At 37.7% G+C, this 144,179-nt stretch overlaps 2 protein-coding genes across 4 annotated transcripts; both read right to left on the reverse strand.

Moving 5' to 3' along the window:
• Positions 1-19,683: 19,683 nt before the first annotated feature.
• LIX1 (limb and CNS expressed 1) lies at positions 19,684-69,767 on the reverse strand. 2 transcript variants are annotated; one of them, XM_054578290.1, is made up of 7 exons: positions 69,733-69,767; positions 66,895-67,040; positions 49,805-49,968; positions 32,617-32,757; positions 30,417-30,512; positions 21,550-21,627; positions 19,684-19,971 (listed from the first exon to the last, which is right to left on the reverse strand). In XM_054578290.1, exons 2-7 carry the CDS (start codon positions 66,974-66,976, stop codon positions 19,684-19,686), a joined length of 849 nt encoding a protein of 282 aa, XP_054434265.1. In that variant the 5' UTR covers positions 66,977-67,040; positions 69,733-69,767. The 2 variants fall into 2 exon arrangements, with proteins under 2 accessions (XP_054434265.1, XP_054434264.1); XM_054578289.1 differs by lacking the exon at positions 69,733-69,767 and having other exon boundaries at positions 66,895-67,110.
• A 10,008-nt stretch (positions 69,768-79,775) lies between these two features.
• RIOK2 (RIO kinase 2) lies at positions 79,776-100,091 on the reverse strand. 2 transcript variants are annotated; one of them, XM_054578633.1, is made up of 11 exons: positions 99,859-99,936; positions 98,248-98,431; positions 96,557-96,695; positions 95,691-95,807; positions 93,638-93,813; positions 91,168-91,256; positions 88,718-88,909; positions 86,636-86,728; positions 85,357-85,881; positions 83,835-83,931; positions 79,776-80,119 (listed from the first exon to the last, which is right to left on the reverse strand). In XM_054578633.1, the coding sequence occupies exons 2-11, from the start codon at positions 98,266-98,268 to the stop codon at positions 79,955-79,957; spliced, it is 1,614 nt and encodes a 537-aa protein (XP_054434608.1). In that variant the 5' UTR covers positions 98,269-98,431; positions 99,859-99,936; the 3' UTR covers positions 79,776-79,954. The 2 variants fall into 2 exon arrangements, with proteins under 2 accessions (XP_054434608.1, XP_054434607.1); XM_054578632.1 differs by lacking the exon at positions 98,248-98,431 and having other exon boundaries at positions 99,859-100,091.
• Positions 100,092-144,179: the final 44,088 nt, after the last annotated feature.

Here is a 144,179-nt window from a genome sequence, read left to right on the forward strand (position 1 = left end):
AATACACAGTTACTATGTTGAGCATAGTGAGATCTGCTTCTAAATTGTCACAGGAATGGTGGCCTACTGATTTATTTAACTCCTTCTCATGTTCCCTGACTGAGAGGGAAGGATATATTTATGAGAAAAGTAAGGTGAGGGGCTTTAATAATGATTTAACGTATTCCTTTTGGAGCCCATTAAAACTTCACTCTTTTTATTTTGAATAATTTCAATTCACCTTTATATTATAGTTCACTAATTCTCTCTTCTGCTATATCTAATTTTTGTTAAATTTATCTCTATAGTTCTTAAGTTCAATTACTATGCTTTTTAGTTCTAAAATTTCCATTCAATTCTTTTTCTAAGTTTAGAAAGCCAACTCTGATTTAATTTTTCACCTTTTGGTTTACCTTAAGTATCTATTTCTCTAGTCTATTGAACATTTTAAAAAGTTAAAACTCTTTTTGTCTTGTTCCAGTATTTGGACCACCTATGAGTTCTGTTTTTATAGTTTGTTTTGTCGTCTAGTTTTAAATGTTAGAGGTTTGTCTCTTAGAATTCCTCATGATTTTTTAAGATTAAAACCAGGACGGTGTGCATTAAAAAAATTTTAGATGCTTCAGCAGATGTTATCTTTTTCCAGTCAGAGGGTGTACCCCTTCCCTCAGCAAATGGATAGAATAAGAGCGTATTACTCAAGTCACACCCCATACCCATGAAATAAAAATGTCTATGTTATTTCAACTTGCAGCAAAATTGAGGAGTGACTATTACAGACTGTTTTGTTCACCAAGGACTTTCTCTTAATCTTTGAACCCTAATTCATGTTGCCTCAGCCTGGCAAAACTCAATAATTCCACTTAACTCTCCAAGATATTAGGCTCTATTTCTTAACCATACTTGTCTCAGGCATCTTCAGTATCCAGCAAATGTTTTCAGGGAAAAGCAGGTCATATTTCAGGTTCACTTATCTACACTTACCTTGTCATCGGGATCATGGCCTCCAAGTCTTTAACTGCTTCGGTCTTATGAGTTTGACAAAGTTCTGCTGGTTTTTTTAAACCCTAGAAGCTTCCCTTTGCCCTCCCTCTAAAAGCTCATATTTTCAGCCTCTTATCTATTCCTGAAATCAGCATATGTTCCCCAGGAAAATGCATCAGAATAACAGTCCACTTTTTCAAGAACTGCTGCCCCCACTCTTCACTGAATCTTGACCTTTCGAGCCTCAGCAACGCTGCACTGCCTCTAAAACACATACATGGCTTTGTAAATCACATCTTCTAGTTGTTCTCAGTGAGCGTTGATCTGCTATAAACTACTCTATTTTACCGGGAGTAGAAGTTTGACTATTTATTTACTTACTTATTCATGTATTTATTTATTTACTTACATTATCTTTATTGTTGACACTCTTACAGATGTCCCCATATTTCCCCTATTCCCCACATCCACCCAGCTCTCACCTTCTCTTCTCTCTGGCCATCGCTACACTATCGTCGGTGTCAGGGGGCCATGCATATATGTTCTTTGGTTAATCCCTTCACCTTCTTTCATGTATTCCCTCTCCCCACCCTGCCCCGATAGTTGTCAGTCTGTTCCATGTGTCCATGCCTCTTTTTGTTTGTTAGTTTATTTTGTTCATTAGATTCCACATAAAAATGAGATCACATGGTATTTTTCTTTCACTGACTGGCTTATTTCACTCATTTAAAATATGTTACTTAATCATATTTATGATTAATAGTATCTTGTGCTACAATCCATATCCAGATATAATTCATTTAAATATTACTTATAAATCACCTATGATGTGTCAGATACTAGGAACGGAACAGTGAACAAAGCAAGCACAGTTCCTGCTCTTGTGCACCGAACACCCCAGTGCAAGAAAAATAAGCAAACAGTATAATGCCAAGTGGTAATTAAATGCTATGAAGAAACATAAAGCAGGGTACAGGACAGAGAGTAGGGAGGGTGCTCTGGTTTTAAAGTGTGGCTAGGAAAGGGCAACGGTATAGCAGAGAACTGAGTGAAGCCAGGAATGAACCATGTGAATAATCCAAGGTACGTGTATTCCAGGCATAAGAACAACAGTGGCAAAGGTCCTGAGAAGGGAACATTCCTGGAATGTCCAAGAAATAGCCAAGCTTAAAGTGGGGCTAGAGTAAGGGGAAGGATAGTTGAAAATCATCTAGTACTTTGCTTTCTTCTTTCTCTTAGCCATGATACCATGCCATGCTTCTTTTTTAAGGATTCTAATGGAGAAGAGAGCCCCATTGTCTTCAAGAATCAACTTTTTATGTGCTGGAAATCTCCATAGTCATTCTTTTGAGATCATGGCCTACTAGGATGTCCTGGGACCTACACCCTCCACAGGTAAGATTTGTTTTGTTTCACAGGAAGCCTTTAAATAGGCTGCTCATTTAATATGTATTTATGGAGGACTGCTACATCCTGACACCATATTGAGCTGGGCATATGGAACCAGGATGCTTGCAGTAGTGTTTAGGAGTCACTTATTTTTTCTGTAATGCATAGATACCATGCATCCTTATGCCATCTATTTTATAATTTAAGAACTATGATCAAGTATTAACTGTGTGTCAGGTATAATTGAGTGGAGCATAAAGAGCATAAAAGAAACATGGACTTGGCCTGCAAGGGGCTTCTTGCAGCAGGAATCCCAACCTGAGCCCAGGTTGGGTTTCCACCAGGATTCAGCCACAAGCTGGATGACTCAGGATGGTAAATGAGTCTCCTCTAATAGAAAAGACAGGTTTGGAACAGAACTTTGGACCCAAATCAACAGATCAGTGTTGAAGAGAGAGGTGTTTAATATTCAGCACCAGTGAACTCATGGCTCTGTCTTTGGGAGGAAGACTTCAAACACAGTGAGTAAAAATCAGAAGAGCTATTTTCTGGATGTCTAGTAAGGCAGCCAGAGCTCAGATTTGCACAGCCTTGCAGCCTGAGTGGCAGAGAACAATTCTGGAATTACTGTATTAGTGGGGAAGGGGTGTGGAGGGCCTGGGCAGCCAAAGGGGCCACCCGCAATCTAAACTGAGAAGACGCAGGAGCAGGCCTATCTCATTGATGGCTGTAATTCCCTGGCATTGGAAGGAGCAGTCGTACCTTTGGCAGGTATGGCCATCACTGGTGGCATTACCATTTTTTGATAGGATTTTCAATGCTTTCGGCAGCAACAGCCATAGAGGACATCGAACATAGCATAATGGAGCAGGAGAAGAGGCGAAGGGCAGATACCATGTTGTACAGAAACAAAGAGCCTGTATGCACATGTGAGATAGTCCCTGGGAGTATCTCAAGTAAAGGAAGAATTTGAGGGAGCTGGAATGACTAAAAGAGTGGGAAGTGACAAGAACAGGGTCATACAATGACATTGTTGCAGCCATTGTGATGTTACTGTCATGCCTAAGATGTGTGGTATCTGGAGTGAGATATGAAATACAAAATCTAATCATAATTGTCAAAAGGAAGGATAAAGTATCTCCATTTTAGGTGAGAAAATGAAGGCCTGGTTTTGCACTGAATGTTTGTGTCCCCCCAAATTCACATGTTGAAGCCCTTACACTCAATATGATGGTACTAGGAGGTGAGGCCTTTGGGAGGTAATTAGGTTTAGATGAGGATATGAGGGTTAGGCCCATGATGGTATTAATGCCCTTATAAGAAGAGGAAGAGACCCCAGAGCTTCTTCTCCTGGCCTTGTGAGGACACAGCAGGAAGACAGCCATCTCAAGCTAAGGAAGAAGGCTCTCACCAGGAACGGAATCTACCTTGATTTCAGACATCCTAGCCTCCAGAACTGTGAGAAAATAAATTTCTGTTTTTTAAGCCACCTGGTCTATGGTACTTTATTATAGCAGCCCATGCAGAGACCAGATGACTAAGTGATTTACAGAGGTGTAAATGTATTCTCTGGAAAATGTATTCTAGAGTCTAAGCCTCTGCAGATTTAAAACACTGAAGATCCCGTAGAAACTTGTGAGCCAGCACATGACCAGTTTTCTTGCTCTAGCTTAACCTGTATGTATTAAGTATTTTTACTGATCTATTCATTTATTTATTCCACCCAATCATTATTTCTAGAATATCTACTATATGCCATTAAATACTTATAATGGATTAGGTAGGAAATCAGGATTTTTTGCTTTTGGGCAGCTCACATTTGGTAGAGGAGAGATTTGTGAGCCAATAACCTTGAAATATTTGTTATCTCCTAAAGCTCCATGATCTCGCCTACCTCTCTGTCTTCGCACAGTGTTTCCATTGATACACTTTTCTTATTCTGCCCCATTCTACATTCTGCCTTGCAAGCTCTTGCATACCTTTCAAGACAGCTCAGCTTCAGCTGAACTTCCTTCCCTCGTCCTTCCTAGACCTGCCTCCTCTGCTTCCCATTGCATCTTCCCTGTATCACTGCTGTAGCACGATCCTCTTGTATTGTCACTGGCACAGGTTTGGCTTCCCTTATATTTTGAGCTCCTTGAGGATAAGGTTTGTTTTTGTGCCTATCTCTGTATTAGTCAATAAGCAATTCCTTTCAGCCGGACTCCAGAAGAACATGTTGACTTTCTCGAGCTAGTTTGTTTACTTGTCAGCAATGTTGGACAGCATGCTGCCCATATTAAAATTCTCTTCTATTGTGCTGCAATTTGTCAATACACATGTATTCATGGCCAGTATATTCTAGAAACTGTTAGGACTGGAGGTACACATATAAATAAGGCATGGTTGGGTTTATAGACTAGAGGGAAAAACAGATACACAAAAAGGCATTTTTAATAAAAAACATTATCTATTATATATTAATATAGAGGTGTGGGTAACTCTGAGATAAGACATGTGTCTAGGAAGGAGAGTATACACTCTTAGCCCAACCTGAAGTTTTAGTAAGTCTTCTTGGCTCTGATAATTTTGATAAGCCTATGACTTTTTAAAAATGCTTTAATTTATCCAGAATCTATCATGTGCCATCCATAATTCTCATTGTCCTAAAATTAATCTGGTTAAATTAATCCCATTCAATCTGTACAACAAACCTGAAAGGGAGATATTATTCCCAATTTGAATATTAAAAAACTGAGTCTAAGAAAGTGTAAGCAACTTGCTCATGGTTATGTATCCAGTGAGTGCAAGAGCTGGGATACAAATCTAGGTCCATCTGACTATGTAGGTGCTGGGTAGGCTGATAAAATTTCAAAGTTACATAGTGGAGAGAACACACTGGGCTTGAAGCCAAATCCCAGATGTATTTTATATTATCTGTGTGACCTTGGGTAAGTCATGAAAAACTCTCAAACCTCAGTGTGTTCTCGTATAAAATGAAATCATGTAGCAAAGTGCTTTAGCTCAATGAATATGTATTAAGAAAAAATATTTTCATTTCCTTACTTCTAACCATAGGCCCATGACACTCTTGAGTTTTGGCAAGATGCTTTCTATCTCTTGTGTGCAGACTTCAAAAGCACAGTTGTTAGCCAATAGCAATTCCTGGGTCCTCGTCTTGAGAATTAGAGGTTATATCAGTAGCTTTTGAGCTAAAATGTGTTCTAGGACACAGAAGCATATTTCTACACCGGCTTCCAAGTCCCCTAAGTTCTTGAGCACAGTTGTATGAAATGAATTGGAAAGGACTGGAATTATGATGTAACCTGCTCCCTCCACTGATGATAGGAATGGGTTTGACAGGGGACCAGCAACTCACACAGTCTTAGGATTCCAAGGAATTTTAATGGGCAACTAAATATTGCCAATAATTGTCAGGATAAGACTCAGACGATCACATCAAATCTTCACAGGCATCTTAAAGCTATTTCCTGCACATCTTACATTTGTGCTAGACAGCTAAGAGCATGGCCCGTGAACCACAACACAGCCCAGAACCATGCAAGGGTACAGTTGATAAGATCAGCATCACATGGGAACCTGTAATAAACACAGAATCTTGGGCTCCACCCCAGACCTACTAAACCAGAAACTGTATTTTGAAAGATACCCAGGTGATTCTTGTGCTCATTAAAGCCTGAGAAATACTCAGACTGAGAAGTTAACCATGGGGCAGGAAGCATGTGGTTTCAGATCTACCCTGCAATGGAGGGCAGGAGGGTGGTAAAAGATGGTTTTAACTTCCTAGCCCTGTGACTTTGGGCAACCTAGTTACCCTCTATTTCCTCATTTGTAAACTGGAAATAATAATAGTCCCTATATCACAATATTGTTAAACAGTAAATATGTTAATAAAGATAAAGCACTTAGAATAGAATAGCACTTGATTCACAAATGATGATGATAATAAAGTTTAATAAACTCACCTCAGTCATGCAGAGTGTAAACTAGAAATTATACACCTCAAAATACAATAATTTAACTTAAGAGAACACAAACTTGGGTTCCTATCAGTGAAGAACCTTGAAGGAGGAAAAATGTTGTTACACTAGTGGCTTTGTATAGATAATCTCTGGGTCAGCCGTGACATCTTTTCAGATAGATAGAAAGAGATCATTGCATATCTGACATACCTATTGCCTGCCAAAATTTAAGTTAAATTATTATTTCTTCTATCTTTTCTGTTGTTTGCTAAGAAAGGCAGAGAACCTCGTGATAAAACCAAAAGGTCTGTTTTAATAGTCATAATAACTGTTGCCTTATAGGATTGGGACTAGAATATGTTTCTTTAATAACAACATTTAAAAAATATTTGCCTTAGACAACTGTATTTGTTCACCTATGTTTATCGTAGGAATTTAGCTCTCTAACATGTTGATACTCAACCTACTGTTATATCTTTGATTTGGACTTAAACAGTGGGGCTAGTATAAAAGGGCTGTACAGATACTCTTAAAATTAGGAGTCCAAATAAAGGCATATATGTATTTTTTGGAGGGTAAAATGTATTCTACAAGTAAAATAAAATTATTTGCCAATTAAGTTTAAAATGTGCATTGTAGAATCTAAATTTGCCATGATTAACAAGTGTGTCATTATGTGACAATTTAGTTAGAAGAACAGGTATGTATAAAGAATACACAAAATAGATCCATATCAGAACCTCTGTGCTGAATTGGGAAAATTGAAGTAGGTTACATTTAAAAAACACTAAACATGCATATATTATACATTTAAAAACAGCACAGCCCAAATTAATGATGTTTACATGACTGCAGTACCAAGCTATAGATGATTATTTGATCATTCTTGCTATTTATTCTGGTTTTCCTCCCTCACTAATCTATCATTAAATGAAAAATTAAATTTGACCTAAATATATCTTTCAAAATCACCTCCATCTTTATAAATATAATTAATTCCTTCAAGTGTTCAGGTGGTAGAATATCTTCTGCAAGTATATATGCAGATAATATTTTAGATATTAAACAGGGGGGATTGTATATATTATTGTGCAGACATATAATGACATTTTATATGATAGAAAATATTTGCATAAAGTAATGAAATTTGCTGAGAAATAAACCTCCTCTGCTGATAGAAAATCTCTCAGATTTTCTTATACCAGGGAACTCAGTTGGAACTGCTCAGACATCCAAATGTTGAAACTCTCTCTTTTAATTACTTGTGTAAACTGGAATCACTTTCCTAAATACAGAAAATGGCTTTGTTTTAAATACTCAAGCTCTAATTAATTAGAGTAACATAATTCATTTGTACCAGGGGAAACCAAGAGAGGAGAGTAGGCAAGAAATTCTCACAGTTGTCTTTGTTCCTTGGTGTTAACAGATTTAAAACTTCACCTTTTCCACAAACTATACCCCTGTACTGACAGTGACGAGGCACAGCTGTGTGCCTTGGCCCTCCTGCCACACCACGTGGATTTTGTCAAGGCATCTGTGGTTAGGGTGAAGGAGCTCATTTGTTTAATGATACTTTGGTTCAAGACATCGTTTGCCAGCCTCTCTGAGGAAAATAAGTATGTAAGCAGCACATGGGCACCATGTGAGCCTTTCTCTTTTCAAGTCCCTTTCTTTATTCTTTCAGGCCCCACCTCCTCCATTCTTGGTGGGCAGAGGGGAGATTGTATGTGTGTGTTCTTTCTCATATATACATATGTACACACACACACAAACATATATGAGAAAGAACACACATATAGGCTGCTATAGACTATAAACCATCTCTATTGCATAGTTCCAAAACATAGAATAATAGTGTGGTAGGGACCAAACAATATAAACAAAAATATTCAGTGGCATAACCAAATGGACTGGTACAATGAGGAAAGACACAGGGAGAGGAAAAGGGAAACTGCTAATATGACTTGAATGGGATGTTTACAAGTTCCAGGGCTCCTTCTGCTCTAGCCATTTCTAACACAGGCAGAGGTGTCCTCCAGGGGACGGGATCTTCCGAAGTTGATAAGTGCATGTTTTAGGATCTTTCCTCCCTTGGAGGAAAACAAACTCTAGTTCCAGTGTATGGTGAGGGATGCGAGGGAGGCTCAGTGACTGGTTTGAATATAAACTTTTCATAAACAGAGAACTAGAATATGTTTGTATGAATCCTCCATTTGGCAGAAAGAGCAGGGACAGGGGGATTTACTGTAACATATTTACATAGCCACTTTCTACAAGGACTATGTCTTCTTTGCCTTTATGTGAAGTTGCTAATAATCTTGATTTGTTAATCTGAATCACACACTTCCTCTTCATTCTTCGTATATTTTTGTGTTTAACATGGATGATAACAGCCACTTTGTAAACACATACATTACTTCTACATAATTGTCTCCTATCTCCAAGCATCTCAAAACATTCTACATGTTTTTCTTATTTGAATGAGTAAAATTTATTAGTGAAAATAGAAAAATAGAAGAACAAAGAAATGAAGTTTTTTTTACCTGAGTATCCTTGGTCAGATGACAGGTCTGGTTTTGACATCTAACTTTTTTTTTTTTTTTTGGTAGTGGAGAGCATTTATAGGTCTGAAAAAAGGAACATCTATTAATGTAGCAGTACAATAATTCTCAAACTTAAAAAGGCGGTAGGAGGTGGGGAAATTAGACCACATACCTTACAATATAGTAACTGGTTTTGTATTTTTGGAGAATAATCTGGTAACATATATTAAGTATTTTTATGTATTAAGTATTTTAAAATATTCAGACTATTTGTCAAGTTAATTCTCCTGTAAATAAAAAATTTTTTACTCATTTGGTTTTAGAAAACAAGTTGAGGCCATTTATATTAAAAATATGTCACAAAAAGTATTTGAAAATACTTAGAGGAGCTATCCCTAGAGAAAATATAAATCACATTTAAAAAATTAATTTATATAAGTATGTTCAGAACGGTGCTACTGAAGATAATAAAAATTCCCCTGAAGAGTAAATAAACTTGACATATAAATATGCCAAAGTACTATTCAAGATAAATTTGGGAAATACAGTAATATATGGGAAGATTTACACGAAGCAATGTTAAATGACTAAAATATCACAAAATAATATGAACATGTATTAAAGCTATGTAAATATATATAGCCTATAAAATGTGAGATAAAATAGTTCAATGTTTATTAAGTCTTAACCCTCCTCTAAGTTTACTTTCATGAAATGTGAAGAGAATTTCCTGCTTGAGAAGTTTTCAACCATGGCTTCCGTTTGGTACTTAAGCATCAGACGGTTCAGGTGCGGGTGGACTTGAAGTCTTGCGTCCCTTGTTGTCAAACCCTGAAGGAAACTGCAAGAAATGAGTTATTGGTAAAGTGAAATCTGGCTTGCTCTTTATTACCAGGACAAGAAATTTTATCTATTTTTAGTTTTTTTTCTATTTTCTTTACTGGGGTAAAAACAAATGACTAATAGTAATTGTAATATATATAAATTCTATTAAAGAAAAAAATCTCAGGTTTTTGCAATATATCATCAAAAGAGATTTTCATGGCTAATGAATGCCAAGTTAACAAACATGAAATGTTGAAACTATCATGTTGTTTTTATCTCCCTTTACTTTATTCTTAATCTTTAGCTTTATTTTTTTGTTTTTCCCTATGATGTACATAAATTGCAATTTAAAAGACAAGGTAAAAAAATTTTCTTCTTTCATCCCCAATCCCCACCTCCCCAATGATATTTAGAGCATATTCTTCCAAATTTGTCTTTTTTACATATACTTAATTTTAAAAAACAAAAACAAGCTTATAATTTATGTATTGCTTTGAAAATTGTCTTCAATTTATCTATATTATATCTTTTTATATCTGGACATAGAGATCTACCTTATCTGAATGATTGGTACATAGTTCAGGCCAATGCTGGCTAACAGAAATATAATGTGGCCAAGAGCCACGTATTCAATATTATATATCCTGGTAGCCATGTTAAAAAGGTAAAAAGTAATAGGTAAAATTAATTTTAATGATATATCTAGCCCAATATATCCAAAATGTTATCTTTTCAACATGCAATCAATATAAAAGTTATCAATTAGATATTTTACTTTTTTAAAATGTAAGTCTTCAAAATCCAGTGTGTGCTCAAGTCAAACTGGCCACATGTCAAGAGCTCAACAGCACAAGGGGCTAGTGGCTAACGTATTGGGCAGGGCAGTGACCGATAAACCACAAAACTATCTAACTCATCCAAACATCCCAAAGTTTACTGTTAGAAACAATAAAATAAAGAACATACTTTTGCACATCTTTTAACATTTGTAAAAATGTTTCTACAGAATGAAATTGTAGAAGTGAAAAATTCTGGGTCAAAGGGACAGGCATATCAAATTTTAATGGAGTTGACTCCAGACAAGACTGTAGTGACCTACATTCTCATCAAAAGAGTGTGAGAGTATCCATTTCCTCACAAACTCACCACTGTTAGATATATAATTTCTTAAATTTTTATACTGGTTTGATTGGTGAAAATATTATTGTTTGGTAAGTAGTGAAATTGAAAGCAGAATTTCTTCTTTTGTAAACTGCCTGTTGAGCTTGACTTTTTCTCATAACTGATAAAACCTCACTTTATTTTCTCAGTCAATGAAAGACCAGCCTCTCATTATGTTGGTCTAGATGCTGGACACTTCCCTCCTCTTACAGGTGGAGCTCCTCACAGTTTACATTGTGGAACTGGCAGAGAAGCCCTGGTTCCTCGTTCAGCCCAGTGCAGCTGGACAACTTTGCAGAATGAAGAATGAAGAAGGAAGGCAGTCTTCAAACTTCGAGAACAATATGCAGAAACCAACATGGTCTGGCACAGACACTATCCTCCTAAATTCCCCATTTTTGTAAAGGTTAACCAGAAACACACAAGGTAACTATGCATTTAGGATATAAGAAGCATGTTTGTTATAAAGAAAGAAAGTCTGGAGGAAAAAGTAGCTTTATTGGGATTCAATGCAAAATGAGAAGACCGTAATTACCACAAAGTCAATTGCCTTCCATTACTTCTCACAGCCCTTTAATTCTCAAGCGTGAGTAATTTGAGTGAAACGAACCACATGTGAATATAAACAACAAATGAGGGAAAACTGAAGACTGAATCCAGAGAGGAATGCCTCCTCAGGTGAAAAGGAAAAATGAGAGGGAATTAGAGTTGGAGGGGAAGAAGCAAGCTGGTGTTTGCTATTGAGTATGATTAGTCCTCTGTGGACTTGCTCTACCTTTCCCCAACAGTCCTTTTCTTCACCGAGTTCCTTCTTTAACTCTGGTATTCCCCTCTTCTAACTATACAGCAAACTGAAACTGTGATTAGAAATGGATTAGGTTAAATTTATTTTTTAGGCCGTTTATTTTAGACCCTGTCAATCCAACTGTCCCTGTGTGTGTCATCTCCAATGCCTGGGACGAAGTTGTCCTTGTGGCAAGATGCAGCCTGCTGAAGCCTCTCTTCTGAGGAGCAAGAGCTGAGGCCCTGGCTTTTTGCAAACATTTGGTAAATGGGACAAGGACACGCTGTCCTTGGATTTCTGTGAAGAAAATAAAAAGGATGCAAAACACATGGCGGAGAAGACTGTTCTGGACGAAGGGCAGTATGAAGGGAACTTGTCTTAATAAAATTCACTACTTTAATGGACCCGATGTTTACCAAACATATTTATGTGTGTCACCATTTAAGGTAAAATGTTTTAGACTTTAAGAGAATTGAAATCCCCTCCCCCATTTTTTGGATTTATTTGCTTTGCTTGCCTTGTGACCAAAAAACTTAAAAAAAGATCCAAGTAGTCACAATAACTAAATAAAACAAAATTCCCAGATCCTTTGAGAACAGATTAACTGAAAGGGTAAAATAGCTTCTACTTTTTCTTCATAATTTATTATGGTTTCAGGGTGGCTTTTCAATTCCTCTGTTATTTTATTGGGTCACCTGTGTTTTCAATGTTTCTCTATGAATTTTGTATCAAGTACTGCCTATTTCCTTCCAGACAGCATCTAACAAATATCTACATGGAAACATGACAATATCTGGGAGGTACACAATAGATTGACTCAGAATAAATTCTTTCCAGAATCATTTTATGATGGCCGCATCATGATTCATGGGTCAGAGTGGAGCCATAGTTAAGGTTTGTAAGTCGCTCCATCATAAGGAAGGGTGAATAAACTACCCAGGCTACTGAACGGTCCAGTTTGGCTACAACTGTTTTCAATTGTTGGGATCAAGTGTTTTCTTTTCTATTAAGGGGCATTAGCAGCCACTGATAATGAAAGCCAGGGCCCACCTGAAATAGACCAGAGGAAATTTTCTGACTCACTTGCATAGCAACAATTCATCAGCCCTGAAGATAGATGAAGTGTGACTGCGGAGTGATGTGGGTGATTAGGCAGAACTCTTACGTATAAATGTGTTGTCCCCTTCGTGCGAGTCCTTGGAGAACCTGTATACTTATTCCAGTGATGTGATTTGTCTGGAAACACTTTTGGATCTCCCCTCAGGGCAGAATATTCTTTTGAACATTCATAATAGTGACAAAATCTGTCCTTTTGGGGTGGATTTGATTTTTGGAAATGGTACAATGTATTCATAGGGGACATCTGCTGTCTTTTGTCTATCCAAAAATCTTTTCCCCAGCTAATAGTTGGACAGACTGCATTTCTTCTCTTATTCGTTCTGTTTCTGAAGGCTCTGAAGGAGAAATAGTTTCAAAAATGTCTTGGTAAATGATCATGTTTTCACCATTTTGGACATGGAACCCATATTTACCTTGGCTGACTTCTCCCTGCCAGTTGGTCTAAGTTGTTTGGGTGGGCTGATTTGACAACTCAATTCTAGGATTTGAATGTTGGGATCCAGAGGTTTAAGATCAAGTCCTGGTTTGTGCTCCTCGATCCAGATGCACTCGGAGCAAAAACTATGCCAGATTTGAAACTGCTGGCCACTGTCTTGCTGCCCCAAGGGGAAAGCGTGTATAAAAATGGAAGTTGATGCAAAAGAAAGCAGATTTGAGAAATGAGCAATGATACACATATATACACACATATGTATACATCTGTAGAATGAGAGATCAAGCCCTGGTTTGTGCTTCTGGATCCAGATGTACTTGGAGCAAAAGCTATCTTGGGATTCTTTTGTGTCACAAGTCAATAAACTCCCTTTTGCTTAGTAAGCTTGGTTTGCATTTCTGCCTGACAACCAAGTGAGACCTGATGAATCCAGTAGAATTGAGCCAGGTCTGGTGAATGAATTAACTCACCAAGCAAAGGAATAAGAAGACCCCTAGATATCGATGACAAATTTCTATTCAAGAAACATTTGTTCAGCATGGGTTAAATATTAGGCCTAATAGTCGAGGTGCTGAAATAAACTAGTCTGTTCAGGTTGGCAAGGTGCTTCCTGCTCACAAGAGACTGTTTTTCTTTCTTTGAACACATAGACTCAGAGGCCCGTTCCCAAGGAGGAGCCCATGACATGAATGCCTTTGGCATAGATGGCGCTCTTCAGCATTGTCGGAGCATGGCATTAGCTTCCCAAGGTGACTGATTTTTTAAGACAAACATTATTTGAGATTTTGAATTCTGTGTATTTAAAAATAGAATCTATTTTCCCTCTGTGGTCATACCTTCTATGGAACATGAGAACACAGAAATTTCTATGTAGGGGAGTAAGGACAAGGTGGTTAACAGTAATTCATAATTTATTTCAGATTTGGGAAAGACTCCCGACTGGTGTGAGGCTTTACATTGGAGTGGGAAGGGTAGTGAGAGGGGAAAAAGGTAACTCTGTCACCAGTTCTTAGCAGCTTTTCTATAGCTTGAGTTTCTTCCTTATGTCAGTATTTTTGGTCTATTCTTAAGATGAAAAGTCCAGAAATATCTAATGCAATTTTTCTCTGAAATGAGTAAAGTGAAAGTTCTTTGGTTGTAAGGCGTGTGATACACTCACATAAAGAATATGTGAATTTATTGCAGGGCGCTTGGGCCAGGAGCCTCCTGCCCTCCCCTGCTTCTTGTGCCTCTGCCTATCTCTGCATCTGCCATCTGTACCAGTTAGCTTCTCTTTCTACCACCCTGCTGACTAACGGCTCCCACTTCCTCATCACTTCAGCCCACACAGATGCAGCATCCATGAACTTGACTCTTCCAAAGTCAGCTTCCAACTTGAACTACAAAATTCCTTCCATGTTCCTTAGTTTACATTTCTGAGAGCGACGGACTTATCAGTCCAGTTTGTTTTTAAGTCAGATTACCCAGCGCTTGCTAGCTATGGGGCAGCTGAGATCAGCATGGGGTTATGTCATGTGGAGCAAAGTGAGAACACCAAAGAAACAGGAAAACAGGGGTGCAGTGGGGTGGGACAGGCTCCACGGGCAGCCTGCCCAGCAGGCCTGCGTTCCGTGCCTGTGTCTTTCCCCACAGGCCCCGGTGAAAACAGACTCTGCAGCGATGCTTAGTGGCTGTCATTTTTGGGTCATGTGAAAGTTCCTATTTCCAGTGATACCACCTTTTAGAAATTTTCAAAGATTTGTACTAAAGGCATTAAAAATTCACCTCTTCAGTAAGTCAGAAAGTAAAAGAAACAATGATCAGAAGAAGCAACAAGTGATGTGATGGGTGGGCCACGGGCAAGCTAATCTATGGGGAACAAAGGGAAAATAGAGGGACTATTTGGACAACCAGTTTGGGACTGAGAATTATGCCCCCAGGGTGGCCTTTCAATACTAAGTTCTAGGCCCATGGCTGTGCCTTGTTCTGCCCTCCTCTGTCTACTCACAGCCTGGACCTCTGTTAGGCCCCACAGATCAATACTTTAGGTATCCTATTGCTTGTATAGGCTGGTCTTGGAAATGTGCCACCACATATGACCTTGCTACTATAGAAAAATGCATCCTCAAGGTTGAAGAACCAACTGACTTACAAACGGACTTGTGGAACATAATTGTTGTTAAAATTGGGAACTGCCTATACTGCCTATAAATGGACATCCAGGACTTTCACTTGGGAACCAATAATCATTGGAGAATCAACAACTCTCAGAAAGAAGCTTCTGTTCGCCTTTCCTCACAACTTACTTTGTTCCCTGGAAGACAATACTAACGGGGTTTAGTTAGATTTGAAAAAAGCAGCTTAACCATGAGCTAATAGAGATTTTCATGGTTTCCTGAAAAGGAATTAAAAATAATTCGAAATATTTGAGCCAAAAGGATAAAAGAGTGGGAGCTGCTCTTTTGGAGATTAGAGGCGGCCATCTCTCTGCCCCTTCTGCTTCCTTCTAGCTTCAGGAGGGGTAGAGAGACCTTCTGCTCCTTCCTCTTTCCTTTCTGCACTGCCCCCTAAAAGGCTGGTTATGTCAGGAGGGCTAGGGCTGTGCTGGCTAGTCAAGAATGTGTTAGGTAGCTTTAGGCCAAAAGAGCTCAAGTTTAAAGATGATCAGAAACACCTGGTGAAGTTGTAAATAAGCCAGGCCCTCTCCTGGAATTTGGTCAGCAGGTCTGGGGTATGTGCCCAGGAACTTGTGTTTTTAAACAAGCACCCCCAGATGATTCTGGTGCAGTTAGTTCATGTACTATAGTTGAGAAAGCAAGCCTGGACCCTGGGGAAGAATCTGGTTCTCCTGCAAAACTGTGTGTGTGTGTGTGTGTGTGTGTGCGCGCGAGCGCGCGCGCATGCATATGTGCATGTGTCCTGCTTTCGTTCTAGGCTCCAGGAGAGTCTCTTGCCCAAGCCAAAGGGTTTTGCTCCTACCTGGCTCAGAAGAGCTCAATGTTTCAGTCTGGGGCCAAGGCCAAGTGAGTAATGGCTCCCACTAGTTAGGCCATCGACCTCTGAGCCAGAACTTCCTGGGTAGAGCCATGGTTATCGACATTACTGCACATTAGAATTACCTGAGGAGCTTTAAAAATACGGATGCCTGGGCCGCCCTTCCAGAGAGTCTGATTTAATTTCATTGGTTTGGGTACAGTCTGGACATTTAGGATATTTTAAAGCTCCTTGGGTATTTCTAATATGCAGCTAAAGTTGAGAACCATTGTGGTAGGGAAAATTACTTCTGCTTTCCTGGAGCCCTGGCTAAATACGATCTTACTATTATTACCTCTTTAACATGATGGGCACCATAGGAGAAATCTTGATATTTGCATTTCTGCAAGGCAAAACAAACTATCAATAATATATAAAAGATAATATTTTGAATAACGGTTACCTGTGAACATAGTCAAAAATAATGAAAATATTCTTAGTATGGCTTCTTTTGTCCTTTGGCAAGAAAGAAAGGCATGGCATGGCATAACTCAGAATTCTCTAAAATATTTCAGAAATAAAGCAATTATAACACTCATGGCTCTAAAAGCTTTCCCTAACGAAACAGGAAAGTGTTAAACCTTTATGATTTCTTTATCTTTTTCCTGAGACCTAGATGATCAGATTCATAGTTGATGCAGGTATAACATTTCAAGAATATCTGTTGCTAGAACCACATGAATTAATTTAACAGCAGATGTATCAGTAGACTATAGCTTTTGAACAAATGGACAACTGAATTCTGATCTCTAGAGGAACAATTACTTTATTACATCTGTGGCATTTTGATACATTCACACAAGTTTTGTGACCAGTATACTTTAAGCTTCCCCGACCACCCCCCCGCCCCCGTAACAACCAGGTGCATTTGGATTTTGTGAAAATTAAACTTATCTCTTGTCTAAATACAGTGCCATTTTGTATTTAAAGATGATGACATTTATCTTAGAAATAGCCTCCGGGGGGCTATGTCCAAGCTGGGTTGGATCCCTGCTGAAAAGTTTATGAGACTCTAAGCATGTGTTCAAATGAAGAGTTCCAAACTGGGGATTCTTGGACAGAGAAATCCATGGAACTTGGCAAGGTTTGCATACTCTCTGAAATTCTTTGCGTAATTTTAAATGTATACGCTTAGTTCTGTTTTCCTAGGAGAAGGTCCATAGAGGTTATGACCACAAAGGCTTTATGAGCACGAAAGGTAAGGACCCAGGGCTCCACATACTTAAATTGAGAATCCTTCACTCTGGTTCACTTCAACACAGTGCGCTATTGAGAACAGGATATAGAAAAGGAAGAATAATTTTATTTTGCTCTTCAACCCTACTCTGCTCTGGGCCAGGACTATAGACGTTTTTGTGATGTACTGACAGCCATGATGTCTTAGCTCAAATTGACTTGATATAAATGAGCATCAAAGGGACCAGCAGTGGCAAAGAATCTGGCTTTTGTGTCCTCTGCTGCAGCTTCCACGCTGTTTCTGGAGGAGTGGGTGGTTTGGACCAGCCAGACAAAACTTATAGAGGCCAAGGGAAAGTTTCTATTTTCCACTTACAGAATGGGTACAATTTGCTAATTGTAGGCAGAAAGTAAATTTGCTATTTTCCCAGCTGATTCCTGTTCTTATACCTAATTAGGTGGTGTCAGCTTGAGGTGGCCCTTATCAAAAGCTACAAATGCAGTAAAGGTGGACCTACCTTTAATTATACTCACCATGGGAAATTGTGGCTTTTTGCAAATGATAAAGAGTATCGACTTTATTTTAAAAATTACTTTAGATAAGAAGTTTCCTCAAAATTTATTCAACTTATTAATATTAATTCTAATTCTTTTGGGGGGAATATAAAGGAATAAAGCTTTTTTTTCTAGGTGACATTTAGCCTCATTATGGGAAGGAACGTGATTTTTGTTAAAACAATATTTTTAAATAAATGTATATAATGTTACATAGTATTACCTTTTCAAAACTTTAGTGCAGGGCAGATAGGTAGTGAATTTTCCCCTGGTGTGGGAAATGTAATATGTGAAGTTAAGTTTTCATTATTATGGCTAATTCCAAAATGTATATGACCAGTGAATAATAGTTTTCATTGAAATTTAAGGATTGCCAAAAACTTTTGTACATATTTAGATATAAGATTAAAGTGTCACATTTTTGTAAATTTAAAGTAACTATAATAGTTTTAGCTTTCAGGAAAGTAAGTTTGCATTTGCGTAAACAAGAAGAAAAGGAAAACATTTAAAATCGAGGAAATTTTTTTTTTAATTTGAATTGTTGGACTAAATACAAGGTAATCCTTTCCATGTCATAGATCTAGAAATACCTACAAGTGTTAAAATTGTCGTTGCTGCCATTTTAGAATTTGAATGACCATCAACCATCTAAAATTTAGTTTGTACTTGCTTTTGGTTTCCTAATCAGTCGTTTGACCTAAACCCTTTTCAAAGAGAGATGGCAGTGTCTTACTTTCTTTAAAGAAGATTCCAGAATTTAAACTTAAAAATTATAATAGATTTGAGCTACCAGTGGCGTACGTTCTCGAACAATTATGAAGGCACCTAAAGATTCCTTCTTTCTAATGCATGAGAAACTAATCAAATGCAACATTGTTAAATGCTAATAATTTTTCAAAATGGTTCAACCTTTAAAATGCCAGTAACTTTCTCTATTATAGATATATGCCTGCAGTGGCAAAAATAAAGACAAATCAATTCAAATTACCTATTTGCAAATTATAAATGAACATGACTGACTGCAAGACTCATAAAACTTGGATATTCATTCTCCTTGAGGATTCTTTTTGAGCATTCTATTGTAGGTGATGTGGAAGAGTGAGGATTTAAAAAATTATTATCACAATAGCATTTTAAGCCACATTAATTTTTTGTTTAGTATTTTCATACTATTACCACCTCAAGATGTTTGATAATGGCATGTCCAGATAAAATTCTCACTGGAGTTCTGGTTTACATCTAGTAGAGTATAAGCTCTCTTAGCTTACAAAGCTTAGGATGAAACCCTGATCTTTGAATATTTAAAAAACAATCTATATTTTTATTTAACCCCAATCCATTATTTTTATTTACTAAGAATCGCTATCATGCTGTTTTCCCGGTCCTAGCTGATGTTCTTTTGGGGCAGGCTACCCCGGCCCATTCTTTGAAACAATATCTGTAATCTAGCAGGTCAGGTGTCAACTGGGCCTTAGTTGGAGCCAGACGTGTAAAATATTTTTCAAACCATCCTGTCTCCATCTTTTCATTCTGAGGTAGAACTATTGTGAGTGTGATGACAAAACTGCATTGTGTGGGATGCTGGGTTCTATGAGGGTCTTACTGTTCCTGGATTCTGTGAATGAAATGGGTGGGGAGAATTAGTACAACCTTCAGGTATAAGCTACAAGTGCTAAAGCCTCCAATAACCTCCTTCACTGAGCTTCCTAATGTTAGAGTGTGGCCTCTGCTGGCCCTGGGAGCAGCTGGCACCCAGCCTCGCTAGTGGTAGCCGCAAAGGGCCGCGAGGCTCAGCTGGTCATCACTGGGTGAGGAAGTGTCAGGATCACTGTAGATCCGAGTCAGGGCTAAACTCAGGATTTCTTTCTTTTCTTTGTAAAACCGTAGTTCTTGTCCTGCTTTCCTGGCTTCCTCCAGCTCCCTCAGGGCCATCCGTAGCTCTTGAGAGAGAATTCCTGGGGACTCCTGCTCCTTCATGATCCAGTCCAGGGCCATGTGGCTGCGCATCTTTTCGTCCAGGGAATACTGGGAATAGTAGGAGATGACTTCCTGGGAGCCAAGAAACAAAGTCCAGAGTGTCACTAAAATTCAGCGAAGGCACCTGTGTTCATGGCCTTCCAACGCTTCTTTTCCTCTGCCTCTGCCACCCCCAACATCCATGAGGGTTTCACCAACAACTAAGCCTCTCTGATGTTCACAAACTGAAGCTAAATCCCATGACGTACTTCTTAAAGAAAATGAAGGACTAGCTGATACAGCAAAGCAAAATCACTCCAGGTTGAGTCAAAATACTACACCAGGAAGACTCAATAAAGTTCACAAAAATAGAGGCCTGACCTCACTAGAAAATGTGTTGTTAGCATAAGGAAGATGACAGTCCAAATCGTTCACAGAAATAACTTTAAAAATGTAGTATGGCATGTAGGCATTACGATTATTGATATCATATTGGTACCTTCATGTACACGGTCTCTTACTTCTGTAAACAATTAAAAATTAGTCACTACCTGTCCATTCTCATGTGAAAAATTTGCCAATACATTGTAATGTCACGTGTAGGTTTGATGGAGACACTTTAAGAAGAGTGGATGCATTGCTTATTTTTATTTTCAAGAACATATGGTATTTATTTATGACCTTAACAAATTAAAAACAATCATGGAAAAGTGTTTATAACCAACCCCGCATATTTCAAAGGCCTTTTATAAAATCAAAGGAAAAGAAAAAATAACCAAAGCCATTGTCAGCTACTCATTTCTTTTCCATCTTTGACATTTTGAAAGCCAGACTTTCTACGCAAAGAACAACTAAAAACTCCTGGGGCTGGAGTGCATGGAAACTCTTACATCCACCTCATCTTGCTGACTAGGGGCTTTGTTCCTCATACAAATTCCTGTTGGCAAATTCTTAAAAATAAACTACCATCCTTCAAAGTCTAATGGTGGGTAAAGGGAGGATAAATCTTGGAGAATAGTGGGTGTAAACCATTAAATACACAGGAGGGGGTTTCCCTTTGCCATTAGAAAAGGGGAAGGGTCCTTCTCATGTAGCAAAGAAATAGTGAGACCCTCTCTCTGAAACATAAAAAAGAACTTTCCAAACCAAAAAAACTGGGATGATTAAATGCCAGCTTGCCCACTTTTATAATTATTTCTGTTGTATGTTGGGGACTTCTGGTAGTGGTGGGGAAAATCCTTCTGCTGCAATCAACTTAAACTCCCTTTGTTGAGGAGGTTCCTAACCAGTGGACTCTCAAGTTTCCTTCTGCACTGGAGAGTGGAGGAGGGCACACATTCTAAGCAGGCAGACCGGTAAACAGAGTATATTCCACATTTGCCTTAGAAACAAAGTCTGTCTTAATGATCCCTTCATTCTGGCATTCAGTACAATGATCTAAATCAGTCTATGCCCAGTAAAAGTTCTTAGTATGCATATTTGGACAGTTCCTGGCTCAACTGGAATATATATGTATTTCTTGTTTTTGTTTTGTTCTCTGCCCTTAATAAATAAAGTATCAAATTTCAACAGAAAAAAAAAATATCCAAATGAAGGAAATCTCCTATGAAGATGACTAGCCATCTGCTATGTCCGTACAACACAAACCCACTCTGGATTGTAAAATCTCACCTGCCGGGAACACTTTGTTTCACGAAGGGCTTTCAGGCTTCCATTCCAGTGTAATAGTTGGAAAATGGTCATCAGCTCCTGCAAAATGCAAACATCTGTCATTAGTCTCAAAGCAGAAATGTGAAAAAAAGTGTCTCGGTGACAGCCGAGCAGGACATAACTGTGATCCCCAACTATATCAGGGAAATAGAATACACAATACTGTTAGAACATGCTGAGATTGTCAAACACCAGAATCCCAGACTTGTGTAGCATTCTTCCTTCCTTCCCCTGCTATGTCCATATTCGCACAATAAAATGACTAAATAGTTGATAAATATCTTTCAACATTAAAAATAGTTACACTGGTATAGTCAGAAGTTATCTAAATATACCAGTGCAACTGAGAATAATGAATAGGTAAGGTAATTCACTACATCATTTTAAAAATTGCCTGAGACTGGATGTATTTTAAATGTTCATTTTTAAAGGAATGTTATCATACTGTTAAAAACAGTATGATATCGAAGGGTGGCAGAATATGACATCCCAAAATATGAGTTTAGGCCTTGCCACCTCAAAATATGCCACTTTGGTATATTGATTATTTTGAGTAGAAGGCACTTGAAGACCAGCAGATGCAGCAAGAGCCTTTCTCTGAAGTCCTCATATCTGGCTAAAGACAGATCCTCCGAGACACTTGATTGCCATAATCCCCTCCTGGGGAGTTTCATCAGCCGGGGAAGACGTACTCTTATCACAGAAGAGGAAACAGGAAGTCAGCTCTCACAAACCGTCACCCCTCTCATCTCTTCTTCTAAGGGTCCATTCATCTTCCCTAAAAACCATTTCCTCTCCCCTAAAAGGCCTAAATCCTGTCTCCTCTTGCCTTATTAAGATGGCATTTAATCCTGAATTCTAAGCTACCTCAGGAGGTAGTACCTGTTTTTCCCTAGGTATCTCTCATGTATACATGAGGTGTTCATGTTAGTATACTTACGTTTTGCTCTTGTTAACCTGTCTTTTATTACAGGGGTCTTAGCTAAGAACTCAGAAGTGTGGAGGGAAAATCATTTTTCCTCCCCTACAATACATTCATGCTATTGAATACATTGCAGTCATAGAGAAAGGATAAGAGGGGGATAATGGTGGAAAGAAGGGGAAGGAACTAGCCACAGAACATGTATGAATGACCCACAGACATGAACAACGGTGTGGGGATTGACTGTGGGAGAGGGGGTGGGGGTTGGGCTGGGTAGAGGAGGGCAAAGGGGGAAAATTGGGACAACTGAAATAGAATAACAATAAAAAATGATTTAATTAAAAGTATTGGCTATTATTACAATACAGTTTTCATAGTGTTAAACAAAACAGAGAAGGATCTCTAGTTTTTAAAGTAAAGAATTTCTGTGATGTGTTGTTAAAATAAAATAAAAGCAAAGTGCACAACCTGTATAATGTGTTCTAGTAGTTGATAAAAAGAGAAGATCTCTATAAACATGTGCTTTAAGGCTCTAGCTGGTGTAGCTCAGGGGATTGAGTGCCGGCCTGCGAACCCAAAGGTTGCCAGTTTGATTCCCAGCCAGGGCTCATGCCTGGGTTACGGGCCAGGTCCCCAGTTGGGGGCATGCGAGAGGCAACTGATAAATGTATCTTTCACACATTGATGTTTCTTTACCTCTTTCTCTCTCCCCTCCCCACTCTCTAAAAATAAATAAATAAAATCATTTAAAAAAAAAAAAAGATTTGCTTTTAAATACCCAAAAGAGTTCTGACAATACAAAGGAATTGGGTAAAAATTTAGTTGCCCTTTGGGAGAGAAAAGGCACGCCTGGGGGGCAGGAGTGGGAGGGGCACTTCCTCTGACATTCTTTTGCACCTTTCAAGTTTCAAATCATATGACAATATTACGTATTAAAGAAAAATTGAAATTTAAAAAAATTAGGCCAAAAACATATAAACATGTAAAGGACAAACTCTAAAAACTATAAAATACTCCTAAATTTATAAGTTCAGTCAAGAAAATTCCTCAAAGTAAGGATAATACGGTTGAATTGACATTAAGTGCACCCATAGTTTCTGACAGCTGATATTGATGCAGCATTAAGTCTTTCTATCGGCATCATGCTTTCCCTGCGTGATATCACGCAAGCTAAAGAGTGTAGACATACTGAAGGTTTTATTTTCCTAATGTGATTAGAACTAGCAATCTTCCATTGAAGTTATCTGCATTTCTTTTTTCTTTTTTCTCTCTTCTCTCTCTCTCTTTGGTCAGGGAGATATTTATTGTGGATTAATACCACAAACCACAACCATATAATTATCAGAAAATAATAATAATACAATTAAGGAACTTCTTGGTAATGAAGCTAGTTATGAAAACCTTACATTTAAACAGATGTCCTACTGCCTATTCAGAAAAGCTGACTTTTACTGTCTTTTCCTCATAATGAAAAAATTTTCATTATGAAAATCAAGAGACACGAAGTCATTCTGAGACTTCAGACATCTTAGAATTTACTAGGTAAAGTTTAAAGCTGTAAGATAATCAGAAGGGAAAAAGCGCTATTCTCACGTTGATTATTGCTATTAGAATGTAACATTTTTCTCCTTTTCAGTTTGGGATCCAGTTTGGGAGTTTTGTCTATGTTCTACTACACAGTAAGCACCCCCGGGAACCCACAGAGACCTCAGTAAAAACAAAACCATCTGTTTCCGTTAATTAAAATACGACATGGAAACCAGCTGAATTACTCCTGCCCCAAACAGAGACTCCACTGTCTGCCCGGGGTCCTGGGTCCAGTGCCCAGGGAAGCTGGCCCTCTCAGGCCTGCTTGCCTCCACTTTTCCCTGCCCCCATCCAGATGTTCACGCTCTCACATCACCAGGCTCATTTGGACAAGTGACAGTGGTTTGTTCTATAACCAAATCTCACCTAACCTGGCTGTCATCTCTGCTCTTGTTATCAAAGAAACCCAAGTGACTGAGGAAGGTAAATGTGTGCTGCCCTTCTCACCTTACCCTCAGACGCTCACTGAACACTTCCAGCCAGAAAGAGGAATAGGGACCCTCTTTATGTCCTGATGTGGACTGGCCTCCATGGTGTTATGGGAAGGCCAATATTTACAAATAAGACATTTCATTTCATGTTTCATCTTAACTCTCCACTTGGATTTTGTATTCTATTGTACATGTTTATTTTTTAAAAAGAGAAAATAAATACCACCTCCACTCCTCCACATGTGCCTTTCTCCCCCAGTCTTCATGTGAAGTTGATAACCCAGAAGATATACTGAGCTTACCCTGTGGCTTCCAACAGCCCTTGTCAGGATTGTCCTTATACCATGTGGCATAGTTCGAAAAATAGCTTATTGCTAATGAAGATCTTATTTCATGCTCTCCCAACAGTTGCCTTAGTGACATATTCTTCTTCCAAGGACTTCTAGGCTCTCATCCTTATCTATACATAAACCCTGCCCCTTCCAGATAAACTCCTGTCACTCCACACAGCAGTCCCCCTCTAAGACTTTACAGTTCTGCCAAGAACAGAACCAGGAATCTTTCTCATGTCCCTTGGCAACCTACATGACTCAAAACCTTTCCCACAGACACGTGGACTGTTTTTGCCTGCAGGAGGATGGTCGTTGTCCTCACCCACTCTGGTTTGTCTAAATTTCTACTCCATCACCAAGCATGTTCTCCCCTCCTGCAAGTAACACAAATGCCTCTTCTGCAGTGTTGCTCCTATTTCTAAAATCCCCCAGGGAAGATGTCCCTCTTTCTGCCTTCTTTCATTATGTTCCCCTCTAACGCTTGCCCTCCTCTGCAGAGATATTAATCTTGCTGTCATTGTGTAGACTATATTGCTGTCAATACGTAAAGTTTATTGAAATAGTTATACATTCTTCCTGTCCCGCTTCCTTATTTCCCCTCATAAGACCAAATTCACTATCTTCAGGTCTTCCTGGAGCCCTGGGCTCAACCCCAGGAGATTTTTATGTGCCTTCCATTGATCCATTCCATCGGCAATCCTTGCATGACTGCAGGCTGGTGAGGACAGGACTACTGCAGACTTCTGCGAGGATTTGCTTCCTAGTTCCACCATCATGCCTTGCTGCCTGCTCCTCCAATCTTGGTTTCTACCTGTTGGAATCCTGTCTTGTTAAAGGAAGTCTGTCCAATGAGTTATCTGTTCTGTTCATCACAGAAGTTTTTGTGCTGTGTTGCTTCTTATGTGGGCTAACCTAGAAATCTGGGGAGTCTGGGTACCCTGACAGATAAACAAGAAGTTGGCCTATAAGTTGGGTCAGGACTAGGGTGTGGTGAGTGAAGCAAGATTTAAGGTGAGTCATGCAAGTTCGGGGTCTTTTATTTAAATTTCTGTCATTTAAAATTTTGATATTTTGTCATGAATGTTTGCATGTTAATTTTGGCTTTTTACAATATTGCATTATAAATTTACCTTTAGTGATTACTGAGGTTTTTGACACTCCTTTACGTTTTGTGCTTGACTGCTTACCCTAGTCTGGGCCTTTCTCATGGGCCTGTCTCAAGGACAAAGCCAGTTTCATGAGCTCGGGATCTGCGCAGTCACACAGGATCTCGAGCTTGGTTTAATGCTCTACTGTCTTGAAATTCTTCATAGTTTTTGAACAAAAGGCCTTGCATTTTTAGTTTGCAGCGGGCCCCACAAATTAGGTAGCTACTCATGATCAGCAAAATAAATTAACATCAAACGAAGAATCAAGCCCTGTGTTTTCTTTCTCTTCAGGGAAAACTGCCATTGTAGCTTTCATTCTGCAGCTTTCTTAGTTCATTTTGTCACTCATTCAATTTAAACCAACTACAACTGGGCTCTGTCCTCACAGTGTTTCATGGTAATTCCTCCTAGAAGAAACACTGGCCTTTCAGCTGCTTTGTGGAGAGAAACTGCACACTGCTTCTCTCTGGAACGATGTCTGGAAGACTGGCTTGGTTCTGTGATTCATCAGAAATAAGAAAAACAAACACTGTAAATGGAGAACTTGAAAAACAGGTGGGCACCATCTCCCCACCCAAGAGAATGGATTTAAAAGGAAATTTGTTTATGGGATGGGGTTTTAAAAGGCAACCTGGAGAATTTAGCAGAGATGTAAATAAACAACTCGTCCTTGGATTGCATTAGGCTACAGAATAAATATATTAACCAGCTTCAGTCAAAGTCTGCCTTGAATCTGACCTTGACAAGACCCAGTGGCTAGTGCTGTCACCATCCCTCCCCCGCAAACATCAGGCAGTTTTCTCTCAGGCAAGGCTACCTCAAAACAGGCATCCTGGCTTCCCTCCCACGAAGTGAAGGTAAGCAGAAGCCTATCATGTTTCCTCTGATCGCTGCCTCCTTGACAGCCCCCCTGGAAAGCCTGCGGGCAGTCAGCAGACACCAGCCTTGTTTTTATATGGTATAGTCATCTATAGATACAAACACACATCTATTACCCACCAGGGGTACTGAATTGCTGTGTCAGCTGCAGAGAGCCCAGGGCTGTGGTCAGTTCCCATTATGTACAGAAACAAGCTGACGCATTGAACCTGGGCCACCAAGGAATGTTCAGGGCCTACAGACAACCTAGAACTGGCAGAATGAAAAGGGATGTGCCCCGAGGCCCTTTTCCTGGGTTGCCAGCATCCCTACTAGGGGAAGGGATTTGGGATTTTTCCTGTCCTCAAATCTTCTTCTTCCTATATCTGTACCACATCCTGCCCCTAACCTCTTCTGGGAGAATTTATGAAGCATTTCCTCAGCATGACAGAAATTATTAGTTCACATATTTAAATACCTTACTATATAGACCACACAAAACAATGCAGCCTATACCAAGACAATTAAAGTATTACTAAAAGGTGGTTAAAGACAGCCTATAACAGTACTTAAATGAAATTTAAGAATTAAAAAAAATAATCTTGCCTTCTCTATCTTTGGCAGACTAACCCAACTGTATTTAAAAAAAAAAAAATCATTCTTGGCACTGAGACCCATCGTCTACCTCCTCACCTTCTCCAGCCTTCTGCGCTCCCCACCGCTCCTGGCCCACACCATGATGGGGAAGGCCTTCATCCTCACTCCCTGGTTCTTTCTGCCTGTGACTTCCCCTCAGTACTGCCACACATCGACGTTGACTCAGTCACAGACATTTCCAACAGCTCAGAGTCACAGGCTGAACGAACGCCAGCCACTGACCTGGAGTCGCCCACTGCCCTAGCCCTTACTGGTGGTAGAGAGTCGGCCATTGTCGTTTATTTGGAGAATACACAGGCTTTGGAATTGTCGACTGATGTGGAATCAAACACCCCTAGCTTTGGGGACGATGCCACAGAGGAGGCCACAGCAAGTGTCACTGGTGATCATTTGGAAGAGCCCGCAACTAGACATCAGACGAGCCCAGCACCTTCAGGGAAAGCAACGACTTCACCTTAGTGCTTGTTAAAATGAAGCAGACTCTCCTTTGGCTATGATCTTTATTCTACTAACCACAATTTTCTAAGAAGATTCTGAGCTTCTGCACAAATCTACTATAGGAGTTTGAATAATTCAGAAGACTAGTGAGCCAGAAGATGTACCCAGTGGAGGATAAGCACAGTGGAGAGAATTGTCCACAGACAAAGGAGGTACATTTCCTAACCATGTACCATTTAACATGGGATCAATAAATGTTCATTTGAAAAGAAAAAAAAATCATTCTTAATTTTCTGAAAATCAATACTAAATCATATACAAGTTACTATGTACTGGGACAAGCACCATTCATTCTATAATAAAAGAAATACAATATTTTTTATTGGGGTTGAGAGGGGAGGAATTTTTAAAGATGAGGTTCTTCTTTGAGGAAACAACTATGCTACATGCTTTATAAACGTCATGTAAGTCTCGCAAAAATCCTATACAATGGGCATCATGATTCTTACTTTATACATGGAAAAACTGAATCTTGGAATAGTTAAGTTCACAGGTGGCAAGTGGTAGAGCACACTTCATACATAGGTCTGTATGATTTCTAAAAGTCTGTGTACTTTCTCTTATGTTAAGACCTTCTATTTTTTAAATCTGTTTGACTTTAGATTGTTATGAGGGGAATGGGGAAGGACCCTTTACAGTCCCACCTTTTTATTCTACAGCAGGGACCCTGAAATACTTAGCACAGGGGAGCTACCCTGTCCTCATCTGAAACCTTTAGGTTATATAAAATTGTCAAGGGGGTCCACCCAGCAGCCTCAGGCGTTTCAAATAAAGCAGTCTTTCTTTAGAAACATATATGATAATGGTTGTTAACCTTCATTAAGCATTTATGATATAGATATGCCAGGAGCTGTTCTGGACTCTTTCCATATTGTCCCATTTAATCCCTCACAATTGTACTGTGAGGTAATGCCACTACTATTATTCTCCCTGATTGATATGCGAGGAAACAGGTTTGGAGGTGAGGAGCAGAGCCAGGTTAAAAGGGACCAGCCCACTCCAAAGCCTGGGCTCAGGACCACTGAGCTAATGCATGCCCTGGGCTGCCCCAGAGGGCAGGCTTTAAGGATACCTGCTCTCTTCCAAACCAAGATGAGCAACATCGAAGGTCCGTGAGACCATGGCCACTTAAAAAGAAAAACAAAACAAAACAAAAAACAAAACTAACAAACAAACAAAAAAAACAACTGGATTACTGAAATCTTCCTGGGACAAGGTGAAGAAAGAGTATTGCTTTATTCAAACAAAGCACTGATGAGGATATATGTTGGTTTTGAGAAATGGGCAGGAAGGACACAGCCACCTGGGAAGCAGCCAGGAAAAGAGTTTGAAAGGTACCAGGGAAAGTATTGGAAAGTTAGTGGCCTCAGGGCTCAGCTGTAACGCCATCATAAATTATTTCAAGATAAACATTTTATTTTGTCCATAAAACATTCTATCTCTGATCGCTTCTTAGAACCTAACCTAAAAAAAAAAAAAAAAAAAAAATTGAAAGACTGGAGGTATGTTCAAGCGCATTCAAGTTTAGTTTTTTAGAAGACAAACATTTTATGCCTAATGACAACTGAATTCTCAGCTGCCTGGCCCAATATAGGATAACAGTTGAGGGTGTGAACTCAGAAATCAGAACGCCCGGGTCTGAACTGTGACTCTGCCATCTGCTAAGCTCTAGGGCCCACTGCTCTCAGGGAAGCCATGGGTGTCATACTCATATGTTCATTTCTAAGGTTAAATTATGACAGTGTGTGTGAAATGGGTAGTACGGTGCCAAAGAAAGCGGCCAGTAAGTGTCAGCTATTGTTCTTCTTATTGTTGTTATTGATATAATTAATAAATTTGGAAACAATAAATAATGTAGTTCCTCAGCTCTGTTATTTGTCTGCAGTTGGATGAAAAAGGGTTACAGCTTGCTAATTCTTTTTATTTAGTCAAAGATGGGAGGTGGCAGGCTTTATTTAATAAAATTACCAGAACTAAGGGGAACATTTTTTAATATACATTGCAGGAATCTTCATCTATGACTTCTGAAAAGTGATAACCAAATGGTCACAGCCAACACATCAAACTGCCTGACTTGGTTAAGGGGGGAACTTCGTACTGAAAAGCTGGTGAAATGTTACAGAGCCGGTGGTGTTCCCTGCTTATTTCTTAGACTTAGGTCTTTTACTTCCCTTGAAGAAAGCAAAAATTGTGCCTTGTTAGCATGCTTACGTTAGCTCACTGAGGCATGGCTAAGAGGGAGCTACCATGATGGATTCAGGAGAGTTAAATTAAAATGTCTGAAGCAAACAAAAAAGGTAGATCTGTGGCACAGGAGATGTTAGTGGTGACAGAGGCATTCTCCCAGGCCTTTAGATTGTGCAGCGAAATGAACACGCAGCAGGAAGTCGGGCACCTGAAATTCCAGCATGGTCTTCCCCATGTTCGACTCCAGCATGTAGTGGTAGGCTCCGACGCTGGTGCTGGGGTCGTCCGCGTCATCCAACGTGCCCTTGGGAAGGAAGCAGAAAAGGAGAGTATTATGGATTTTCTCTCCCCTTCTTTGGGTGATCAAAAATAAAAACGGTGGCCCCACGGCGATCCTTCTATCGCTGTTGTTCTAACCTTCAGGTGTGCATTTTACTGCCAAATCTCCAGTGGATTTGGGATAAAATCCTTAATCTCACCATGACTCAGGGGAAAGAGGATTTTGTAATCAAGTTGAATCTGGCTTTTGATCAGAATGTTAACTGATTATATATATTCACTAGAAGAATAATTATCCCAAAGCAGAAATTCCTGTATCTTTGCACAGGGTTTTTGTTGGCCCTCTGAGTGTCGCCTTTGTATGGTATTAAAACCCTGAAATGATGACGTTGCTTTGATTCCGATGATAACCAGGCAGGGTTATGTAACTGACAGGGAAAGAATTCTCCAGTTGTATGAACCAATCATATTTTACTGCCATAATTCTTAACGGGAACTTTTATAATATGCTGGTGTTCGGCCTAGAGGCGTGGGTCTTGGTTTACATTTTCACTTTAGATCACTTAATCTTTAGCAAACAAGGTGGGTGGGTGATGAGGAGAAATAAAATTCTTCTTCAGTTTGGTTAGGGGGAGTGGCAATGAAAAAGCTAACATCAGTTCTGGGCCTGCCCTTCATGGATTCCTGGGAAGGTGGGCAATGGCTTGTGAGACTGAACATATGACTGCCAGCATCAGATAGCAGCAGATTTATAGCTTTTGAATGCAGTAACATTAACAAACTGCTGCTGAAATATTTATGTTGGCTTTTTAAATATCCCAGAGGAAATCCATCCAGAAGTCTGCAAACCTTATATATTCTCCTTCCTTAGAAATTTCCATGAAAAAATGATAAATTACCTTTACACTGATGGCCCCTCCCTGCTCCTGAGTGAATTCTACACACAGAAATCAGGCATCATTTTCCTGACTTCTCTTCCTCAAAGGCACTTGAAATTTACAGGGCAGCAAAACAAAGGCTTCCTTTCATCCTCAGAGCAGATATAGAACAGAGCTCCTGATGTCTCCAAGCCAGGTCAACCACTCTCTGCCCCCTTCCTTATCTCTCCTCTGTGTGATAAGAGCATTTATGAGGGGAAAAGGGGAAAAAAGATAACTGCTAGTATGATAACGTCTCCTTCATTATCAACAGCTTCTCCACAATAACCGAACTTTTATAGTCAGATTAAGGGAATCAGAGAATGAAAACCTTCGATGGGGTTCATCTATGCTAAAGACAAACCAGGAGTTGACTGATCCCTTTGGTAAGGTCCTGTTCCAGCCCTTGGGGGACATACGGGAAGAGATACCTGCCACAGTGGGGACCCAAGGCTTCCTCCGTGGCTTACAGTGTGGTGGTAACAAGGACCAGGAGCTCCAAATAATTCATGGGGCAAATCATACACTGCAGTATTGTTGAGAAAACATCCTATTTAAATTTCTAAGACAAAGTTTTTTGCTCTTACAGCACTTTGCATTTGGTTATGTCCATTACAAAAATGTTTGAAGCCCTCTGAAAGAAGTAATTGATTAAGCACGGTAATTCTAATAGTTAACAAATATCGGGCACCCAGCTTCCCCCTATCTAAGTGGTCAGCGTTTCCGTACAGACTGCAGCTCTCCATGGGGGCTGGGGAACTGGCACTTTTAATAAGCACTTCAGATAATTTGTAAGATTAGTTAAATTTAGGGGGAAATGAGCTAGTTTACTTCTAGATTAAAGCAGTATTCAATTGCATGTGGTCTCAGGCCCTAAAACAAATCAATGTTCCTCAAACAGCAAACATTCAAATAAACAAATCAAGGTGGATCAAATTATCTATCTTGATTGAAAGCTTGATTAATTGTGATCCAGGGAGGTTAAAGAATATTACTGAGATGAAGAATAGGGAGCCAGCTCCAATTTTGTGCTTTCCTATCAAGTGGGGTTTTTTGTTTTCTGTTTTTTTTGCTGAAAATTAATGATTTAATGGGTAAATCATTAACTCTGCACAATTCTTAAAGAATGTGCTTACTGTAGCATCTCCCATGATTCAAATGCCTCAGGATTCCCAGTGCAGCCAGCCCCTCCCTCCCCTGGTGGGAACTCACGCTGGTGGAGGCAACTGCTTCCTGCACACTCTCCATAATGAATTCCTTGGTGATCCTCCGAGAGGGCAGCTCATTGAAGAGGGAGTTGATCAGGGCCACTTTAGCTGCATCCCGCCTGGCCTCAGCTCTACTTAAGCAGCACTTGAGAAGGGAAGGAGAAGAAGGAGAAGCTAACATCAGTTCTGGGCCTGCCCTTCATGGACTCCTGGGAAGGTGGGCAAATTGAAAGATTTAGCATTTGACCATGTTGTCCCTACCTAAGTGGGTCTCTAGACATTTCTATTCATATATTTACTGTCTGTTCCTATTCTTTCATATGCATTGCTAATGCCCTGAAGATCATACAGATTTTCTCTCAGTCCTAGATTCCATGCGAATAAATGTCATGGTTGGGCTTCAAATGCTTTTTGTCTTATTTCATAGTCACTGAATGATTACTATGCATCGGAGGCTATGCATACTCTGTTGATAAATAATCACAGAAGTAATAATAGGCTACTATTTTGTGCCAGGCTATTATATTCATTTTTATCAGGACCTTCCTCAAGTCTTTTTTTTTTCAAAGAAAAAAATGTAAAGAAAGAAAGAAAGTGGGAAAAACTTTTACAGGGTTTGGAGTCAAGCTACTTGGCTTCAGGTCCCAGCTCTGGCACTTACTAGCTGAAAGACCTTGGGCAAGTTAGTCTTTCTGTGACTCAATTTCCTCTTCTGTAAATGGGAATAATAGTAGTTCCTACGTAATAGGTTTGAGGAACAACCTCAATTAGTTAAAATAGAGCAGTGAGAATACCTTCCACATGGTAACACTCTATGAGAACATTCCAGTCTTATACTTTTTCACCTCCAGGTTAGGACAGGGAGGCTGCTGTCAAAATCTATTATTTTTGCTTTTTTAGTATATATCTTCCACCTCCTTCTAATAACAGTTCCCTGATTTTCATGAAGACCACTTTTCCACCTTGGTTTCAGTCCACACAGTTTGGATGGGACATGCTCCATTTGGCCTTCCTGAAGTTAACAGCCATAGGCAGAGTATGATTAGTAACTCATAAAAAATTAATTTCTCCCAAATGGAGTATTGGTCTCCTTCCTCTAGCCTGGCTTTCCCATGGCTCACATAAGTGTGATCAATGTATCCTGATTCTTTTTTTCAATTAAAAAAAAATATATATATATTTTATATATTTTATATAAAATATATATATATTTTATATTTTATATAAAATATATATATATTTTATATATATATATTTTTTTTTGAAAAGAGAGGCAGGGAGGGGGAGAGAGAGAAAAATTTATTTGTTGTTTCACTTATTTATACATTCATTGGTTTATTCTTATATGTACCTTCACCAGGGATCGAACCCTCAATCTTGGTGTATCGGGATGACACTCTAACCAAGTGAGCTACCAGGCCAGGGCTGTATCCTGATTCTTTTCTGTTCTCTCTGTCTCTGTACTTATCAACTACAACTCTTATTCCACCTCTGGCTTGGTATGGACCCTGGAAGTCCAGACAGAGAGGGAGGAAGCCCTTTGAGAACAGCATGGTCCCTGGAGCTCACTCCTGTTGGAGGACCCCAGAGTGTGGTGGCTCTAACGCGGCATCTGTGAACTGTCCAGGGTCCTAGATCTTACTCCAAGACTCCCAGAAGGAAACAAGCCAGGAAGAGAAGCCCAGGTCCAGGTCCTAGTCCACAGGGTGGCCAAGCACCACTGGCTCTGCTACTCAATAACCATGAGACTTAGGGTGCCTGAACTTTTGGGCTTATTTCCTCGCTGGATAAATGGGGAGACTAGCCTCCTTTGTTTTGAAGCCTCTTGATACTCAAAATGCATGATTCTCAGAATCAGTATTGCTTGGTGACTGATGTGAAAGAACAGGGAAGGTACCGAAGATCCCACTCCATTTTGCAGTTTCGCAGCCTCAGTGGCACTGGGAAAAAAGCTAAACCCCTATAGTTTGCCTTCAGCACACGCCTGCCTCTACCTCATCTGCCAAACACCGACCAACTTGCACTGACCAGAGACACTCCAGACTCACCATATTGTGTCGACGGGAGGCCAGCCTCTCTTCTCCATCTCTACAAACCCAGAAGGAGTCTCCTGAGGTCAGGCCCTGGCCACTCTGATTCCCCCCTAAGACCTCCTTCCTAGAACAGCTGCGACTACCATTGTAATGACCTTGTACTTGACTACAGATTACTTCTTCCTGCCCCTCTCCCAACCTTCAGGCCTGGGAAGGGCCCTAACGCTGTTCTTGAGCATCTTCCAGAGCATGCCTGCTCCCAGGGTCGGTGCTATCAAGTACACACGCAGGGTTAGTAAGCAGATGATGTAGGACAAAATGGTAGGAACATGACACTAAGAAGAATGGAAAAGAAATGTGTCAGTACCCTAACAAAACAGAACAATCAATCAAAAAAGAAAAAAAGAGAGAAAAAACTCACGGACATGGACAATAATGTAGTGATTGCAGTGGGGAGGTGAGGGGGTGGAGGTAGAAGAGGGTGTGGGAGGATAAATGATAATGGGAGAAATACAAAAAATAGTAATTTTCCTGGGGGAAAAAAAACACAACCCAGCCACTTTAACTTACAACACAAAAAAATTTATCATATTTTCTTTAAATAAAGAATTGAGCTAAAGATCTAAAATGTATGTGAAAAACAGTCTGGGGTTTTTTCCTTAGTGTGGAGTGACAGGTAGAAAGGCTTTGGGGTAGCTGCAGGCAGCAAGCAAAGCCATCCAAGGCTCAGACCTTTCCAAAGGTGCAAGCGCCTGCATTCAACAGTGAAGCACAGAGGTGCTGCCTGGGCAGATAGGCTGGCTCTGCATTATGGACTTGGCCGGGAAATGATGTGACGTTAGTCTGAGTCAGCAATATTTCACCGAAGCTTGGGAGCCGCCTCTTTAGAATGTCTTCCCTGATTACTCCCAAGGCCAGCTGGGATGACCACTGTCCATGAGAGGCATTCACCACACTGTCACATAATTGCCTGCTAGTGCTCTGTCCCCTGACTTCAGGCTGTGAGCAACCTGATGGCAGAGTCTGTGACTTAGGGATCTTTGTGTCTCTGCACCTGCCGTATAGTTTATTGAATGAAGAACTAAATGCAGCCTAGGGAATTCAAATGCAAGTCACTAATGCACTTGATAAAATGCTCAAGCAACCCTTAAGGAGAAGAATTAAAGAAATATATTTATTTTTTTGAAAATGCCCCTTTTAAATATACCCTGTACAGTATGCATAACCCAGTAATATAAAAAATACATGAATACATGAATTTCAGTGTATAATTGGACATTAAGTTCAGATGCTCTGAGGTTACCATTTTTGCCTGAGTATAGGATGTGTTTATGATTATTTGGCAAATTGGTTCCTCATTAAAAAGCAAACAAAGGTTTTGCAGCTATTACTTGACATCTATAGAAGCAGCTCATTTTAACAGGAATTTGCTTTATGAAATCTGTAATAAAGCTATTGGAGTTTTAGAATTTAGAGAATTAGATTCATACCTGGGCACTCTTAAGACACTTCATATAACTTTCTATCTAAATAATAGCAATTTGCACCATTTTTCATAGACAGAGACCTAATAAACACTATTTAGATAAAAGAAGCTATCTATTTTAAATAAGGCCAGCTAAGCACTAGATCAAAGGCACCACATACACTTATAACCAAATGGCACTGCTTCTGAGATCAAAGTGCTGCTGGGCTGAGGGAACAGAAAGCATGAAAGTGGACTGCGGAGACCTCACCAATATCAAGATTTTAAAGCAGACACATGTCTTTACTTACTTTATTGTTGCAAAGCACAGAATCTTTGGTTAAAATGGAGGAGAAAGTGTACCAATTAATAAGTACATAAAATAAATTCTGAGCCATCAAAGGGCTTTTCTTACTATTGTTCTTTGCATTTCTGAAAGACAAGTGCTTCAAAATGTTTATAATGTTAACCAGCTGCTTTCTCCTAAATTTTGGAGCTACAAATCCAAGCCAGTAAAGTCTGCATATTTTTCTTTAGGGATCTTTAATGGGACCTCTCAAACCATAAGGACCTGTGCTCCGGCAAGAAATTTAGCCAAAAGCAATCTGCTGGGCAAATCTAAATCAGAGCGTGGCTTCTGCTGTAAGAACAGGAACTGTTAGAGTTACCATCAAACAGTGGGAAATGCGGCAAGAAAATAAAATATAATAAGTGACAGGACGTTTTATTGATGTGTCCAAACCGGTCATCAAAGACATCAGTTGGAGACTGAGTGAAGTATGAGTTTGTTTCAAAGCAACTTCCTGCTAGAATTAGACTTCCCATATTGTATGGTTTATTCTTGCTGTTTTTCAGCCAAACTCCAATCATAAATACAGATTTGTAAACCGTGCCTTATCTGCTAACTGTTCTTACTTAATATAAAGAGACAACTTCTGTCCTTTGCACTTTGTGAAAGTGCAGAGCTGGAATATTTAATAGTCGAGATTCTACTAAAGTCAGCGGTAGATTTCTTAGGCATGTGGAACCACATGCTTTTAAGTGGCTGGCAGACCCCACTCAGACATTTATCTTGATGCTCAGATGCCTTCCATTTGCTGGTAGATTATAAACCACTGTAATTATTTCAAAGCCTCCTGGCTCTAATCAAAAATTAAAGCAAAAAATAAAAAATAAAAAAGAACGTCTGTGGCATTGTTCAGGAAAACGATATGAAGGCAGTGGCAGCCAGCCTCTGAGAAAGCCCCGGTGACTCCTGCTCCCTGGTAGCCTCACCCTTGGGCAGTCCCCTCTCACGCCACACCAGGGTTGATCTGAATAACCAGTAGAACATGGCAGGAGTTACGGTGTGTCACTTTTGATGTTAAGTTATAAAAGACACTGTGGCTTCTGTCTTGATAACACTTGTTTTCTCTCTTGGGTCACTTGCTCTGGGAGAAGTCAGCTTCCATGTTGTGAGCGGTCCTACAGCAAGGCACACATAGTAAGGAATGAATGCCTTCTGCCAAGAGCCACCAAAGAGAGATTGTAAACTGCTCCTCCGGACTTGGTCAAGCCTTCAGATGACTGCAACTCCAGGACACCCTGAACCAGAACTCCCCAACTAAGCTGCTTCCAGATTCCTGAGCCTTGGAAACCATGTGAAACAATTTGAGTTTTGAGGTACGCTATTTCCCAGCCATAGATAACTAATACAAAGGCTTTGCTTACATCAGGTAAGTAGGACTTCTCCCAGCCCACCCTGATGGAGAGCACAATAATAATAATCCTCATTGCTGAGCTAAGCACTTTATGTTTATTGTCACATTTAGTTATTAACACAATCCTCTGAGGTTGACTTTGTTGATATCCTTATTTTGCAGATGACGAAACAGAGATTACATTTCCCAAGGTTATACAACTTAAAAAGTGATCAAAACAATATTTAACTCGAGGTCTGTCTGACTTGAGAGCCCACAGATTATTAAACACTACACTATTTTCTGCTCGTCACAGAAATGGTCACTCACCTTGGAATAGAGAGGATATATAATTTGGCTAAAGCCTCACATCATTCCCAAAATCAGTATAGTACTTTAGCTAAGACTCCAACTTGGATATTCCATGGATCATTTGGACACAAGACTCTGAGAACATCTCTTCCCACCTGGCATGGAACTCAGCTTCACTTAGAAGAAACTGCTCAATGAGGAGGAAAATGTGCTGATAATAATCATAATATCCTCTTTCCTCTTAATGCCCATTTGATGCTTTTCTCTACCTAGACTTAGAAGGAAGAGAAATGGAGAAAGGCCAGCTATGGCTAGACCAGAAGATCAAATGGCATCTTATGTGGGAAGTTTTTTGTGCTGTCTGGAAGTGACCCTTTGATTAAATATGGGTCAGCAGCAGGGATAGAACCAGGTTTTGTGGGATCTGAAGTTTACAAAATTTGGGGGACTTTGTTTAAAAAAATAATGTGAAATGACAGATAAAAGAGTTGACATTGTTATTTGGAAGGAGCCTAGGCAGGGGCTCCATTGGCTTCATGGTTGAAAGGGATGGTCTCTTCCCTATTACACGATAACACGCTGCATTTCAATGTCGTGGTCACCAAATATTGGGGAAAACCCGCTTCTTCTCTGACAACAGCTGGATAACCCACGATTTAACTCAATTCTGACACTATCTGCCAGCTGGCAGCATCAGATCCCACTGATTAATGGCTTTGTCCTACAAGATCACCCCACTTCAGACACCAATTGCAAGTCCAAGATGTCACTTGCGTTTCTGACCAACCAACTATAAATGAGAGGTTCTCATGACCCACTCCTCCATCATTTGCTAGGATGGCTCACAGAACTCAGGAGAACAATTTACCTACCAATCGCTGATTTACTAGGACAAGCACACCCAGAGGAAGAGATTCACAGGGCAAGGTATGCGGGAAGGGGCTTAGAGCTTCCATGCCCTCGCCCGGCACAGCACCCTCCCAGTGCTACCAGGTATACACCAACCTAGAAGCTCTGCGAATCCCACCATTTCAGATTTTTATGGAGGCTTCATAATGTAGGCAAGCTGATTAAATCTTTGGCCATTGGTAATTAAGTCAATCTTCAGTCCCTTTCCTCTCCTAGGAGGTCAGAGGGTGGGGCTGAAAGTTCCAACCATCTAGTCACATGGTTGGTTGCCCTAGCCACCAGTCCTCTTCTTTAGGGGCTTTCCAAAGTCACCTTACTTGCACAAACTCAAGTATGGTAGAAAGGGGTTTTGTTATGAATAACAAAAGATATCTATATCACTCTCATCACTTGGGAAATTCCAAGGATTTAGGAGCTCTGTACCCGGAGCCAGGATAAAGAGCAAATATAAAAATGTCTTATTATAAATCACCATATCACAATGGTAAATCCACTTCTGCTAACATCAAAAATGCTAATTTCTCATGAGGAAATTTCTCAAGGAAAGAAGTGTTTGAACTGGAAAAAAGAAAAGCTTTATGACAGTTCTAAAACTGTGCCCTTTGTAAGGACATAAACGCTACTGATTTAACTAAGTGAGGTCTCAAATTTATTTATTTTTTTGGCTCAGCAATTTTTATTTCTTCAATGATAATTTTCCAAAGTGTCACACTAGCAACAAAAAGTTAATCAACCAAGATTAATTTGGGGGCCAGTAGGCTGTCCCAAAATAGAATAGTGGCTAGTCAATTTTTTAGTATGTATAGAAGTTCTTAAGTTAATTGGAATAAAATTTCAGTAGTCATATACATGTCATAAAAATAGAAATGTCTAATAATAAACTAGTTTTATTGTTAATTATTTCTTAAACACTTTAAAATTATTGATAAGCGTGTTACTATTCATAGGAAAACCTTATAGCCAGGCTGACACAATTTATACTCTGAACAATTACTTTCCTGGTGGCCCTTATTTGATTAATAATTTTTTTCTTATGCTTTGTGTTAGAAAATAGGTAGGATACATGGGTGGAGTAGCTGTTTCTGGACCCCAAGATTCTGCTGTACATACATCCTAACTCTAGTGCTTTCCTAAAGCACACGGGAAGACATCGATATAATAACATCTTTCCATTTTAAACATACAACAGACTCCTTAGAATTATTCATACTTGTATTTTAAAGACATCAAGGAAAAAATAGGTCTGCAGGTTCAAAACATATAAAACCAAGTTAGGCACACTTTACTCAGTGCCTACCAAGAGTACCAAGGGGTTGAAAAATGATCCTTATGGAGTGAGGTTTTTGGATAAGAATGGTAACGTAACAGCAAATGTGACAGATTGTATCTGCATGGGAACTCAAAGCTGAAGATGTCCTCCCTGGGTTCAAGGACGGGTCAGTGTTAATTAGGCAGCGTCCACTCAGTTCAATAGCACATGGTACCCAACGGGATCTCCTGAGCTGGAACTTTTCAGGTGGCAAAACCAAATAAACTGACTCTGTGAGAGGTGAGAATTCTTGCCCACGTCCTTTAGGCTGTCAAGTCTTCATTCAGGTGGTTGAGAACGTTTTGCTTTTGTGACTTGGCGTCCAAGTCTCAGCAAGTGACTTGACTTGCAGAATTTGTGTGTACGGCCTGCCAGCTGTGGTTAGTGTCACCAACACCTTGGTTCCATCCTGACAGCAAGCCGTCAGCACAAAGAATGCCACAAAACCAGGCCCTGCTGCTAATTGTCCCCCTTTCAGGTCTTTAAGACCTTGACTGCCCTGGTTTAAGCATGAACATTTACATGTGTTCCAATTTATCTAATTGTGGATACATTAACATTTTTTCCCCTTCCAGATGGTGATGTGAAAAAGGGCAACGGTTGAAACTCAGTCACCCAAGTTAATATCGTGTCTCTTTCTCCATAGGTCAGGCTGGCTGCAAAGATGTTGGGAACAATCTGGAGCTCTGTGTGTGCTGAGAATGGGGGTCTTGGCTAGGTATGGGGGAGGGGAATGGTCTGGGAGTCCAATTTTCAGAGAAAACTCACCAGTTCCTGTCAAGTGAAAGAAACGTTTCATGCACATGGTGGGTCAGAATGTTATTTTTATAATATAAACCACCTGGCCTCCTCCTCATTTACCTCTGCCACAAATGCTATTCTACACACATACCTAGACCAAGGTCCCTGGTAACTATTACAAAACCATGTTGTGTTTTGCTCCTTGAGGTTTTTTCTTTTCCCTTTTTTCTTTTCTTCCTTTTCTTTTTTTAAGGTAAGGTGAAGACAAGATGAATTGATCAGGGCTCAAAGTTTTGGTTTATTTTTATAGTTGCTTTGATGTAAAGGGACTTGGCTCTGATTGCACTTGAGAGGGATGAAGGGGGGTTGGGGAAAGATGGAGTCAGCCTTTCTTCCTCACTCAGCAGCCCCTGAGACAGTGAGCATCTTCCGAAAGCTTCTCAGCCAGGGGCTGAGAGACTCCTGTGAGGTATGACCCAAGTCTTTACTTACCATGGAGCCCTTTCCCAAGTGTTTCTTTCACTACACTCTGCTATTCCATTTGGAGGCCAGGCACCTTTATTCATTTTGTTCAATAAGAAAAGACACAGACTGAAGTGCTGGGGAACTAGCATAAGGTCTCATTAAAACAACATGCACTCCCTAGTTTCATGGCAAGGCACTGCAGTTTGATCATTAGCTGACATATGACTTTCAAATGGAAAAGGGTTATAACTAATCTTCCTATCTTTGGGTCTCATTAGTTGCAAAATAGGATACTTTCCTGTGGGGATTTCTACCAAGAAATACCTTCTTTAGAAGTTAAGTTATATTGCATAGCATGTCATGTATCTGAGTCAAGTATACAACTCTAAAGACAGAGAAAAAAGAGGTCATGGCTGATTTCCAATAGAAACGCTGGGCATTAAAACAGCATTAGTGAAGGGCAACTCTTGATTTTATAGCAGAAACTCACTCTCTATTTGGGGCATGGAGAGTTAAGACTAGGCTTTATTTAATAATTGGTAAAAAGGGAGCATTACAATTCCGTTAAGTCAAGTCTCCTGGGAAAACTTAATTTTATAAACTTAGCTTACTGTGATTTAAATATACTTTTATTCCCTGGACTTTGAGAACAATCATTTCATGCGTGAAAGTATGAAATATGTGCTTTATATCCGATAATATAGATGAAGTGAGCTTATTGTGTTAAGTAACTAAAAAAAAAAATTAAACAACCCATCTTTTTTTCAGCTAGTATTTGTCCTCAAAAAATAGTTTTTCTAGGTACCTTGGTAGACAAAGGCTTTGGTTTGTAAACTAAGTGACACAAAAATTAAAGGTCCTTTAGAAACAGAGCTTTGCAAGGATCTCATCTGCTGTGAGTGCTCCATGTCCCGACTCGAATTGTGTGGTCCTGTTTTGGAACACCAACAAAAAGAGTCAATCAACAGCTTGCCTACGGAAATACTACATTTCTTGGTTTCGTGTGGTGCCTGGCATTGTACAAAAAGCCATAGTATCTGACCCCAGTGTTTAACCCCCGCATTTATTATTGTGAAGCAGTTTTAATAACAACAAAATGCTTGTGAAAAAAGATATGATACCCCAATGAATGTGTCTTACACTTCAAATAAATTGAGCTGGCACATCATTGTTTTAGCCAGGGGATACAATCTTTGTTCAACCATAACTAATGCACGTAAATAATTGCATGGTCTAATACTATACGTAAAGGAATTTCTGCTTTTTATTCCAAATATGAATAAAATTCATTAATCCAAATCACTCTTGCAGACTATAAGGAAGGCCATGTCACTGGCTTGAAAATAAAACTTGAATCACAAAACTTTTAATTGAAATATAAAATAAGATAAAACACTCAATGAAGTTCCCCTTTTGGATTTGGAAACAAGAACAGCTGCTGAAACAATGAGCAGCTTTCCTTCTGAGTTTATCAAGAGGGGAGCCAGAGGTGATCTGATGGCCCTTGTGTAGCTCTTATTGTAAAAAATGGAAATTACTGCTGGTTTTCATGGTCATGATATGTGGCCAGGGAAGGATTAACTGCCTAGACAAAAATGACATAAAAATAATCCAAAATGCATGAATTCCTATTTAATGCTTGTAATAGTAGAGGACGCTTTCTTTTATAAAAGACACTATAAGTATCAATGTGTTTCAATATAACTTTCTAAAAAAATTATTTTGTATTAATAGATCATTTTATTTATTACTTAGAAATTCAGAAATGAATCATATTTTCACTTCTCTTTTCTGCTACAATGGCGGTTTATGAAAGAGTGGGTTACAGACAGGGTTATGGCTGCTTTCTTTCCCTCTGGCTCTCTGTTTTTTGGGGGGTTGTGGTGACAAGCCTATCTGAAAATTCTTTAATTAGCCTTCTTGGACACAGCTTCCTATTCACTTCAGTAGGAGGTTTCTCTGCCTAAAGCCAGAGGTTTGTGTCCATCAGAGCCTTTTGACTGCTTTCCTTTGATTAATCAGAAAACTAAAGTGCAGTCTGAACACCACTTTTTTAAAGAATGAATGAGCATAATCTCTTACAGCTTTCATGAAACTAGAGGGATTAATCCTGCAATCCAGTTCCAAACTACACTTCAAGTATTTTCAATTACTTGGCACCATTGGAGGTGACGTCCACGGCTCAGTAAGAAGGCTACTGCTGGCATAATGGTTTCTCCATGTCTCAGCACATGGTCTTGGCATTAATAATCCATCGCGAAATGATTTGCAGTGCACAAGGGTGACATTTGATTACGTGAAAGGCATTGCAGGAATGAACATGTAGGCTCTCAGAGGCCAACTGCTGGCAAGAACATGATGAAATGTTATATGGTGAAAATAGCATTTAAGATGGTTTCTGAACTGACAAAAAAAAAAAGTGCAAGGACATTGCTTTAGGGTAAATTTTCTTTCTTTCTTTTTTTTTTTTCCTTCCTGGTTTTCCTTTCTCAAATCATATTTTGGAGGGCCAAATGGGCTAAGGAGCCAGATTTGGCAGCCAATCACCCAAACACGTTTTCAAAACATATTTGATTCAGGAAATTCTGGATCTTTTAAAGCAAGGATGTTAACAGTCCTCCTGAGAACCTTAAAATATGATGATTTAAACATAAGGAAAAGGAGATCCTGAAATGATCAGAGAGATCACCAAGACTCCTCCATGCTGAAACGTTGTTTTTTCATTTTGTTTTCTATTTTTAAAAGACCACAAAGAGGATGTTGAATGTACTCCCTAAGGGAAGTCCTATCATTTTGGGTAGAAATTTATGAGACAATTGGGAAATTCATAATTCTCAGGGTAGCAAAAACAAAAACATTCTACACTCTTAGATTATATTCTGTAGAACCATTCACTGATCTGTCAAATGCATTATATTCTAGATAGATTATAGTGTGCTTATTGCATATGAACAAATCTAATGCATACCTGGGTGTGAAAATGGCCAAGTTTTGGTTGTTCATGATCATGGGTATAGAATAAAGAGAAAGTTACTAATGCATAAATTAAAAGCAGAAAGAATTAGAAGGTTTTTTAAAGCACTACTTCCAAATTAATCCACTTCCACTTTTAGCCTCAGATATAAACATAATAATATGAGCTGATTTTAATGTTACTGACTTTTTCTTCTTGGCCCACTGTCTTGCAGAGTTAAGTGAAATATCTTAGTTCATATATTATGCTGCATATAATATAATAATAATAAATGCTATTTTATATGTCAATCAATAGTGATTATATGCAAGTGACCAAATATAAACTTCATCGATTCTTGGGATTTGTCATTCATTGACTTAGCTAGTCATTCAACAAAATTTATTAGGCATTTTCTACATACAAAGCACAGTGCTTAGAGTCACAAGAATATAAGAATACAGACCTTGTCCCTGAGTCACTTATATTTTACTACAGAGACAGAACATACACATAAGTAGCTGTAGCACAAGGTAAAAGGGAAAAAAAAACCCCAAAATATTAGAAGAGAAACTGAGAAAACTGCTTTGGGAAATCAGAAGAAGCTGAGAAATCTAGCAGGGGAATTCAGGGAAAATTCATGGAGAATGTGACATTTGAGTGGAGTCCTGGGAGATGGGCAAGGTTTAGACATGAAGAGAAGTTGGCAATAGAACTTCATGAGGAGGTTGCAGTGTGAGTGTGTGAGTGGCCACAAGAAGTTAAGGTAAGAATGAGGAACATTTAGGGTGACTCACTGAGTGTCAGCAGAGAAATTGGGGGAGATAAAGCTGGAGGAAAATCTTAGGGCCAGTTGTAAAGTCTTTATTTACAGAATAAGAAATTTAGACTATATAAGAAGGTAATAGGGAGCCATTCAGGCCTTTTAAAAAGAAAAACCACTTTATTTTGAAATACTCATATTTGCGCTGTATAATGAGCACTTTTTTGCCCAAGTTCTTTGAGGGAAATATAAGGATGTACGTTATACACTGGCAGTATTAATTCTGTATCTAATAATGTTTTTAATTCTCTTATTTATGCTTATGTGTTAGAAGTGTAGCTCCAGAAAGCAATAATGATATTTGTATGCAAAATAATACCCTGGGATATGATAATCAGTTTTGTTTTCTAAGTATAAATTTAAAAATTGAATTAAAAAATTAAAACAAAGACTTTTTTCCTGAAAGTTTGGGCCAAAAACATTGGTGCGCCTTATGTAAAGTAAAATATGGTACATTTTGACTCACAGAAGGGTTTCAAAGATGATACAGAGAACTCCCAGGAAATAATCAATACCACCTAAGTTCTCATGTTTTAAAAAGATGAGTATAATTGTTAATGTAACATTCCAATATGATATTCCTATAATTTCATCCTTTTTCTCATGCTTAGTGTAGTATATGTGTTGGCATTTTTCTCACTCAGAAACAACAAAGATTTGTCTTTCTTATTTATCTTTATCAAATAAATAGTTTTGGTTTTGTTGACCTGGTTGGTCAGCTTTTGTCTTATTTCATCAGCTCCCCCAAAGCTACCCTACATGTGTATATATATATATCCCATCTATGTTAAAAAATAAATAAATAAACAGCCTCAGCTGGTGTGGTTCAGTGGGTTGAGTGCCAGCCTGCGAACCAAAGGATCACTGGTTCGATTCTCAGTCAGGGCACATGCCTGGGTTGTAGGCCACGTCCCCAGTAGGGGGTGTGCGAGAGGCAACCATACATTGATGTTTCTCTCCCTCTCTTTCTCCCTCCCTTCCCCTCTCTATAAATAAATAAAGTCTTTGAAAAAAATTTTAAAAAACCAAATAAACAATGAGATCAATGTATAATTGCTGTATAAAAAAAGTCCCTTGATCCATCTTTTAAGCAGAATGCTGGCCCTAAGTCCTACACAGTTATGGGGCTGAGTGATTGTTTTGTCATGATCCTGCTTGGAATTTGGTGGGCCACTTTGATACAAAAATTTATGCTTTTCCTTAACTCAAGGAAAATTACTTCCATTATTTATTTCCTTTGTCTCCTCCTAGAACTGTTATTAAATTAATATTTACCTCTGAGATTTATCCCCATGTCTTCTGTACTATCGTTTTCCAACTCTTTGTCTTGTGCTCTCTAAGTGCACTTATTTTTTTACTTTGTTATCCTTTACTAATTTTTTTAAAAGGATTTTATTATTCATTTTTAGAGAGAGGGGAAGGCAAGGAGAAAGAGAAGGAGAGAAACATTGATATGAGAAAGAAACATCAATAGGCTGCATCTTGCATGCTCCCCAGCCAGGAACAGAACCTGCAACCCAGGCATGTGCCCTGATCGGGAATCTAACTGGCAACCTTTTGTTTTGCGGGATGATGAATGCAAACAATTGAGTCACACTGGTCAGGGCTCCTTTTCTAATTTGGCTCTGATCTATGTCCACGTGTCTATTTACTGTTCGTTCGTTCGTTTGTTTGTTTATTTATTTATTTAGTTATTTTTCTAATTTGGGAGTCATATTTTAAATTTCCTGTTCCCTGCTTACTTTTATCATAGATATTTTATCATAGATATTTTATTTTTTGAAGATACTCACTGTAATACTCTCTTATGTCTTTTGCTACTTGAATAATTTCTGTTCTTTTGTTTGCTTGCCTTGATCTTTTCTATTTTGCCTTTAGTTTTCCTGAAATGTTTAGTAATCTTTACCCATTGACATTCATAGACAAAGAAGTAGATCTGTTTAGGTGGCTGTCAAGACCTTGCTCTGTGGTTGAGCAGGTCTGTTTCCCTAGGAGGTCTCCCCTGAAACAGGAAGTCTGATGGCAGCTCTGTACGAGTGGGCAGGTTCCTGGGCATTAGGGAATCCCTTCCTCAGTGCTGCCTTCTTCTCCCTCTCCTGCCTATCATTCTTTTCTGAGTGCCTGGGGTTATATCAAGCTCTGTTCTGAGACTCTAAACCCACTTCCAAATCATCCTCATCAGGCAATTCACATTCATTACTCAGAGGTCAAGATCCACTGGTGACCACTGCCCAGTGTGCGAGAAGGCAGGGCTGCACTGACTACTGGGTCAGAAGTTCAACAGCAGTTTCTAAATTATCCTTAAAATTACCCCACGCTACTGCCAGAGTAATTTTCCTGAAACACATTTGGATGGATCACTCTCCTGCTCAGAATCCTCCAGGGGTGCTGATTTTATATAGAATAAAACCTGGTGTCCTTTGCAAAGCATGAAGATCCCTATGGTTTGATGTGGATGCCTAACCATCATCTCCCACTACTTCCCTGCCACACACACGTGTAAGCTCCCAAAATTCTGAAAGTGCTTGAGCCTTTCTCTCCTCCATGCCTTTGCACACACTGTTCTCTGTGCTGAGAACATCATCCCTCCTCTACTGACTGGCAAAGACACCCACAACTGTCCATGTTGCCTTGTGAATCCTTCTTCGACTCCTCCTAGGCAGACGTATGTCTGTGGGCCCTCTTATTAAACTATATCCTCCCCTCACTCCACAGAAGTATTTGAAATAACATAAAACAGATACAATGGTAATGGGACAACATAAATGAGTGAGACACACTAAGTTAAAAGGGAGACTAAGGTAGAAATGTAAATATTGGGTAGGCCAAAAAGTGCATTTGGTTTTTTCCATAAGCTGGCTCTAGTAGCACTTAGCTGTCTTTAACTTTATCTGAAACAATTTTGTTAGATTGGGTATGAAAGCTGTCATATCAACATGCATTGAAAAAAACTTATCAAAATTGGTGAATTTTTGTGTAGTCATTTTAATATTGAAGATGAAAGAAAATTTGCAACCTTATGCTTTATTACTCCAAGAAAGGTAAAAACACAACGGAAACACACACAAAAAAGATTTGTGCAGTGTATGGAGAAGGTGCTATAACTGATCGAATGTGTCAAAAGTGATTTGCAAAGTTTTACACTGGGCATTTCTCCCTGGACAATGCTCCATGATCAGGTAGGCCAATAAAGTTGATAGCAATCAAATCAAAACATTAATTGAAAACAATCAAAGTTATACCATGTGGGAGACAGCCAACATACTCAAAATATCCAAATCAATTAAGTTATTTGTGAAAATGAGAAATGTGTCTTTTATTTTACAGAAAAAACCATATGGACTTTTTGACTAACCCAACATTACATGACATTAAGTTCTGCAGACTTACACCACAAAGAGATACACTGAAAATTTGACTCTGGGCTTCCTAGTTGTCAAAAGTAAGAGTGAAACTTGAATACTTATGAGTTTCACATTGTTCATAAACTATAAATAAGGCATTTTTGCCAGTTACTGAAAACTGAGAAATGGTTTACTTCACTAAAAAGGCAGTTATAGAGGTGACTGGTAAACTGATAAATTCCTTCCTTTCTGCTTTCACTGACCCTCAAATATAATTCCATGTAATTACTATAATATTTTTGTACATTGATTTCCTAGAGGGGTATGAACCATAACCTCATCACTTGGCCCAATGTTTGATGCTTCCTAGTCACTCAATGAGTATCCGTTACACACACTGGATAACCAGATGTTGATAGTTAATGTAGGCCATTGTTTTTGTGTGAGTAGATACACAATAGAAATTAATCATCATGCATCATAAACATAATAAACATTTAACCAACTGTAAGTCTTTATAATAATTATCAAAACAATAGTGGGAAAACCTACTATGTACCATCTAAACACATTGCATGTACATCTCATGACTCCTGACCAACCCTGTTGGTATTATTCCTCATCTCAAAGTTGAGGAGATCATGAAGTTAAATTGATTTTCCAAAGGTAAATAGTTACTCAGAGGCAGAACTTGAACTTAGCAAAAGTGCCTGAACTCAGCTCTGTAAATCTTAATCTTTGCTGTTGGTTCATGCTTTGCTGTGTATTAGATTGATTAGTCCTTGATCACAAAATTCATGGGTGTGGAAACTTTCAACGGACAGAAGGGCCATGATGGAAAAATTTTGCCAAAGTTCCTTTGTTCTTTAAGGTATATTTCAAAATATTTTGAGAAAAATGGCAGCAACTATCAGACAAATAAAATGTTATAAAATTCACTTTCCATAAAGAATTACTAGAGGATACCCCAATACAAAATACAGTACTTCTATTTTTTAAAAATTGAAACATCTGACCAATTTTCCTGCATGTATAATGGAATATGACACAACTTTTTTCACTGCAACCAAGAAAACTTATAATGTTACCATTTTAGAAAAGACCTTATTCTATATTAACCCAATAAACTTTGACAAACCAATTTATGGTTGCTTCTTACCTGAAAGTTGCCAAAACAGCTGCCCCCCGGAAGGGTCACGTAACTCACAAAGGGGGGCCCAGGAGATGGAAGAGACTCATACACCACCACGCCTTCACTTGGGAATGCAGCCCTCTGCTGCTGCTTGCTTTCCCAAAATTCTTGTAACATCGACACAACATTCACTGGAAAGGATAAGAAACATAATCCATTATTAAGATGGACAGACCCTGGCAAGACAAAATTTGATTTGAGGGATGCTTTCACTTGTGGAAGAAGCAAATACTCTTTAGTACAGCTGCATTTATTTCTTGATGAGTGTGGCTCAGATGGTTTGGTATCCTAATTCTGACAACAGTGCAGTATATTAAATTTACTTTATAAATTAATTTTTAATACCAAATTAAAAAAATCACTCATTCTTCCTTGAAAATTTGCCTTAATGAACTTTGTCCAGACCTATATTTACCCATGGCACCTGCTCCCATGTCTCACAGATTCATAAACCTGCAAAGTGAAAGTCCAATTCAAAGATAAAGATGTAAGCAATGTAATTTGAATTGGGACCCACCTCTGATAAGGATTAAGAGGGAAAAGGCACAAAGAAAAAAATTCTTTCATGCTTCTCTCTACCCCAATCTTAAGAATGAAAGGCAATTGTATAATAAACAGGAGGCTGGAAAAAGCCATAAGCGAAACTAATAACACGGAGACCTTGTTAAGGACCACGTCTGTTGGATGACTTCAGAAAACATAGTAATGGCTACAGCCATATGTTTTAGATTAAATGACCTGTGATAGCCTGCAGAATTTCCAGATCAAATTAGGTTGGTTTGTTTATCCTGTACTGCAAATTGAATTGTGGAAATTAACAAGGATAATAGAATTGTAGAACTTACAGGTCATGTAGGCAAAGCTCTGCCTAATGCAGGAATTCCCTGATCAGCAGTCCTGACAGATGCCCATCTGGCCTGTGCCTGCACGCGTGGGAGGACCTGGCACTTGGCACAACTTGAGGCAGCCTAACTCAACTGCTAATGGTTCTCACTGTGAAAAGGTCCTTTTTGGGAGTGAGCCGAAATCTGCTTTCCTGTAAGGTTCATGCAAGTGGGTCTCCTTCTACTTTCTGGGGCCTCATAGAAGCTTATCCCCTTATCCACACGAGAGCCCACCATGTAACTTGAAGGCAATGTAGGGATTCTGTTGTTTTTGCCTGCCTGCCATTTATTTGCTTCCTTCCCTTCTTTATGGAAATAGCACAAAGGTTTTCCTTAAAGAACTATCTTTCCTTCAACCATGTCTTCTCCAAGGCTGAGGGTGGGAATTTGACCAAAGCTAAGTCATCTAGAGCTGGTAAGTCCAAGAATTGTATTATAAATGTTGGAAGCCTAGGTTCTCCTTTTTCAGTTGCTTTGCTGGGCGGGGTGCGAGCGTGGAGATAGGAGCTAAGTGTGGTGCTTCCCAAGCAAAGGGGAAGCATGCTGACAAGAAAGCCAACACAGAGAAAGGTAGAACTAAGAAATGGACAAAGAAAGACTAAGTTCTGGTGGCAGAGTTTGAGGTTCTGAGCCAACCCATCTGATTTTTTCCTTAAACCAGTTTGAGCTGGTATCTCTCACTTGCATATGAAAACATACTGACACAAACAACTTTCATATGTTCTCAAGTTCTAGAGTAAATAATTTGTGTACTTTCAAGTGTCCTTTGTGTAATATAGTGTCTATGCCCTTTGACATTTTCTGGAATACATTCCTGGATGTGCTACAAAATGCTGGGCATTGATACTTTTCAGGGAGTCAAGAGAGTCACAGAGTTTGACCGGGAGGCAAAAACATTGCACATCCCCTTTCAAACTGTTTCCTAAAGTGCCTGCTCCTCCTTTGCTTCATTTCCTAGGTCACTGATCAGCTTCACGGTGTGTATGTAGTTCAGGAAAATTACTGAGACACCTAAGGAATTGAAATCCTGTGTAAGTGACCAGAGGGGACGGGGGAGGGGAATAATGGAGGAAAGAAGGGGAAGGGGCAAGCAAAGGAACATGAATAGAGGACTCGTGGGCATGGACAATGGGGGGGATTAACTGTGGGAGTGGGCGTGGGGCAGGATAAGGGTGAGCAGTGGGGGAAAATGTGGGACAACTGTAATTGAATAACAATAAAGAAAAATTAATTATAGGCTAAAAAGAAAACAACTGCAGTGTTTACTTTTTTTATTTCCTTTTTCTTTCCAGCTTTATCGAGATAAAATGCAGTGTTTAGTTTTTAAGACATGGTTTGTAAAGAAATTGGGAAAATGTAGGACTATACGAAGGGATAATTGAATAACCAATAAAATACATGTTGAGGTGGTCCGAGTGAGATTGGTCATTACAGAACTTTCTCATTCATTCAAAAATATTTAAAATAATATTTTCTACTAATTAATGTTACTCAAAATAGAATTAGAACTTTGATTTTCTGTATTTCTGGTCCTCATCCTCCCTTTCCTCCTATTTCCAAGAAAACAAGAATTTTAAGTAGGTTGATTTCTGTTTCTACTTGCATTTGACCTCAAGGATTCAGCAGAGGTGTCTTGAAAATTAAAGCCTAAAACCAAAGCCAATGGCCTGTTGTTCTGATAGTCAACAAAGTATATTAGCGGCTATTTTGAGTAAATTTGTTGTTGAATAATGTTCAGCTGAGAATTACAGTTGGATATTGAAGACTCATGATTATTTGGATAAAATGAACATAAGAATTTTGGCACATTAAGCAATGTGGATTAAAGAGTTTGAAGGTACGTAGCAAGTAAAATTTCTGCATGAATCAAAGTAGCAGATTTCACATTTTTTATTCTGCAACCTTGGAAGATTTCTTTGATGGTCCTATGTATGTCATCACCTCTAAAGAGTGCAACATATGTCCACGCACACACACAATCCATCTTCCTATTTCTATCTCCTCTTGACGACTAGAAAACCAGATGAATGGAGTGCAGAGGGAAGAAGTCCAGCTTGCCATTTGGAATACCAAAGATCGGTATATCAGAGGATACTCTATTTATGAAAAACATGTTCCTCTATTTTTTTTTTTTTTTTGAAGTAGCAACAACAAGATTCATGGACAATATCAAAGAAAATGCAAGCAGAGGGTCAAGTACTGCTAAAGAAAACCATCCAAGTTTGCGGATAGGCCTCCTCACAAAGATTAGTTTTTAGCTGCAGTTGTACCTTCAGTGCTCAGCATTGACCCTGCCTCCATGTTCCAGGCTGCCAAGCATGTGATATCCAACCCTACATCTAAAGTGACCCATCTGCACAAGTGCCCAGTTCCACCTTAATTCCTCTGGTATCAAATGAATTGGGGTTGTTTCTCCTGGGCGTTGTTATATGAGTCATTCACTTGACCTTCTATCTTTTAGATGCTTCCTCTTTACACATTCTTTGACTGCCATAAATATGCTCACGATGATAGATGGATGAATGAATGAATGAATGAATGAATCAGTCAATTAAATGAAACAATATTGAGACTATTTCTGGCTGCTAGTTATTAAAAATTTCCCATTATAACCAAGTTCCTAGAAAGAATATTCTACATTACAATCACTGTTTCTTTATGTTTCATTCATTTTTAACCTAAGAATATCTGGCTTTCCTGTATCAGGGGTATCCAACATTTAGATGTCTCTGGGCCACCCTGGAAGAAGAACTGTCTTGGGCCACACATTAAATAAACAAACACTAATGAAAACTGATGAGCAAAAAAAATGTTTTAAGTAAATTTATGATTTTGCATTGGGCCACATTCATAACCATCCTGGGCCTCATGTGGCCCGTGTACTGCCGGTTGGACACCCCTGCTGTATTATTCCACTGAAACCACTCTGGCAAATATCACCAATTCCCAATTTTCAGTCCTTATTTACTTGACTTCTAACTGCATTTGACACAACTGATTAATTTCTTCTCGAAACTCTCATATCCCTAGGCTTTTTTTTAACAGTAGTCTCCCTGATCTGCTTTTCTATATCTAATCATTTCTTCTCTGTCTCTTTGTGGGTGTCTCTCCTTTTGCCCACCCCTCATGTTGATTTGCATGAGAATTTTGTCCTTGTTTTTTCTTGCTTCTCTCTACTGTTCTCCTTCAAAGACAGAACCTATCTCCATAACTTTGCCTACCATAAAATACACTGACGGTTTCTTGTAACTCCAAGTTTGTTAGTAAATACTTTCATTTGGATATCACACAAATTCAACATATTTCCAAACTCAGCTCAATTTCTTGCCTATAAACTCTTCTCTTTCTCCCACATTACTTAGAAAGTGATGTGATTATCTACCCAGTCACCTACATCACTGGATCAGAAACCTGTCAGAAACCTTAATTTCCTCTTTATATATCTAATAAATGCCCAAGATTTGTCGATTCCATATCCTGATGTCTTCTGTAAATACCACTTCTTCTCAGTTTACCTACCTTTGCTGTATAGTCTCATATCTCACCAAATATACCACAATACCTTTCTGACTCTAATCATCCTCCCATCCAAACCTCCAATTGTTGCCTGGGAATCTCATAGTCGAGCAAGTCACTCACGGCTTCTTAAATCTCTCTGTGAGTCCTTCATTACCTAAAGGGTAAATAACTCCTTGGTAAGGCATTAAAAACCCTATCTCTTGATACTCTTTCTCATTCCAAATTTCCGTCTTCAAGTCACCTTCCAGGCCCCTCATACTCCCAGGCTTCTTATGTTACTGGCAAGGCCTGTATTTCCATTCTCTTCTGGGAATGCCCTTTCTTCCACGGTCTGCCATCTTCCTTGATGGCACCTACTCAGTTTTAAAGATTCACCTCCAGTATCAGCTCCTTAGAAATAAAACAAACAAACAAACAAAATCTCTAAATCCTTACTACAGAAACTGCAGTTCTCTGAGAAACAGCATGGCTATCACTGGGGGGCCTGTTAGAAATGCAGGATATCTGGCTGCACCCAGGCCTACTGAACCAGAATCTGCTTTTTAACAAGATTCTCAGGCCGTCCGATGCACATTAAAGTTTGAGAAGCCCTGCTGTAGGAAAAAGTTTTCTCATTTCCCTTATCGTGTACCTATTATATGCCAGGTACTATGCATTTTCTTATTTTATCCTTGCAATGCCCCTAGAAATAGATATTATCATCCACAACTTATATATAAGAAATAAAAGATGCTCAGGGTACAATTATATAGCTACTAAAGTTTAGACCTGGGACTTTAAACCTAGTTCTATCTGCGTATAATTCATGCTCTTTGTTTGTTCTGAGATACTCCCTAACTGCGATGAAATTTAGGTTGTTTTCATGTATGACTATCTCCACTGGAGAGAGTGATATTCAGAGGAAGAATTATATCATTTTTCCTACAATGTCTGGAACATAGTGGGGGCATAAGAAATGTTAGTTGAGTATTTAAGTGTCATGAAAAGTATGGAAAATAAGTAGCATTTGTTGGTAGGAGAGGCAAACAATGCGCTTCATAAGAATTACTTTACTTATCTTTTCCCAGGGGCCATTTTTCTTTCTTTTTAAAAAGTATGTATGTATATATGTATTTACTGAAAGAGTGGAAGGGACGGAGAAAGAGAGGGAGAGAAACATCGATGTGAGAGAGAAATATCAATCGGTAGAGAGACATCGATCTGTTGCCTTTGCATGTGCCCTGACAGGGGACTGAACCTGCAACCCAGGCATGTGCTCTGACTGGGAATCGGACCAGCAACCTCCTGTTTTGTGGGATGATACCCAACCAGCTGAGCCTCACTGGCCAGGGCTCCCAGGGGTCATTTTTCTGACATTTGTTCTTTACAAAGTCAAAGAAAGCAAAGGTTAATATTTTTTTATACAAGTGATATGACATGTTTCCAGCTTGGAACTATCACATTGAGTGAACAGTCTATGTACATATGAACAGGTATGCGGATGATCAATCTTCAGGCAACACTTGGCTCTGGTTTAAAGCAATGGTATAAACATCCACTGATTGTATGCCTCAGAGGGGGCTGTAACTAGGCATCCCATTATATAGTCCCTTCTTTCAAGGAAAGATGTTTATAGGAGAGACCACAAGAGAAACAAGAAGAAATGACAAAAGACTGAGAGGGGCTTGACACAGGCTTTCTGGGCAGAGGGGCATAAGCAAAAGTCAGGGTCAAGTCTGACTGATGGTGCTCTCAACCTCAGAGTCAGGAAGCTACAGACTGGCACACATCTTTTTTGGCCATGCATTGTTTATCCCAAAGTTTAGTCAAGATTTTTTTTTTTTTAAGTTTCTACTTTGTCTCAATGCTCACTAAAGGAAAATGTCTTTATCCTAGGGATAACAGCATAAAATCCAGTTCCTTTTTGTTACTCCTATTAGTGCCCTTCTAAGAACAAAATAAGACAGCAGAGCTTCCTCTTTTAGCCATGTGAGCACACAATGAGGAAGCAACTATCTGCAAGTCAAGAAGACGGCTCTCCTGAAGAACCAAATCTTTTGATATCTTGAAGTTCCTAGCCTCAAGAACTGGGAGAAATAAATTTCAGTTGTTAAAGCCACCCAATCTGTGACATTTTGTTACATCAGCCTGGGCTGACTAAGATAAATCTTTTCAGCCATTTTGAATATTTTGCGTATCAACATCAAGACAATATGCTATATTGTTTATAGACATTAGTGTGGCTATTTGCTTTTTCAGTCTATTTTGAAGTCTGAACATGACAGTTTTCAGAATGGTAATTAGATCCCCAAGCAAGTCTCTCATAAATGATGTTTTCACTTTCCTTTTCCTCAAGCTTTCTTCTTGATTATAAATTTCAGCACTGAGGTATTCACAGGACACAGTTGACAAATGAAGATATCCAACATTGGGTAACATCTTGACCATCCAACCTTTGACTCACTCTAGCAGAAATCCTTAATCAGCTTCAGCAAAGGCTACATTTATCAAGTCAGTCTTGGCTGGACTTCCTTCTGGCCAGAGGACTAAATCATCTTGTGATAATTCATCTTACAGAGTACAGTTTCTGTTATTTAACTCACAGTAGACTGTGCGATTCTAGAGGGCAGGGACTCTGGTTCATTCTTCTCTGTAGCCCCTTAGTATCTGGCACAGGACTGTTCCTCTAGACACAGCTGTTAATTCATTTGGAATCTATGAAAACTCTACGTACCCGAACAGTTTGAGTGCAACTGAATGAATGTATAGAAGGTAAGTGAGGTCACTGTGATTCATGGACAGGTCAATACTCCCTCTGGAATGGCAGATTTCATGTATAAACCACCACGGTGCCCACACAACACGGACATGGTGGTGGCAGCCATTCTTCAGCTGCAGATGGTGGAGTATGTGCAGAAAGATGAAGCCTGGTCAGAGTACAGAAGTCATTGCTAGTCGCTTGATAGCTGGGACTTTACCTTCAGAATAAACAGGAAAACCCTGAATGGTGGGGGATGAGTACTTGTTGTCCTAGAATGCCATCTCTAATCCATTTATGTTGACTGCCTGGGGCACTCTGTTGAAAAGGATTTGAAGGTAGCTTGTGGGGCCAGTGGAAGAGAACACCATAATTAACTAGTTATGTGGCACTGGCATAATTTTTCTGGAGAGAGTGATGTTGATAATATAGAGTAAAAATGAAGTTCAAAACAGACTTCTGCTCATGGAGATTTACAATCTGATTACAAAAATAATGTATTCTTAATATAATTAGTGAACAAAATGTTAGAGTACTACAATACACAACAGAGATGATTTCAAAGTGATATTTAAAACCTAAAAATTTATGGCACAATAATTAAATTAATAGAACCAGACAAGTAAATGAATGTGGTTAGAAAAGGAGGGCCTAAACTGAGCCACCTCAGAGAAATGAGATGTAGCCCAGGATGGGAGAAGGGAGAGAAATTGTGCTCCCATAACAGTGAGGGTTTTATTTGACAAAAGACTAAGACAAATAATAAAAACAATAATGCTTCAGCTGAGGAGTGATATAAGGGAGTGATGAGAAGGGGTGACATTAGGAAGGGGGTATGATATGGCAAGAGACAGGGAAGGGAACTTAGCTTCTTTTAATGATTGAAAATCAACCTCATTGTCCTTGGTGTCCCAAGTTTACCCAAGGGGACACCTTACTACAGTGTCATGCTGCCTGTGGTGGCTGTTCCCTCCATGAAAAGGAAGGACACAGACACTTGGAAGAGAATGTGTGGTTGCTCTTTTGCATCTGGGTTATTTCAGGCAGAATGTTCCTCTAGGAGGAGCTTGGGCAAAAAATCTCTAAGTGGGTAAGGAGTGAAGCTAGCAAGAGAGGGCTCCCTCGGCAGCCTGGAAAGGGCACAAAGGCCTTTCAGAGAAGGGAAACACTAACTGGGCACTCAGAGAGCTTTTACCCTAAAAATATAGAGCTGACCATTTTCATGGGTCGGACACAGTGGAGATGCGGGTAGGGACACGTGATGTCTGTTTTCCTATGGGAATCCTGAGATGTAGAGGCTGTAAATATCCCTTGGATTACAGGGTATGTCCTAGGAGGGTCCTGAAAAAAAGGCACTGTTCAAACACAATGCAATTCAAATTGCATCTCGTCTCTCCACCTTCTATCAGTAAGCAGGTAGTTTATTTAGTAGTTAAAATTATAGACCCTTGAGCCAGAATGCCTGGGCTTGTTTCCTGTTTCTACCACTGTGAGATGCCTACCTAACTTCTCCAGGTCTCTCTGTAAAATGTAATACTTATATCACAGGGTTGCTGTAAGGCTTAAAATAGAAAATGCTCAGACTAGAGAGCTTCAGCATAGGAAGCCCTAGAGTGTTAGCTATCACTAGTGGTTAGAAAAGGTGGAGGAAGAAGTGAAAAGGCATGTTTGTTTATATGCTTGTATATTGCGTCTTTGAAGCTGACTACTCTGGATTGGAAATCATATTATTAAACATTCTAAAAATAGTCTCTAACTCTGAAAATTCTCTAATTGTATACATTGTGCTATTCAATTCATTTCCAAAATATGTTTGAGGTAGAAAAGAGAAAGCTCTTTTGGTATCATTCACCAGTAAAGTCAAAACTTCTTAAGAACCCAAAAATAAATGGATGGAATTGCACAAATGGATGAAATAAATGGATGCCTCAAAACCTGGAAACATGAATGCTTATCCCAACTTTTCACTTTCTAATGGATGTTAAAGGCAATAGACATGCTCTTAGCAAAAACTATAGAAAGCGTCTAACTTTTATTTTTAAGTTAATGTTTAATGACTGCTTATGCTTCAGGAAAGTGGAAATATTATAGTTCATTGCTCAGTTCAATCACATATTATAAGTCCTGCATAGAAGACAATCATTTGTCTGTAAAAAGGAATCATAAAAGTATATTATAAATCTTTCAGGAAAAAAGAACCAATTTCTTGATGCCTTACCTAAGATAAAATTCTAGCTAGGTAAAATGTACCTTGCCAAAAACAATTAAAGACAAATTGAAAAGGCTATCATTTAAGGAGAAATCATTAAGAAGCTTTCTAGATGACTAACATATTTTCAGACTGATACTTTGCCTCCAAACAGATGGATTTATGTTCTGTAATGTTTTAATATAATCTTCAATTAAATTAGTTTTAGCAGATGATATTTTAAAGTTAATTAGTATTTTCTAGGCTTGAAATTTAATCATGTAGAACTTGTTTTTGCCAATGTGACTTTTTAGTTCTGTTGAGGAAAAAGCAAGAAAAAGACCCCCAAATAATTTGGGGGTAAGCTCAAGTGTGATGCCACTTGCCATTCATGCAAAGTGGGGTTGCAAAATGGGGTACCTTTGTGTTGCGTGAGTGGCTTGGTGAACTCCAGGACACTGATCAAGAGAGCCAGCTATTGTTACAAATGTCTAGTCATTTATAACCATCCCCAGGCTTGGCCAAGGTTTGACCACACTAACGGAATCTTGCTGGTACAGCTTGTGTGTCAGGTATAACATGCTGGAAACTTGGGCCCCTTTTTCTTTTGTGTAGACACTCTTTCAAAGGTAGGCACAGCCACACAGCAGGACTGAGAGAGCTTGGAGTCTTGTTTTGTTCCCAACAGAGAAATGTATTTTTGGTATCGCTTCAGAGTTGGTGTCTCACTCCTACAGCAGCTGGAAGGCTGGTTGTGTCTCTTCTCGTTTGCTTTTTCTTTTCTTCTGATCTGATCCCCGTCCTCTACCCTGAACACTGTTTTCAAGGGAATTATGACCCTCTTGATGTTTTACAAAGTTAGCTGCTCAGGAGATTCTCCAAAATATGCAAGAAGTACATCCTTTTTTATTTGGTCTGGTTTTTATCTTTAGCGTTTAAAGTTGCTGAACTTTGGGGTGGAGAAATTCAAATAACACTTATTTTAACATCTTTGGAAGGGTGATTTTTTTTTTTTTAAAGACAGCAGGGAGAGACTATGAAGAAGCAAGAGGAAATTATCATACAAAGGCAAATTAAAATAAAAAGTCATTAAGTATATCAGAATTAAACAGCAGCAGCATGCTTGAGTTCCCATGCGTGGTTTATATGTGCACCATAGGTAAGACGATGTCATACAATCACAAAAGTTATGTGGAATAAAAACCTGATGTAATCTATTAACCAATCAGGAAGAATATGTCTTCTCATGTTCCATTGAGCACTGACAATGCACTGTATTTAAGAGACTTTGTAGGACTGCTGATTGTAGATGACCAACAAAGGATCAAAACACACAAATAAAACAAACAAACAAAAAAACACATTGTTTTCTTAACCAGTTCTGTGTAGTTAAAATAGTTAAATCTTTGCAAATGTGGCTTTAGGTGTATGTATAAGATATTTTCCCTGGGAACACCATTATAAGGAAGCTCTTCAAAGCCCTGCCACAGCTCTCTTATGAGGGTTTATGTACAAGGCACAGAGTTTGGCCCAAAAGAGATGCAAAGCCTTTGGTGACTTGCGGTTGGGTAGATCCTGGGGGTGAATGTTAAGTCACTGTAACAACGTGGTATATGGGATGATTCAGGCTGTTCTACTAAGGGCAGCCTGCGGCCGCGCTCCAGGGAAGTCACCTGAGGTGACTGTGTTCATTTCAGAGCTCCCTCTTACTCCATTCTCTCTCCCGTCTCATCTGACTGTCAAATTAACCCTGCATGCAATTAGGCTGTGATTAAGGTGTCAGTGGATGATGACTTAGAAGGTCTCAGTACAGTTTATTTCATCATAAAGAAGAATACCTGACAACGGAAAAAAATTTCCTCCCCTTTTGCGAGAGAGGGTACCGACCAACCAACAATTAAAACAGGTCTATTGTGCACCTGCTAGGTGCCTGGCCACATGGGAGCTACATAGAAGTGCAAGCTATGGCTTTGCCCTCCTGGAATTTCCAACTAAGGTGTGGACAAAAACATGCCAGTGAAGCTATAACTCACAATGCAGAGCCACAGGAGAGAAACATAAACTACCTAGTGGGGGCCACAAGTGCCAAAGGAGTGGTGACTAAATGATGGGTTCCCACAGCTGCCTAACAGGATGAGATCAAAATAGGGATCAACTGATTATCATCGCAGCAGGAAAGACAAAACCAAACCATAATTCAAACAGCATTCCATGGACGCCAGAGAGAGAGTAGAGAACTACAGAGTGTAATAATTGCCTGTTTTGTCAATGTTAAACTTTCAATAGGATTCTTTTTATTTCTTTTTCTTTTAAAATAAGATTGTTTTAACTACCTTTACAAACTAAACTTATAGGAGCATTTGAACATAGAGAAAAAGAAATGAGTCTTTGGGGTTAAAACTTCAATATGAAGGGTATTAAGTAAAGAAGATTCTTTTATGAAAGGCTTCTAAAGTTGTCTTACATTTCTTAAATCAATCTGTGGCACATAATCAGTAAAACCATATCATTTAAACAGAAAATTCATAACTTAGAAACTCACCCTTGTGCAGCTGTATCCTATTATAGGCTGTAACTTAACACACGAGTTTCAGAAGTTGTTAAAGTTGAGTTCAGGCTAACAAATCTTAACTGTTTAAAAAAAAGCCTATAGTGAGAACAGACAGCACACCAGGAAGAGGCACCTGATTTGATCACGGGATGAGTGTCAATCACGTTTTATTTTGATTTGTTAAATCTTATTTATATATTCAGAAATAAATGTATTAGGACAGATGTGGCCATTAAGTGTTCAAGAAGCCGCTTACTTTTTTCCATTTTGAAAAATTTTCCTCTGGGGCTGAGCCTCTCGGTATTTAAACTCTGCCAAATGTATATTTACTGAAAAAAAGGAGAATAGTGCTTATCTCAGTGCTATCTGAATGGAAATCTGCATTTTTCTCTTCTTATAATTCAAATAAAAATGGTATTATCTCTTAGTGTGAATTTTTTTTTTGAAGTAAAATTAGCCTTTGAATTTACTTCAATAGACCAGACATCCACAGTTTAAATTATTGTAATTAAGATGCAATCGTTCGAGCTAGTGAGCAGTGGAGGGATTTTTTAGCCATATCCTTTCAGGCATACTTCACGTGGTGGGATGCAGTATAATATGTGCAGAGATTTTAGTGCACACATACTTTTATCCCTTACATCCTACTCCATTCTTTTCTGTGAAATGCAAAAACCATAAATGTACCATTAAATTTATAGATTTCAGATAACTACTCTAAAAAGCATGAAATGGAGAAAATGCTTGACTCTTGAGGATTTTTGCTCTTTAACATTGCATACAGCCAGATTCATGTTTTTAATAGCTCTATAGTCTGGTCTAATATTTCCAAAGAGTAAAAATGTACTTTTTGCCGTATTCACCTACCTGATACAAATAAAACCTTTCATGCAGAAAAATGTTTCCCCAAATGGAAGAGTTAATGCACCTGAAATTGTGACAAATTTTCTTCTAATTGTGCAAATTTAGTAAAGATTCCATCTTATCTTTTTTCATTATGTAATTTGAGGAAACATATTGGTGAAGTCCAACACATCACTTTATAAGTCAATGCCAGAACCAACACATTCTCATGATTTTAATGACAACTCACATAGCTTTTTAACAATCTGTTTAGGAAAGTTTGTCTTGATTTTTGGCCTTCAGTTAGTGAATGTGGTTTCTCCCTATAAACATGTTTACATTCACAAATCTTGCATCTTGTCTGAATGGGCAAAAGGATTCTTGCTATAAATGTTGCCCAATTTAGCATCAGGAAGTGTACTTCCAACAGATGCCAGTATACTCTTTTCCCCAATGCAACATAAGGCCATAAACTTCCAGAACTAATCTAGGAGCTCTGTTAACTCCAATGGTTTCCTATTGCCTGCACTTCAGGGTGACTCCACCTGCCTTCTCAACCTTGCCCCCACCTCCCCCAGGGCATTGCTCTTGTATTGCCTGATCTGCCTTGGGACAAGCTGTTCTCTCTCCTCAAAAACACCCTTCTCCTCTCATTCGCTGTCACATTCCTGTTCAGATGTGCCTATTAAATGGGTTCCCTCCATACCTCCAGGAGAGTTCATTTTAATTCCCCCTCTGTTTTCCTAACAGATATTGCTATTGACATGGTCATTTAACACCTCTGAGAGACAATGGCTGGTAGTGGCTAAAGGTGAGGAATTGGAAGACAGAATTTGAACCCCAGCTCTGTCACTTACTAGCTGTGTGACCTCAGGCAAGTCACCTTAACCTCCCTGAGCCTCAGTTCCCTTATGGATAAACAACAATAATGCCTATATTACTGTCTTGCAGTGAAGAATAAATGTTCCTAGCATAGTGCCTATCATCACATGATGAGTTGTTGACATCCTAGCATTACTATGAATGAAGAAAGAGCCCAAAGATGACACAAGATCTCAAAGATGGAATCTTTGACAGATGCAAGAGGCCAGAGAGTATATCGTGCTCTTGTAATTTGAAGCGTTAACACTTGGAGTAGGATCTGCCAGTGCAGCCACCTAGAAATCATGTGGTGATTTCCTTTGAGAAAGCATGTGAGAAACTGTCCAACAGTGGCGAACAAATAGTAAGCTCATGCACACACTCTTAAAAGATGGGATGGGGCTGCTTTCAGGATTGCTCATGTTTGTGACACACGACATATACAAAGAAACTGGATGTTGCACAAAGTCAAGAGTGGAAGGCAACAGGGACATACACCTTCATTTCTTTGTGAAGAGATTCCATCTGGTGGTGTAGAGGCTCCCAGTGCTACTGATAATACTTGTTACAAGGCGGGGACATTCGGGGAGTGCGAAACAGTCCTGTGACAGCTTAAATGAACAAACTTCAAATCGAGAGCACCGCCTTATTTAAAATGTTTTTCTATTATTTTTCACTTGAGATGTAAAATATGGAAAAGGGAAAAAAATTGTTAATGAGATTCATTTTCTTCCAGGAATAAAAAAAAAAAAAAAAAAAAAAACCACAACAATGCCATATAAACACCTTGTCTAAAACAAATGAGAGATTTAATGAATTGCAAAATGCCACTTGGAAGGCCTCCTTGGCTCAGAAATGCATTCAAATTTTATTTCTTTAAATAAATATAACTATTCCCATGTACATTGGTCTCAGACCAGCAAACTCTGAGTGCTTTTCCTCACCAACTTGAAGAGAAAATTCAATTTACAATTGCTTGTTTTTGAAAATATTAAAATCCAACTGAGCATAACAAATTAATCAAATGATCATTTATCACCTGTATTATGTGTTTCTAAAGAGTTAAAAAAATGTAAATTTGCATTTACAGAAGAGAAATTTAGAAAAGCACTCTTACGGTGTTCAGCTGTGCTGGGTTTTAAAAATTCCTGGATTGGCTTTTTGTCTTTCAGGAAAGTAAGGTAGCAATGTTTCTTAAGCAATCGGCAGCCAGTGATGTGCTGAAGTGCTTAGCCCTTTTCTACTGGAAGAGACTGGACCAAGGTCGGGGAGGAGGAGGCTTCTCAGAACCTGCCATTCAAAGCAGATGGAAGCTTTTTATAGGCTATGTAAAACAGGAGTGTGGTGGCAGCAACTTATAGGTGTGCCAAAGAAAATGAGCCCGCTGCTAAACTCTGGCACGTGCACGACAGGCTGCCAAGGCATGGCATAGCCCCAGGCCTACTTTTGATGTCCTGTCCCAGAAAGTAAGCCTGTTCCCATTTATTCCATGAGCATGGTGAGTGGTTGGATGTTTTGATGTTATAAAAACTCCTGGTACAGAAATTTGCCATTTGGCTTACTTTCATTTACTCATTTTTCAGATTAGAAACACCTGAAGGGAGAGGATTAGCAGTTTAATATTCATACCTTTAAGCCATGCAAACAGTCGCAGAGTGGCAGCCCATTCTAGGGTAAGCAGGCAATGCTATCTCATCAAATTTAGGTTCTATGTTAATGAAATGCATAAAATAGTACACCCCTTTGTTTTTCCACATGAAAGCATTCCTTCAAAGGTCTGGATAAGAGAACATAATATACTATATGCTTTATTTTAATTCTTCTGTTTTATTCTCTGTGCTAAACTGTAAACAATTTCTGGGATTAAATTATATTAAAAAGTGGGCCATGATTTCAGATTAAACTTCTTAAATTCACAATGAACTCAGTATAAAAAGTCCCCTTTCTTTCTTTTTACTGCTTTCACTATCCAAACCCTCAGGATAAGACCTGGTCTTATATAATTTATCCAAAGCTCTGGGCTGGTCAAGAGCTCTTTACCCTTCACCAGTGAATTCAGTTCTATTGTAAGAGAGAGAAATTCTTTCCCTCCCTTTTCACTTAAAGAAACATACCAAACCTGAATAGACTCAAGGCTAGACTGGGGTAGGGAGTGATTTTATTAGTTCTAACATAGCTATTGACACACACATGAAGACCATGAAAGAGAGAGAGAGAGAGAGCGAGAAAGAGGAGAAAGAAAGAAAGCAAGAAAGAAAGAAAGCAAGCAAGAAAGCAAGAAAGAAAGAAGAAGAAAGACAAAGAAGGAAGGAAGGAAGAAGGAAGGAAGGAAGGAAGGAAGGAAGGAAGGAAGGAAGGAAGGAAAGTAGAGAAAGAGAAGAGAAGGCTTTCATTTTATGCCTTGGAGGGCAGATGGGTTATAATTTAATTTCTAAGAAGAAAATTTATAGAATAAAATGGCCTGACATTTCTTTTTCTTCATCACACATATGAGAAATATAAACTAAAAGGACATCTGGAAACTAACATTATTCAGCAATCAGAAAGGAAAAATCCAAACCATTGAAGTTTTGATGGAGACAAACATAACGAGGTTTACAAAGAGGAAAGCTGTAACCTATTGAAGTAAAGAAAAAAAAAAAAAACCCACATTCATTTTACCTTTTGGGCAGTTCCATAGCAAAGTTCTATTTCAGAAGCTCTTTGTAATATGAAACCCACTGTAGATAAGATACAACGGGAAGATAGTCTATTTTGCAGCAGCAGGAAATCAAATTGGTTCCAGAAATGAAGTTACAAGACAAATGGTTTAATAGTATTGCCAGATTTGGGAAGCTTGATTGGATTATTTTTCATAATTATTAAAAATGATTTTGAAATAACTTTGTCATAGAGGTTTAGATTTTTTGGAGGGGAAGGGTGTTGCAGAGATGGCAAGATATCTAATTTTACAAGTCTTTTAACTAACGTGTTATAATTCATCACCAAAATTTAAGAGCTCAGTGATGATTTATTAACTTTTGATGCAAAAAATAAAATTTCGGAAAAACACAACACTTGATTTAACATAACTAAAATATGTTATGAAAGATTAAACAGGTTAGTAAATATATATTTTATTTTCATATGTTAGTTATTTTTTATTTTAATCAATAGCAATCAGCCTTGCTTTATTTAAAAAAAGCATCTGGAAAAGTCCATTAAGTCTTAGGCAAGTCTTAGATTTTAGGAGAGACTTTTAAACCCCTAGCAAGATGTCTCACTGACAAAATAACCCAGCAACTAATACTCGTAGGTAAAATGAAATGAAATCATTCTCCTGACTGAAGTCAGGAACAAGTTAAATATCACTTAGACTGCAGCACACGACTGCAGAGATTTAGAAGAAATCATACTTAAATAGGATGTGACTAGATGTTTAGGACTATTTTCTTAAAAAGTAAAAAAAAAAAACTTTTTTCCTTCAGTACTTACAATCTTTGAAGACTAGAGCCGGGTCTCTGTGAGGCAAGACTTGGGCAATGATGTGTCTCAAGGATTCCAAGGTTCTGTCCATCTCGGGTCTGCCTGTGTGAGCCTGCTGCACAGTGTCCTCATGCCTGAATTCTTGCAGTCCTGGACTGAATTTGTGCAGCTCATTGATGCACAGGATTACCAAAGAATCCCTTTTAACATCTGCCAATCAGACATTTCCCAGAATCTAAAGACCCCTCAGGGGGCCCTCCTCCCAGGCTCACTTATCTTTGTTGTGTGCTGAGCTAATTAGCTCTAAAGGCTGGCTGACAGGCAGGTTTCCATTGCTTCCTTCTGTTAAACACACCCACCTACAGGCTGGCTGGGGAAGCTCCCTAATCGTGGGAACAGCTTTCTTCTCCAACCAGGTTTTGCCTGAATGGCATGCAGCTTTCTGACTTGGATATTTCTTTTGGTTCCTTCTCTTCAAATGTGCTTTTCCCAGGTATATAGAACCAAGAAGTTTATTTCTCAAGGAAATTTTCTTAGTAACAAAGGAGTTTCCAGCTCAAGACTTCCAGTTCAGAATCAGTATAATGTAAACTCTCCTCTATAGAGATTGTGAATGTAATCAGGCACCAGATTATGCCTCTATCTGAGTTCGGGAACATCTCTTTGGAAGCCAAGTTTTTAATTTCACCCCCCTGCCCAATTATATTCACTTCTGATGAGCAGTGGCAAGTAAAACCTCGTGGACTGACTTTCGACTTGCCTGGGAACATTTGTTTTCCGATTTATCCTTCAAGGCAAATCATTCCCAAGATGAATTTTAATGAATTCTGATATCATACACTTCCTTTCATTGCATGATAATTATTTCTTTTAAAAACAGCAGGGGAAGCAAAAGAATATTTTTCAAAAGAATATAGGTGGTTATTAAAAGATCTTACGAAAACAGATTCTTTTTCTGTATATACTACCCATGACATTAATCTTTCCATAGGAGACATAAATATAAGTCATGTGATGCCACTGCAGTAATAAGAATTTGTACCATTTACAAAAGGACTAATTTTAATGGCTATACCCTAATTAGTTGTTGAAGACTTATTGAGGACTTCTTTACTTTTATTTAAAATATTTTACCAGAGTAGGCACAAGAGGTTGCTTTCCCATGTTCTTTCCAATTTTCAAATTCTGTAATTATGTTATATTATATGATTAACTGAAACCAGTCCTTTGAAGACTATATCAAAATAAAATGTTTTCCATGTGATCAGCTTCTTCCGCTAGTTGGTAGAAGGGCGGTGGGCTTCATAAAAGGAAACAGAAGGAATGGGGCTGTAATAATAATTCCTATTATGATGACTATCATTTAGCAAATGCCCGCAGCCAGTGTGTGCCACACGTAAGAGACATGAGGCTGCCCAAGAGTGCAAATATATTATTATACAAAAGAACTTGAAAGAAGTAAAACTTCACATCAAGAAATTTATTTAGGGCCCCAAAAGTTACTTTACATGGACTGTACTAAACAGGAGATCATCAATATCCTTGCCATTCAGTTTATCATTTAAAAGAGATATTGGACAGTTCGTAGACAAACTAAACTCTTATACATTGATTGGACACAAAGTATAAATGAATGTAAATACTTTCAGTGTGATATTGAATCAAAACCAAGATATTTAAGGTACCCTTCAGGGAAACACAGAAAATAAGGAATTCTCGGAGGACTGAGACTGATAATATAAAAATAAAAATTAGAAACAATTGATGCTGGGATTTCATCCATAAATTGATTTTTTACGGGCTTAAATTTAATTCCAGTAGCCCATATAAATATTTTGGTTGTGTAGTGTGGTGGGTGGAACACTGATTTGAGGATTAGTAAGATCTAGGATTTTATTTTTGTTACCTGCATAACTTTAAAAACATCACTCATCTTCTCTGGGTTCAGAGTTCATATCTAGAAAATTAGGGGATCAAGCTGGATGCTCTCGGATCTAACATCTATGATTCCGTGGCTATATTGCAAATGAACACAAATATTATCTAACATTTTCTAGCTTTCTGGAGAGTCATATATTTATTTCCTAAATGCTGGATTGGTCTTCACATACTTCTATTCCCAGAGTCAATCCCTATCCATGCATTAATATGAGAGATACAAATTAATAGGGTGAATTCAAAGATACTGCTAATGTAGCTCAAACAAATGGCAAGAATTTGTTAAGTAAACTTATCTTCAACCTCCACAAGATTTGTCTAAAGAAAGCAAATTAGAGAAACCAAAATCAGCTTTTCAAATATAATCTCATACAAATATCATCTTCTTTAATGTTATATTTTAAGAAATGAAAAAAGGATTCTAGAAAGGCAGGTTATACATTACAGTTCAGTTAGTATAATTTCTTTTTTCTCATTAGGCCCTTTCATTCAGCAGAAGTTTTATGACACCATTTTCTTCCTTGTCTGCCCATACAGACGTCTCGCCTTAAAGTGCTACTGTGAGGCAGACTAGCAAAACTCAGCGGTTTCTCACCATTCTTTTTGATGCAGAAAGCACCTGATAAAGACGGAAGAACCTGAGAAAATCCTGTGCAGTGTGTCTATATTAGTACCAGTTCTGCATAGAGTTCACGATAGATTTTCCTGTCAATATCAGTCATCTGTAAGAATGTATCAGAAGCAAAATCAAAGTACTGACACAAGGGTACATGACTGCAGTGAAACCAAAATGATGTTTTCACAAATCATGTTAGAGTACTACTCAGGAGTAGGAGAAATGGCATCCAACTGACATATTCAGAGATCAAGTTATCTGGGAAAAGAGGAAGGCTCAGTGCAACAGCACACTTATCCACTTGCAGGGAATACACAACTCTTTGAGAAGATGAGAAATCAAAGTGGAACACAAGGCCCGTCCAGAAGGTATCCAGCCATGGACTAGGAAAAGTAGAGACATTTATTTAAGAAGATACAAGATACAAGAAACATTGTACATAGGACAATGATGTCTCAGTCCCCTTCAAAGTAGGCACCTTGGGACCTTACAAAGTTCTCCCAGTCACCATCAGTTGCCCCCTCATATTTTCCTGAATCTCATTGACCATCTGAAATCTTTTCTCTTTCAAAAATGATTTTAGTTTTGGAAAAAAACAGAAGCCATAGGCCATGAAATCTGGGCAGTAGTGGGGCTGAGTCATCTGGGTGATTGGATGTTTTGCCAAAAAAATCTTCAGAAGATGTGATGCATGAGTGGGTGTATCATGGTGATAAAGTCACCAATCACCAGTTGCCCATAGCTGCAACCTTCTGAATCATCTTAACAGTTTCCATGAAGGAATGTTCAAGATTAATGCAAAATTTGATGCAGATTCGTTGCTCTACTTGCTCAGTCATTTTGCTTATGAGGGCCACACAAGTATACGTGCTCATCCAACAGTGTCTACTGCCCCTGCTGACTAGTATAGTGAAGTCATCATTGTTCACGCATGCTCAGTCCAGTTCATCCCTCTTGGCTGCAAGTTTATTTACATTGATGCCACACAAACCATTCTTGTTATGTTAATGATGGCTGGACTTTTTCTGGACAGATCTCATATTTTGCACCATTTTGTGCACAATGTGACAAAAAAAGTCTATGGAAACAATTTTTCTGGTAAGGAAAATTCGTTCTTATCATTTCAGTAATACTTTTGTTGTTAAAGTTTATTACAGGTACAAAAATAATAAGGAGGCAGGGACCACTAATTGAAATAACATCCAGAATGTTAGAAAACATACTAAGTGCACAAAAGAATCATCTTTAGTGAAAAACAGGAAGGAAACCTACCATCCTCCTTGCCTCCCCACTTGATAACCTGCTCTGCCCTGGAAGGAGAGAATGGGGTAAGTGAAGCAGGAGAGTGGGCCTGTGGGTGAGGCTGCAGTGAGGTTTGTGACTCCAAGTCCTGAAAGATTTCAGCACAATGATTGCAGACTCCAAAAAATACTCCTGCAAGTCACTGAATTTGAACCAGTTTGTAACTAACTACTCATCTCTAAGGAATCAGGTGACTGAGGGAAAAAGCAGTGGCTGATGGAAATTTAGGAAGACTACCTTCCCTGAAGTAATTTCTTCACGTATTGCGAATGCCTAGATTCTTAAAAACTTACAATTTAAGATAAAGTAAATAAAAAAGAATTGGATTCATGCAGTTAAGTAAATTAATGCAGAGAACAAGTAGTTTACAAAAGCAATGGAAAAGGACTGAGAGCAACTCCTTCCAGATTCCAATGGGAGGTGGGTAGAGGGAGCTGGAAGGGCCTAAAGCCTGGATTGGCAAAGAGGGTCAGCGCGGACTGTGAGAGGGAAGAAGAGCCTCCCCAATGAGGAAACTTGACTTTGCAGAGGAATTGACTAACGACGGTTCAATGTCAGCTAGGAAAAGACAGTAGGAAGAATGAATGGCTGGTTAGCATCAGCTTTGTTTACTCTCTGCTGGGAAAGAATCAATGAGATGTTTGAATCAAGGTATTTTCTCATAGAGTGTCAGTTAGAAAGGCAACTTCAGATTACTAGACAAAACAAATTTAAAATACAGGCAACATAACAGAATTTAATCTCAGATATTTGTTCGTTTGATATTTTACTACATTGAGAAAATCATCAATAAGTACTAATCTGTTGAACTACATGAACAAATAATTAGAAAATTGATTACTACCCCATGTACAGATTAAAGAATGTACACTTCCTCATTTTTATAGAAAATTATGTAAACTGCTTTTGTGAAATAATTTTCCTTCCCACAACATGAAACCAGCAGTGAGCCGCCCTTTTCCCTTGCCAGGGCAGAGTCAACACCCTTAATCAGAGAGCATAATGCAAGTAAACCCTTCCTTTATCTGAGCCTTCTATATTATAGAAGGGGATCCGGAATGGGCACATGTCATCTTGATTGCGTTATGTTAACAATGATCCAGGCCTGTTGTCATGTTTGCTTTCCAAAGAGAAGTAAAATTGATTCTTCAAGAAATACTTTATAGACCCAAAATACCATTGGGGGAGGCTTAGCTAATTCACACGTTAATACTTTCAGTATAAACTCAGAGTTATTTAAAGGTGGGAGAATTTGGTTGTTCAAATTTCCAAGACTGGAAATAATGATACCAAACCCTTGGGCCAATTAGGTGTTTGGTGAAAACTGAGCGATGTATTTTGAAAAAGACAGTTAATTTTTTTTTTTTGGAGTGGATTTGTCAGTGGCCATTATAATATTTCTTTCATAAAAATGTATCTAATTATTGGTTCTTCTTCCTGTATTTTCTCACAAATCACTTCTGCACACCCCCTGGATCCTACTGTTCAGGACAGTGATTTATTTTGTTTGGTGTTCAGAAAAAAACTTTATATAAATTGTGGTTCTAAAGTGATCAGATTGATCCCAAAAGAATTATCCAAACTTGAGCTGAGTCTTTGAGCCTCTCCTCAAATAAAAAAGAGATAAGAGCTTCTCTAAGGGGCATGCTGAGGAACAAGACAACACGCCTGATTTTACGTGAGCTGACTGGAGCTACCTTTTTTCTTATTTAGATAAAGTCATGTTCCTAAGCTGTATGAACTGTTTAAATATTTGCAACAATAATAAGCATATTAAAATGAAAATATAGACTGTAGAAAAATGAATAATATTAGATTAAAACAAGCCTAGAAAGAATGTTTATTGATTATAAACAAATCACTTAAACATGGATAGTTGATGGAGATGTTAAGTTCAAGCAAGCCGGTAATTTCACAGCTCCATATATTTTAGATGAAGCTTCCTGTAAAGACTGCATCATTAGTATACCCTTAATTCAATTCAGGCTACATTTACGGATATGCTTACATTAAGATAAAAGCCTTCTGCCCATCCATTTCACACTGTAAACTATAATTTCCATTTTACTTCCTATGCAGTCACCATCCGAGCACTGCACTTAGCATGTATCCTGCTGACACAGAAGAAATATTATTTCTTTTCAAAATTTGTTTAAAGAAGGAGAAATAGGAAGCTGCATAGAAAGAAGATCTATTTTTTCCACAAATTGAAACCTGGAGAAAGACCAAGGTAGAGAATAATATATTCTTCTGATCCTGTCAAGGCACCTCAGTAGCCTTGAGCTCAAGGAAAAAGGACTCCCCCAGCACCACCCTGTTCCTCTCCCACCTCCCCATGAAAAAATGTAAATGTTCTACTCAGGGCTTTGGTCTACAGAGGTGGGTTTTCTTGGGCCTGTGAGACGATAACAAGGCTTATTATTTGGGGTAGGGGGAGGACAGACAACCCCATTTGTTTTTTAAAAAGGAAGGAAACTTTGTGGAGGACCTGTTTGTGAGCACCATCCCCTCTCATACCACAGGACTAGGAAGACAAGTCAAAGTTTGTAAACCTTAGTGACTTTGCAGAGACCTCAAAGCTCCCAACCATCTGACTATGTGGGTTTTCGTACGATTCACTTTTCTGGTACTTTTCAATTCCATCTTTTCCTTCCACTCACCCTCAATGTTATTTCACTCTATGTGACTCCAGGTGTGTAATTTTACAACCTAAAGTATTTTCTCATCTCTAAAATAAAAACAACATAGTAAAGAATCTCTATAACTCTAGTATGATATAATAGGATCCTATTCCAGATTGTCTTAACCTTAATACTCAGGCCGACCAGTTGAGCAACCTTTCAGACCTTATTCCAGGCCCCCTCCAATCCATTGTCTAATATTGATAGTTTCCTTAGTTCTACTCCCTCTTCTCCCTTTAAAATCAAATCATGCAATGCTCAAAATCTATAATCACTTTTTCCTCATACATTGTTACATTTTTTTTTTTTAAAGAATTCAAAATCATCTGTAATTTGGTGCCTTGCAGCACAACGCCCATTTCTCACCCACAGCATAACAAGCATACTGCATTCACTAGGCTTCTGCATTTTCTGCATGATTTCCTCTGTGGAAGCTCTTTCTTTTTCAGCTTCCCTATTCATCCAAATCCCTCTTCCTCAAAGCAACTCACCAAATCGCTTTAGCCTTTCACTTATCAATGGTCTTTAGAATTTCCTCAGCACTAAATCAGTGATACCAGGCTCTGCAGTACACTACTTTGTACTGCCATGTGATTGTGGTCTCTTCAGAAAGAGTGGAGGCTTTCAGCCAACAAAAATTTTATCTTGAAAATCTGTGTACTCCCTCCTGATATCACTTTATGCAACACCGAACACTTGGAAAAGTGATGTGTGAACATATATATTTTTCTTTCTAATGAAGGCCAACCCTCTACTATCAACAGCAAAATTACAGTAAGCAGGGTTTTTTCTATTCCTTTATTTCAAGTGGTTACCTTTAAAAAATGGAAACATGTAATATTGTGACAAATGCCCCAAATAACATATTTGTATTATGTAGCATGTTCCTACTTATGGAATTAAGTCTACAATAATCTGATTCTAAATGTTATGTAAAAATTTAATGCACTCATTACTTACAATATTAAGGTGAAAGAAAAACTTACAATTTTATTTTTTTAATACTATGTTATTGATTATGCTATTAATTTGGACAGTGTCCCAGTTTGTCACCCTTTGCCTCTCCTCACCCAATAACCCCCACTCCCTCAGGCAATCCCCACGCCTTTGTTCATGTCCATGGGTTATGCATATAAGTTCTTTGGCTACTCCACTTCCTATACTGTACTTTACATCCCCATGGCTATTCTGTAACTACCTGTTTGTACTTCTTAATCCCCTCACTTCTTTGCCCATTCCCTGACAACACCCTCCCATCTGGCAACCATTCAAACACTTTCCATATCATGGTTCTGTCTCTGTTCTTCTTGTTTCCTTAGTTTTTTAGATTCAATTGTTAACAGATATGTATTTCTTGTTATTTAATTCTTCATAGTTTTGATCTTTTTCTTAAATAAGTCCCTTTAACATTTCATATAATAATAGTTAGGTGATGATGAACTCCTTTAGTTTTTTCTTGTCTGGGGAGTGCTTTATGTGCCCTTTGATTCTAAATGATAGCTTTGCTGGCTAGGGAAAGCTTAGCTGTATGTGTCTGCTTTCCTTCTGAGTTTGAATATTTCTTGCCAATCCCTTCTAGCCTGCAAACTTTTTTTGAGAAAGTAGCTAATAGTCTTATGGGAACTCCCCGATAGGTAACTAACTGCTTTTCTCTTGCTGTTTTTAAGATTCTCTGTTCATCATTAAACTTTGACATTTTAATTACGATGTTTTGTTGGAGTGGGTCTATTTGCATCCATCTTGTTTGGGACTCTCTGTGCTTCCTAGACTTGCATGTCTATTTCTTTCACCAAATTAGGTAAGATTTCTTTCATTATTTTTTCAAACAGATTTCCAATCTCTTGCTCTTTCTCTTCTCCTTCTGGCTCCTCTACAATATGAATCTTGGAATACTTGAAGCTGTCCCAGAGGCTCCTTACATTATCCTTGTTTTTTGGGATTCTTTCTTCTTCTTGTTCTGATTGGTTGTTTTTCGCTTCCTTATGTTCCATATCATTGATTTGCTTCTTAGTTTCATCCACTCTACTGTTGTTTCCCTATAAATCGTTCTTTATTTCAATTAGCGTATCCTTCATTTCTGACGGGATCTTTTTTATGCTGTTGAGGTTCCTCACTAAGTACCTTGAGCATCCCTATAACCAGTATTTTGGAACTCTGCATCTGATAGATTATTTATCTCCATTTCATTTAGCTCTTTTTCGGGGGTTTTGATCTGTTCTTTCATTTGGGTCCTATTTCTTTGTCTCCTCATTTTGGCAGCCTCCCTGTGTTTGTTTCTATGTATTAGGTAGAGCTGCTTTGACTCTGTGTCTTGGTAGCGTGGACTAATGTAGTAGGTGTCCTGTAGGGTCCAGTGGCACAGCCTCCCCTATCACTCAAGCTGGGTACTCAAGGTGCACCTTCCATGTGGGCTGAGTATACCCTCTTCTTATGGTTGAGACTGGATTGCTGTTGGCAGATAAATGGGAGGGATTTACCCAGGCCACTCAGCTGCAAGGCCTAGCTGTAACCCCTGACCACCAACCTCCACTCTCTGTGGAGATCAGCTGTGCAGGAGCAGGGTGGTGTGCTCTGATGCAGTCAATTGCTGTCTGCTGGGTGTGCAGGCTCTGGGGTTTCCCAGGTGGTGCAGGCCAAGGTTAGCCCCGACCTGTGTTCTGCCTAGGGTCACTGCATAAACTATAAAACAATTTGAGATGGCTGCACTTGTGCTGGGCTTAGAGATTCCCAGGTGCGGCCAAGCTGTGAATCTAGGCTGGCTGCTGCTAGGGCCAGGCCTACAACCAGTTAGCAAGAGGTACTGTAGAGGGGAGTGGCCTGGTTGTTTTTTGATAGGGTTTAGGATGTTATGAAGAATGAACCAAGACCCACCCTTCATATGGAAAAGTCACAGTTAACAGCTTGCGTGGGCCTACAAGTTGGGGTGGGACAGAGTCTCAGGGGATCTCTAGGGTGAAGCAGTGTTAGCCAGGGCTATGGAGTCTCCGATATGGCACCAGCCTGCTGGCTCTGTGGCTCTGCAAGGGGAGGGCTCGGAAAAGGGACAATGGCTTTTGCCTGCCTTTCTGTCTGGGAGAAAGCTGTCTTCCAGCTTCCACCTTGATGCCAAACACTTTGGTTCCCTTCTGTACGCCACTGGTGCCTTTCAAGCTGCTATTGTGGTCCTTCAGTTAGTCTGTGAGTGGGTTCTTAAAGGGGCATTGCTTGGGACACTAGAAGTTTCCCCACCAACTCAATCGCCACTGGTTTTTGCAGCCAGATGTTTGGGACCTTATCTTCCTGGCACTGTAATCCTGGGGTCTGGTGTGGGGCTGGGGCTCCTTATTGCTAAGATATCCCTCCTGAATTTTTATCCACTACATGTAGATGTAGGGCCAGCCTGTTCTCTGTCTTCTCCCCTCCTACCAGCCTGGATGAATGTGGTTTCTTTAAGTCTGTAGTTGTCAGACTTCCATTCAACTCAATTTCTGGTGGTTCTGAGTGATGGTTGTTCCATATTTTTGTTGTAATTTCAAAGTGTTTGTGCAAGGAGGCAAGCCATGTTTATTTATGCCACCATCCTGACTGGAAGTAAAACTTACTTTTAAAAAAAAAGTTAATAATATTAGTCTTTGAGAGTGTTGTAGGGTTTGGAGTTATTTCCACACTCCTGGTTATCACACAAGTGTTAGCTCATGGCTATTCTGAACTTTACCTCATCCCCAGCCTTACAGAGTAGCATAAGGTGGTTGCCACTATTTCATTAAGCAAATCAAGGTGAAAATAAGATATGGCCTGATGTTCTCTAGGGAGATGTTCTGAGGAGAGAGGGAAAAATGATGGTGAGCCTTAGTCCACCCAAAGTATTGAAACTGTGACATGAAATGAACTTATACCTCAGGAAGTGCTCTCCTGAGAACTTAATTCATCCTTCTATCCTATGCAAGTGGCTGATAAACCTGTAAGGCAGCAAGTTTACCTGGTGAGTCCTTTAATTAGGCAACTGTTTTTTGCCAGAAAATTTACTGAGTACTTGACTAAAAGAATGACTGTCAGCTGCACTAACCTTCTCGTTAATACATTTGAAAGATCTTTATGGTTCTGGGAAAGCCTGCTGTGCAGTAAAGAGCAGAACAGTGATTACCAATACCAGGTCCTGTAGCAAAAACTTATCTATGGAAATAGCAAGTACATGGATGCAAGGCTACAAGCAAAGCATATGTGTGGCTTGATAAAAACAGAACACCAGAAGAATCATAGTTGAAATCAGTGACCTTGAAAACAGTAAAGATTCCTTGGAATCTTCCTTTGAGTAACCTTAAGGTATTTGAACGGTATTAAACATGCGTTATGTATCGGGAACTGTGCTAAGCTCCTTACTGGTGTTATCTCACTTAATCTTCACAATCCTGAGGCACTTTTAAATGTCACTTTACACATCAAAAAGTGAGGTTAGAGAGTTTACAAAAAGTACCTGAGGTTTGGGAAGTAGTAGAACCAGAAGTTAAATTTAGAACTCCCAGACTCAAAAAACATTTCAAGTCACAATACTGCATTAAGAGTATACTTAATTTGTTTTCGCTCAGTGTTCACTACAGATATTTAAAAATGTGAAACTGACTATATCCTAAGGCAAACAAATTTCTAATTGGTAGCTACTCACATCTTTTAAAAATAATTGTTGTGACTGAACCCTGAGTAATTTTAGATTTATGCACTTATTTGTTGTGACCTACAGGAAACCTTAAGATAGTAAGAACTATGCCTATTTGCCCTCTAAGTTCCTCAAATAGTCATTTTATAATAGTAGGTACCCAAAAGTGCGCTGAGTCAAATGAGTAGGATGAGATTCTGAATTTCAGAAAATGTATTCTGAAATAAACATTGTGATCCTATTAAGCTGACAGTATTGTTGTTAAAAATGCTTTAGACAGATTATAAAAAATAGATAAATTTAAATTCAAAGCTATGCACTTTCAAAATTAAACTTTCAAGGAAATTAGATTTTCTTGCAATATTAAAGTGAGTTAGTGATGGGCCTGCAAATAGCCAGTAAAATTAATTTTGCAAAGGTGAAAGGGATCTGCTATCTTTATCAATCTTGGGGAAAAAAATCGCTGTTCCTGCCTCTGGTAGATCACACTCACAGATCTAACTTGAAGACATCCTGTCCAGTCACTGTGCAGTGACATTGCCATCTAGTGGTCTTTTTCTGCTGCAGGTGGTGCTCTGGCCTGGGCGATGCTAAAGGGACTTGAATATAGTCAGGTACATACCCTTTAGCGCCCATCTCCACATCTCAATGGATCATAGTCTTTGAGTGCGGAACCATGTCTTACGTATTTACTTTCTTTCCTACACGCAGTATCTGTTAATGTTGAAGAGAAACATGTTTCGGACCCACCCTAGGAATATTACTTTTTCACTCCTCCCCTCCCCTTTACTCCCCACCCCCCAACTCTTCCACCCCTGCCTCCATAAAAACTGGCAACTGTGCAAAGTAAAGCCTGGGGGGACTATTTCAAGTTTCTATTCCCATGACTACATTAACAATTTAAACAGCAGAAAATAAAATAATGCATTATTGGCTTATTCTTAATACTAGAGAAAAAAGCAGTGAATTCTTTCAGTGGTTAAGTAAATTGCAATCAAGTTATTAAGCAGCATTTCAGAAAAATATTCAAATGATCATTCACCCATCTACACTTTACTGAAAGCATATAAAGTGCTTTCTGTGTATTGCCTCATGCAGCTCTCAAAACCACCCTACAAAGTGGTTGTAAATCCAATTTTAACAGTAAGAAAATCTGATGTGGTGAAGGAGAAAAATACGACTTGCCCAAGGTTATTTACACTGGCAGTAGAAAACTAGGATTTGAAACCAAGCAATCTACCTATTTTTGGTAGAGAACAAAAGCCAAAAAGTACTACATTGAGATTTTTAAAAATACTGAAATATTCCTAATAAAATTGCTCTGAAAAATAGATTTAAGCTGATGTACCAGTGATAACAGTTATTTGGAAAATTGGATTGCCTTAGTAAAATTACTATAATTGTTCTTTAGAAAATATGTATTGTCAAATTTGTAGATGAAAGTTTGTCTATTTGTCTATCTGCCTGCATTAGTCCAAAAAAAGACTAAAGGTGGCTTAAAAAGAAATTATAGTAACTTTCTGAAAAATATTCAGGATCTTTATTTTTTTTATTGTAATTTTTTCCATTACCATTTATCCCCCTTATATCTCCCTCCCACCACTGTTGTCTGTGTCCACGAGTCCTTTTCCTTTTCCCTTGATCCCTCCAACCCCTGACCCCCACCCCCGGGGCGGTCATCCTGCTCGCTATCTGAGTCTGTCTCTACTTTGCCTGTTAATTCAGTTTGTTCATTAGATTCCACATATGAGTGAAATCATATGGTATTTTTCTTTCTCTGACTAGCTTACTTCAGTTGACATAATGTTCTCCAGGTCCATCCATGCTGTTGCAAAGGGTAAAGTTTCCTTCTTTTTTATGGCTGAATAGTATTCCATTGTGTAAATGTCCCTAAATACATTACTCTCCCCAAAAGCTAGCTGCTTCCAAGCTTGACTTAATATTTTGCATGTTTTCTCTCCGTTGCTTGGTAAATATATTTGCTTCTCCTTTTTGCAATCGACGTCTCACAGCTGATTTTTGTTGTTTTGTCAACTGACGTTTCACCTTCTGTTTCACCAATTCCTGGAAAGATTTCAATAATTAGTATCATCGATGACTGATCATTTTGATCAAGTGAATAGTTCATAATAGAAATATTGACACTAACATTTTTCAAATTTCTGTTAAGAACAAGTATTTTTAAAATTCCAAATACTAACAGCAGTACTATATGAATCAGCAATAAAACCTAAAACTGTTATAAATTATATTTCTAAAAGAAATATAGATGATGGCGAAAAGTATAATTAAAATTCTTTGCATAACCAATCAACATAGTGCCACCTAGTGTCCACTGGGAAAACTTAAAGAAAGCAAGAACCTCCCCCCAATCACCAAACCAACAAAATCAAAACCAACAGGAAAAAAACTGCTCATTCCTGTTTTCTATGTCATAATAGGCAGGTCTTTGTACAAAATCGTTTGAAAGCTTTCACTACTGGTAAATAGGTCCTTCCTAACTTCAGTGCAGAAATGACCTGACGGCAGCAGTTACCCACAGAAAAGTTCATACAGTTTTTGGGAGATGCAGAATGCTTTCTCACAGTGAAAGATCATAAACTCAACTGATCTCTCATTACTTAGGACACAGACTGTCCATAACTACCAAGACATAAAATGTTTGAATATTCAGTTCACAATAACATTTTTTTCCTGTGAAGCACTACAGTCTGTTGTTTAATTGTGTATAACCTTGCACCATCCTAGTGGCCTCCTAAAAAAAGAAGATGAACACGTTAAGTGCTGAAGCATGGGTTTCTTCTTAACATGCCTCACCCTATGCAAGGCACAAAGATGCATTGATGGCCGTCTCCCAAAACTAGGAAAGTTGGCAACTTAGGAGGACCTGGCAACCCAGAAGTTTTATAACTTAAAGAGAGGTTGGCTAAAAGTTTAAAATAAGTGTGACTGGCCTCCAGGACCTTCCCTACCCCAGGAAGCCAGGCAGCTGTCAGCCTCCCCACCCTGGCAGGAGACCAGACTCCTGGAGACACCATCTTCTTAACCACACAAAGACAACAGGTGAACACCTTCAGAATTCTAAAGGAAAACTGTTTCCAAACTGCAACTCCATTACTTAAACTCCCTCTTAACTGTGAGAATAGAATAAAAATACATTTTTATTAATAAAAAGTCTCCTCAAAATTCACTCAAATTCCTACTGAAATCTATACTGCCAATAAAGGAGTAAAGTAGGAAGAAAGAAAAGGAATCAGGAAAGGAGGCACCCAATGAAGAAGAGATGAAAGGTCTCAGGAAAATAACAGTAGAGCGTATACCATGTTTGTTTTTTTATCTTCACCTGAGGACATTTTTTTCATTGCTTTTAGAGAGAGGGAAGGAGAGAGAGAAACATCAGTGTGGGAGAGAAGTATCCCTTGGCTGCCTCCTGTATGTGCTCGGACTAGGGATCGAACCTGCAACCTAAGTATGTGCCCTCATTGGGAATCAAACCCACAACCTTTCTGTTTTGGGACGACGTTCCAACTGAGCCACACTAGCCAGGACCACACACCACATTTAAAAGAGGAATTCAAAGAGGCTCCAGAATATTTCTAAGAAAAAAAAAAATCAATTTTCCCCCAAATATTCTGCTTGAATTTTCCCTTGGTTCTTCATTTCAGTGAGACCTCAGGATAATCATATGAAATAGCTGAAGAAAAGGATGATGGATTATCATGCATGTACATCTTCCTAATCAGAACAATTTATGATTCCTATTTTGATTCCTACAAGATTAATATTCTTCATGTTAAAAGTGTGAGAAAAACCTCACTTTGTATTTTTTTAATAGTAAAGCGTGAAATAAAATACCTATGTATTATTTCAGGAAGCCTATTAAAAATATCAATGAAAATCATGTGTACTGTTTGATGTTTGTTGTTGATAGTGACTGTATATTTATTAAAAATATACCTTAATATTTAATTATGATTTAACTGTTACATATTAGAAAGCACAGGGCACATAAACGGCAACTCTGCTAATAAACAGGGAACTATTTTAATAAGGAAAACGGGTCTTACAATAATAGTATCAAAGAATACAGAGAAAATCTTTTACCTTGCACAATCATCAACATAAATGAGGTAACAAAATAAAGTTTTTCTCCTGACCTTTTTAATAAAATAAAATGTGACCTCAAGGAAAATAGTATGAGCAAATCTCCATAAGAATACAGAGTTAAGATAATCGATTTGTTTCAGAGATTAGAGAAAAACCAAGCTAGGCTACAGACACATTTTTTGTCCTTAGGAGGCAAACTTATATTTTACGATACAATTCATTAGAGAGAGGCTGTTAGCAATAAGAAAAATGGGATACAGTCAAGACCTCATAACAATGTTAGTGCCATGATCTTTATATACAAGGGATAAGTTAGAATCTAAGAAAGTAATATGAATGAGCAATCTAACTTTTCTTTATATGACATTACCAATTTTACACCATAGTAATTAGGTATAAAAGCTCTATGCTTTGAATCTGAGAAACCAAAGAAAGGAGGGTAGATCTAAGTATAAAAAATATCAAAGCCAAGAATGGACAGGAAACCATAGAGTGTGAGAAATTCTTAATAAAGACAGGTGGTACTACTTAAAAGGAGATTTTTGTTTCAGTATAATCAATAGATATTTTAAAGATTATATAGATTTAAATTTTATGTCCAAAATTCAGATAAATTATGAGATCAAGAGAAAAGAGTATATCAAAACCAATCCATTTCTAGAATTTCACTCTTCTATTTTTGGTCTGATAAGCTCTAAAGGTTTCTATTATCAAGCAAAGGTCCCTGAACTACTAAAAGTGTGTTATGTTATAAAATAAAGCACTAGTATTTTTAGCTTGTTTTGATTATTGAGTTTTAATTTTGTAAATATCCCATATTAATCCACCACAGGACATACCTCTTAACTTACTGACAATCTGTCTCAACTTATGGGAAGTTCAGGAAAACACAAAATTCTTTTGAATTCACTTTCCACATAATGTTATTTTCCTCCTTTCTGATTTTCTCCTTTTGCTCATTTTAACTTATCACTAAAAACTAGTTTCAATGGTATTCAACCTAATACCTTTAAGCAGAAGGAAAAAACCCAACACACCATATATTAATTTTATCTCTGTCCTTAAACTCTATGAAGGAAACTGATTCTTGTTGGAATAGCCCAGAGAGGGCTGGTAGGCAGAAAAGTTCCGCAGTATGAGCTGGACTATTGGTGCTCATTATCTTGTCCAAAAAACGTCCCTTATGAAATTCTTCTGGATATTGCTAAATATCCAACAAACACCTGAGATACCAAAAATTTAAAAATTACCTGTTTTTCTCTTTTTAAATTTCAGAACAAACTAATGAGGCTGGGTCATTTTCACACTTAAGGTGCAGTAAACTACATAGTCACTTATAAAGTCACGTAACCTACCTGGGCCTCAATTTCCTCACTGTTAAAATGCAGGGACTAGACCATCTGCGAATCTATAAAGGTCCCCTTGGATCTAAATTTCTATGACCTTATCCTTCAAACTCAAGCTAATTTACATGCTACCCTTTCCCTGAAAGCTTTGATTATGCCAGCTGAAAGTAACTCTCTCTCTTATACTAAATTTGTATTCATTATAATTTTATATATTAACATGTAAGATCCAAATGGCTGAGGCTGTCTTGTACATCAAGTAATCCTCACATGTAAGATGCCTACAGTAATGACCTAATACACATTTGTAAATGCTGAATGGTTACCGGAGGAATTGTTGAACAGCTTAAAATACTGCCTGCAGACGTAACACTGAAAGTTCTTGTTCTATATCGATTAATATCTTCCATATTTTCTTCATCTCTAAAATTAAAACAAAACAATTTATCTAGTTAATTTTTATAGTTAATTATTGAGTCAATTTATATTAATCTCTATTTGATAATAAAACTTAAAGACATAAAATGCCTCAGAAATATCATATTTAAGATTTCTGTACAACCATCCACAATTCAACCTAATATATTAACAATTTTCATTTTCCAGCATTCTGATAGTCACTATCAAAATTTCAAAATAGTAAAATGTTTTGGCCATCAAAACTTGCTATCACTTAGCCACAATACATGTATTTTCCCCTCTTCTTTCACTGAACTGACTCTTACAATCTAAATCCTTGGGACAGTTTCTTGGCATTTTCCCAAACGAAAGCAGACGTTAAGAGAGAGTGCCCCAGAGTATGCTCTGCTAACACAGAGAAACTGCAGTGACAGAAACTATCTAATTCATATTAGGCATTGCTCAAAGTTTTAATGTATAAGAAACGCAGACAATATTAATTCTTAACAGTTAGTATTTTTCAGAAATGTTGTATTTCTACTTCGATAAAAATTTTGCCCAACATGTGTTTAGAGAGTAAAAACAAATTACTCTGTGCTTAGATGACTATTGAACCTATGTAGACTTCCTTCTTTTACTCAAAAATCTCGAGCTGCCACTCTTGATTTTAACTTTACATGTTTATTATTAAAGTGGTAATGACCTTGAGTCTTGAATAGTTATATGCAAAAGGAACAAAATTCTCATGTTTTGCTTCACAATTAACTAATGACAAAGAGAGCCTTAGGATGTAAGCCTGAACATGTACTGAGAAATGCCTAATCAATGTTACTAATTTAATTTTGTGCTATCACTCTTTTGAAATACATAAACCTGTATTTCATTAAACTACAGTTGTTTGATTCTGGATAAACTATCCTAAATATAAAAGTTAAATTTTAGATCATTTACTAATTTGATCTGAAGCTGATTAATATTTTCAAGAAAAAAATTTTTAAAAGGAAAACAACACTATAGAATTTTACATAAGTAAGTAAGAACAGAGGGTTCAAAGCACCAGAGAAAATTCACTGAATTTCATGGAGAGTACATTTACTACAGATTTACTGGACTATACATAAATCAAATATTAGATGTATACTTATGAAAATATACAAACAATCCATCCATCTAAATCATGATCAACTGAATAAGAGATCTGTATTAATTTTTTGAAAGTAGTTTGTATCTTAAGGCAGACTGCTTAAAACTGAATCAATATGCTGTCTAGAATAAGGTCGATTGTAAAGGTTAGCTGTGATTTTAACAAAGGGGTTATTTGCTTTCATTTTACATATAATGGCAGAGAATACAACTCTGTCATATCATTTAAAAAAAATACTCATTTACCAGAATCGAAGACAGTATAGGTCTCCCCATTAAAGTAAAAAAAATCAACAGAATCTATACCTGAAAGGCCTGAATTCTTTGTTTAATGACGACAAGGCAAGGAGCTCAGGGCATTCATCTTCAGGCTCTTCAGAGCCCCTGCGGTTTCCTCCTTGGCCTGTCTCACCGTCTTGCCTGGTGTCCTTTTTGGTTTTGTTTTCCTCCCCAGACACCTCAGTTACAGAACTGTTTTCAACAACCTGCCCTTTTATTTCATCTAATGCTTGACTGAATTCAGTCATGTCAAAATCGTGTGCAGCAGCACTCCAGCCTGACAAAGCGTCTTCCTTTACTCGTTCAAGGTCTCCAAGTGCTCTGGGACAGCAGTCGATTGACTCATTTGCAGAGTTTTGTTGGCATGGATTTTCTGATCTACAAACTTTTGCTTTTTCTGATCTCTCTTCATCAGAAAAGGAGAAGTCAGATCCTTCCTCTGTTTCAACATACGTATCATCTGGACCTAATGGATGAAGCAGTTCATCATCTGCCTGCATTTCCTTTGTGTAGCCACTGGCAGAAACCTCAACATCAAGAGAGTCCTCCCTCCTAGGAAAAGAAATGCCAAGCATTCAGAGTGGAAAAAAATCCTTCTGACATGGATAAGTATTTACTACTCCGGAAAATTATTAATTCTTAAGTGAGTTTAACAGCATATTTTTTAAAGATTTTTCTTTGCCTGAAATGTTATACTTAAGTTACTTAAGTACACAAATGTAAAAGATATACGCTCTTTGTCATTTACAATAAAATGAATGTGAAGACCAATAGTATTAATACAAAGGTTACAGAAACTTCAGTTGGTATTTACTTTCAAAGGGGACTAAAGATTTCTTCTAACTCAAGTCAATCATCCCAAGCCAGAAAACAGTATTTGAACTAAGTTTATAAAATAAATGAGAAAATTTGGTTTTGAGAATGTATAAATAATTAGGTTCCATTAATGAGGTAAAGACAGCTCCTAGTCTGAAAAAGTAAAAACACAAATTCTGATAAACACTTTGCTTGATTCCTTACAAATGGATTATTCACAGAGCATCTGACATTGAATAAAAGTTCTTCCAATCTGTAAGAAAGTGGTGTGTTCTTCCACCAAATTCAGTAACATTGTTTTAACAGCTGAAAAGAAGGTATTTTTTAGGTTTTTAAGTTTCATTTATATACCAAACAGCTATAATACTCAATGATTACAATGTGTCAAAGGTCACTCACCATCTGAAAATTTTTTTAGATAAATATGTTAGCTTCTAGAACTAAGTAAAGCAGATAGTAACAGTTCTATCACTTTAAGCAGAGTACAAACCTGATATCACTAAATGTTGGATAGAGCTCACTTTCATAGTTGAAACGTTTCATAAAGAAATCTCTAATACATTTAACATCTCTGTCAAAATACCTGCAAAAGAAAAAATCATTTCTGATATAGCCTTTGTTGTTCATTTTTTCCTTATTAGCCAACGACAATATCCTAAGTATAAGACACTTTTACTCCTTACATAAAAAAGATATTACACAAAAGAAAAAAAAGAGAAACCAACCTTCTGATAGTGTGTTTGAAATACTGACCATAAAAGCAGAGGAAAAAATAAGGAATATAAGCTGTCAAAGGCACATAGTTCTATGGTCAGAAAACTCAAGGTTTTCCCTTAATGCAACATATATACTAAGAGAAAATAAGATAAATATGAATCTATGGGCCCATAATTTGGGGGCAGCATCTTTCCATTTTCCTCCAGTCTCTAGTACGTCTGGTTATACTTCCCATCAGCTACACCCAGCTGAACCCCTTGCCAACTGAGAAAGTCGAAGATAAAAATAGTAACTCCTAAGAAAAAGTTTGAGAATTAGAATTATGTTTATGTATCCTTATTATCTGTTAGCTGACTTGTCATAACTTCCAAGAGAGACAAATAATGTTGTGGGCTGATAAATAATAACCTGAAGACATGTTAATATGAACTGATAGCAGAACCACCACTGATTATTTGGCTGCTTTTTAGGCCACCATAAATCAGTAAGAGCAGTTTAAGTTCTCTAGAGGGTTTCCAAATCAGGTAGAATTAAGGGTGACGTGGAATTGACTATCTCTTTAAATTTTAACTAAATTATGACTTTAGAGAAAGATGAAGTTTAGGATAGGACGACAATGCCACTATTCTATGCTCTTAGGGCACTCTGGGAAAAACCTCAAATTATTTTAAAATTATATTTTTATACATGCTTATGTCTCACCAACTAGACAGTAACTTCTTCAAAGGAGAAAGAGGTCTTATTTATATCTTAGTTTCTCGTGCTTAATAGAACTCCTTCACCCAATTACTTATTTACCCATAAAAGTTCAAGTTAAATCACAATGTCTTCAAGAATAATGCATATTATATTTAACTTGAATGTCGTAATCTGCTATCACTTCTGCCTCTAATTCTGGTGGTTCTTAGCTGTTCCTTTATTGTGTGACTATGTTAATCATTTTAATAAAAATGGTAATCAGTCATCATCATAAGACATATTAACTGCCCAAGTGTCAGGGATTCATCTGTTAGCATTGTTTTGTTGGAAATATTCTTTAAAAACACTCACCCTTAATTTGATTACACTCAGTTCCTCATGGAATACAAATAAAGGAAAATATTCTGTTGCATTTCACAACTTGGCTGGTTTAAGTGGTTAAGTAATGTGAGGAAGAGATTATCATGGTATATAAAGTGTTTCTGCCCTGTGTCAGGGATGAGGCTTTATGGGAATTCTTTTCTAAAAAGAGAAGTTAAAAATGATGTGAGAGATATTGTTGCCCTGGTAACTTAGTCTAGTCCAAACCCTTAACTTCCATCAAGGCCACCAGGTTTACCAAATTATGCTTGGTGAAGCCCCCTGACGGCAACCACGGAGAGAAAAGACGGACAGGCAGAGAGGATGGGCTTTTAGGGTACCCCTCTCTGTCCCTACTTCTGAGCAAGCTCTTGTGTGTTGAAAAACTGGGCTTCCACCTCAATGTTTGCATAAAGGATTCCATGGCTAAGAGAATTTGATTTTGGGAAGTCTGTCAGAGTATAAAATTAATTCAAATTGTTTTGATGGTTTACAAAAAGCGGGCGGTATCTTTAGATGTCCAACACAAAGGATATGTTTAATGAACAGGTTTTAAAAACTGGGTGAAAGTATATTTTTCTCCCCTTTTAAAATACGGAGGAATTCTTTCAGAGGGAAAATTAGTAGTTTCATGTAATTAAAAAAAAAAGACACTGCAAGATTTTAGACCACTGACATCAGCCACTTCCAACCAGTTACTGACCCAAATAGCAGTATTACAAATTGAAAATTACAAATAAAAATGTTATCATCACATGTAGACACACCCACATTCACAATCAATTTCAGTATATACCATTCAGCATTGGGATGAGAAGTTGAAACCATCTGTGGAAAATCAATCATGGTGATGTGGTCATCTTTATCCAAAATGAGATTGAATTCATTGAAATCTCCATGAATCAGCCCATGATTCGCAAGTCTGACAATTAGTTCCATGGCTTCATCGTACACCGATTCAGGATCTTCAACCTGGTGTATCTGACATCTGTAAGTATTTTAAGTAGGAAGATAAATTATTTGTACTCATTTAGGATTTTAATGAAAGTATGTGTATTTTTCCATCTTTGTCTCCCTAGCAGTTTTTTCATTTCCTTCAGCATACAAACATAACAGCGTCCATTATTATTGTAAAAATGAGCCACGTCCTGCCTTGATTCTGTATCTTCTTCCCATTGTCACGTCCTTTCTTTGATCTTCTTTACAGTCCAAGGTCTCTACAAATGCTTTTTCCAATTTTTTCCTTCCACTCTAATGAACCATCTCAAACAGGCTTTCTTCATTCACTTTATTTCAATAAAATAACTCTGGTCAAGACCATCAGTGACTTCTGTTTTGCTAAATCCAATGGTCAATGTCTCAGTCTTCATCATATTTGGTCTGCCAGTTAACCTCTTCCCCCTCCTTGAAATACTTCTTTCACTTGACTCTTGGCATGCCAACTCTTTAGGCTGTCCTTTCTGCAATGATCATTTCTTCTTAGTCTTTTTTGCTAATTCTTTACCTTCTCCCTGACCTTTAAATTTTGGAGTTCCTCAAAAGCTAATCCTAGGGCCCCTTAAAATCATTTCTGGAGATTTCAGGCTCATGGCTTTTAATACTACATATATACTAACTTCAACGTAGAGTTCTCTGAACTCATACTCATCTCAAACTTATCATGTCTCAAACTGTAACTTTGATTCTGCCCCACCCTCTACCTTAACACTGCTGTTGAGTCTTTCCAGCTCATCCATAAACATGAACTTTATCCCCCTACCCCAATTAATTTATCATTCGGGTCCAAAACCTGGTTGTCACTTTTGACTCACATCTTCCTTCGTATCAATATCTAATCCCAAATGAAATTATGCTGGCTCTTCAGAAAGACATATCCAGAATCTAACCACTTTTTGTCACCTTGCCATCTCTCTGATCTAAACTAACACCGTCTCTTGACTGGATCATGACAATCTCCTAAGCTGTCTTCCAAAGTCTGTTCTTGTCTCCTTTTAGTCTATTCTCAATACAGCAGCCAGAGGGATCCTACCAAAGCATTAGTCAGGTCATGTCTCTTCTCAGTTCAAAACCTTCCAATGGCTTATCTCAATCAAAATTAAAAAGTCCTTGTGCAAAAATATCACTACAATGACAATCACATTACAATATATAAAAGTATCAAATCAACATACTGTATACCTTAATTTATACAGTATCATGTGTAAAATATATTTCAAAAAGAAAATTTAAAAGACCTTGCAATGATCTACAAACCCTAAGTGATTTGGTCCCCTGCTGCCCCTTTGATCTTACCACTTACAATTTCTCCCTCACTCATTCAGCTCCAGCACACTGACCACCTCGCTGTTCCCTGAACACGCAGGTATACTCCCAGCCCACAGCTTATGCACCTGCCATTCCCTGCGCCCAGAAGCTTCTTAGATATCTGCATGGTTTCCTCTCATTTTTTTCAGGATTCCTATCAGTGAGACTTTTCCTGACCACCCCATGGAAAATAGTAGCCTCCTAGACCCACCTCAGTCCTTCTGGTCCCCATTACCATGCTTTACTTTTATCCACAGCATTTATTACCATCTGATATATACAGGATGGGGTAAGAGTAGGTTTCCAGTTGCAAGTATGTGAAACACAGTTTATCTTTTTATTTATTATTACTTTTTATCCTCTCCCAGGACATGCTTACTGATTTTGGAGAGGGGTTTCCGGAAAGGGAGGGAGAGAGAAACATTGATCAGTGGCCTCTCATGCCCCCGACCAGGGATCAAAGCTGCAACCTAGGCATGAGCCCTGACCAGAGTTGAACCTGTGAACTTTTGGTTTATGGATGACGTTCCAACCAACTGAACCACACCAGCCAGGGTATAGTTTATTCTTGTGTTATTATTATTTTCCATACAAACAACTGTAAACCTCCTTTTGTCCCATCCTGTGTTTTCTTGTTTAGCTATTTACTGTATGTCTCCTTCCTTCCATGATAATGTAAACTCTGTGCGGGCAGAGACTGGGTTTACTGCTGAGCCTGGAACAGTGCTCAGCACATATTAGATTGTTAATAAATATTTGCTGAATGAATCACAGAGATTACAAAATATGTACTGTTAGAATAAAACTACAGTCTCAATTTGCCTACTGTTATATGTTAATTTCTCAGAAACAATATTCCATTTAATTTAAAAAAAATTTACTTCTAAAAACTAAACCTTATATTTACTGGAAGGCATGGTTTCAGTAGTAACAAGTACTTACAGAGGATAGCCACTTATGAGTTCCATGACCACTGCATGGCGATTATAATCAATTGGCTTTGGAACTGGAAATTTCCTCTCATACAATGCCTAAAACATAACAAACAGGTATAAACTAATGAAGAGGTCATTGATTTTTAAAGAACAATAAAAGTAAGTCTATCTGCTCACGACCAGAAGAAAAACATAAAAACCTTTACAAAATTACAGTCAACACATGATAATTTATATATGGTTTATTCACAGCATAAAATGAGCTGTACATAAAAATATTTTAAACCAGTTTAGTTAATTCACTTCTTCACCAAATACTCATTTATTGAACATTTACTAAATACTATCCACTGTGCTAGGGCTACAAATGTGAGTGTGAAAAAGTATCTGCCTTTGTGATATATCCTTTATACTTCTGTAAGTTTCTGCCATTTATTGGAGTGTGCTTAAAAAAAAAAGTTATGATTTAAAAAAGTACTTTGTCTTCTAACATATTAGGTAATGAAATATTCCAACAGATTAGGCATTTTAGTTTATAGAGCACTGACCTTTTCTTCAAACAAATATACATTATAAAACTATTATAACAAATATATATAGAGTCAAACGTTACTTAAAATCATCCAAAGATTCATCTTTTCCCTTAAGTTTTTCTATCTTTGCTTATGAAGTCCTATTATTACTTCCTCCAGAATGTTAGATTTATGACCTCTGCCATTTGAAATGCCATCATTTCTAGGAAGGCCGCTGTCACTTATACAGAATTACTCCAATACTGGTTTAGCTCTTGCCACCATACCTAACCTCTACTCTGTGTACCAAAAGCAAACTAAGATAAGATGCTCCTGTCGATGCTCCATTTAAAAAATCTACAATGGCTACTTGACTTGGATTGGTGAACACACAATGCAGTGTAGAGATGATGCGTTGCTGAGTTGTACACCTGAAACCTGTATGATTTTGTTCAATGTCACTCCAATAAAGTAAAAAAATAAATAAATAATAAAAATCTACAATGACTATACTGATTTTACTCTGAAGTTTTTCAAGTTACCAAAACTCTCTTTAACCTACCTAACCTGCCCTACTATTCCCAACACGCTCCCATAAACATTCTGGAGTGTAATCAGGATAGTCATCTCGGTGACTAAAACCCAGATACAGAGCTTACACCCACACTCATGTCTTTACCCCAAGTGGTTCCTCTGCAAAGGACAGTTTCACTGCCTTTTCCTTATAGCCAAATCATATGCATGCTTCATAAATGTGCCCAAATCCCACTCACTTCATGAACTTCCTTCATCAACTATTCTACTCTACAGAAGCATCTCTGAATACATATAATTTGATTTTTGAACTGTTCTTCATTTTATGTGTGTTGTTCGTGTTATCTTCCCAACTTTAAGACACAGGCTGTATTGGTTATTCCTTTGGTATCTATCCTTATACCCCACGCTACCCTAGTACTTAATACAGGGGTTGACTCGACATATTTATTAACAGGGTTAATTTTAAAAGACTGTGTACTCTATTTCCTGCTCTCTTTGGACAAGAAGTGAATGACTTCCACTCCCCAAAGATTGGTTGCTTGGCTTAAAAATATATTTTTTTCTAATGCAAGTGATTTTGACTATGCCCTGGCAGCTCAACAGCATACACTAACCTTAACTATTGTCACAGTGGTCTAGCCAGTGTGCCATAGCTTAACCCTTAAGCTATAGCTCAATTTTATCTTATTCTGTTAGGAAAATATCAGTGCATTTAAGAAGTATATTTAAGCACAACCAAGTCTACTGTTGTACCTTCGTATAAACATCTTGAGAATACACCTAATAGTTTTGCGAAAATATGTAATGATTCCTACCAAACTGCCAACTTACTGATTTGACTATTGTAGGTTATAAACCTTTAGTGTAAGACAAGAAATGCATAACATATATGGTATCAGTACATTTATACTGTATTGAGAATTTCCCCCCATAATCACTAAAAATTTACACACATGAATTAAAATAGCCTACTTAAAAGAACATGACCTGCAACTTCCAAGAAACACTGGTCAGACCCTGGATGAATTTTAATAATTAAATTTTTTTTAAAGTTATAAAAAATAAATCCTACTGAGAGTGTAGTAAAAATGCAATGTTGTTTTATGTTTAATTTAAATATTATTGAAGGTATTCAATTATTAAAATATTTAATAAATTAATGCTGAATTTTGAAGTCATGAAAATTTAAAAAATAAACATTTTTACTTTCTAACATACATAAAAATTTTTAACTGGCATTTCTTCTATTATGCAAAATAAAAATACTAGTCAACTCATTGAAGACACTAAGATTTCTACAAACAGTAATTATCTGGTGTTTTCAATTAGAAATAGACATATGTACAGTTTAACTATAAATTCATACATACACATTGGTGAGACAATCACATTATTTCGTTACAAACTGAAAAATTATTTAAAAAATACCTTCATATAGGCAAATTCTTTCATGGCAGAAAGACGAGATAAATAAAGCCAAGACATGTTATGCCTGTGTTTATGGTAATCACGCTTGTTTTTCAGATTTCGAAAGGAGGTTCTTCCCAGTCTGTGAAGCTTTAATGCAAACTGCTGCCCTTCTCCATTTGCAACAATATAAATATCTAGAGCCAAGATTTTAAAAGATCAGTATTACATTTTTATGCCAATAGATTGAAACAATTCTTTGTCTTTATTTGTATCAATTTTTATCTTTCCTAATAACCTGGAATATTTATTATTCAGCAAAATTCTTTTATTTAATCACAATCCAAAATGACATATGTTAAAAGTTGCCTCCAAAGGTGCTCAATGCTCAACTCGATTTAATGGGAAAATATCTAACTGTTCCTTAGTGTCCTTTACATACAAGAAATGATTTAATAATAACTTCCTTCTCAAAAACAAGAAGTTCATCTCTTCAATTGCTTCAATGTATACCCAGTTGTTAGAATATAACCCTATTATAAGAATGGAGATCTTCCCCAAGTATTCCAACTATCAAAATATGTTGCTATCTGCAATACTTACAAGTAGAACATGTCCTAATTATTCATGGGAAACTTTATTACTTTAATTATCAAGAAACGGCTCTTTTTACACTGGTGGGGATTATAAATTGGTACCTTTAGGACGACATTTGATAATATCAAACTTTTAAGAGTACTTAATTTTTAAGAATATATTTACACATTTATTTGTGCAGAGACATCTGTACCAGAGTGTTGACCACCTTACAAAAAAGAAAGATTGGAAGTAACCTAAATGTCTGTAACAACTGGGACTGGTAAAATCAATAAAGGAGCATCCACACAATTTAACACTCAGCAACCAAGAGAAAGACAAATACAAATTTGCTGATGTGGAAGAGCAGGGATGCAGTGTGTGGAAAAAAATCAATGTGCCGAACAGTTTTAAGTACTGTTTGCTTTCACCTGAGATTAAAAAGATATATGACTGTATATACATGTATCCTTAGTACATTATATATTTGTATTTACATAAAAAATTTCTAGAAAGATTATGAAAGACATCAATAAACAATGATAACTTTGAAAAGAAATAACAGGAGACTGAGACCTGTGTTAGGAGATTTCCTTTTCATTGTACTCTTTTGTACTATTTATCATTTTGTATGCAATGAACCTCTTAAAAAAAAGGCCATTAGAGGAAGTGTATCTAAAAGGTGTTTCATTATCTCATTTATATATTTCTCTCTCTCTCACACACACACACACACACACACTCTCTCTCTCTCTCTCTCTGCTGTAACACTGTCATAATTAGCACTTTTGTATTATTAGATATATGCCATAATCTGCATATTAATACAGAAAACATACCATCTGAAGTACATAACAACCTCCTTTGGAGTAGGTTTCCTAATAATTCTTTTTCTCCCAACTTTAATTTTCCTTCCTCAGTCCAGATAAACAACTTAACTATGTAAGATAAACTATACTGGATAAAAAAAGAGTGTACCAGAGGGTATGGCATGAAGAATATCATTCCCTATTCTTTATTTCTACCTGTCTTCCACAGAGAAAGCACGTAACCATTTGTTCACTGTTATATTAGAATGCTTTGCTCTGTGTTCTACACATACCTAATTTTGCCTCGTTGATCACATTGCTGTGAAAAAAGTCTGTGGTTTTCAGATATTCAGTCTTCTAGTACTTCCTTGTGTTACATATTTCAACTATTACAAATATCCAATTTATCAGATAGAAGAGCAAATAAAATATTTGCCCAAGATTTCAGTTATGAGAGGAAAACTAGTTCTTGGTATACTTAATTTTTGATGACAGACTTATGACAAAATAATAAACTACCACAACTAACGGTAATTTCATAATCGGTATTATTTGCAAACAACTCTTTAATTTACTGTTTAGTTGGAAAATAAACTAAAAGGCAAATGTTTTCTCAAAGGGAATATAAACTAAAGTGCAAAAAAAAAAAAAAAAAAAAAAAGGCGTTCAACAGAACTGTTAGCACTTACCAGATTCTTTGCCAACACCCATCTGGTTCCCAACAGACTCAACTACCTGTCTAGATGAAAGTGTTTTCAAAGCCAGGTAATCATAACCTGCATTTGTCAACCGATAGCCCTGGACAGCTAGACAAAAGCAAACGAGAAAGATCAGATTTTAGCTATCACCAAGTCATATCAGTTCAAGACATGAGAAGAATTTAGACATGGGGAAGTCTTCGTTGGAAAAGATTAGTTACCCAGTTTTACAAGTTAGCATTTCTTCCTATAATTTGTTTCTTCCCTAGAGCAGTGTTACTCAAAAGTGTGACCCACAGACTTACACGAGTCTATGTTACTAGTCTGTGACAAGATACAGAAACTGATCTGATGTGGTTAAGTTAAAAAAATTTTTATATTAATTTGACCAAGTCATTTTATATCTTCAACTCTAATATGGAATTTGTGCCTACATTTGATGTTTATTTCCTTTTTCTAGTTTTTTATTGTTATTTTATAAAAGTATGGATCCATGATAGGCTGAAAAAAAAAAAACTCAACAAACTCCTCCCTCACCATAAATGGTTTGAGTAGTAATATTCTAGAGCCTTGTGGCAGACTGCATATTCCAAAGATGGCAACATCACTATCTCTATCCTACTTGCTTTTCTGTAATTGGACCTCTATCAGGAGGTGCAGACTATTTTTCCACCCTCTTTTATCTGGGTGGGTCCTGTGATTTGCTCTAACTTCTAGAACACCATAGAAGCACGCTGTGTCAGTTCTAGGGTTAGCGCTTTCCTGGCCTGGCCACTTCCATTTCCTGCCTTTTGGGAAGCCTGCTCTGGGGGAAGCCAGTTAAATGAAAAATCACAAATGGTGCTTCAAATACTTACTTTTGGTACGCTCCCAAGCTATGAGTTTATGTTTTACTAATTCCCTTAAAACTTTATTACAGCCACCATGTTTAAGGCTGGCTATAGAAGCAACCAAACTGCAGGGAACTATTTCATGGTTCTTCATGCCCATTTCAACCTGAAATTAAAGAAAAAATTATGTAATTATAATCAACAGAGATGCTGTCTGTCAAAACTTTGCTTAAAAAGTAACATTTCCTTCAAACCTCTCACCATGCAGTTCCCCAACCAATTCTGAGACATAGGTACTACCTTCTTGGTATATTTTCAATCAGTTTTATACATAATCACTCATATTCATATTTTATCTCTCTACTAAATGATACATACATCAAGGGTAAAGAATACGAGTGCTTAACATACTTACTGATGTGTGGTAAACACTAAAATATTTATTGACATCCCAATATTTGTCTTTAAAGACTACAGGTATTGTAGATATTAAGAGACTATTAATGAGAAAGTATCATATGTAGGTATTTTAAGAGGTTAAAAAAATATACAAAAATAATGTCTACCCTTGGAGATATTACCTACCTGTGGAAATCAGAATGTACACATCTAATTCTATTAGGAAGTAAGAATGATAAGTACTAAAAAAGAGGTGGCTGAGGGCAGAATAAGAATATTTCTAGTTGAGGGACCAGTTTCAAGGAAGTAGCAGGTCCTGAGACTGAATTTGAGAGATACGGGATTACAGAAAAAGCAGATAAGGGAATATCAAAGACAGACAGTAAAAAAGATTTGGCTATGGCACATACACAAGAAAGTACAGAACAAAGCAACAGCTATTACAATGGTAGCTCAGACAGGAATGACAAGAAGAGTTCATGAGAAAAGAAAAGGCTGGAAAATGCTTTTAAGTAAGATATGTGTAAGGACTTGAATGCAGATAAAGGAGTTTTAAATTTTATACGGAGAAAAGTAGGAAACTCTTGAAGATATTCAGCCAAGGAAGATGCATGAACAGTTGTTTTAAGAACATTAATCTAGCAGGAATATGCAAAGTGGTTTAGAGAAAGCAAAAACTGGAGGCGGTATACTGAAGAGCTAAGCAGACAGGCTAGGCCAGAGGAAACAGCCGTAACAGGGAAGAGGTAGTTTTAACGGAAGACAGTATGGGATTGGCATTGAAATGGGAGGGGAAAGGAAATGAATCAAAGCTTAAGTGAAGGAGAGCAAGTTTTAAAATAATAATAATAATAATAATATTTATTTTAATGAAGTTTAGGAAAGGAGGGGGTAAACAAAGCTAATGAATTTGATTTGTGCACAGTGAGTTGAGGTGTGGAAGGTCCTTCAAATGAAGATGTTTAAAGAAAATTGGAAAGACATGTCTACACTCAAGAGTGAAGCCATAATTTGGGGGGGGGGGAGGTCAATCATTTGATAAAGGTAAATGAGGAAACTGTAAAGTGGATATGCTCATCAGGCAAGAGTGTCCAGTAAAAGTATAATTATTAATAGGGGACATGCTAGAGAAGTAAAGGGAAAAAAGCGTCAAGGAAAGGCAGCCACCAGTACCAATGTCGGTGAGACTCAACTGAGATTGAAATTTTGTACTCTGAGGTCATTCCTTAATGAGCTTCAGAAAAGAACTTAAATATTGCAGAGACAAAGTTTTAAAGGATAAATCTGACACCGTTTTGATGCCTCAACAGAAATCTCACATTTTTAAACGTGTCTTCCATGCTCTGTCCCACCTCTCCCAGCCTCTGATATTTCTTCCTCTTGACTCTCTTATTTCTGTCAGAGGCATTAATGCAGTGCTTTTCCAACTGGTAGGCCACAAGAATTTTTAAAACATGCAATACCTGACTATTCAGTCAGGGTCATTGACATTTTTCCTTTAAACTGTCAAATTAAAAAAAAAAAAATCAGCCAAAATAACAATAGCTGTCTGGTGTGAATGAATCAAAATTATGCCTATTTTTGGTCAGATTAACAAAAAATATTTTTGGTGTGTCACAGAATTTTACTAATTAGTTTATGTGTACCATGAGATGAAAAGGTTGAAAATCACTTCATTGAGGAATGAGTGAATGTACTGAGGAAGTGGAAAAGGAATGTATCTTTCAAAAGTGCCAGTAGGTAAAGTCCAGCTGAAATAAAGATCTATCAGAGGACAAAGAAAAGTGTCTTCCAAATTTCATATTAAATTTGCATTTGACAGTTTAATCCCTATAATAAAAAGAAAATAGCTCTTAAAATAAATTTACTGTTTCATTCCACAAATGCCCATCTATGTGTTCCTTTTTGTGCCATAAGACTAAGACTATAAATTAAGTTTTTATCATTTCTTTCTTGGAAAAATTTAGTGGCTTCCCTACACCTAGAGTATACTCCAAATCCCTTAGTAAGCCTGATCAGGCTCTCACCTTTTACAGTTACATCCCCAGCCATTCAGCCTCTTGCTCATAATGCCCCAGCTGCAATGGCCTTTTCATCTTCAAAAACTGTTCCTGCTTCAGAATCACTTCACTTCTTACTGCTGTTCCCGTCTCCAACTTTTTCCAAGGACTTCATTTAGCTAGCTACTTCTCATTCAGCTTCTATTATCCTCACATTCTTTCTTTTACTTGGCAAATATTTATGCAATCTCTAACAAGTGCCAGGAACTTTTTAAAAAAAAATCCTTAAAACTTTGGTTACAACAGTTAACAGACAAGATTCTTGCACTCAGCAGTGTGTCTTCTCTGCTTACACAACTTAAAGATAGCACTCATGCTCCTACCCCCACTAGTCATGATTTCTATTATCCTCTTTCTCATCTTCATAGCAGTTACTGATTTTATCCTTATTTATTTATTCACTTACAGGTTACCTGTCTCCCTTGACTTGTCTAAACCCTGTTGAATTCCCTAAAATTGTTAGCAAAAACCCGGAAAATGTGTTGACTGAGTGAATAGGAAGGAATGCTACGTGACTGAGTCTGTGCGTGGGGAACTCAATGTCATCGATTTTCCTTAGGAGCTTTAACTCTTCAGATGGTCGGAAGCCCAGGGTTAGATTTACTTCCCGGGCCACAAGGGTGCGCGTGGCTCTGAAGCACAAGAAATAGAAGGAAATAATTACAAGAGGATCTTCTGCTGTCTACGTTTGGGGGTCGATAAAAGCCTCCGAACCAAAGCTTTTGAAAAATCCGACTCTCCGGTCTTTTCCACATTCCCAACCTTAACCGCGTACCAGTGCCCAGTTTGCCCTCTGCTCCCAGAAAACTTCCAGGAACAGGACACACATGGGAAAGGGAAGGGTTAAAGGGTAAACGGCTAACTACTTACCGCGGTCAGAACCCTGAAGTCATCCCGGCTCATGTAACGGAGCTTGGCCACATTCACCTTCCCCATGCCGGCGCCGGCACCAGCCCAGAAGCCAGGTCCACAACCACCGCGGAGCACAACCGGAAGACGTCAGTACGCTAACCTCTCACGTGCTACGCTGTCTTCGGGTGGATCACGCATGCGCTGCTCCTTACTTCAGGTCCTTGTTGATAAACACAAGCACGATTGTCACTGGCATGGGAACGTAAAACGTCTTCTAGGTCTTATGAAGCACATAATATGGAAAAGGTAGGGTACCCTTTCAAGTGATTTTTTTTCCATGTAAATGAGTTGGCAGACTGTAAATGTTCGCTGTAATATGCCATTTTACTTTTCATATCTGTCAGGACCGATTGCTTAAAGGAGGCAACATGCCTCTAAGAGTAGCGTGTTTACTTTAATCAAGTTTTATCCCCAAACAGCAACGCTTAGTGCTTACTTTAGGCAAAGCGAGTTCCAACAAGAGAGGAGGAAAATGAATCAGAGCACAGCTCCAGACGATCGAGGTCTTTAAAGATGAAAACGATAGTAATCACACAAGCAGTCCCTCTCGTAAGAGCGTCTTCCGCAGGCGTGGTTAATTCTCTAGCACCTGCTCAGTACTTAAGTTTTGTGTACGTTCTTTAGACTCCGGAGTGCGCCTGCGCGTAGTGGGAGTGGTGGTTTAGTGCGCTGTCTGAGAGCGAGGCTGTCGCCTTTCCTAGTCCGGCGCACTTCCAGAATTTTCTACCGCATTTTGCTACAAGGTTTGTATATCCAAGACCCAGGCGCAGTTTTAAGAGCTTTTGGAGAACCGTCCACAGTGGCCTGGAACTCCTCTCGACCTCTGCAAAAATGGTCACTGGAGTGGGCTGTAAACAACTTGGAACCTCCCTCGCCCCTTTACAAAAAAGGCTGCGTCCTCTACATATACCGTCCCTACAACAGCAACAAGGATAACAAAACTTGTGTGACAGTGTTTGTGTTTACAATACCTTGTTTCATGAGTTATATTTTAAAACTTTAAAAGGCACCACTCACATTAGCTGTGGGACCTACACAGGGTCACGGAAGATTGTCCTCTCCACTTCATCCTTGATCTCATTTTCAGTTACTGGTGTTTAGCTTCTCTCAGGGTCCAGTCTCAAAACCTCCAGGGTAAACTTTAGAGTTCGGTATTTCGAGTTCCATTTTTTGTTTTTTTTCCATGAGGGGTTCCACTCACCAATGTGCTGGTTTTCTTTCTCTCCTAGTCCCTCCCTCCTCAGTATTTCAAAACATGGACTATTGTTAGAGGGAAGCGGTTGAATATGCCCTCCCTTTCCAGCCAGAATAGTAGCACTCTGAAATCATTGAATACAGGAAGCAGAACAACCCTCTGTCTCCTACAACCTAGGTTTCTTTTCTACCTGAATGCAGGAAATCTTTAATTAGCTATGCTCAAGTAAATGGAAACCTCCACTGAAATGGAGATTGATTGATTGATTGATTTCTGTATGTCACATAGGAGAACATGAAAATGAAGTTTTTAAAAAGCTAGATTACTAATTTCTGGAGCTATGGAGAATGAGAAGCACAAATCATTTGAACATCTACTCCCAATGCAACACTTTAGCAGACACTGCTAACCTATTATTGGTACAAAGCCTTCGTTGCTTGTCAGCTCTGCTCCAGACAACCTCCACTAAATGATTGCATTTGGCTAGAATTGCTATTCTGGTTCTGAGGTAGTTTCTGGAGTTAGTCACACAGAGCCCAAATTTCTCATATTTTCACTATTAATATTTTTAAAATAAAATCATCTTAATCACACTAGTAGTGAACTCAAGGGGTTCATCACTTTGGATGTTCTATTCAAGAATGAGGTGTAGTTGTTCTTAGGTAGTTTCATTTACTTGCAACAAGGAGCCAGGATTCACATTCAAAGCTCTATTTCTGAGAATGATTAATCATACAAATATGCCAGAAGTTTTGCTCAGTCTTGGGGAAAGTCATTTCTAACCTGTAAGCCTTGTGGTGGAAGGAGGTGAATAAAAAGTTAAAGAATAGCTGGTGTGGCTTATTTGGTTGGGGGTCGTCCTGCAAACTGAAAGGTCAAGGGTTCAGAACCCAGTCACAGCATGTGCCAGGGTTGTTGGTTAGGTCCCCATTCGGAGTGCATGCAAGAGATAGCCAATTGATGTTTTTCTCCCTCTTTTCTCCCCTCCCTTCCCCTCTCTCTGTAATCAATAAAAGAAAAAAACTTTTTAAAAGTTAAAGAATATTATGACATACAAGGCCTGTCCATAAAGAATCCAGCCACATGATATGAAAAATAGAGACATTTATTGAAGAAGATACAAGATACAAGAAACATTGTACATAGGAAATGACATCTCAGTCCCCTTCAATGTAGGCACCTTGGGACCTCACAGTTCTCCCAATTGCCATCAGCTGCCCCATCATATTTTCTCGAGTCTTTATCACAGGTCTGAAATCTCTTCACTTTCAAGGGTGATTTTAGTTTTGGGAAAAGCCTGAAGTGGCAGGGTGTCAAACCTGGGTTGTAGGGGGGCTGAGTCACCTGGGTGATTTGATGTTTCACCAAAAAACTCTGCCCAAGGTGTGCTGCATGAGCAGGTGTGTTGTCACAGTGAAGCTGCCAATCACCAGTTGCCCATAGCTGCAGCCTCCTGAATCATCTGAATGGTTTCCACAGAGAAATTTTCAAGCTTAATGCAAAATTTGATGCAGATTCATTGATCTACTCTCTCAATCATTTTGACTGCGACAGTCACACAGTACACATGCTCACTCAGTGGTGTCCACCACTCCTACTAACTAATACAGTGAAGTCATCATTGTTCATGCATGCACATTCCAGTACACTCTCCTTGGCTCCCAGGTTACGTGGAAGTTGCACAAACTGTTCTCAATATGTTAACAATGGCCGGACTTTTTTCAGACAGACCTCATAAGTATACAAAGGACTTAACATATTGTTTCCTCCTCCCAGACTCCCACTTCCATTACTCAAACACATAACATTTCGTGTTCACCAACTGCAGAGGACCTTGACTACTGATTAAAGTTTAAATTTTTTTAGATTAAAATTCAAACTTCTTAAGTTAGCATACAATGTCTTTAGCAATCTTACCACTATTTACTTTCAACTAGCATAGACACCTGTTAATTGAACTACTTTGTTTTTTACTTGTACAACTTACTTGATTTCCTGTCTTACTGCCTTTTTCTTTTATCTGTAATGCTCAGCTTCCTTTCTCCTTTTCTTTTTTCTTCTATCCAATCATCATATATGTACATTCCATCTCTATTCTCCAAAGGCTATGTATGCCATAAAATTTTTCTTTGTTATAGTAGTTTCCTAGGGCTGCTGTAACAACCTATTGCTGCTAACTTGATGGCTTAAAACAATAGAAATACATTCTTTTACAGTTCTGGACCATGCTTTCTTCAGATGCTCTAAGGGAGAATCAGTTTCTTGCTCGCTCCAGTTTCTGCCAGCATTTGGTGACTGCTGGCATTTCTTGGCTTGTGGTTGCACCACTTCAGTCTCTGCCTTCATAGTCACACTGCCTCTTCCATTTCTGTATATTTTTTCCATCTGTTTCATTCTTATAAAAATACATGTAATTGCATTTTGGGCTCACCCAGATCCTTAATTACAACCACAACATTTTTTTCCATAGGGAGTAAATTCATAGCTTTTAGGGATTAGAACCCATTGCTATATTTTGGTGGGTGGGGACCTTATTCAATTTATTATAATCCCCAAAGGAAGTGAGCTCTCCCTCTACTTTTCTGGCCACTTTTTAAGCTCCCCTACTGACCCATAAATTAGATGACTTATGGAAAAACTTTGAACAAAGGGATTGAGTAAAAACATTTAGAGTCAAGGAAAATAAAAATATATTTGTGTTCAAGATACACTAGCTAAAACTCAGAAAAATTGTGATATTCTTTATTGCACATGGGCTATAGTGCCATTTGTTTTAGTATTAGAGGGATCACTGGTGGGAAAAGACAAAGTATGGAATATATATTGGGTTGGCCAAAAAATCCTTTTAGTTTTTTCCATAAAAAAAGACACATTTAAAAAATCTCCACCTATAACTTTATTGATTTGGATATTTTGAGTATGTTGGCTATCTCCTGCGTGGTATAATGATCTCATTTAATGTCTCACTTTGATTGCTATCACCTTCATCTGGTGTACCCAACCATGGAGCATCATCCAGTGAGAAATTCCCAGCACAAAACTTTGCAATCCACTTTGGACACATTCCATCAACCATAGCACCCTCCCCCTATACTACACAAATCTTTTTTTGTGTGTGTTTCAGTTGTGTTTTTACCTTTTTTGAAATAATAAAGCATACTATGCTGAACATGTTGCTTATTTTCTTTCATCTTCAATATTAAAATGGATACACAAAAATTCACCAATTTTGATAAGTTTTTTTTAAATGCACGCTGATATGACATCTGTCACAATACAATCTAACAAAATTGTTCCGAATGAAGTTAAAGACAACTAAGTGATACTAGATCCATCTCATGGGAAAAAACCGAATTTTTTGGCCAACCCAATAGATATGTGGAATTTATGGCAAGTTCCAATGAGAGACAGTGTCATTTGTAGGGTTCTGGAGCATGGCAGACTATGCAGCAGAGCTTTATCTCCCTTTAACAGAGCAGCTCCTGGCATGCTGCTGTGCCCTGAGAGAGAGAGAATGCCTGACACTGAGGTACCAAGTGACATTGTAGCCACTGCTGTCCTTCATCAGTTTTCTTCTGATGGATCAACCATGTTATAAGGTTGAGCAAGCAGAGGAACAATCCATCAAGGTGAAAGTGGTACATTCAGGATTGAACACAAGCAGAACGAGAGGGCACAAACAAGCTGCATGAGCAGGGAGCCTGGTCTCCCATGTCATCTGCTATTGTTGTTCAAATACCCCCTTTTCAGTTGATACCTCTATGTTTGATCTGTTATGATCAGCTAGTGAAGGAAAAAAGCCCCCATTTGGTTCATTGATGAGTCACTTTGATATTTTTGTTGGACTATTGTCTAGGTGGGTAGAAAGAAAAGTGATCAGAGGATATCCTCCCAATAGGCAGAGCCTTGGAAAGTGCACCTGATCCTTCACTTTGTGTAGTAAGAGAAATAGTGCAATGTTAAAATAGGCATGGCTTCATAGGCAGGGGTGCACGGCTTGGCTGGTTGGTTAAGGGTCTGGAAGGAGAAAATCTGTTACATTGGGGACAAGGAAATCTGAGGTAGAGGCACAAGAATAGGTACATGGGAGTGGACAAGAAGTGTGAGGATCTTTGAATAGCATACTTATGTCTAATACATAAAAGGCACTAAAACAACTGTATAGACTAAAACCTTGACTAGTTGAAAATAACCAGCCTCTGCCATTGCAACCTGCCACCTCAATGAAGGCACAATTAGTACACAAATGAATTAGTGATGGTCACAGGGATGGAGGAGGTTATACATGTGCCTGGCAATGTAGGGGTTTCAAATTACCAAGGTTAAAACGGCTCCTTCTGCCTCTGAACACTCAGTGTGCCTTCAGCAAAAACCAATGTTTGAGTTCCCGACCCTTGAAGAGACTAATCAGTCAATTGGTGTCAAATTGATTACATTGGGCCCCTTCTACCATAGAAGGGCCAGAGCCAGAGGTTTGTACTGATAGTTATAGACATTTGTTATAGTCATGGGTTTGCTTTTCCTATCTGCAGGGCCTCAGCTGGGCCCAGTATTATAATACTCTCAGAATGTTTGCTCTAAAGGTGTGGGACTGTACTTTACTTCAAAGGAGATAAAGCAATGTACATATGATCATAGTATCCCTATGCCACTCAGAGAACTGCTGGTATGATAGAATGATGGGAAGGTTTGTTGAAGGAACAGGCTATTGGAGGAACTGCTGAAGTGTCAGCTTGGAGGTAATACCCTGTGGATTTGGGTTGCCATCTTCTAAGAAATCAATAATTTTTATTCACTACTCCACAGGTAGAATACGTAAGTCTAAAAATCAAGGGGTTGAAAGAGTATTGGCTTTGCCTATTGTCATTCTTAATAATCTACTTATGGAATTTTCACCTCAATAACTCTGGACCCTGAGGGTTTAGAAGTTTTGGTTTGCAAAGCGGAATATTTTCACCAAGGGACACAGTGTTCACTTGAACAGTAAGCAGTGGCTGCTAAGTGCTCTCAGATGACTTGTTTCAAGGAGACATGGCATGACAGGGCATAGAGACTTTAGGATGAGGACCCATATTATGCCAGACAAGTTATGGAGATTAGCAAGCATGCCAGCTGAGGATGAGAGGTGTCTAGAATGAATAGTAAATTCATGTAATAATATCATTTATAGACCACAACCAGCTGCAGTGCTGGGGGCTATCATTTTTTCCCATTTACCTTCCTCCTCTAGGATTCCCCCAGGAAGAGAGGATCTCTGAAATCTTGAAGGAGCTGCTTCCAGACCTTAAAGAAATAAGTAGATCCAAATAGCACAAGGGCTGGACTGTGGTGGACATTGTGAAGTTCCACCCAGCTATTTCCCTTCAGGAATAAAGAACTTACTTCCCCCAACTCCTGGGAGGGCTGTCAGCAGAAAGTGCTAGGAGGTCAGCCTCCACTTGATTGCATAGGCTGAATGGAGCCAACTCACCCAAAGTGACACTTCTTTCTGGGTTTGCCCAAGTGCCGTAACTGATTGACATAGACGGCTAAGACTCAAACTCTTTGCCCCAACTCAGCATCACTCTGAAGGATCATCCTATCTTCAGAACTCCGTATAGGTCAACTGAGGCTTCTTTTGGTACTGCATCACAGTTCATCCTTTTCTTTGTTTAGTTCTATGTCCTTCTCTACTCTCCTCCAAGGGTTGCTCAAAAGAGCACCCCTAAAACAGTACAAGCCTGGGAGGCTCAACCTTCACCAGGGTTTGTCTGGGCTCTCAGCTTAGGGTTACTGGGACCCTGCCATACAAATGGGATAGGCAGGAAAAGACCCCCAACCAAGAAAGTGGTTATTGGACAACAGCTGATGCTTGCCAGAGGGAAGAGGGGTTAGGGTACTGAGTAAAAAAGGTGGAGGGATTGAGGAGTACAGGTTGGTAGTTACAAAGTAGTCATGGGGATGTAAAGTACAGCATAGGGAATATAGTCAATAATATTATAATAACTATGTATGGTGCCAGGTGGGTACTGGAGATATCATGGGGAACACTTCATAAAGTTTATGATTAACTACTATGCTGTGTACCTAAAAGTAATACAAAATAATATTGAATGTAAACTGTAACTGAAAATAATTTTAAAATAAAAAAAACTTTTTAAGAAAAGATTCCCTTTGTCTTCCTTTAGACCTACACAGGGAAATAAGAATCTTTATGGTTTGCTTGTTTCAAGGTGTTTTTTTCTTGTGTACCTTAATTCAGAGAGTCAATAACTTGTTAAAAGATTTTTGTCTTCTACTTCGCTGCCTTACTTTAATTAATGAATATACTTATTTTAGTACTGTGCTTGTTTTTTGTTATATTAGTTGTTTACAAGAGTTAAAAATAACTGTATTACTCAGGTAGTGATTTTTATTAATAAGGGTTTTTGAGTTACCTAAAATAGTATATGTTATTGTCTTGGTTACAAATTAGAACATTTGACATATTATTCCAAGTTACTCTTTCCAATGCTAGAATTTTATGTTTCCACACATTAAATTTTACATAGTTTTATGACTTTTTCTTTGAATAATAAATCTGAGCCTTAAAAATATTATCCAGACTATGCAGCATTTAACTGGCCCTCTATTAGAATTGCTTTCTTTAGTCTAAGCTACTGCCTGACTTCCAAACTTGGTTAAACATTTCTATTATGCCCTGTTTAACATGGTTTAATATGCTACTCTTTAACATGAAAATATTACTTGCTCATAAGGAGTTCTCATGAAAGTAGACTTTATATAAAATATGGTATTAAACTTTCAGTAGGAAGTGGTCAAATAGAGAATATTAAAAATGAGGTATTCAAAAGTGGAATGGTGGTTAATTAGCTGGAGAGTACGTTAAAATGTCTGTTGACATAAATTAACAAACATGAAAATGTAGTTATTTAGTCACTTGTGTTTATCAGTTGAAACATTATTATAAAGAATAGTCTATAAATGAAACTTTTATTTTCTATATAAAAATGTATGTAATGGTCCAAAAATCCAAATTCTCTAAGATTCAAATTGTGGAACTATGTTCTAGTTAAGCTTAATTAAAGGCAGTAATGGTGCCAGACCCCCAAATACAGCGAATTCTTTTCCATAGGTAAATTCATAAATACCTCAGCATACTTGCAGAAAGTCCAACCTGAACAGAGCGGTTTGTATCCTGGGTTCTTTCATCTTAGTTTTGGGAAACCACTCTTCTCGAGACATGTTCACATGCTTCTACTTTTATAGCTGCACATGTCCCTTTTCAAACAGGTCTCCCAAGAATAAGATTGTTTAGCTCTCTCAGAATCCTCAGCTCTGTTAAGCTGCCATCTGTGGAAACATTGGAACTAACTTCTAAAAAAGTGCTGGGTTTCACCATAGTCACTAATTCTCTGAAACTCCAAACTCATTTATTAATCTACTAGGGAGTGCTTGTCAAGAAAATCAAAAGTTGGCTTTCATTGATCTGTGGTCGCTGCCTGAATATTAATGCATGTTGAACTGATTTCATTTTCTGAACATATCTAACGTATGTTAAGACTATATGGAATAAAGTGCACATAATGTAGGATAGCCAAAAAGTAACCTGTAAGCTGGTGATTTTTAGAACTATTTCTATAAATATTAGAGGTGGTATCTTCATCTACTATTTTAAGATGTGGCCTCTTTACAGTCACTGGGAGAATTGATGATGTAGTCTGTGAACAAACTGAGCCCCTTTCCTGGCTTTTTCCTTATGGATCCTCTCTAGGCATATTTCTGCCCATTGAGCTTGGGGTATGTGGCTGAAAGAAAGTGAGGTGAAATTAAAACGATGCTATTTTTATTATTGCTTTCATTTTATTGACGCTGATAAAATGTTTTTAAGAGTTCAAAGGTATTACATTGAAGGTCCTCACTTATCTAAGGATCTTTTTTTTTGTCGTTGTTTTTACTGTTTCTCTAGATCACTGACAGTAGATCTCAATGATTTCAACATTTGTTTCTTAAATGAGAAGTAGGTTATAATTTATGCATGTTTTAGGTGTTTTAGGACTAAAGTTTTAAAAGAAAACCATTTTTATGAAGCTGCCCTATAATAAAATAATTTTTCATCTTATTTTTTTATGTCAACAGCTATTTATTTTTAATTTAAATTTTGCTTTTTAATTACAGCTCGCATTCACCACTATTTTGGATTAGTTTCAGCCATTTTATTTTTAAAAGTATGTTCTGAATGTAGCATTTCATGTTAATTTTTTCAGCAATTTCTTTTTCAAAATTCATTTTTAATTTCGAACTTATTAATAAGTGATTGTTAGCAGAATCTGCTAATTATTCCCAATGTCCATTATTTTTTTGTTACCTTTTAGCAATAGAAACTGCTCATCTCCAGCTGGGCACATGGCACCTGAGCTAGAGACGGCGTTTCCTAGCTTGTGAGAGCTGGATTGGTTACATATCTAAGTTTTTACCAATGACATGCCAGTAGAAATTATAAATGTCCCCCTGAGTCTTACCTTTAAATAAAATTGTGCCTGTAGATCCTCCTGTTTCATCCCATTGTTGGCCATCATGGTAGTGAGCTGGTGTCAGCCGTGCAAGTGAGGGCAGTGCCCCGAGGGGATGCCTGAAAGCAGCATGGAAGGGCCCTGAGGCCTCGGTGAGCCCTGGGAGCAGGCCGCTTCCCGTTCCACTTCACCTGGCACCTCTGAATGTTACATGAGAGAGCAATACATTTCTACCTTACCTGAGCAACTGTATTTTAGGATTTTTTTTTTTTTTTTTTTGGTTATAAAACATTAGTGCATACCATAGCTAATACAAATAGGGCTTTATTTGGAAATTTTCTGATGATTTTGAGTTTCAAAGAGTCTCTAGAGGCCAAGGCTCATATATACTAAATATCTATATTCTACTTTTAAACACTAGGCCATCTGTACAGGGTTGGAAAAAGCATCTTCCAAAACTCAGTTCTATCCTTGCTAACCTATCGCCTACCTCCCTTGTGTGTAAGAGAAGGCTGGAGATTAATGAAGAATGAAAGGTGGGACCCTGTACTGGGTATTTTTTAGGAGAGAGATAACTATTTTAGGGAGTTTTCTCCCCTACGTTTCCCACAGAGAAGAGAGTGGCGCTGGCTTTTACCTCAAGTCAAGTGATGGGGCCTAAAGGGACCCTTTTAGAGAACTTCATATGTGGCACTGGGGATTTAGGGGATATAGGGCTTAACTACCTCACTCCCAAGAATCTTAGGTCAGAAGGCTGGCTGGAGGGACCTACTGGCAAAAATTAAAAAGGAGGGGGATATATTGAGGTCAGTCTGTGCTTCCAGAGTTTGGCTGGGCAACCCTCAAAGAAGTAAAAGAACTTACCCCTTTTACAGGAAGTGACTGACTGTAATGCCAGGTGGCTCTCTTTGTGTTCACTGCCTGGTTGAGCATGGGCTTTAGGATAAACTGTACAGTGTCATGTTCCCCGGCTGTGCATTGAGTTTTATTGAGGACAGTGAAACTTATATGGGGAATTAGTCAGAGTCTGGTCAAGAAACGGAAACTCTATCAATTGTTTTAACAGAAAATTCTATATAAAGAATTCTTGACCAGGTTTCAGGGAATAGATGTTCCCGTTAAGTCTGGGGTACAGAAAGGAAGAGGTTGGTATCTTTAAATCTTAGAGCTTTGAGAAGTCATCCTAAGCTAGAATGCAGAGCTCTGAGGAGGGGGTCATTGCTTGATTGGTTCTGGTACTTCAGAAACGTGGGTGCTGGCCTGGGAACTCTGGGAAGGTGCAACAGCCATTTGGTACTGATGTCACTGAGGAACACAGTGAAAGTAGTCCTGGAAGTGATACTGCAATCCACTGCTGCATTAGGATCAACTGTTTTGACTGGAGATGAAGTGTCATCATGGAGTTATTCTGACAGAGATAGGAAGTATTTAGGACAGAGCATGTTCTTTTCCCATCTTCCTTTCCTGTAATCTCCTGTGAATGATCCTATTGGCAAAATACAACAGGGAGCCAGGTAGTCTTTTTGGATAGGACCCTGGCTTGAATGATCCCAGATGAACATGCCTACCGTGAGTTCCATATTTTGTCTTCACAATTCACACATTTTGATCAGGCATTGAAGAGGAATATAATTACTACCTAGGTGCAGCCTTGTCTATTCTGCTACTTTAGTTTTCTTAGGAGAAAGTCATTTAATAGGTTACCGCGTCCTCCAACTACAGGGAATATGTGAGAAGTTTTCCAGGTGGTTTTTATTTTTGAAGTCCCTCTCTTTAGGCATGGGGTGAAGACACCCCCCCACACTTGCTCTGGAATGGGTCAGAATTACAGCTTTCCCCATGAAAACCCTCTTTACAAATGTTTTTATGCTCCCGGTCAATGAAATCCTTTATATCCTTAATAAAGGCAAGTTGTCTATTCATTTCTCAACCAAGTACCATATTTTGCCATGTACAATGCATACTTTTTTGCCCAAATTTTTGAGGAAAATATAAGGATGTGCATTACGCATGGGTATAATGATTACATACCATGGGTATAATAATGAGTATAATAATCCCATATATAATGCACACAAAAACATGGGTGTGCATTACACAAGGGTGCATATTATACATAGAAAATATGGTATTTTGAAATTTTCTAATGGTGTGAATGGCTCTCATAATGGTGAAGAACCACATCCAGATCTTGAAGATACATGTGAAACATTTGAATAAACTTGTTTAGTCAAACTCTAAATGGAACAAAGCAATATAATATATGATTTAAGTATAAATTAAATTAATAAGCAATATTATTAATAAGAGTGTGGTGATTCTATCTACATACATAAGTTTTTATGTTCATTTTGGGAAAAACTCTTTAATTGTATTTGCCACTGAGAAAATAGAAGATCATTTTATTTAAGGGTAACTTTATATCTAGGCATATGTGATGCACATAAATGTGTTATAAATGACAGGTTAATTAGGCAAAAAACATAAATCAACATTTTCCTCTCTTGACCTTTAAATATACCAAATAATACAAAATTGAAGTCTCTTCCACTATTTTAATACATCTGGTGAAGACTCTACATTACAAATACAGGGGTGGGCAGGGTAGACTGACAGTTGCGAGTATGCAAAACACAGAGTTCACTTCTGTATTATTATTTATTAATCACCATATTATTTGTTATTATTAACCTACTTTGCCAACCCTATATATGGTTAACATTTCAGTAATTCTTATTCATTGATTTAAAATTTTTGACATTTAAAATTTAATTTTGATGAAGTACTTTTCTATTTTTGCGTATTGTATTGTCGATACTAGTTTTTTTAGCCTTTCAAATATCTTTTGAATAGTGATCTTTCTAATTTAACTTGTATGAAGATATTAGCTTAACTAATCTGACTCTCATCATTTTGACTGTGATTTCATCTTTAAGAATTTTAACGTTAATAATAATTTAGAAATATATTAAAATGTTTATTGCAGTTATCTTACTGACTTAAATATTATAAATGTGTGTCTGTCTTGTCTATCTTTCTAAAGCTTACGGTTGAATCTTTTAAAAAGGGTTTCCATTTTTCTGTAGACCTTCCCCCTCTGCTTACTCATTGTGTCTATTAAGTATTTGAACATAGAGTAGCCTCTTTAAGGTCTTTTCTTCGATGTCTAACATCTGTGACATTTGGGACCTTTTCCTATTGACTGTATCTTCTCTTGATATGGATCAGATTTTATGGCAGGCAGTCAAATTACTAGAAGGTCCTTTTAATCTGTCAGATTTAGAAGTATGGCTTGCTAATGGTAGTTTATTTCAGATTTGTCCTTAGTCCTAGGGTTTATCTATTCTTTTAGGTTGCAGTTGTTACTGTTAAGGTAAACTCTTTTGAGTTCCAACTGAGCACCTGAGGAGCTGTGCAAGGTCTTTCCATTACCTTTTGCCAGAACACAACTTTTCCCAGCTTTGTGCAACTTCACTTTTTTCCCATTTGATTCTTAGTAGCGACTGTCTGCTAGGCCTCATGTCATTTCCGTTTGAAATGTACGGTTTTGGCTTTCACCCAAACTCTGAAGGGAGTTCCTATGCATACTTTTACGTCACCCACTCCCACAACTCCCTCCTCTGTGAACCCTGCTCCCTAAATTTCAGTTGCCGCAATACTGCAGTATACAGTCTTTGCCTTGTCAGTTCAGTGAGACTGACGCTTCCTGTTTGAGCTGATCTGTTTCATTTTTGTACTATTGATTGTCCGATTTATAAAAAGATTTTGTGCCGTTTTTTAATTGTTTATAGTAAAGGGTAAGTCCAGTATTAGTTATTGCACTATAGCCATGTAGGGGAGAAAAACTTTTTCCTCCTTCCCTTCTAGGTTCTTTGGCTGACCTAATAATCAGATTGACATAAGACAGATTAACAGGAGAAAAACAAATTTTAATTTCATGCATACAGGAGCCCCAAAGATATGAAGCTCTCAGAAAGTTGGGTGATTGAGTCTTAGGTGCCTTCCTGAACTAAGGAGAAGGGGGCAGGGTTTTGGGGAGATAGAAGAACAAATTTTGGTAAACAGTTTGTCATGCCATGCAGAGAAGTCTTTCTGATGTAAAAAGAAGTTATCCTTGGTAATAGTTCTCATCTTGGAACAGGCTCCTTATCTAAATTCTTTTAGGCAGTTACGAGGAAACGTAAGGCTCTGCCTGAGTCTTGTGGGCTTTGACTTTCTTCAGCTCAAAATAGTTGCATGCCAAAGTGGCACATTCTAGAGAGACTTGTTTTGAACTCTTGGTTAAAAGCAGAAATCTATGCTCCTGCATATCCTTTCTATAATTGTCTTTTCTTTTTCCACTCAAAATCTGAATACTAAATGACTACGAAAAATCTTATAATGCTTTTTTTTTTAAAATTTATTCTGCTCTTACAAAAGGTAGAAAAGGAGGGAAAACTATCATTCTGTGAAGCTGGTATTACTTTGATATTAAAACCAGATAAAGATATTATATGAAAAAAAGAACTACAGATGAATATCTCTGTGAATGTAGAGTTAAAAATTTCTTAAAATATTAACAAATTGAATCCACAAAAATAGTAAAAGAATTACGCACTAAGATCAAGTGGGGTTCACCCTAGGAATGCAGGATTGATTCAGGGTGCAGAAACCAATTAAGGGAAAAGACCATATGAAGAGAATAAAGATAAAAACCCATGATCATTTCAAAAGATACGGACAAAGTGTTTGAAAAAATCCAACACCTTTTCGTGAAACACTCAACATGCTAGGAATGTAGGGAACTTCTTCAACCTGATAAAAAGCATCTGTTAAAAATCCAAGGCTAACATCTCAATTGTGGAATACTGATAGTTTTACCCCTACAATTAGAAACAAGACAAAGATGTCCACTCTAATTACTTCTTTTCAATGTTGTACTAAAAGATTTAGTTAGGAAAAGCAGACAGGATAAAGAAATATATGGCATTCAGATTGGAAAGGAAGAAGGGAAACTATCTGTATTCACAGAAGGAAAACTATCTGTATTCACAGATGACATGGTTTTGTATATAGAGAATTCTACGGAATATACACACAAATTATCAGAACTAATAAGTTCAGCATGGTTGTGGTATATAAGATCAATATGCACAATTACTCTCTACCTATTCACTAGCAATAAATAATCCAAAAATGAAATTAAGAAAAAAGTTCTATTTATGTTGCTATCCAAAAGGATAAAATACATAGAAATAAATTTAACGAACATGTGAGACTTGTATACTGAAAACTATAAAACATTATTGAAAAATGAAAAAAAGACCTAAATAAATGAAAGTGTGTGGATGGGACTATTGTTAAAATGAAAATTCTCTCCAAATTAATCTACATATTCAGTGCAATCCCTTTCAAAACCCCACATGCTTTTGTTCCCTGGAATTGATAAGTTGATCTTAAAATTCATATGCAAATCAAGGTACCAAGAATAGCAAGACCATCTTGAAAAAGAATAAAGTTGGAGCACAAACCTTAATTTCAGAACTTACCTCAAAGCAAGAGTAGTCCAAACAGTGTGGCAGTGGCAAAAAGATAGACATACAGATCAGCAGAGTAGAAGTGAGAATCCAGAAATGTGCTGGGACAACTGGATACTACGATATGTGAAAAAAGTGAAATTAGACCCCTACCTCACATTGTATACAAAAATTAACTCAAAGTGGATAAAAGACCTAGACACAAGAGCTCAAAATATAAAATTAGAAGAAAATATAGACATAAATCTTGGAGACCTTGGACTAGGTAATTGTTTCATAGGTGAGACACCAAAACCAGAAGTGTGAAAGGTGAAAAATATATAAGTTGGATTTCATCAAAACATTTACCCTAACATTTATAGTGGCATTTCTCATAATAACCAAAAGGTGAAAAGAATCTTAATATTCATCAAATGATGATTGGATAAACAAAATGTGGTATATCCATATTATGAAATAATATTTTCCATAAAAATAAATGAAGTACTCATACCTGCTACAATATAGATGAACTTTGGAATCATTACACTAAATAAAAGAGACTGCAATGAACGGTCACATATTGTACGATTCCATCTGTGAGAAATGTTCAAAATAGGCAAATCCATAGAAACAAAATGTACATTAGTAGTTGGGAGAAGATGGCAGTGGGAGAATGTGACCTGGCCTGGTAAGTGGGGGAGCATCGCTGCAGGTTGCCACTTGTCCTTGGTCCAGCGACAACTGCTGCCTGGGAACAGAGCGCATCATGGGGAGCGTGGCGCTCGGGGTTCTGAGGGTTTCCATCCAGGGCCAGCTGAGATGGAAGCGGAGGTCTGTATCCCGCAGAGCCCATCCTGGGGTTGTCACGGAAGGGGGAATAAACACCAGTCGTCGCAAACACTTCTCTGTTTGCCAGGAGAGGGGACAAGGCACATCCCTCTAGTGGGGAAGGCCCAGAGTCCCTTTGTTCAAAGGCTTTTATTGAAAGGGTTGTCAGCGGGGCTAGGTGACAGGAATGCACAGGTGATCTCATTATATCCCTATGTTAATGTTCACAGAGAATGGGTGATGCTTTGAAGAAAACAAATGGCAGGAACACACCGATTTACATGGGTCCAAGAGAAGATTAGTAAGAGACAATGTAGTAAACACAGAGCGCCTAAGGGTATAGGGTTAGGGTCTGTGACTAATGTAAATTTCCTTCCCAGCCTGAGCTGGCTATAGCTTCTGTGAGAAAAACAAAGCACACTTTAAAGAATTTACTTTCAGGCCTGATTTCCCTGGGAAACGCCAGATCTGGTTTAGGACTGACTCTGGTATTGTTTCGAGCCTGAGCCATGCGGCAGGAGAGGTAGCCGCCTAGAGACAGGGAGACTTCTTTCAGATAGAATGAGGACTCCAGCCATGTCCAAGCCGGGCCGAGACATGTGGGCCTTTTTGCCCTTTCTCTGTGTCCCCCACTTTCTTGTCTGCCTCCCATAACCATCGATGTCTGACTTAGGTTGTTATCTCTGCATGAGATAACTTACCCATCATAAACAAGTGACCATCAAAGGACAAAGCAGAGAGGCAGGAGCTATGCCCCTGCCTGGGGGGACAGGTTTTGTCTCCTCAGGGGCCTGTTTCTCCAAGGCCTCCCTGATTATTTCCAGCCTTGGGGCCCTCCCACCTTTCCATGTGGTTACAGTTCCTGAAACCAGACAGGGCGTTTCCCAACAACTTTACTTCAGGGTAAAAAAATATTATTTTGTATTTTCTCCTAAAACTCAGATTTTACATACTGATTTTTAACTCACCTGAATATTTTTTCTATAATGTGTGAAATAGGGCCCTATATTTGTTTTATTTCAAGTAATAGTGGTCCATGCACCTTATTTGTTGAATAAGCCTTGTTTTCCCCATTGATTTGAAATATCAATTTAATCATATATTACATTGTTAGATATATACATTTGTTTCTACAGTGCTCATTTTATCTCATTGATCTATTTGATTATTTCTGTGCTGGTGTCATGTTGCTTTAATTGCTGAGACTTTATAATGGATTTAAATTTTTTAATATTTCATAATGGACTTTGACACTTAAAAATAAATAAATAAAATCTGTATTAAAAAAATGTTGCACAGAGTTTATACACTAATTTCAGTTTTTGAAAAAGAATAAGTATGTAGACTGGAAGAACATATGGAGAGGGCCTGTCTGGAAAAAGTCACCCATTGTTAATATAACAAGAATGGTTTACACAACATCTATATAACCTGGCAGCCATGGAAAGTGGACTGGAACGCACATGCATAGAAAAGGATACCTTTACTGTACTACTCAGTGGGGGCAGTAGACACCGTTGAGTGAGCATGTGTTCTGTGTGGAAACTATTCAGATGATTCAGAAGGCCGCAGCTATGGGCAACTGGTGATTGGCAGCTTCATCATGACCACACACCTGCTCAAGCATCATGTCTTATGCAGAATTTTTTGGCGAAACATCAAAGTGCCCAGGTTACTCAGACCTCTACAGCCCAGATTTGGTGCCCTGCAACTTCTGGCTTTTCCCAAAACTAAAATCACCTTTGAAAGGAAAGAGATTTCAGACTGTTGATGAGATTCAGGAAAATACAATAGGGCAGCTGATGGCGACTGGAGAACTGTGTGAGGTCTGAAGGTGCCTACTTTGAAGGGGACTGAGGTATAATTGTCCTAAGTACAATGTTTCTTGTATCTGGTATCCTCTTCATAAATGTCTCTATTTTTCATAGTATATGGCTGGATACTTTCTGGATAAACCTTGTATACCAGAATATTAACAGGAATAATCATCTTTAAGTTGTGGTATCTAGAAAGTTTTTCCCTTTTCTATATTTTAAGAGGTATGCATAAAAATGTTATTACTTTCATAATAAGAAAAATATAATAAGTATTGAAACATAATACATACTTATAATAGGACAGTTAAAGGGAAATTGGAAATAGCACAGAGAAAGAAAATCAATATATATTGTTCTCCTGAATAAATGAATCTCAAATTTACATGATTTGTCCTGAGGCTTATAAAACAGCTATAAATTGTTTATGTTACTATTTTAATTTATATATGCACATTTAAACACAGATACAAACTTCATATGTGTCTCCACTAGCATGATAAATTTATGCCCTAGATTTAGGGCAGTGAATTTTTAAGTCTCAAATTATATGTTGAATATTTAATAGATGGCTTACCATTATATTTTGTTGTATACCTCATTTAGCCACAATGATACGTATAATATAAAATTTTTTAAGCTATTGAACTTCAATCTGTGAGTATCAAAACTTTTGTTTTATTTAGAATAAAAATATTTGTACAAAGCTTGACTTCCCTGACTTAAATCCTATTTGAATCTCAAATATTGAACTATATTCTAATGCATTGACACATCATTGAGTATGTTGTGTTATCATTCGCTTAAACTGAATACCTTCAGATGCTATGGAAGTTCTAGCTCTTCTCACTGACTAATGTATCCACGTATTTACAGTAATATGGTTTATTTAATTGTTGGAGTCTACACATAACTTTGCTTCCCCTCCATGTAAAGTTTATGGATTTTGTGATAGGCTTTTTAGCCTTTTTTTAAAAAACCAACTTCTAGTATAAGATTAGAAATGGTCAGATGTCTGCCCTGAATTAAATGGAGGCATTATTGTATTTTTATAACAAAGTTAATTTTTAAAAACACACTAACTAATGAGACCAGTGCTTGCTTGTGACCTAGAAACAAAATTCATACTTTCTTTGGGGCAAGGCTTTGTTGCTGAAGGCTTTCGCTGAAATACGTATGGTAAAGCCTGGCATTAGGCACCACACTTGCCTTTTCCATGCCAAGGTCCCTCTCTCGTGGAGATAACTGCACCTAGGCTACAACAGTGTTGAGAGGATTGAATTAAATATGTATGTGACATGATTGACACAGTGCCTGAGGCACCAGTGCAGAAAGGAAGGGACACTGAAAGGAGGCCAGTGTGGAGGGAGAGTGAGGCCGAATGCTGTGCTGTTGGAGGAGGAAAAGTAGGCAAGGGCCAGGTCAGCTAGTGTTAGGATTTTGGACTTTATTCTGGAATGAGGTGGGAATAAATGAAGGGTGGTAAGCAACGTGTAACATGATCAGATTTGCATTTTCAGACAAAACATGTGAGCTGCATTTGGAGACGGGATGCTAGAGAAGCCAGAATACAGACTGTAGGTTTATGAGTTGAGCATCTTTGATTTAAACCGGTAGTTTAAAATTCTTCCCGTAAGAACGCAGTTAGAATTTTAGCTGCCTACTTTTATTTTGACGTAGCACAGTTGCAAGTCACACAGTGTCTATGTTGTTGGTATTTTCTGAACAGATTTATCTGTGGAGGGCCACACATGCTTGGCAGAGAATAGGCAGGATGCAAGGAGCAGGCCATCCTTTCATGTGGCTCTGCAGTACGATGCACGCTGCTTCTGACTTCCTTCCTCGGGCTTCCTAAAATATCAGGTAATGCCTCTTTTTTCCATGGAAGGTTTACTTTCTCTCCAGGTTTTATTACTTTAGCTCCCAGAGAAGAAATGACAACTCTGTGGCATGTGCTACCATTTCCCTATTCCCTACATGTTTTGGAATTTGTCTCCCCCTTTGGAGTGCTAGAAGCCTTATAAGAACAATCCAGGTAGCTATCAAATTGTTAGAGATGACAAGGGCATGGGGACTTACTAAAATTCCTGGCAGAGACACTTGGTTTATTGCTAACATCTATGTGATAGCATCTCACTGCTGCCTTACTCTAATACAGGACTTAACTAATGGATCTGTGCCTGAGTGCAGCTATTGTAAACACCTTTGCTTTTATCATCTTTTAGTGTACTGGCCTTGGCTCACTTTTTGTAGCCACGGAGGGCTTGCCCTACTTCATGTCAAAATATGGGGTATCTGCTCTGGTCCCTCCCATCCCTTCCTCATTTTACCAAATTAATCTCATTCTATCGTTGCCCACTTCCCCCGTTGTTCATATTCAGTTCATCCTGAATATCTTTTTTTCAGGGGTAAATATATAGGTGGGAACTGAAATGTTAATCGGTGAAATAATACGAGATTTGCTTTTAAATACCCCAGGAAAACCATTAAACAAAAAAGAGGTAGAGCCAAAGATGAAAATAACAAGATCAAAAATGGCAGAATATTGATACTTGTTAAAGCTGGGTGATGGCTACATTATGCTATTCTATTACATAATAAAAAGTGAAAAAGAAAGATCTATGGAGGATTCAAACACAGGAACTTTCAGCCAAGTAGAAGTCCTGGAGAGCTGGGACAGAGAGGAGTGAAGCAAGCAGGTGATGGCTGGAAAGAAGGTACCTTGAGTTTTCCCAACATATTTGGTCAATCATCTTGTCTTCTAATACAGCACCCTTTTCTGAGGGACTGTTGATGGAGATCAGTAACCTTTGTTCTGCTTGACCTGGGCTATGCTGGTCTTAGCTTGATGTAGGGAGGAGGGTCTTAAACAAGGGCCTCTATTTGTATAGCAGCGTATCTCAACCTGGGTGCTATTGATATTTCTGTCATGGGCTAGATAATTCTTTCATGCAGTTGCTGTCCTGTGTGTTGAGGATGTTTAGCACTCTACCCACTAGATGCCAGTAGCACCACCTCCTCCTCAGTTGTGATAACCAAAAATGTCTCCAGACATTGCCAGATGTCCCTGGGGGGCAAAATCGCCCCGAGGGTTGAACCACTAAAATGCCGGGATGGGAATTTTTAGCTAGGCTCCATCCTTGTTTGCTGGCTGACTTGATTTAGGTAGTTAGATGCTGTAATTTTTCCATGCTAAATTAAAAGGCTGATTGTAAGTGGTATTATAAATAAATTGAAGTAGAAAATTTCAGGCCTCCCTATATGCTTGTTATAATAATATAAACTTCTTTTAAGCCCAGGTTCCCTGGTTTTTCATCTTTATCATATACAATCTTGATTTTTTTTTTGCATGAAATGTTCTTAGGATTATTATTTCCTCAATTTCTGCATAAAATACTGTATTTTACAAAATATACATTATTCTTTTCATATTTACAAAATATTTTTCCTATTTTGGTTTTTAGATACCATTATGCAATGCTAATTTTTAATTTTTTTAAATTAATGACAATTTTACAGTGCCTTTGGAAATGTAGCCTTTACTTGGTTGAGAGAGCCTGCAAATTTGTTTGATAAATTTTGTGGTTCTGGGCACAGTGTAAATGAAACATTTTCATGTGCTGCAGTATATAAATAAATGAATGTTTTCCCTGGCTCAGTTTTGTACCATAATAGCCAACGACTCTTGTATTAACTCCATCAACTGAATAGAAGCACACTAGTACATGCTTCTGATTTAATAAAATCCACAAAATAGGTTTTTGTGCTAATATATTTATAACATGCAGGTGTTTGACACAGAAACATAAATTACATGTACATAAAATTGATTCAGGGAAATACTGAAATGTGCTGGAGAGGATATTAAAATGTATATTTGAACATTTATTTTATAATTCAGCTTGAACATTTTTCAGAATTGTTCAAGAGTTTATAACTTTATTGTATGATTCACTTTTCTGTTAAACATTTATAATCATGAATGTTTTTTAAAATCACTTCTCTAATTTTCTAGAAGTGATTTTATCTAGTCTGGTTGTGTAATATTTTCTTTTTGGAGCACACAGAAAGATCTGAATACTGAAAATCCATGTAATTACTCCCAATAATATTATTTATCACTCTTTTTATTATGTTTTCCTAAACAAATGTGTACAGTTTATGGTTATTATGCTCCACAAGAACCACAAGTTTGCTGGTTTACTTAGAATGACAGCCATATTTGTATGTTATGCTAAAAAATATCGGTCACATTTTTAAGTGATTTTGGAGGGACAACACTGTTAAATGCATTATTTTAAAAAATATATTTATTTGGTTGAAGAGCCATCTCTGAAATTTAAACAAGCTAATTTAATTTGCCTCTTAAAAGATATTTATTCAAAGTATGCTTATTGTGATCTTTTTTTGGTGGGGGGGATCATTATTTCTTACCAATCACCTGAAAGGAATTTTTCAAGTAAGAAAGAGTAGGAAACAACTGATATGATTAAAAGGGGGAATAATAATTAAAGAATTAATTAGAGGAGAGATTAGGACCTGGTCTGGTAGCTCAGTTGGTTAGAGTGTCATCCTGGTATGCTGAGATTGCAAGTTTGACTGGTCAGGGCATATATAAGAATCAACCAAGGAATGCATGAGTAAGTGGAACAACAAATTGATGTTTTTCTTTCTTCCTCTCTCAAATCAATAAATAAAAAATTAAAAAAATAGAATATAGAATTAATAATTCACAAATTAAGAAATTTTTTGATTATGCATTTGTTTTTAGAATATCTACATAGCTAAATTCCTTGCCTCTTTCAAATCTTCCTCTAAGTATTCTCTTCCCAATGAAACCTACCCTGACCTCTCAATTTGCAATTAAAATCTCATCTGCACCTACTCTGTATTCACAATCTTCCCATAGCCTGCTCTCTCTCTTTTAAAAGCACTTATCACTTGCTGGCATACCATATAATGCATATTTACAAGTATAATGTTTATTATTAATTCTGGACCTTGGCTACCTTCCCCCTTCCCCCAACAAATATAAACTTTTTAAAGGAGTTTTTATCTGTTTTATATGCTTATCATGCAGAGAGATACCTGGTGCACTAGAAGGATCTTTAATGATTTGGAATTCTAGCAGTTAGGTTTCAACATTTTTGCTATTGTTTTGTTGTTACTGTTATTATCAATTCAAACTAAGAACTCTGAAAGATCTTGAAGTATGACCCAAATGAACAAAAAACAACCACGGTTTTGTTTTTTATGGTTCTTATGGTGGTAGTTTTCAAAAAAAGTTATTGTTTCTTCAAAATGACAATAACAACCACTTTTAACTAAAAGCTATGCCATGTACTCCACATGTTCTTTCTGTTAGTCCTTTTGCCATCTTTTATGACAGTGTTAGTCCCATTTTATAGATGAGGAAACTGAAACTCAGAGAGGTAAAATAATTCGAAATGGCATATCTAGAAATTAAACTTAACTCAGCTTGAATCCAAAGTCTATGTGTTTTTTAATGTGTTTCAATGTCTCTAATTGAAAAGTGAACTTCTTTATTAACAGCATTAAGTATGATTTAATTAATCAGAAATCCCATTCTATGACCATACTGAATAAAAAATTTAACCATGTTAAAGTATAATTATTAGATGGCAAATAATATACTTACTTATTTCACTTATTACTTAAAATACTACCATGTGCTAGGTGCTGGATAATCCAGTATGAATAAAAGAGACAGGGCTCCAGCCCTTAAAGAACTTGTCGTCTCCCGGGAAAGACAGATAGAACATCAAAGATTCAGAACTCCTCTCCACGCCTACACATATCTGAAAGTAGAAAATATTATGAAAATGTTTAGATTTTTTTCTGTTTTTCCAGAACACATGGTTAAGTTTTTGTTTTATCATCAAGATATACCATGAGGATTCTAGGGTTTGATTACCAACAAAATACTTTTTTCTAACTTTCTTGAGTTTTCACACACCCCGGATCTACAAAGAAAAGTCCAAGCAACAGCAAAAGTAGTTTGTTGTTATGCTTTCTTTTATTATATTATGATGAGATCCAAGTTGGTTATATTATATCTGTTTCTAAAAATACCTTGAAAAAAGCAAAATTACAAAAAAATTAAAAAAATGATATCTTTAAATCTGAAACATCAGATTAAACAAAGAAATAGCATGCTCCTTAATTTTAGGTTATTTGTACATTGGCCTGTTGATGTTATTTTGTGATAAATTTATTAATATGTTTAGTTTTTATCTGTTATTTATTTTCATTAAAACTTTTCAATATCAATATTTTCATTCTTACTGGACTGCCAACCAAGTACTACTATATGTCGGTGAATTCTGAGTAATAGGGAAAATTAATAATGAAATTTCTTCATTATTTAAGAAGACTTTTGCATCTCTTATTCATTATGAAATTAATAATGAAATTTCAGTATTTAATAAAGCATTGGAAATTTTCATTCTAATGTAGAATCCCAAGTTGAAATATACTAAGTGATATTCCTTAATTTTAGGATAACTTGGTGTTTTTTAAAATTTCATAAATAGCCCATCTGTTTATTTTTCTGAAAGATAAGTACCAGGAAGAAAATAAGGCATTTATTATCTGCTCTTGAATAACTGAGATCTTTGGCCACTTATCTGTTTCCTTATGTTTGTACAATCATGATCCTTTCAAAGCTTTATTTGCTTTAGAGAATGTTGTCTTTAAAAAGACTTTTGCATGTCTTATCAATAGCATATAGATCTTAAAGCTGGACTATTTTGAGCATTTGGCCTTTGACATAATCCAAGTACATGATTCTGACTGGATGTTCTAAAAGAGTATTTATATCTTTGCCCTTTTAATATAGTTTAAGATAAGAAGTCCTTCTAGTGTAATGTTTTTTTTAAGAATCACATGAAATAGTAAGGAAAACCTATAAAAGGGGGCTTGAGGGGTTTCTTTGCATGTACATCAAGATTCTTCAACCTGGGAAAGCCAAAGGTTAAGAAAAAATATCAAATACCTCAGTGGTTTTAGAAATTGTTTTAGAAGTTGTAGTATCTGACCATAGTCAACTAACTGGCATCCCATATATCCGAGTTGGGTGGTGGCACCTTTTAGGCCACATAATTCCTACCACTTCCTCTCCTTCTTGCAAATTGACATATACTGTCAATTACCACTTATAATTGTACATGCACTGCCATACAGGGAAAATTCTCCGTGGAAAGCCCTTTCCTATAACCCTCTGCCCAATATTCAGTGTTAGACCTTTTCTTTCCAGTGCTTACGTAACACCTATTCCATACCTCCATTTACTACTAACAATTTTTAATGGTAAGTGTTCACTCAATAATTTTCCTTGCTAGATATGAACTTTTAAAAGTAAGGATCTTGTACTACATGATATCCTCAGGGGTTTCAATAGTGCTTGACACTTAAAAAGGAGTAGATTTAAGCCTGTTTTTTGATAAATAAGCTGAACTTCAAATATTTCCTGGAGAATATAGATTCTAAGATACAAGTTAATCTCCAGGCATAGTTAGTTCCTATGAGGCTCTAATACTTGTCAGTAACTCTCACTAAAATGGGTCCTCTGATGATTGCAGCAGAACAAGGCCAGAATTAGGGATTTGCAAGACAGGCTTCTGGGGTGGAAGTTTAAGAAGGCACCCTTTCTGAGGTCAGGCAACTACCTCAAATTTTATGCCATAGGAGCTTCTCTTGCCTCACCATACTCCCAGTCTGGCTTCTGAATGATATATGTAAATGGACCATTAGCTCAAAAATAAAATGTTAGTCCTAATTAGAGGGACTATAGAAAGAGGAATCTAGCTTGTTTTCAAAGGAAACATGACCACAGGAAAAATACTGTATTATTATTTCTAAGTTTATACTTCTGGCTGCTTTGAAGAATTTTCTCTTCATTGTTAATTCTAAGCAAATTGATTATGATGTGCTTAGGTTTAGCTTATTTATATATTTTTTTCCCTAGGGATATGTTTGTTTCTTAGATCTGTGAGTTTATAGTTTCCATCAAATTTGGAAAAATTTCAGCCTGTATTTCTTCAGAATTTTTGTTTCCCCTCCCCCCTCTCTCTTCTCCTTTAGAGACAATAATTATACATCTATTAAATTACTTGAAGTTCCCTTTCTGCTACTGTTTTTTCTCTTTGTAAATTTTCATTTTGTATAGATTCTATTGCTGTGTCTTCAGGTTCACTAATCTTTTCTTCTGCAATATCTAATTTGCTATTTGTCCTACCCAGTGTATTTTTCATCAGACATTTGTAGTTTTTCCACCTACAAGTTTGTTTTGGGTTTTGGTATGCCTTTTACATCTAAATATAACATGCTCAATTTTCCCTAAGTGGTGAAATTAGAGTGCTTTGTTGGTAAATATCTGTTCTTGTGCTACATTTTGTAACAGAAAGTATTCACTTTATACTAATTTTTAAATTTGATGATGTGTACTTCCTACATCTATTTAGTCTTAATACTTTGCAATGTTGCAAAGAATATTTGCTAAAAATTGCAATCATAGATTTATACATATTACATATGTATAATGTCACAGAAAAACTAGGACCACAGAATTTTGCAAGGTTATGTTTAGACTAGAAACAACACTAGGATCACATTTATACAGCAGACTTTGTGTTATGTTGGTTTATACTAAATAAAAAAAAGGTAGATACTGTTAGGAATAATATGAATGGTTGGTCTATTTTGTATTTAGAGCATTTCTGGGAAAAGTATCCATAATCTTTACCAGAAACCTAAGTTATTCTTGTGCTCTGGCAGCAAAGTGTTCCTCTCATTTGATTTTTTTAAACATGATAAGGGCAAAAGTGTCAGGAAAGCTTTTGCAAGCCTATCATAGCACCTTGGAAGTCAGGAATAGCAGAATTTCACAGGTCAAATCAGACAGCATAATGTCAATATTTGTGTACTGATAAATGTGAGTTGTGGAACTTGGCTCTAGTTGCCAGATGCTGCAGAGCCTTGCCATTTAAAATTACATTAGTAATGAAAACTAAATGAACAAAAATTTCCATTTTAAAAAAACAGTCCTACTCAAACTTGCACATTTTTGACAAAAATAACTGGGTAGTTTTGGCAACTGCTGATTAAATATTTGAATCTGGTCTTGGGCACATAGAGCATATTTTATTCATTACATTAACCACACAGTAAATAAATGAATACCACAGTCATTTACTCTGCTTAAAATAACTAAAAAGTTAAGAATTAAGTGTACCATAAATATGTAGAAATTGAAAAGTAGTGAGGAATACTATGTAAAAAACACAACATTCTTGTATCTGACCTTTACATTCATTTTTCTTGAAATTTAACTAAATAATCCTAATTTATTTATTTTATAATTATGTGAAATGTTTTGGTTTCACATATAATTTTGACTCATTGCTTCATTTTCTTGAACTATTTGTTCATGCATTCCTTTAATTCTTCAGTCAAAACTTGAGCCTAATTGTCCATGTTGATACAAACATTTTAAAATAACACTAAGAGAAACTTTTATTGACAGTCAGTGACATCAGATTTTTGCCCTTGTGACATAAAACTATTCTAGGTATCATTACAAATTTGAAAGTAAATAGGCAAATTGCAATTTTAACTTACACAAAAATAGTGTATTGATTGAGCTTTAATCAAGTGGCATGTATGTCAGGGTTATTTTTCCTTTTTTGAGTTTTTTTTACATCTTGTGTTTGGAGATGGATTGAAAGGAATGAGAAGTGTGCATCTCATCTGGACACAGGTGGGTTCTTTTAGTCTTCCACTAAAACTGAAAAATTAGGAGGGAGCTATCTCTGCTGTCTCCATACCACATTTCCTCAGCAGACTTTTTGGAGGCATTTCAGGGTAGTTGGGTCCTTCAAGCAAACAGCCTGGGTTTAAGTCTCCACTCTGTCACTCATTAGCTGGTAAATTGTAGGCAGATCATTTAACCTGTTGGTGCTCTTTTCTGTGTCTATAAAATGCCAATAATGGTCATACTCTTAAGATGGTTAATTTATTAAAAAAGTACTTGTATAATATGTACCAAATAGTAAATACACAGTAATGTGATTATTATCATAATGGTGAAAGAATAGTATTTAATTTGGGGACCTTTGGTTCTTAAACAGGAAGATAGTACCAGGTCTTATTTCTTTCCAGGAAGCTTTGAGTATTTTTGGAACTTCAGTATCCATTCTGTTCATTGTTTAACCTGTCATGCAGTCAGCAACACATAAAATATTTGATAATGTTTAGGGGGACCTTTAAAAGGCATGATTGTATTATGAATGTGACTTAAAGATATTTATAATATTATTATGTCCTCCAAGCCTGTGTGAATGAACATAATGGATAGGATTTTGATTGAGAGCTGGGTTGTAACACTAATTATCAACCAATTTTAAACATCTCTGCTTGAAATTTGTTTGTCTTGGTAGATGTTTCTGGGATAAAATCTTATTCTCTAATTTTATGTGTATACTAAATGTATTTCTGCTTAGTTATATCAGAAATTTTCTTAAGTGAGAGAGTTGTTTTTAAACCCTAATAAAGACAATTAGTCAGCAGTAGACAAAATGAGGTGACTGGGTTGGCGGGAAGAAAGGATTTAGGGCCTACTGGGTGGGTTTGCAGGAGAGAATGGGAAAGGCTTAAGTGGAGTATCAATGGAATTTGGCCCAACTGGGTGGGCAAGGGATAGAAGGGCTTCCAAATGTCTGCTTATCACAAGTTCATGATAGTAAGCAACCTCTGCAAGTGTCAGGAAAAAGTGGAAGAGGCTTTCCGAGACTTATTCAAAAAGAGTGTCATTTCTCCTGTGGTGGTTTTGCCACATGAGGTAACTACCGTGTGGAGAATGGGTGAAAACAAGCCAGGTTTGTGCAGTACGTCTGGGCAACTTGGATTTCATGACTAAATGAGTACCCGTAGTTTGTGTTCTAAAATTCCTCATGCCCTGGTCAAAGAATCTTTGCATTCAAAACAAGTGGCTGAGAATTTTACAATACTGTTGAATCTCAAGATTCAAGAAAAGATGGCAGCTTTCCAGATCCTATTCTAAATAATGGTTTAATTCTTTACTTGTGGAAAAATAATAGAGGCAAACCAGAAACTTCTGTTGGCAATTTCCACTAATAGTTCATTGAAACTTCTCACCTTGCTATTTTGTGACATATTTATAGTTCTTTAAATATACTGTGGCATTTTGGAGTGAGGCAGGAAGGAAAAGGGACATATCTATATGAAAGGCAGTGTGAAATACCTGGCAGGTATACACTGAGGAAGAAAAATGCCATGGCATGCCAAACAATCTTCTGCATCGTACAATGTGATCAGATGCTCTTCTATTTTGTATTTTTTGTAGAAGTGTTTTACAGTGTAGAATCTATGCTAAGGACACACAATGCCCTACCCTGTTTTCATCCTTTGCTGCAGGTTTGGCTTTGTACTTGGTATGATCTCTCACTTTAGCAACTAGCTTGAGTCAACTTGACCTTTGCTGTTGCCACCCCTAGAAAGAGAAAACCAAAGGAAAGAGATTTATACAATCCAAGAAGGGAATTTAAAGAGAACTTCTACTCCAATAAGTTCTCAAAAAGTTCTCAAGCTGCTTTTTATTCTCCCGTTCCTTGTTCTCTCTTTTCTCCCTACCTCTCTTGCTCCTTCCCTTCCTTCCTTCTTAAAGCCTGGAAACATTTAAGCTTCTATGGAATCCTAACAGAAAGACAAGAGAAAGGTTGTTCTGGTGGAAGCATGGATGAGGCAGTGCCCACACATTTTCCTGGTTGTGGTATTGAGGAAAATAATTTGTAAAAAAACCTAGTTAACTATATTAAAAACAGAGACCCAGATGTTTAGATGACCTGCTTCAGTTTCTGATTTTGATTCCTGGGATAATATAAGTATGCTGAAAACTCTTCTGGAATTGGGGAAATCCTTGACATGGATTGCCACAACTAGCCATTGAAATTTTAAGTTCTCCTCTATTTTTACTTGCTTTTAAATTCTCTGAATGTTAAGTTTGAATATGGTGCCAAAATTTTATGAGCCAACTTTGTTAACAACTTCTTTTCCTTTTAATATAAGATAATATGTATTGTATACATGTTTCTATTGCTGTAGTTCCTGGGGAGGGGAGTCTGTTTGATTTAAATCTACATATTTTAAGAAAAACTAAAAACTTTTTATTTTCTCAGACAACCTTTATTGCACAAGTGCAATACAAATACATTATTTGAAGGTTTGTAAATTAATGTATCAGAAAAATTACAGTGTTTACCAAACCCTTGAAAAATCCTAAATTTATTCAGAATTTTTTTAGTATTTCCTACACAGAAGCTGTTTTCTATTTTTTAAAAGACTGAAAGAACATAAACCGAAAGAACATGGCACAATGTTTGTGTGGCATTACATGATGGTGAAATCATTGCCTGCTCTAAAAAGCCCTTGTTCCACTAGAGGGCAGTGCTTCCCTTTTACATCACAAATCCAGAAAATTTGGGAACAGACTTTAAGAGACTAGAAATTGTTCTGCTCATTCTTTCTCTCTCTTTTAAAAAATATTGTATAGCTAAGACATTTAATGAGGCATGCCTTTAACCAGAAAATATCCAAGATAATTAGAACTTCCATAAACTAATATTTGATTTGGATTTTTAGAGAAGATTTCTTTGGCTTTCCCTCTTTATTTTCTAAGAAAGCATAGAAAGAACTTGACCTATGTTCTAAATCTAGTTATAATTGAGTTCTCTTTTTTTGAAAGATAAACTTTATTTTCCTCTTAAAAACATTTTGATTTCAGGCTCCAGATTTGTCACTTGACTTGCTAAAAGACAAAACAAACAAAAGCAAAAAGTCAGGTTTTTTCAGTTGCAAGAAACAAGATATCTTTTTCCATCTTTCCATAGATTGTGTTTTAGACTAGTAAACTTGTTATCTGGACATATTTTCTTCTGTATTTGTAGTCTTTTTTTGGTCTAGAGAAAGAAACTGATGGGAAAATATATAATAAAATGCCTTAAATTTATTGTTTTTTATTTTATGATCCAATCAAACACTTTAGGAATTTAGGTATCGTATTTTTCATAATATTCTTATCATAAGACATATTTTAAAGTATCAATTTGCTATTAATTTTGTCTAAAATTTTTTCCTTTTGGAAATTATGTCAATAAAGTAGAACTCGTTTTGTTTGAAGGTTTTGTTTCTAGCTAGGGAGAATGTGAATCATACAATTCTCAATAGCCATTATAATTGCTTATAATTCTTTTGACCTAAACATATTGGAGATGGTTGCACATGAAAAAAATAATATTTGTCCTATGTAAAGGTGGTAACAATTGATTTGTATTTCTAAACTTAGTATTCACTGTCTCCTCCTAATAACAATCTGACTAGGATAAATGAATACGGTCTGTGATACAAAATGTGATATAGCAAGCATAATAGTTGCTCTTTAATAATTTAAACTGCCTTTACAATATGTGTATTTTAAATGTGCATGTGTGTATTGAAAGCTTTGAAGATTTGTATTTGTTTACTTTCATTTTGTGCTTTAAGTTCTTTTACTTGTGGACATTAATTTTCCGAGAACATAGTTGTGATAATAGGCCTCACTGATCATATGCTTTTTCTAGCTGAGCTAGCATTCACTTGAGGTTTTCTTACATATTAGTATCTTAGCAGGTTAGAATTGACTCAAATTGACAATAACAAAAAATACTTCCATTTCTATAAACACTTAAAAGTAACTTTTGGAATTTTACCAAACATTTGATTTAATACCTATCATTCTCAAACTCTCCTAAATAATTGAAGAAGGGACAATACTTCCTAACACATTTTACGAGGCGAACATCACTCTGGTACCCAAACCTGGCAAGGATAGCATACAAAAGAGAAAACTACAGACCAGTATCTCTGATGAATGAAGATGTAAAAATCCTAAACAAAATGCTAGCAAATGGATTACAACAGTACCTTAAAAAGATAAAAATCACAATCAAGTGAAGTTCATTTCAGGGGCACAAGGATGGTTCCACATGCATAAATTGATCAATGCGATATACCACATTTACAAAATAATTGATAAAAACCATATGGTCATATCACTAGATGCAGAAAAAAACATTTTGTTACCAGTGGGATGGTTGATCAGAGCCTTGGGAATATTACCCCTGGTTAAGATGGCCGCAGGGGGAGGTTTTTATACTGAGCACATGAAAAGCCTTTCCCTCCTGCCCCTCTCATACAAGATTGGGATGGAACCAGGGTTAGGCAGGCACTTGTGCCATAGAAGTCAAAATAATGGCAGGAGGAAGTGCTGGACCAAAGAGGCCTGTCAATCTAGTCTGGAAAAAAAGAGTTGGAGGGGAGGTGGACTAATCTGAAGCATGTAAAAGTTTGAGAAGTTGGTTGGTCATTTTGAGAAATCGCCTGGTCCATCCCACACCTAAGCTAATATAAATGCGGGGGAACAAAGAATGCTCTCTCTTGCTTGTGGCTCACTGGCTTGTGACCTTCACTTAGACAGTGGACTTGCCTGCCCTGTCTGTGGCTGCTAAGACCATGTGGCCCATGGCCTCCAGGAGGGAGCTTCCTCACTCTCTTGCGCACCTGGAGATGCACAGGTCAGTGCATTCATGTGCTGTTTTGTCCCAGAGTACGTGACTTGGTGGCTCTAGCAGTCGATTGGCCCATGGCCACACTGGCTCTACATGCATGCTCCAGGAGGGAGCCTGAAATGGACAGCAGCTGGGGACAAGCTAAGCTACCTGGATGATCACTTAGCAGCTGCTGTCGGCTTCAAAGGGCTGTATTTTAAAATGGAGCAAAAACTCTGGGCACTGGCTTTTGTTCTGGTCTTGCTGAGGATGGCTGGACTTTGTCATGGTTGTGAGGAGAAGATGGGCTTTGAGGCAGGGGTCCGCCATTCTCCCAGATCATGTAGCATATGAATGAAACCTCTTTCCTTTTCCACCAGTAACTGCCTCATAGTTTGGTTTTTATCCCTTTTTTCGTTCGGTAACAGTTTGATAAGATACAATATCCATTTATGATTAAAACACTCAATAAAATGGGTATAGAAGGAAAATACCTCAACATAATAAAGGGCGTATGCAGTAAACCCTCAGCTAATATACTCAATGGTGAAAAACTGAAAGCTTTTTCTCCAAGATCAGGACTAAGGAGTAATTATTGATGAAGGAATTAGAAGAAGCCAAATAGGTCTTGGTTTGTTTGTTTGTTTGTTTGTTTTTTTTTTTTTTATTGCAAGGATAGATTTAAATAGGAAGCTCTAATTTAAAGAGGGAATCTAGAGTGAACTGATTTGGAGTGGCATGGCTGAGGAGGGGAATGACTGTAAAAAATGACCCCTGAGGTAATGGCTATGATTGAAGACATGGAAAAGAAGGACAGAGGAGCAGAAGGAATGATGCTTAACATGTGTCTTTCTGATCAGGGAACTTTCACAAAGAGATGAAAACTTGAAACCAAGAGAAAAACATGTTAAATATATACTATTCAGGAAACAAGGGGTCATTGGCCAAGTAAAGGGATTAAGTAATTAGATGGACATTGTATTAGTCTGCTAGCATTGCCATAATGAAGTATCACAGGCTGGGTATCTTTAACACAAATTTAGTTCCCCACAGTTCTGGAGGCTAGAAGTATGAGCTTAAGGTGTTGGCAAGATTGGTTCTTCTGAGGGCCTCTCTCTTTGACCATTTTCTTCCACTGTCTTCACGTGGTCTTTCCTCCATGTGTGTCTGTGTCCTAATCTCTTCTTCACATAAGGACACTAGTCATGTTGGATTATGGCCCATCCATATGACTTTATTTTACCTTGATCATCTCTTTAAAGGCAGTACTCCTATTACAGTCACATTCTTAGGTACTAGGGGTGCAGACTTCGACATATGAATTTTCAGGGTTAGTGTGGATATATTTCAGCCCAGAATGGGTATGTTTACTTCAAGTTTGCCATGAACTTACCCTACTATAGCAGCTCTGTGAATACAAGGAAACAGATTAGCCAATAAAAAGAATTATTATGATGGATCATTTAGAATGTAGGACAGGTGCATTTAAATAAAATTTTTGTTTTTATTTAAATCCTTAAAAAAATGAAAAGCTCTGTTTTGAATGGAAATATGTACTTGACTATGCAGCAGAAATAAAGAAGGAACTGCCACCCTTCACAACAGCGTGGATGGAACTGGAGAGCATTATGTTAAGTGAAATTAGCCAGGTGGTGAAAGACAAATACCATATGATCTCACCTATATGTGAAACCTAATCAACAAAACACATAAGCAAGAAAAACATAACCAGCAACATTGAAAGAAAAAACAAACCGACAGTAACCAGAGGGGAGGAAGGAGAGGAGTAACAGAGCAAAGGAGGGGAAGGGTCAAGGAACATGTATAAAGGACCCATGGACAAAGCCAAAGTGGGGAAAGATTGAGGGTGGGAGGTGGGGGTGGGTGGGGCAGGGGAAAGTCGTGGTGGGAAAATGGAGACAAATGTATTTGAACAATAAAAAAATAAAAAAAAGAAATATGTATTTGAACCTGTTACTTTAGAAAGAATGGAAGGACTCAAAGATGTTCTGAAGGTAAATGGTATTGGAGGCCTGCAGAAATGGATCTAGGGCAGGTCTCAACTCTCAGCCTCCTGAGGAATGCTATAGCTTTCTTTTCTCTAGGTTCCTAGTGAATGTTCAGGAATGTGCTGGTGTTGTGTAACACTCGCCACTAACCTGAATGAGTAGGTAATCACAGTGAGAAGAGTCAGGTGAGGCAGTGATGAAGCTGGCAAAGCTGAACCGTTCACTTTGTAAAACCCTTACTTGCACTATTTGTTTTTAAGGGGACTTGGTGGGTATGGGAAACCTCTTCCTTTATCTGAATATATGTTGTATTGTTTCTTGTTTTGTGGAACTACCTGTGTAAGTTTCTATATTCTTTGCAAGTTAAAAGATGTTATATTTGTTAACTTTGTCTATTGGCATATTCTAAATCATCTCATAATCCTATGGGACAAGCACGATAGGCTTGAAGATAGGCCAGAATAGGAATCGTTCATTCATTCAACACTCACGGAACCTCAAAATGGTACATGTTCCAAGAAAACACACACGCTGGTAGGCAAAATTATATGTATGTGTAAGATGTCAATGCAAACGGAAGAACAAAAGAGAAAACTTAGCTCCATGGGACGGCTTCAGTGAGGAAGGGTGGCATGAGAAGTATCAGATCCGTTTACAGAAGCAGGAAAATATCTAGGATTGTGGAGTGTCACCTAAACTAAAAGAGTGAAAATCATGAAATGCTGTCCAAAGAATGATTGAGAAGAGGATTTAGCCAGCAGGAGGGCACTGATGTCTTCAAGGCAACATATCCTTATATGGTGAGAATGGGGGTGAGAGGGGGTGGGGTGGGGAGGAGCTGCCATCGGCGTGTGTTGAGATGGAGAGGCATTGAAATGAGGGAGAAGAGGTTCAGATTTACCCTTCACAAAATGCATCACCATTTTTTTCTAAGTCGCTTAACACACTCATTTGGTATCTAAAGCTTATCAAACATTTCGAACTATCATATTTCAGTAAGCTACAGCTTATATTTCAAATAATACCTAAGAAAAAATTGTAATTAAAAACTGCAATAGTGCTTTTCGGTTGTAACCTCAAAATTCAGTGCTTGGATAAGCAGACATAAAAATCTTTATAGTCTCAATCCAATTTAGTCTCAAGTCTAATTTTTGGCTCTTATTCAAATCTGTTTCCAGTACCTTTTAGGACTAAAGATGTAATACATGCTTATTCCTTTGGATAAATGACGATATAAATTTATACTAGAGTCGGTTCAGATCAAACGTACCAGAGCCTGGTGTGGACCGCTGCCCTGCGAGCAGTGAACGGGGGCCCGGGTGTGTGGGGGGAAGGCTCGTGTGCTAAGACTTGTCTGCCAGGGAGGGCTTTCTCCAGCCGAGGGAACGCCGCCTTTCCTTTAATGCGCCTTTCCTTTAATGAGAACAGATGAACACTTCTTGAAGATTATTTTTAAAAATTAATATCTAATTCTGTTGTACTAAAAAGTGTTTTCGATGGAATTATAAATATATTTATTTATATATTTTTTACTTTTTACTTTTCTATTCTATTTATTCATCCACAGTTTTCATGGTATGTGCCAGGCACTGTTCTATGTGCTCAGTGAACAACTGTGAAAACCTCTACCAGAATGGAGTTAATATTCTAGCATGGAAGGCATATAGCCAATAATTTAAAAATGTTATATTAATATAATATAGTTATATTAATTATTTTATTTTAATATTTTATATATAGTTAAAAATGAGAAAGCGACGTAGTAAACTAGAAGGTAATAAGCACTATTCACCTTCTTTGGTCACAAAGAGATGCACTTTATATTTTCCAGATATAACCTTGATTTGGAAGACTGCAAAGAATGTGGTATGGAGTTATAAGGGCCAATTTTATAACCATGAGTGATTAAAGTCTTGTGATGTGCTTCCGTGTTTATATTTAAAAGCGATTGGTTTTCGAAATCAGTAACTTTTTTTCAAATAAAGTAGCTTGCATCTATTAGTTTGTATTCTTGAATCACCAAGTCATTTGCCCAACTTTCTAGGTAACTTGCCCAATTTGTGTTTCATGAGATCTTTGAACATAGAGGTCTACTGGGAGACTCAGGGCGCTTCCGCACATTCACCAGGGTATAATTCTCCATTTGCCTTACAAGAGATGTGGCAGGTAAAGTGCCTTCGTTCTTCCTAGGATCATGGCACAATAGAGCGTTTACTTTTCTTCCCGAAGAGAGAATTGTTGCCCATTACAAAAAGGGAAGGAAAAGGAAACAAGGAAAGTTGTATGCAAGAAATATATTCCTTTCTCTTTCTGGAGTCTATATATTAACGCTATTTCAAAATATTCCTCTTAAAGAAAACAAAACCACTGATTCTCAGTGTCCTGATTGGGAAAAGAAATCGTACCATTCGCAATCTCTCTATTCCATAAAGGTGAAATCCTTCTAGACAGATGTATTTCAGAATGCAGCACTTTTTGAGTTTTAGCAAGATAATGCAGTACCTATGCTAGCTAGATATTTGTTTTGCAGTGCTCTTCATTTATAATTTCTAGTCACAGTTCTTGACCTTCAAGACTATCATTGGTGATTTATTAACTCCACTTATCTGAGATTTAGAATTTTTAAGATGAATCTTTTAGAAACACAATTAACATTTTAACGCTAAGCCAAGAGTTTAAAAACCTTCTAAACAAACACTGGAAGACAACTCAGAATTACTAGAATGTGTACTGTACTTTCATATACAGTTATATATATTTTAGTTTTTCCTAGAAGGCTTAGCTATTTTAGGTGTAACAGGTTGAGTAGGTAAAGTAAGAAAACCCAATGACTAATTTAATAGTTTTCTATTTAGTTTATTACAGAATTCGTGCATATTGTTTTGGTGAACAATCAAAAATTAGTGTTTTTCCCTCCAGTTCAGTTACATGAAATGCATAATTTATGGTTCCCTTTTCAAATTATATGAAGTAAAAGTCAAAGTGCTATTAGAGTTTGTATTAAAACATCATGTACACAAGCAACTTTTGGGAGCAGTAATGATTCTTTAGATTAGAAGTCAAGAGGATATGTTATCATTTATTTAGTGTTTGGGCCCTTGGTATAGACGTCATATTAGGTAATTCTAAACACTGAATGTTTATATTTGCTAATGAAGTTTCAGCCTTTAAACTGAGATTTGTCTCTGATCATCAGAGAAGTTCCCTGATGTTAACTTATGTACAAGTTGGTATCTGGGAAAAGTTTTCATAAAATATATTTTATCTACTAGGTCTCCTATTTTCTTTAAAGTAACGCAACCACATAACGTGGCCTATCAAATTGTTTCATCTTGATTCAGGGACAAAAGAGGAAAGCTGCTCAGAAGGACGCTAGCATGTACCAAATATTTTCTTGTTCTTTGTCAAGTGTACAGTTCATTGTTCGGTCACTTGTGTGTGTCAGTTTAGCACATTTGAGGCAGTTCTCAGCACCCCCATTCTTCTCTAAAACTTACATGGGAGCTTCAAACATTGTCCGGCTCGTTATTTCCCAAAGAAGGTTAAGCCCTTTACCAGCAGCTCGGAATCCTTCCCTAATTAGAGCCCTTGCTTTGCACTGAGAGTGTCCTGTCAGTGAGCCTTCCTGCTGTGACCAGGGGCTCCTTGCTAGCTCATGTAAGTGTCCAGCACCTGCAACACTCTGGGGAGGACTTCCTGATATTTTCTACGTGACAATTTTTAGCTTGCTAAAATTTGACTTCTTCTTTAACAGGCTTTAAGTAGGTTTGGATGAGATATTCACCAGTTCACCAGGAAGATTTTGCTTATTACTACCGTTTGTCTTCTTCAGTTTCAGTGAAATTGAGTCTATACTAGAATAATGAAAGCAATACTTTCAAATGTGGAAAAAAGTAAAATTTCCCACTCTTTAAAAAATGAATGTGTCAGTATATTTGTTAATAGTATTTAATATCATGTTAAGTTAAAAAAACTTTATTATGAACCATTGATTCAATTAATAAGGATAACCCAAGATTTTTTAAAACTATTAAAATGATATTATATAACTACAATATTTCTCTTGATTTTATCTTCCCCCAGGAAATGCATAATTTATGGTTCCCTTTTCAGTTGATAAGGTTTTACCAGCTCCATGATAGAGAGATTGTATCATGGATAGGAAGATTGCATCGACTGACATGTTTCATGCCTTTGCATTGTCGAAGAATGCTTTTGGGAGTAAGTCAGGCTTTGATATTCATATTTATAGGAGTCTTTCCTTGTTGTCTCTTTCCTCAATACTTTTTTCTTCCTTTTCCAGCTTTCCTTGGTTAGAGCAGGAAACTGGCCTGAATGATGCAAGTGTCTTGATGTTTGCTTTCATTATGGGTTGGAATCTTGAAGAAAATTGTCTACCATGGATATAGACCATAATCTTATATTTGGCTAGTTCATTCACAGCTAAATTTTAGACACAAGAAAGCTTAGTGCATTTTTCTTTTTGAAAGAAAGTACACTATACAACTATTTAAAGGATTATAATTCACTTATCTTTGGGAAGTGTACTATATAAGGTTATATATATTTCATGATTGTAATGAATACATTGAGATTTCATTATACTTATTCTACAGATACATTGACATTTTGATTTTGGAATTTATGATATCTTTGGTTTTAGCATACCGTATACTCATAAAAATTAAGTGAAAAAAGAAAGAGCAGATAAAGTTTCAAAGTAAAAAAAGAGTTAAATGTAAGAATTATTAAAGGCTGGAAAAAAGAAATGTTCTTTGTAACAAAGGAGGATTTTTAGAAAGGTAACTTCTGAAAAGAAAAAGAAAAAGCCAGGAAGCTATAAAATTCTAAAATTATAAAAAAAAAGTGATTTTTTTGGTTAACTCAATAATTTTTAAATTTCTTTACCTTGTTGATAGTTCTTGAAGGATAGCTGTATTAAAGATTCAGTGATTTTTTAAAGTATAAAATTAACTATAAACTATCAGATGAAGTTGAGCTGTTATTAAATACTTTTCTCTTTGGGGAAATGAAAAAATCATTAGATTTCCGTACTAGGCTCTGAGTTTCTATATTCTCTCTAATAGAGAAATTATAAATTTTACCAAAAATGTATATTTGATATATATATATATACATATATATATACGTATATACACACACACACACACACACACACACACACACACATATACTTTGGAGAGTAGCAGGGACAAGAGGGACTTCTTTTTAAGTATCTTTTTATTTTAAAGAGACGTTCATTTTAGAAACTTTATAAGAAAGAAAAGAAGAAAAAACCCCACAGTAATCCAATACCCCGAGGCAACCAATAGATATTGATTAATTTTCAAACTTAGACTGTTGTTTTTATTCTTTTAAGAGTTAACTTATGTTTCTAGCATTTTTAAACATTAGGGTTTTGATGTTTTAAAAATTCTATTTGTGTGAGATATGCATATGTATCTTTATTTACTTATATGGGCAAATCTATTTATCTTTTAATTTCTTCATTGATTTTATGGTGACAAAACCCGTTCTGTTATTTATATTCACTATGTTCTTTTTGAATGTTAGTGACTAGTTTTTAATTTTTTAATTAATTTTGATTTATTTTAAATTACATAAGTAATGCATAAATATAATCTTGGAAAAGATTCAGACTGTACCTGGCTAAGTTACCCTATTTCTGGTTTCCTGTGCCAGTTTCCTACCGAATTTTAACCATGGTCATCGTTTTTGTGTGAATCTTTTCTGACATTTTATTTGCATTAATAAGTGTATTAGGCTTTTGAGTGGGACTTTTCTTGTTGCCCTGGACTAGGGGACAGAACTGGGACAGCCAGTATCTCACATTGTAAAGGAAGCTGGATTGTGACAATCCCTCTAGGGCTCGAACCAGATCTGCAATTCCCAAACTTGCACAGTCTCTCCTACTCCAGCGTGTATAAGGGAGTTTTGGGATGGGATGGAGGAGGAGGATGAGAAGAAGGAGGAGGAGGGGGAAGTGGAAGAGAAGGAAGATAGAAGATAAAGAGCAAAAGTGTGTTTGGCTTCCAAGTGAATTGTTTGTAGAGAATGAACATTCCTGTAAGAACAGTTGGCTTGCAGCTGTTCTATCCCTGTGCTTATTTGAGCAGAAGAACTTGAAGAGACAGGAAGCTGCAGGAGCTGGCATGTTTTCTTTGATTTGATGTGGCAGCGACGTGTGAGTGTCCTGTGGAGCAGCTGGGCTCCACGGCAGCTACAGCATAATCTTGCCAGTATTTCATCAGAGGGCAGTCTTCTGGGTGAGGAGAGCTCTGCAACAAGTGGTGGTGAGGGACCCACTTGCCATTCCTACCCTGTACCACAGGGGCAGGGAGCGGCCCAGAGAGGACAGGTTGCTGTAAGAAGGTAGAGCCAACCTAGATCTTCCAAGGTCAGGATCTACCAACTTGAGTGAAATATCTTTTCTCCCCACTGATTTTTTTTATTGTACTTTAGTGTTTATACTATTACAGTTGTCCCCACTTTTTCTCCCTTTGCCCACCCCCACTCAGCCCCCTTCCCCTCCTTTAGGCAATCCCCATATCTTGTTCATGTCCATGGGTCATTGGCTAATCCCTTCACCTTCTTTCATCCAGTTCCCCCTCCTCCCTTTTGACTGCGGTCAGTCTCTTTTATGTAAAAAGAGACTCCTGTTTCTAATTTGTTCTTTAGTTTATTTTGTTTATTAGATTCCACATATAAGTGAGATCGTATGGTATTTGTCTTGTACTGACTGGCTTATTTCACTTAGCATAATGTTCTCCAGGTCCATCCATGCTGTCACAAAAGGTAAGAGTTCCTTCATTTTTACTGCTCCGTAGTATTCCATTGTGTAAAAAGATACCACAACTTTTTTATCTACTCATCTATTGATGGGCACTTAGGCTGTTTCCAGATCTTGGCTATTATAAATAGGACTGCTGTGAATATATGAGTTTGTACATTTTTTATATCGATATTTCTGGATTCTTAGGATATATTCCCAATATCCTAAGTGGAATCACTGGGTCATAGGGCAGTTCCATTTTTAATTTTTTGAGGATACTCCATATTATTTTCTATGGTGGTTGCATCAACAGTGCACTAGGGTTCCCTTTTCTCCACATCCTTGCTGACACTTGTTGTTTGTTGACATATTAATGGTAGCGATTCTGACAGGTGTGAGGTGATATCTCACTGTGGTTTTAATTTGCATCTGTCTGATGATTAGTGATATTGATAATTTTTCATCTGTCTGTGGGTCATCTATATGTCCTCTTTGGAGAAGTGTCTATTCAGGTTCTTTGTCCATTTTTTAATTGGATTATTTTTCTTCCTGGTGCTGAGTTGTATTTGTTCTTTGTATATTATGGAGATTATACCTTGGTCAGATACATCATTGGCAAATATGTTCTCCCATCCAGTAGATTCCCGTTTCATCTTGCTGATGGTTTCTTTATCTCTGCAGAAGCTTTTTAATTTGATGTAGTCCCATTTGTTTATTTTTTTCCTTTTTCTCCCCTTGCCCTAGGAGATATATTGGCAAAAATATTGATACATGATATATCTGAGATTTTACTGCTTATGATTTTTTCTAGGATTTTTATAGTTTTGTGACTTATATTTAAGTCTTTTATCCATTTTGAGTTTATTCTTGTGTATGGTGTAGGTTGGTGGTCTGGTTTCATTTTTTTGCATGTGCCAGTCCAGTTCTCCCAACGCCATTTATTGAAAAGCCTGTGTTTCCACTATTGTATGCTCTTGCCTCCTTTGTCAAATAACGATTGACCATAAAGGCATGGGTTTATTTCTGGGCTCTCTGTTCTGTTCAATTGATCTTATGCCAGTGACAGACTGTTTTGATACACAGTGGCCCACTAATATTTTCGAAGCTTTATATCAGAATTTTAAATATATTAAGATGAAAATACCACACAGGCAGTTCCATTTTTAGTTTTTTAAGGAAATTCCAAACTGCTTTCCACAGCGGCTGCACCAGTCTGCATTCCCACCAACAGTGCAATAGGGTTGCCTTTTCTCTGCAGCCTCCCCAGAACTCTTCGCTTGTTGATTTACTAATGATGGCCATTCTGACAGGGTGAAGTGGTATCTCATTGTGGTTTTAATTTGCATCTCTCTGATGGCTAGTGATGTTGAGCATCCTTTCATATGTCTATGGGCCCTCTGTATGTCCTCCATGGAGAAGTGTCTATTTGGGTCCTTGGCTGTTTTTTTAATTGGATCGTGTATCTTCCTGGTGTTTAGTCATACGAGTTCTTTATATGTTTTGGAGATCAAACCCTTGTCAGATGAGTGGATCAAAAAACTGTGGCACATACACAATGGAATATTACGCAGCAGAAATAAATAAGGAATTTTTACCCTTCACGACAGCATGGATGGAGCTGGAGAATATTATGCTAAGTGAAATAAGCCAGTTGGTGCAAGACAAATACCATATGATCTCTATAAGTGGAATTTAATGAACAAAATAAACTAACAAACAAAGCGGAGCCATGGGAGTGGAAACATGGAGCAGACTGAGGGTGACCCGAGGGGCGGAGGGAGGGAGACACTGGTTGGGGGAGGAAGCGGGAACTAAACAAAGAACGTGTATGAATGACTCACAGACATGGGCAGCGGTGTCAGGCTGTGGAAAAGGACTATGGCAGCAGGAGGCGAGGTGGGCAGAGGGGAAGGACAGGGTCAGCTGTCATAGAATAACAATACAAAAATGATTAAAAAAGAATTGAGAAAAAATACCACATAGTATTTAAAATTTCATATTTCATAACATATACTATTTTTAGCATATGTACAATAGGCTAATATTTTAAATAATAATTACTTCGTATGATTATTTAAAAAATTTCTAACAATTTTAAGCTATACTTGCCAATTTGTTTTCTCAGATGATTTTAGATTCTAAAACAAAATTTCTCAGGGTTTTGGCCCCTTCCATGTTTGTTACTCTTCTCTGATGGTGAGAAACTTGGCTCGCATTATCATTGCTAGGCCTTTGCTCAGATCACTTGTTAGTTCATCCCCCAGAGGTAAGCTGTGTCACTGCTCCTGTGTGGACGCCTTGCTTACCACATCCATGTTCCAGCACTCCAGGCCAGGCCAGAGCGTCCGGCACTGAGACATCAGTGCTCAGGCAGCGCCTCACGTCAGGCCCCCTCTTCCCTCTGCTCGAGCTCAGGGACCTCACCCCTACAGCCCCGCCCCACCCCATGCCCAGCTGCTACCTCCTTGCCCTCCTCACAGGCTTAGGCTCAGATACCTACGCATGGCCAAAATAGAAGTGCCCTCATCACTCCACTTGGGCTTAGATCCTCTGCAAAATTACCCTCCTCCGTCTGCCTGGGCTGTGACATCCCCTGCCAGGGTGCCTCTCCCTGTGGACACTCTCCTTCCCCAGCTAGTGCTCTGTCACCCTGAGTGCGATCCACTCCAGGTGTGGATGCTCTCCTCACCCTCTGGGCTCTGACTCTCCCCAGTGGGGCTCCCACGGTCCATGGACTCCTTCTTCGCCCTGCTCTGGCTCTGAAATGCTGCTCTGGGTTGCATCTCCTGCAGGCTTCTGACTTCCTTCTCCAGGCGGCCCCCTCGCGTGAATGCTCACCTCACACAGGCACTGACACATGCTGAGGGGCCCTCCTACTTGGACAGCTCTCTCACCCTGCTTTGCTTTTGTACTTAGATGCCTGCCTTATTCTGCCTATATAATAATTGTCTGAATCATTCAGAAAAGAAGGGAAGAAGAAAAAAGGGGAAGAGAAAGAGCTGTGTTTGGTTTTTATATATTCCTTTCTC

The sequence above is a fragment of the Pteronotus mesoamericanus genome, unplaced genomic scaffold (assembly GCF_021234165.1).
Source record: "Pteronotus mesoamericanus isolate MK-2021 breed Mesoamerican mustached bat unplaced genomic scaffold, CSHL_Meso_final contig_50, whole genome shotgun sequence".
Classification (NCBI taxonomy): Eukaryota; Metazoa; Chordata; class Mammalia; order Chiroptera; family Mormoopidae; genus Pteronotus; species Pteronotus mesoamericanus.

Bases quoted from the DNA above. Each gene is read 5' to 3' on its own strand.
- LIX1 (XM_054578290.1), bottom strand. From the start codon at position 66,976: ATGGACAGAACCTTGGAATCCTTGAGACACATCATTGCCCAAGTCTTG. The intron at 49,969-66,894 runs GTAAGTACTGAA...TATCCTTTCCAG, and splicing joins GGCTCTAGTCTTCAAAGATT to TGAATGTTGTGTCGATGTTA. The intron at 32,758-49,804 runs GTAAGAAGCAAC...TCCCTTCTCAAG, and splicing joins GCTGTTTTGGCAACTTTCAG to TGCTGCTTAAGTAGAGCTGA.
- RIOK2 (XM_054578632.1), bottom strand. From the start codon at position 99,924: ATGGGGAAGGTGAATGTGGCCAAGCTCCGTTACATGAGCCGGGATGAC. The intron at 91,257-93,637 runs GTATTTTTTAAA...GTTATGTTTTAG, and splicing joins AAGAATTTGCCTATATGAAG to GCATTGTATGAGAGGAAATT. The intron at 80,120-83,834 runs GTAACCATTCAG...AAATCTTTCCAG, and splicing joins GCTGTTCAACAATTCCTCCG to GAATTGGTGAAACAGAAGGT.